General features: G+C 33.4%; 8 protein-coding genes and 1 long non-coding RNA gene across 15 annotated transcripts; 3 read left to right on the forward strand and 6 right to left on the reverse strand.

The window, feature by feature from the left end:
* Positions 1-2,035: 2,035 nt before the first annotated feature.
* LOC148608676 (low-density lipoprotein receptor-like) lies at positions 2,036-9,458 on the reverse strand. Of its 3 annotated transcripts, none has more exons than XM_088544785.1 (6): positions 9,258-9,458; positions 8,440-8,530; positions 5,016-5,097; positions 4,610-4,744; positions 2,454-2,531; positions 2,036-2,168 (listed from the first exon to the last, which is right to left on the reverse strand). In XM_088544785.1, exons 2-6 carry the CDS (start codon positions 8,488-8,490, stop codon positions 2,146-2,148), a joined length of 369 nt encoding a protein of 122 aa, XP_088400911.1. In that variant the 5' UTR covers positions 8,491-8,530; positions 9,258-9,458; the 3' UTR covers positions 2,036-2,145. The 3 variants fall into 3 exon arrangements, with proteins under 3 accessions (XP_088400911.1, XP_088400910.1, XP_088400912.1); XM_088544784.1 differs by having other exon boundaries at positions 5,016-5,130; positions 9,258-9,450; XM_088544786.1 differs by lacking the exon at positions 2,454-2,531 and having other exon boundaries at positions 5,016-5,130; positions 9,258-9,453.
* A 2,048-nt stretch (positions 9,459-11,506) lies between these two features.
* On the reverse strand, positions 11,507-18,365 carry LOC148608677 (uncharacterized). Of its 4 annotated transcripts, none has more exons than XM_088546494.1 (7): positions 18,156-18,365; positions 17,514-17,613; positions 15,124-15,234; positions 14,335-14,445; positions 12,538-13,590; positions 12,069-12,159; positions 11,507-11,689 (listed from the first exon to the last, which is right to left on the reverse strand). In XM_088546494.1, the coding sequence occupies exons 2-7, from the start codon at positions 17,581-17,583 to the stop codon at positions 11,602-11,604; spliced, it is 1,524 nt and encodes a 507-aa protein (XP_088402620.1). In that variant the 5' UTR covers positions 17,584-17,613; positions 18,156-18,365; the 3' UTR covers positions 11,507-11,601. The 4 variants fall into 4 exon arrangements, with proteins under 4 accessions (XP_088402620.1, XP_088402618.1, XP_088402621.1 ...); XM_088546492.1 differs by having other exon boundaries at positions 15,998-17,613; positions 18,156-18,364; XM_088546495.1 differs by lacking the exon at positions 17,514-17,613 and having other exon boundaries at positions 18,156-18,364.
* Positions 18,366-21,202: 2,837 nt separating this feature from the next.
* On the forward strand, positions 21,203-22,228 carry LOC148608678 (uncharacterized). The gene is made up of 2 exons (XR_015915009.1): positions 21,203-21,257; positions 21,659-22,228. It is a non-coding gene; the product is annotated as an uncharacterized LOC148608678 (long non-coding RNA).
* Positions 21,242-34,640, reverse strand: LOC148608679 (uncharacterized). Its single transcript, XM_088544411.1, has 9 exons — positions 34,352-34,640; positions 26,968-32,634; positions 26,463-26,654; positions 25,948-26,142; positions 25,238-25,396; positions 24,538-24,917; positions 24,055-24,145; positions 22,287-22,366; positions 21,242-21,722 (listed from the first exon to the last, which is right to left on the reverse strand). The coding sequence occupies exons 1-9, from the start codon at positions 34,428-34,430 to the stop codon at positions 21,666-21,668; spliced, it is 6,900 nt and encodes a 2,299-aa protein (XP_088400537.1). The 5' UTR covers positions 34,431-34,640; the 3' UTR covers positions 21,242-21,665.
* Positions 34,641-35,346: 706 nt separating this feature from the next.
* Positions 35,347-39,954, reverse strand: LOC148608680 (uncharacterized). The gene is made up of 2 exons (XM_088544413.1): positions 39,635-39,954; positions 35,347-36,244 (listed from the first exon to the last, which is right to left on the reverse strand). Exons 1-2 carry the CDS (start codon positions 39,713-39,715, stop codon positions 35,516-35,518), a joined length of 810 nt encoding a protein of 269 aa, XP_088400539.1. The 5' UTR covers positions 39,716-39,954; the 3' UTR covers positions 35,347-35,515.
* Positions 39,955-44,006: 4,052 nt separating this feature from the next.
* On the forward strand, positions 44,007-53,914 carry LOC148608681 (uncharacterized). The gene is made up of 3 exons (XM_088544412.1): positions 44,007-44,158; positions 48,454-50,264; positions 53,247-53,914. Exons 2-3 carry the CDS (start codon positions 48,479-48,481, stop codon positions 53,576-53,578), a joined length of 2,118 nt encoding a protein of 705 aa, XP_088400538.1. The 5' UTR covers positions 44,007-44,158; positions 48,454-48,478; the 3' UTR covers positions 53,579-53,914.
* An 11,499-nt stretch (positions 53,915-65,413) lies between these two features.
* On the reverse strand, positions 65,414-72,928 carry LOC148608682 (UPF0046 protein C25E10.12-like). 2 transcript variants are annotated; one of them, XM_088546619.1, is made up of 3 exons: positions 72,793-72,928; positions 66,325-66,969; positions 65,414-65,690 (listed from the first exon to the last, which is right to left on the reverse strand). In XM_088546619.1, the coding sequence occupies exons 2-3, from the start codon at positions 66,936-66,938 to the stop codon at positions 65,564-65,566; spliced, it is 741 nt and encodes a 246-aa protein (XP_088402745.1). In that variant the 5' UTR covers positions 66,939-66,969; positions 72,793-72,928; the 3' UTR covers positions 65,414-65,563. The 2 variants fall into 2 exon arrangements, with proteins under 2 accessions (XP_088402745.1, XP_088402746.1); XM_088546620.1 differs by lacking the exon at positions 72,793-72,928 and adding an exon at positions 72,724-72,747.
* Positions 72,929-76,591: 3,663 nt separating this feature from the next.
* On the reverse strand, positions 76,592-78,169 carry LOC148608683 (serine/threonine-protein kinase ULK3-like). The gene has a single exon (XM_088546623.1). It carries the CDS (start codon positions 78,136-78,138, stop codon positions 76,678-76,680), a length of 1,461 nt encoding a protein of 486 aa, XP_088402749.1. The 5' UTR covers positions 78,139-78,169; the 3' UTR covers positions 76,592-76,677.
* A 2-nt stretch (positions 78,170-78,171) lies between these two features.
* Positions 78,172-102,073, forward strand: LOC148608684 (beta-glucuronidase-like). The gene is made up of 12 exons (XM_088546622.1): positions 78,172-78,435; positions 82,283-82,459; positions 85,016-85,191; positions 85,427-85,569; positions 86,119-86,312; positions 86,821-86,961; positions 88,770-88,945; positions 89,209-89,358; positions 93,690-93,774; positions 96,977-97,153; positions 97,836-97,971; positions 98,994-102,073. Exons 1-12 carry the CDS (start codon positions 78,241-78,243, stop codon positions 99,104-99,106), a joined length of 1,863 nt encoding a protein of 620 aa, XP_088402748.1. The 5' UTR covers positions 78,172-78,240; the 3' UTR covers positions 99,107-102,073.
* The last annotated feature ends 30,672 nt before the right edge of the window (positions 102,074-132,745 follow it).

Below are 132,745 nucleotides of genomic sequence, written 5' to 3' on the forward strand. Positions count from 1 at the left end.
AGTGATGACTTCAATCTTGTAGCAACATAACCCTATTCCAAATGCCTGTTTGTTGGAGTTCTAGCGCGATACAAAAAGTCTGCGTAGTTTCGGCAAGCTCTGGCATAACGCATGAGTTGTGATATGAACACTCCATACACAGGTGCTGAAAGAATGTTGCCATAGATGAAAGGAAATTTGACAATTCTGAATGCAAAGTCATCAGGTTTGTCGAAAAGTTTGGTCAATAGCTTTCCTTTACCATCAATTTCTAAATGTAGGTCAAGATATGAGGCTGACTTAACAGTGTCTGTAGTATTCTTTATCTCAAGTTATTTGGGGTAGATGTGATGTATCAAATCCCCGCAATTAGGATTATTTTAAGATAATATGTCATCTATATAGCCAAAACTGAGAATAAAGGATCTAGCCAAACGATATTCTTTCTTTCGGACCAAAACAGCTATAAAGTCAGCCTCATAAGAGTAAAGGAATAGGTCAGCCAGTAAAGGAGCACAATTTGTTCAAGGAAACTACCTCCAAAGTTATTATAATTTTTTATCTATTTTACTCCCCTTTTAACCCTCTTGACACCTAAGTCACCTTTAACATTGAATGTTAAATCATACCAACCCTTTCCCAACTCTGCTGAAAATTGGAGCAATGCATAGAAAATATGCCAAATGTTATCTTCTACATGTATAATCAATTTATTGTTTGAAATTAGTACATCTATTGATTTTCTCAATCCAAGTGCAGTGACATATGAAGTGAAGTGTGCAACAAAGTAACGACTCGATATATCAAAGGCAAGGCTTAAAGTAAATCCTCCTTCGACTTTAATAAAGAACCCAAATAATTTGTTTCCGAATTATTGTAACACCGAGCTTGCAACCAAATTACTTACAGCTCTCTTCAGATCTGAGAACCATTTTGTGATTGGTGAGTTAGCAGCATATTTGATCTTCTGTAAGGAATGTTTCAAGTAATTCACCAAAAAGTTGTATGAAGTCTATTATATCTGTCTCTATATCAATAGTTTTATTTCTAGTAGAAACATGATTAGGGCTTGTCATAAAAAAAGCTTAAAGTCGAATATTACTATAAAAAAATCCACTTTCTTATGACGGGAACATTTCTGAAAGGGTTCAAACTATATAGCATGCATTTATATAAATACTCCTTCATGGTTAGCTGTCTCACTATATATTGCTCTTGTTCCATTACCTACGAAGTCATGATAACTTATTTTAGAAAAAAAAAGTATATTTTTAGCATAAATAAATATAAATAATGTTGTTTATTTTTTTGTGCTCACAGTTTGAAAAGCAACGAATAGCACACTAACAACTTTTAAACATGAATAATGTGGATTAAACAAAGCTTGAACAGCAATACATGAATACTACCATTCTAACAATTCCTTTTTATGTTTTTCTTTTTCTTTGTGGATCCTATTCCCTTGTCTTTCGAACCCATGTTTCATTTTTATTGAATTTGCTGTTGGTTTTGCTTTTCTTGTAAGCTGAAGCCATCACAATTTGAATTTTGGGCAAAATATATATTCCTAAGTACAACGATTAAATGTTCAGCCGAAATATTTATATTTCTTATTGTTATTCATCAAAATTTCTTTTTAACTACCAACGTTCTAAGTTAAAATAAATTGAGTGTTTCGTAATGACTTCATTCTACACTTCAACTTGGTCAAATAGCATTTTGGTAAAACAATTTTTACACGTAACCCCGCCATAAATCTGTCACGTTACTCATTTGTGTGTGTGTGTGTGTGTGTGTGTGTGTGTGTGCCTATTTTTCTTGTGTCTCAAATTGGATTTGTTTATGTTTTCTAATCAACTGATTAATGGGAATAAAGATATATATATATATATATATATATATATATATATATATATATATATATACAATAATCGCAAAGTAAAAATAATCTATATCAAAAGGTAAGTCTTAGAACACTAATGATTAAAAAGGTATATGTAAATAAATAAAGACATACGATAAAGACTATGTTAAATTACTTAAGTAACTACAGTCGTCGCATAAACACTATATATTTGATATCTTCTGTACAGACATCATATAAATACTGTGTTAACAGGCATCACACACAGACTATGTTTACTAAATATAAACTACTTTATCAATCTAACTTCTGGCTTGATTCCGATCTGAAACAGCAAATTTAGGAAATTTTTCATTACCGTTTAGTCTAATTAATGTTTATATTCAGAAATTATAAGATGATTAGAAATGAAATTCTTATGTTATGGGACAATTTACATTTCTAACCATAGAGATGGTCTGTTTAAGCGTGAATGAAAGTAAGTATAAGTATGAAGACGATGCTGAATGAAACAAATAGTCATTTTAATGATTATATTAAAGAAGGAAATGACTTATACCAAAATATATGCAGCTACAAACATAAAATTAAATGTATAATTGTAAATTACCTGTAAGCTTTTTCCAAATGGTGTAAACAATTCCTACTATAATGGGAATTAGAAGTAACAGTAATAGCCATAGCAGGTCTGCAAACCCAAAACAAATATTAGTATCTTCTATAAGATCTTTTATCGTAGCAAACTGAATTACTAAAATTTTATCACACATTCTATTTAAAGAGTAATCAGGGAAACCAAGATTCTAGCGGAAAGACCAGATATAGAAAACAGACACACACAACAAAGAACATAACTTAACCAAAATACTACAATAATATGTTACATGCATCTGCTCTCAGGGCTAAACATTTTAAAAGGCCATATAACATGGTGTTTAAAATGATGTAAGTGTAATGCAAAAACATAGTGAATCATCTCATGATTGAAATCAATAAGATGTAGAATCGTACAATGAGTAAATATTTGGTGTACTTCACTTTAGGTGAGGAACAAAAATAATTGTAGATTGATAAATTGGCTTCTTCATATCGTCCTTGTTAATAGTATTCAATTTATATCGTCCCTCATGTTTTCTACAAGTTGTTCGCGATGGGTTATGAATTTTGATTGAAATTATTTTTCCCTATTAGATGATGTTTCTAATCATTACAAAAGAAGGTGAAGAAAACACTTTTTCTATTTGCAACACGCATTATATTTTCTTTCATTATTTTTCTTATTTCTGATTATATTTTTTTTACTTTAATATTTTTATATTGTATCTGGGATTGCTTTGCTGTTTTTATTTAACTTTGTAACACACTGTTATAAGCACTTGACCAATAACAATATATACAACGTCTCAGAATGTGACGTCTCTATTCACTACACTGCTCCATCGGATCAAATTGATACAGGGAAGATAACGGAAACTTATAAAAGGGTCTGAAAAATTCCCAACGATATTAGAACTGTCAAATTTGCGAAGCAAATTTTTGTCGTTCCCTCCGCGGGACTCGAACTCGTACCGCTGTGACATCTATGACTAAGTCCAGCGCCCTAGACCACTAGGCCAGCTAGGCTGTAAAATATAGCTCTCGCTGGCCGGGTGATTCCTCCTCGTAGGATTAATCTAGGGCTGTAACTTAGTACACGATGTGTGGTAGTACGGGACAGTTCATATAGGTGTTATTATGTAGGATAGAGGATCAAATTAATGATGCATGAGGTCTAGGGCGCTGGACTTAGTGCAGGCGGGTTTGTCATAGATGTCACAGCGGTACGAGTTCGAGTCCCGCGAAGGGAACGACAAAAATTTTGCTTCGCAAATTTGACAGTTCTAACATCGCTGGGAATTTTTCAGACCCTTATATATATATATATATATATCCGTGTTTGTGTGTATGTGTGTGTGTGTGTGTTTCGCCCTTAAATTCGATTCATGAAATAAAGATGTATAGTTTAATGATTTCAAAAAGGTAGCAACGTTATTATTGCCTTTCAAACATGGTTGCAGTCATTGTTTCTGTATGTACTATAATCCTTAAGGGCGCACTATACAATTTCCTTTTGGCGCACTGTTCCACATACCAAGTTGTAAAACTTCCAATTAAAAGTTGTCATTTAGTGAATATATTTTTAAAATAGTTTATAAAGCATTTATACATAGACAGATGTTATATTTGCTATGATAAACAGGTGTGGTTTAAATGAAGAAACGCTTCAGTCCCCTATAGTATTAGGTTATCTCTTCAGCATTAACTGGCTACTTTTAGAAATTCATTATTTCGCACAGCACTTTAGGAACTAAAATTGCTTGAAAATAAATCAAAAGGGTTTTTTTCAACCCCCTCTATGCACGCTTTCTTCGTATGCTAGTTTCTTTAGAAGTGCATGATAATAGTTGCATATTATTTTGCTGTTAGTTTTGGAAAGGTACCCCTGATTTGTACTAAAACTCAGTAGTATTTGTCAGTATGTTACTACATCTACTGGATTTTATGACAATATTTACTAATTTACTAAAACATTACTTGAACTCAATACACCAAGGATTAGAATAATATATACATTTTCATAAAATGAAAAAAAGACACTTGAACAGCTTTATTTAAACAAAATGAGATCATTTTTTTTATAATTGACCTAACTGCATAGTACTACCTAAAGGTATCTGGAAATTGATTTCCGTTTTGTCTTGTGGATGAATATTCTGATTTTAATACCTTTTTTTCTGTCTGCAGACTTTTTTGTCGATGGTACCTTTGTCGTCGTTACAGGAGGGAAAGAACATTGTGAGACGTGCCGGACACATTTTCCATCACATGAATAAAGACCCTCTGGACAGGTTGATAACGAACCTACAACATCAATTACAGTTCTCATAATAAAAAATACAATAACAAAAATTATATAATTGTGCAAATTTTGAAATGCTGTACACGTGTTTCAAGGAGTAACTTCGCATCAGTAGCATTAAATGGTTTATAAACAGCTTTCCCACTTGTTACAACCTCAGTATGGGAAAAGATTATGAAAGCTATGGCGAAAATATACAATATTGCATTAAAAACGTTATATTGAAATACTTTTGGTTTTTCACAGCGTTTCGATTACTTTATAAACACTCACAATTGAGCTCATCGCTTAAATCGCCACAATCGTCAGTTCCATCACATCTTAAAGCGGTTATTGTACAGTTCTTATTGTTACACTGAAATTCATTATTTGCACAGGCTTTGATTACCTAAAATACGAGAGTCAAGAATCTTGTTTGATATTAGATAACTAAAATAGATTTGATCGATTATTAATAATGTTATTTTTGGCGTATTTCCTCGCAGTCCTAAATGTATTTCGATTAGTCGCATGTTTTTGTAAGAAGACGAAGTAACAATGCCAAAGTTACAAACAAGACAATACTGGGATCAAAATCAATTAACTGATTCAACAGTCAATGTAAACTTTCATTAGAAAGAGTAATCAAGGGAACCAAGGTTATAGCGGTAATCAAAAGAATGTAATCCAGGGACAAAGACCAGACATGGAAAACAGACATAGACAACAAAGAACATATAGTAACTAAATCATACATACAAAGTAACAAAAGCAAATGAGCAACTCGGACTCCATTCAAAACTAGGAGCATAGACCAGGTGCACCGGTAGGGTAAGAGTCACCTGATTTTCTATAAACACCCCCGAGTTGCTCATAAAAAGTCAAGTTCGAGGTAGACAAACGAGGAAAGGAAAACTATGACTCGTTGAATAAATCAGTTTTCATGGTGCAGATGGATACACCATAACGATCCATAGATTCCATAGAAGATATGCATCAGAGACAAATAAAATGAACAATAGACATATTTGGCTGTTCTTGTATTATTAATGACAAACTTTTAGACATATTTGGCTGTTCTTGTATTATTAATGACAAACTTTTATTTATCTTTTAAGGCCGAAATGAAATGTATAAAAATGGATGGATAAGTAGTATTTAGTGAGTCAACTTTGCATTTTTATTGTGGCTTCTACAAGAACAAGATATCAATTCAGTAATGTGTTTATATTTTATTTTTTTATTTAATCTTTCATCGCTGAAACCTAAAATTTTTCGAAAAACATACTAAAATACTTTTTTCGTAAACAAAACGACCATGACATTTGTACTACATATTCTAGTATTAATAGATACAATACATTTTAAGGGAATTTTTCTTTGGGAACATGCTTTGGGGGTGAAACCGAAGTTACAATACCAAAGTTACAAACAAGACAATATTGAGACCAAAATCAATTAACTGATTCAAAAGTCCACGTTTATTAGAAGTTATGCATCAAAGACAAATAAAACAGTCAATGGTATTATTAGTGACAATATGTAATTGATTTGTTTAAAGACCAAAATGAATTTATAAAAATGTATGGATAATTAGTATTTAGTCAGTCAACTTTGCATTTTTATTTTTGCTCCTACAAGAATGAAAATATCAATTCAGTATCAAGTTTCTATTTTATTTTATTTTTTTTATTTATTTATTCTTTAAAGCTATGTGGTTTTTGTAATTACTAGTGCGGGTGGATAAATAAACAGAAGTCATTCTCAAAATGGAAGAGTATGAACAACACTGTTTTTGTCTGCAAAACGTTTTACATTCAATGTTTATTATCAGAGGTAGACGTAGAAAATAATAGCAATGATAAGAACTATACTGCTACCACACTCTACAAAGAAGAGATTGGAGAAAACCATAAATCAGTGTTATCCTCTTTTGTTCTCTCTACCAAGGACGATGATTGTGATTTACCGCCTATGTACTGGATTCCTAAACTTCACATGAAATCCTTACAAACAACGTTTCATAGATGGATCTGCAAAATGTACCACCAAACCTCTTTCAAATTTTTAACTTATATACTCACAACTGTTAAAGAGGGTCTGCAGTCCTACCACAACACTTGTTACTCCCGTAGTGGTATTAATTCAATATGGATCCTGAAAAATTCGAAAGATCTTTTGGAGACAATCAGTTCATGACTATTATCTGAATATAATTACATTAAAACCTATGCTTTTTTCAACACTGTATACTTCTATTCCTCAGTTAAAATCCCGACATTATACATCATTGTTTTTTTTCCAAAAAAGATGGTACACCTAGATTCAAATATATATGTAAGGATTCCTCATACTTTGTAAGAAATAATTCAAATCATCTTCCAAATATACAGAGGAAGATGTTTGCAAAATGCTGGAATTTTTAATCGACAATATATTTGTCCAGTGTGGTGGACGTGTTTTTCAACAAACGGTCGGCATTCCAATGGGAACAAATTCTGCTCCTTTACTTGCTGACCTATTCCTTCACCCTTATCAGGTTGACTTTATAGCTGAGCTGATCCGAAAGAAAAAATATCGTTTGGCTAGATCCTTTAATCTTAGTTTCCGCTATATAGATGACGTATTATCTTTAAACTATCCTAATTTCCGGGATTTGATGCATCTCATCTACCCCAAAAAATCTTGATATAAAGAATACTACAGACACTGTGAAGTTAGCCTCATATTTTAGACCTACACTTAGAAATCGATGGTAAAGGAAAACTATTGTCCACAAACGTGATGACTTTTCATTCAGAATTCTCAACTTTCCTTTCATCTGTGGCAACATTACTTCAGCACCTGTGTATGGAGTGTTCATATCACAACTCATACGTTATGCCAGAGCTTGCCGAAACTTTGCAGACGTTTTGTATCGGGCTAGAACTCTAACAAATAGGCTTCTAGAACAGGGTTATGTTGCTACAAGATTGAAGTCATCACTACAGAAGTTTCATGGTCGTTATCATGAACTCGTGGATCGTTATGATATATCCATCTTCACCATGAAAACTGATTTATTCAAAGGGTCATAGTTTTCCTTTCCTCGTTTGCCTACCCCAGTTTTGACTTTTTATGAGCAACTCGGCGGGTGTTTTTAGAAAAGCAGAGGACGCTTACCCTATCGGTGCACCTGGTCCATGCTCCCAGTTTTTAGTGGAGTCCGAGTTGTCCATTTGCTTTTGTTACTTTGTATGTATGATTTTAGTTACTTTAGTTTTAGTTCTTTGTTGTGCATGTCTGTTTTCCATGTCTGGTCTTTGTCCCTGGATTACATTCTTTTGATAACCGATATAACATTGGTTCTCTTGTTTGAAGCAACTCCAATTCATAAAAATAAAAAAAAAATCGGCTAGGATATAATAAGTGTCCATTGGTATACCGATACTGTGTAGAAAAGGTGAAAAATATGTGTTGTCGGGGAGACATTATTGCAGACTGATAACATGTTGCCCGGTGTAAAACTTTAGTCTTTTGTTTTGTAGAGGAAAAATATGTAGAATCGGTGCCTTAAATCAAACTTGCTAATGAAATGTTCAGTGTTATACAGATCTGGCTTATTTCTAATGACTATTTATCTATAGTCATAATAGCTTAGAAACAGCATCCTTTAACTATCACTACAAGTTTTACTACTAAATGTCATCATTTTTTTTAAATGTCTTATCTTACATACCAATGGTGTTAAGAACAGAACAGTACTGAAAACATAAGTTATATTCATCATCTTTTCCTGCAAATTTGGCTGTTAGCTGCGGGTCTCAAATCTGCCAAAATAAATAAAAGATAGGTACATTTGATCCCCTTCCTTTTGCATTTTTCTTGAATTATACATGTATTACGTAAATATATTTAGTAGTTTAAAGTGATCAATCAAGTTTTGTTGGATCAAATAAACAATGCAAATAATTCAGTCTCAGAAATATGTAAACGTCTTGTCTACAAACTAGGCACGTTTTTGTCCAACAGATTATCTATAGTCATTGCAAAGTACAACTTTATGTTGCTCATGTCTTGTATTGTAATAGTTTGATATGGTCAGAAAAGGTTAGAACTCCATCAAGACTTTTCAATACTTGTTTTATTGATTCCGAATTGTTGAACTCGCAAATGGTAAGTTTGTACTGCTTAGGATTATTTATCTACGATGTTTAAATGTTTTTGGTAGAAACAGAAACGGAGCATCGGCAACTTCCTATTTATGTAGATGCTCTAAAATGTAAATTGCTTCGAATTGAAAATGATGTATGTAGTAAGAAAGTGATTGTTTGAATTTTTAATAAAGACTCATAACTTCTGTTATAGGACGTCTCGCATATTCCTGCTGATCCAGATACACAGTGGTATAATATCATAAGTCAAATATTAATTGAGAAAAAAATGGAAATGTCAGTCAAAGGCAAAGCCTAAAATCATGTAATTTGTTATGTTTCATTCCAATTTTGAATAATACAAAAAACATTTTTATCAAATAAACGAATAAAATGTACTTACAATTTAGTAAACTTCGTTCTTTGCTTTAGAGGTTATGCTGAGAATATTGTAAGTCCTTTGCATTTAATATTACTTAGATAATGGAACTTTCCTTTTCCCAGTTTAGGAACACAAAATTTCCTACTTTAACTTCCTTTTTTCTTAATTTTCCAACCGTATATAAATACACGGAGATAACATTTACTTTGGGGTTGATGTAGTTAGGTACTTCCACGAAAAATGAACTGGCAATCGATTGATCAACAGTGATCTGTACAAAATTATTTACTTGTGCAACATGACGATATTCACATGCTTTAAACATTACCGATTTAAGATTTAATATGTGTTATGTTAACTTTAAAAATGGCAATTTGGAGATTTGCAAAAATTTGAAATATTTTAAATTAAGAAAAGTTTATAATGTACCTATTAAAGCATTTTAAGTAGTTTCGAAATCTCATTTATATTAGAATCGACAGATGAACAAATATAAGAGAATTTTCGTTTGTTTCTGTTTTGTTATTAATTATATTATGACTAACTTTAATGACTTTTTATTCAGAATTCTCAACTTTCCTTTCATCTGTGGCAACATCTCTTCAACACCTGCGTATGGAGTGTTCATATCACAACTCATACGTTACGCCAGAGCTTGTCGAAACTACGCAGACTTTTTGTATCGCACTAGAACTCTAACAAATAGGCTTCTGGAACAGGGTTATGTTGCTACAAGATTGAAGTCATCACTACAGAAGTTTTATGGTTGTCATCATGAACTCGTGGATCGTTATGATGTATCCATCTGTACCATGAAAACTGTTTTGAAAGGGTGGTTTTACAGGTTTTCCTTCATTGTTGCGCCTTAGTTATAACCAAAGAAACCCGCCTGTTCGTTATTTTCTCCAGTTAGTATTCAGAGACTCTTTTCTTTTTCTTGACATACGTCACATCATACGTCAAATATTGTAATGTATTATCGTATTCTATACATAGCGAAGGAAGAAACTGCCTACTTATTTCAAATTATACTTTTTTAGTAATTTTATAGTTTGTCAAATTATAAGAAACAACCAAATATCCTGAGCATCTGTTTGAAATAAAAACATCGATATTGAAGAAGCGAAAAAATTAGTTCTAAATTTAGTCCCTTTCTGAATGATTGGTAACGGAAAAACTCGATCACCAAAATGTTAAGATATACAAATTTGCCTCCAACCTGCAACTATATATGAATAACAGCTTTACTTTTAGGTTATGTGCTACATCTATTGCATTGGAACTGATGTAAAAATAAAGTATATAAGATTTTATGTTTTCTGGTCAATCGTGCTTTTTAACATGCTTGTTCATTCAATGACACGAAACAGGCTTGTTTGACCAATGTTCCTTCTAAGAAGTAAAAGTTAACAGTTTCATACGTTTCCATAAGCTAGCCACCACAGAATTAAGCATAGGATGATTAATGGGTTGAATGATCAAATAATTTATTTTAAATCTCTTAAGGTTGCCTCAAAGTTTAAATCTAGTTGCGTTAAAAAATGAAATACAATATCGTTTTCTTATAAAGAAGGATAATTCAGGTTTTACCAACAAACCCCTCAAATCTGCCAGGTCAGATATATTATATGAACTTACATTTAATGGGGTTCGAGTTGCTTATTTGCTTTTGTTACTTTGTATGTATTATTTTGGTTGTTTTATGTTCTGTGTTGTGTTTGTCTGTTTTCCGTGTCTAATTTTTGTCCCTAAATAACTTTCTTTTGATTTCCGCTATATTCTTGGTTCCCTTGATTACTCTTTCATAAGAGAGTCAAATATTATTATTATTAGAATCAAGTCAATAAAATCTTTGATAACTCTAACAAAGACAACAAAGACAACTACTTAACGTTGAACAAAATTAAAAACAACGAGTTTTAACAGTTGAAAAATGTTAAATGTCACAATAGTTTATGCTAAAGCAATTCTATTGTTTTTTTCGGGGTGGTTGTTCTCTACTTTAGGTCCTCTTGTCTATGTGTGATTTATGGGGTCTTGTCTATTAAACATGAACATTCTGTTCACCGTTATGAACACCACCTCTTTGGTTTTTTTTTTTCCTGTTTTTTTTTTTTTTTTATTATTATTATTTATCTTCTGTTGTTATGTGCGATATGTTGTTTGTTAGAAGTTGATATCTTTTTCAATCACATTTCCTACCTGTATATCAAAATACATGTAGCATAAAAGATTTTTAATAATCATTCAAATACTAAACATTACTCTTGTTCCATGAACGGTAATCAATGTATTTATACAACAATAAGACTTGGATTTGCATTTGTTTTTCTGTATTCTTCCACTTTTCATTAGTTCACACTTATCAATGTTTTTCATCCAAACATTTAGAAAATGAAGATGTTTTGGTCATTTCCGCCTCCTTATCAAATTCGACTTTTCCATTTTTCCGCCTATAAAAAATTATTATTGCATCATGAATATGTAAATATTAACTCTTTTATTCATGCTTATTACACATTCTAGTAAATTCGGTTGTATTTTAACCTGATAATGAATGTCGCTCGTCTTCACATATTTGGATGCATTCAGATAGGGACAAATATATATCATAGAATCTTGAGTTTTTGAATCGTGTGAGAATTATTGTTAAAAACTGACTCTACCGGTCTTAATTTATTAAATGCTTTTTTTTCTGAAAAATATAATTTGGCTTCTTCGTGTCAACTCTTAATATCTCATAAACATTGTTTTAATGCAAAATTATTTTTTAACAATACAACAATTCAACTGGGACATAAAGTTTGAATATGATATATTTCTTGTATGTACCTTAGATATAGTTTGTATATAATGCCGTATAATACCATAATTAGAAACAAAGCACCAACAACTGCTACAATCCAATACGGAAAAGACTCTCCTAAAAATGAAAATGCATGTACAAAAGTAACCACTTCGCTACTCGTTTCTGTGTGTTTTTTTACTTTGTAGTTTCTGTGTGTGCAAATTACTTTGTCGGTTTTATGTGTGCTTGTTAGTTTGTTATTTGTCTGCTGTCTATTTGAGTTTTCAGCTGAATTTGATGACAGACTTCTACTCGTTCGATTTTTAAGCGGTTTTTTTTTTAAGAAAAGATATTCCAATGCAAGAATTCAGATTTGATTGTTAATCGATTTCAACGAACATTTAACATACCTAAAGGGTACATCATTAAAACACACATATTGAAAGCACCGTATTAGCTGCAATATTATATATTTCATTCTGTATGTACTTTTTATTAGTTTTGGATAGTTACCTGCCTTTGGTAAGAATTCGACAGATGACTGTGTCGTCATGTCATCAGTTTCCGTTGTTAATCTCGCCGAACTTGGAATTGATGTTATCTGAGATCCTTGAATGTCTTTGGTTGAACTCAGTTTGTCTGAAGGGGCTTTTTTTGAGTTAATATTTGAAAACGTCAAATCTTTCGCATTTGATGTATGCGTATGTGTTGTTGTTATCTTGACAAAGCGTGTGTTGTTGTTACGTACGTAGTTTCCCAATAAAACAGGTGAACTATTGTTTAGATTGGTATTCTCTGCCAATGGTGGTGTGGTGCGAAGGAAGCCTGTGTTAGATGCCGGCAAATTGTAGATAAGGGGGTCTCTCTTAATTATAGAAGATTCAGTGTAAGTCGTTTCCCTTGTACTTTCAAAACTAGGCACGAAGTTTAATTTGTATGATAAATCACACTTAGATGTCATTGAACTAATGGACAAATAAATGAGTGAATTTGATGAACTAGAAGCTATAGAAGCTATGTAGCTCCCTCTCATGTCTGTTTCGATTTCCATATGGCTCGGAAAGTCTGATGAAACTTGTGGCAATACTTGGGTGGAGCGAATGCTATATTTATGGTCAAACATATTTTTAGTTGTTGACTGGATTTTTGGTGGTAAATTTATTTCTGAAGAATAGTGATCCGAACTTTTCAATTTTCCATCATTAGTTGGCAACGTCTCCAAAAACTTGTCTTCGTCGAGACGATTATATTCAGTGTTAGATATTTGTGTTGAAATATACGCCGTAGACAATATTTGTTGTCGTTCTATAGAAGTAAACAACTTGTTTGGTAGAGCGGTGTTCTCCACTACATTTACTGAAGGTGATAATGATGAACTATATATCAAATAGTCCTCTGTTGAATACACCGATGCGTATGGCGGTAAACTTTCTGGAGAGGTCGGTGTTTTAGACATTGTTTCTGAAGGTAGTGATGTTGATATAGGACAGTCTTCCTTTCGTCCATAACATAGGCCATCGGGACAACGGTATCCTGCCTCAGGACATCGTTGATATTCTACATAACCTGCAACCATTAAAACAATGAAAGTTAATATTTAATCAATATCTACATGGATATTACCTCCTTAAACAATGTCTACATTAGTCATATACTATATCGATTATTATTGTATAGCAATATTATTTTTCCATAAAAAAGCATTGTAACATCAGCGTACAATGAATTTCCATATTGCAGTAGTGCAAATATAGTTAAAATTTGTGACGTTATCCGTGACATAAGTTCATTTAAAACAAGACTTAATTATATTTCTAAGTTCATTTAAAACAAGACTTAATTATATTGCTATACATTGAAAGGGTTATTTCATGAATACTGAAGTGCAATATAAAATATACCTCGGAAATATTCCCTTGTATTCATGCAACAACCCTATGCATTTTAAGAAATTTCAAACATTCGCTTACCCTACCGGTGCACCTGGTACGTGCTCCGTGTTTTAGTGGAGTCCGAGTTCCTCATTTGCTTTTGTTACTTTGTATATATGATTTTAGTTACTTTATGTTCTTTGTTGTGTATGTCTGTTTTCCATATCTGGTCTTTGTCCCTGGATTACATTCTTTTGATTACCGCTATAACCTTGGTTCCCTTGATTACTCTTAAAATAATTACATAAACATGTATTAAATATAAATTTTTATAATAGTATACTAGCTGGCATGAATTAATGCTTTGATATTCCGAAAATGTGCTTAAGCGTTGCTTGTTAACATAACCAAACACAATACCACAGCCTGAAAAACTCACAATATAGTTCGTCTGAGTAATCTGCGCACTCAAAGCTGTCATCACATTTGTTGTATAATGGCACACATGCGCCGTTGTCACAACGAAACTCGTCAACATTGCAAGACTCCGCTACCAACAAAAACAATGTCAAAGATCTCATACGAATTACGAAAATGAAAATACAGTTATTTCAATTGATGAAAGTATGTGTGTTGTAAATCAATGTTGATATTTTGTATGTTTTGTGTGAACAAACTCCTCATTGTTGTATAAAGGATGTAACGTTAATATGTACGGTATAATCTTGTTTATTTACAAAAATAAAGGGAAAAGAAACGATAATACATTATCAAATTGAATTTATATGTGAACAATGTTAACATAAGAATTTTAACATCTATTACTAACATGTTTACAATTACACTGATAAATAATTTCACTGATTACTAATCAATAAAACTGATCATTGGTCACTTACCTTGCACAGATCGAATATTTCTGTTGATCAAATACTAATTCCGATTGTCACAAAATACTATTCGAAATGCAACTTTTTAGTTAATGGAAAAACAATCTTTGGCATAGATTAATTTTCTTGCACACCTGCATTGCAAGTTGGCAAAAGTATTACTTAAGCAAACAAGTGCTAAAACAGATCACAATCGTTCTTTGTTATACTCGTTAAACTCATCTATCAAATTTCCTACAAGTGTTCAGTTTTCAGAGATAATCTATTTTTTATCATTCGATTTTGACCAATGATTAATCGACCACCAATTTTATCCTTTAATTAATGTTTATAATTACTTACTACAAGTCTAGATGAAAGATAAACAATAATGCTTAAGATCTGCATCAGGCGTCTGGTAGTTGATATAACCACGGGTTGAAGACATTTGTCAGCTAAGTATCTGGTATCTACAACATGTAAATACTTTTACATCCAGTAGGTAAAAATAGGAATAATTTATGCTTCGTAAACAGTGTATAAAGCTTAATGAGATTTCACAGATCAGATTTTCTTTTAAGTTTCATATTGGTTAGTTTATCATTCAACCAAGGCTAAGACTAACGTCTCAAAAAAGATGAAACATCATCATGTCATGCTTTTATATATGAAATTCATCTACATGTCAGAATATAATGCAATTGTCAAGACCTATATCTTACATTGCAAGCGAATAATCGCAGACAAGAAGAACAGACGAACAGAAACAAACAACAACAATATGAAATAACCAAAATATCACGCACATAAGGACAAACGAAAATAAACATCCCGGACTACACTAACAATTTGAAGCATGGACCAGCTGCACCGGTAGGGTAAGCGTCTTTGGTTTTATAGAAACAGTGAAATATGTTGTTAAACGCAACATAAAACAGAGAACAGACAAACACGAAGAATAAATTGGAACAAAGAAAGTAAGAGAACACTGCATATACCGGGGTTAACATAATTATTCTGGAAAAATGATACATTCTTGTAAAATGTAATACATCCATTAAAGTGCTTAATAAAGTTTGTGTGTTGAAGAGAAGAGGAAGGCGTGTATAAGGATAAGTAAATCCATTGGATAAAACAATGTCAGAAAGACAGAAACACAACAATGCAATAAAGGATCATCACATAGTACAAAGGGAGTAAAACGTGCATAAAGAAACAATAAACAGAAATCACCCTGAACCAAAGAACTCCAGTGCTCCGTAATTGTCGCTCCAGTACTCCGTAATTGTAATCTGTTCCTACGCGTTGCAAAAAAAACCATTTAGAGAACAGTGTTAATGTAATATGCACACCACTTGTCTTGTCGAAAACTGATTGATTAGGTTAACTTAGAATCCTATCCTATAGATGATACATACTGTAGAACTTTGTTATAGTTTGTGAGATGAATACTATTATAATCTTTGTTTGAAAGAAAAACGGTCAAGTCAATGTTTTTCATATATCTGATCATGTTACAATTGGGCTTTGAAAAAATAAGCGAAATCAAGTCATTTTTGTATAAAGAGCCAATACTAAAAAACATGTAATATTAATCTAATGTCTTTTTAGAGCAATAATTGATTGTTCATCTTCAGTATCCTCCAAAATACAAGAATACTCACCACTATGTAAATTCTATTCCACTAAACTGAGGTCATAAAGAAAACAATTAAATACATGTTTAGATATTTTGTAATTGGAATTGTAAGGATAAAACACTGTTTTCCTGAATTAATCGAAGTGTGAAATGCGACCATTTACTCATAAATCTGACATAAACGGCCATTGGTCCTATTTCACGATATTTTTAAGAAAAACATCCTACATTAAAAGTAAAATTTAAGTAGAGCGCATTTTACATCAAGGCTAAACCAGTGTAAGTGACTTTTAAAATAATACAAGTACTTTTCCTCATTGGTTCAAAATTGAATCATATTTTCCCCCATGTTGTTTTCTGCGCTCCCTAATTACTGGGACAATTTAAACTACATTCTCTAACTATGGAAGGTGAAAAGGCGATTAATTTTACAAAGTTAAGTTAAGATAACAATCACGGGTCAAATCTGCACAGGTATTACGTAACATTCAGTTTCTGCATTATGTCTCTGTTTAAGTTTATATCAACTTTAATTTATTTAATTAATTATATAAAGTGTTCCGGATGTCTTAATTAGCATTTATTTTATAATCTTACCGTTTCCTTGTGCTATTTACTCCATAATGAAAATATCATATATTCACTATAATGAATGACCTTTCTAACTTTGAAAGTAAATAATCTGAACTTAAGGCATATGGTTATAAAGGTTTTACTTCTGATATCATTTTAATGCCCCTGAACTGTTAATGAAACCCCATCACAAGATAAGAATTAATATTTATAAACAAAGTTACCCAAAGAGATATCATCTGTTTCTGAGGTGAACTTTCAGCCTCTCGGGAACTTTTTATATCCGGTTATAATTTTAACATGACGTTTGAATCATCATTCAATATCTCATCGCGACAAACTCATTAAAACTATCAATAACTGATAACGAAAGTTGTTCACATTTGTCAGTTATGCTAATTTTCTTTCCATTTTGGTAATTATGTTATAGGTTTATTTGGAATTAAAATAATTAGCACAGATATTACGTAACATTCAGTTTCTGCATCATGTCTCTGTTTTAGTTTCTGTAAACTTTGGATTTAATTCTTTACTTACTAAGGGTATAAGTACTACAAAGGTCTGTGAAATAATACATGCTTCGAGATACCAAGCGGTTAAAATACATCTGATACTCAAACCACTGATGTTAAGAATCCTGGATTAGAAAAATGATTGGCGTATGACTCATGTATAAAGGACTTAAGGAATAAACGTTTTAAAAATATGCATTTTTGTAACAATCATGATCCGATTTAGCCTTTTCACTTTGAATCACTTCGACAAATAACTATAAAGTTACCTCATAACAACAAAATATATTTAGTCTCAACATGTCTTAAAGCAGATAATTAAAGATATTATTTTAAACGAAATACGTATATCATCTACTCGAGCATCATACCAGGGTTTAGACAATAGTACAATGCTATAATCAATGAAAACGACATTAATGTTAAGTACGACTACTTATACTAACAAAACGCAATCGCAGAAATACATAGGTGGAGAGAATGACATTTAACTACAACAATTACAAATTGGCAATAACCAGATAGAACGCGATGAAAGTCAAATATTCTCAATTTATATTTTAATAATTTTTAACAAAAGATTATCAGAGTCAGAAATCTAATGAATCGCAATTGCATAATGAAAGTGTTCCGGATGTCTTAATTAGCAATTATTTTATAATCTTACCCGTTTCCTTGTGTTATTTACTCCATAATGAAAATATCATATATTCACTATAATGAATGACTTTTCTAACTTTGAAAGTAAATAATCTGAACTTAAGGCATATGATTACAAAGGTTTTACTCTTGATATCATTTTAATGCCCCTGAACTGTTAATGAAACCCCATCACAAGATAAGAATTAATATGTATAAACACTGTTACCCACAGAGATATCATCTGTCTCTGAGGTGAACTTTCAGCCTCTCGGAAACTTTTTATCTCGTGTTATAATTTTAACATGACGTTTAAATCATCATTCAATGCCTCATTGCGATAAACTCATTAAAACTATCAATAACTGATAACGAAAATCGTTCGTTTTTTACCATATCACACATTGTACTGTTTTATTGATAGCATATTGTTGAACTCTTACTGAACATTTGTTAATTATATTATGCGTTTATTTGGAATAAAAATGATTTACTTCACTGAATTAAGATGCATAAATGAAAGTCATTTCGCTTCAGTAGCATGAAAGTCAATTTTCATATACTTAAATCCTTATGAAATAATGTAGAAAATACAAAATAAACCGAACAAATATATTTTATCAACATTTTTCAATTGTAATAGGCATTACTTTACTGATCATTACTGTTTTATCTTGAAGTACTTCAATCATCCTTTCCATTGCTTTCAGGACCACAGTCTATAACCTAATGCTAAAAAAATACAGTTTCATTGATTAAATTTTGAAAAGTTCTTGTAGGCAGAACTGCCTTGATCATGTTCTTCCTCTGTATATTTGGAGGATGATTTGGAATTATTTCTTACAAAGTATGAGGAATCTCTACCAAGAACTATATATTTGTATCTAGGTGTACCATCTTTTTTGGAAAAACTGCCTTGGTCATGTTTACATCGATATAAAATAGAATAACTGCCTTGGTCATGTTTACATCGATATAAAATAGAATAACTGCCTTGGTCATGTTTACATCGATATAACATAGAATAACTGCCTTGGTCATGTTTATACTGATATAACGTAGAATCGAATTGTAGTTAGAACTGGTCATGATTATACTGATATAACATGGAACAACTGCCTTGGTCATGTATGTATGTTATATCTGTATAAACATGTTTATACAGGTATAACATATAATAGCTGCTGTGGTCATGTTTATACAGATATAACATGGAATAACCGCCTCGGTCATGTGTATACAGATGTAACATGGAATAGTTGCCTCGGTCATATTTATACAGATATAACATGGAATAGTGCCTTTGTTATGTTTATACAGATATAACATGGAATAACTGCCTTGGTCATGTTTATACAGATATAACATAAAATTAATCAAATTAACCTTGACGCTGACACATAACATAAACATGGTCAATTAATCTTATAAAATGTGTTTATAGTGATTTAAAACAGGGAAGTGAAGTTGTAATCTGTTTTACATTACAGCATGGACGGAGTAAGTAAACAATTTTTTTATCTGAACGATCTCAAGAAAAGGGTGATTAAAGTTGATGACTGAACTACTACCAAAGTAAGGTCAATCGGATAACGAGTTCGCCTTTCTAGAAACTTAGCTATTGGTAATGTTAATTATATATATAGCTCTTCACAACAAATCTATGATCGTTGAAAATTAAACTGTCAATATTTAAAAAATTATTCAGTCCGTTGGTTGATACATTTTCCATATACATTATTTGTTATGGCAGTAATTACAGCATTAGTAGTTAAAAGTATTCGCATTAGTGTCGTATAAGACTAGCTAATATCAGTATTAGTAGTCGTTGTTGATATCAGTATTAGTAGTCGTTATTGATATCAGTATTAGTAAACGTTGTTAAAAGAATATGGGTAGTCGTTATTAATCGGTAGTAGCTGTCTTTGTTATTAGTAGTCGTTTTTAATATCAGTATAAGTGGTCGTTGTTGATATCAGTATTAGTAGTAGTTGTTATTTTCAGTATTATTAGTCGTTGTTGATGTCATCATAAGTAGTCGTAAATAATATCAGTATAAGTAGTCGTTGTTAATTTCAGTATAAGTAATAGCTATTAATATCAGTAGCAGATAACGTTGTTGATATTAGTATTACTAGTCGTTGTTGATATCAGAATTAGTAATAGTTGTTGATATCAGTATTAGTAGTCGTTGTTAATTTCATTAGTTGATGAGTTGTTGATATTAGTATTAGTAGTCGTTGTTGATATCAATATAAGTAATAGTATTGCTACTTTAGGCTTTGTCTTTGAGGGACTGTTTTGTGATATGTCAAACAACGAGAACAAATTAGACTTCCTAGTGCCTGCATTTAAACCCCAATTATATATGTAATTTTCAATCATGACCTACACTTAGAAATAGATGGTAAACGAAAACTATTGACCAAACTTTACGAGAAACGTGATGACTTTTCATTCAGAATTGTCAACTTTCCTTTCATCTCTGGCAACATCCCTTAAGCACCTGCGTATGGAGTGTTTAACTCATATGTTATGCCCGAACTTGCCGAAACTACGCAAACTTTTTGTATCGCGCTAGAAGTCTGACAAATAAGCTTCTGGAACAGGGTTATGTTGCTACAAGATTGAAGTCATCACTACAGAAAATTTGTGGTCGTCATCATGAACACGTGGATCATTATGGTGTATCCATCTGCACCATGAAAACTGATTTATTCAACGGGTCATAGTTTTCCATTCCACGTTTGTCCACCCCGGACTCGACTTTTTATAAGTAACTCGGCGGGTGTTTCTAGAAAAGCAGAGGACGCTTACCCTACCGGTGCACCTGGTCCATGCTCCCAGTTTTGAGTGGAGTCCGAGTTGTCCATTTGCTTTTGTTACTTTGTATGTATGATTTTAGTTACGTTATGTTCTTTGTTGTGTATGTCTGTTTTCCATGTCTGTTCTTTGTCCCTGGATTACATTCTTTTGATTACTGCTATAACCTTCTTGGTTCCCTTGATTACTTTTCGAAAGAACGATTTCTAACATATATAGGTTGTCACTAACGCTCTGTTGCTGTTATATTAGGTTCTAGAACAGAATGTCCTGTATTTGAAAACATCATGATCTGATGCTTAACAAGGTAAATTGTATATATTTATTGCATGAAAACGTAAAACAAGAGGTTCAATATACTATACATCTATAAATACGTGGATAAATAATAATTACATGTTAATTACAACACAATGGATTACATGTACAAATGACATGATTTCTAGGAATTAATATTTCAAACATTACTTTTTAGACAATTATGAAATATGTAAGTAAAAATACGTGGTCAAATGTTTACTTTCATGGGTGAGTGTTATATCTAACATTACAAAACCTTATATTATCTTAATATACACAAAGTGCCATTATCCTTCACTATAAATTGCATGCTAATTGTGACATTACGTGAAACATGCGTATGAATAAATGAATGTTAATATGATCACATCTGTACTATTGTTTTTTTTTATTTGTCCATTTTTTCAGCCCAAATTCATTCGAAGACAAGATTTCTGACGTCACCGGGGATGCACTTGTTATAAATAACAATCTGAAACATAACACATTTTAGCGTAAGACAAAAGTCACAAAACTGTGTCTTAAATGTATAATAAGCCACGACATTATCATTAATTTGAATTGCAGCCACTATTATTCATACTTTTTCTCTATGCTTTCTTTTCGTTTTATAAGAAGTTTATTTTGTTTGTCATTGCCTTTTCTCGTTTGTTTAAATAAGGCCAGATAAATTTGAAGCTGTGTAGTATTATGGTGTCTCATACATGTACATATTTGTCGATGGTATATTCATGTCTGCTTGCTCATTTGTATAGATGTAACACGATGTTAAATTGTTTTAAGGGTTTTCCTCGAACTCTTTAAACTCAATGATATCAAGTATTTAATTATTTTTTCTATAGTATCAACAGGCAATTTGTCGATATGTCTTTGTCTCATTGGAAACCAAAGTTGTGGGTGAATTGGAACATTTATTGATTAACTAGATAAAAAATACTTATGTAGCAGTTATAAAGAATTGAAGACTTTGAAATGGAATCTTAACATGTCTTTTTCTTATATTGTTTGTTTTAGTTAATAGCTATCATCAACTTACGTCATCCATATATCCAATAAACCCGTCATCCTGATCACACCCACCGATAGATATAGCAGCGTGTTTCGTGGGTATGCTACCTGAAAAAGAGTACGAAAATAACTAGAGCCTCAAGAGACCCTGAATCGCTCACCCAGTTTACCATTTGCTTAATTCAAAAACTAGAGGAATGAGACAGTTAAAACTGAAATATCAAATACAGGAAATGCTTTTAACAGCATATTTATGACCTGAAACAGAAATTTGCTTAAGGCAACAGTTTTTGAATTATAAAAAACTAACTTCTGATTCCTATATTCCGTTTTTAGTATAGGCAGCCATATCTATTCACGGATTAAAAATCACAAATCATTTCGAGTATAATACACTAAAGAACAAATATATTTAATTTCATAAAATGATCTTAAATGATTTTATAGATGAAGATTTTCAAAGTTGTACATGTGGGGAAAAAATGAAGAATTGTTTCAGGAGCAACAATTCCTACATCAATAGACGAATCGTTTAGAAAATTTGGCATCGGTCGGTCTCGTGATGCTGAACAATATTACCCTAGAAATTTTCTTAAAGGCAACAATTTTTGAGTTATTTGGAAAAAAAAATGCCTTCTGACCTCTATATTCTATTTTTAGCCACGGCGGCCATGTTTTTTTTTCACGGATTAAAATTCCCAACATTCATATGGTATGGGATACCTTAAAGAACAAATATGTCAACTTTCATTGCATTCTGTACAATGGTTTTAAAGATTTTCAAAGTTACACATGCAAAAACAACTGTTTATGGGCTGTTACTCCTACATGAAATGATTAATTGTTTTGAAAATTTCGGCATCGGTCCGTCTCATGATGCTGAACAATATTACCCTGAAAGAATTTTTCTTAAAGGCATTTTTTTAGTTATTTGAATACAATACTGCCTTCTGACCCCTATGTTCTATTGTTAATAACGGCAGTCATGTTTTTTTTTTTCACGGATAAAAAAATCCAACTATCATTTTGAGTGGGATACCCTAAGAAACAATTTTGCTAACTTTAATTGAATTATGTAAATGGTTTTTGAGAAGAAGATTTACAAAGTTGTACATGCGAAAAAAAAACTATTTCAAAGGCCATAAATCATACATCAGTTGACAGATCGTTTTGAAAATTTCTGCATATCTCCGTCTCTTGATGCTGAACAATATTACCCAAGAATTTTGCTAAAGGCAACATGTTTTTGAGTTATTTGCGAAAAATGCCTTCTGACCGCTATGTTCTATTTTCAGTAACGGCGGCCATGTTTTTTCACGAATCATAAATCCCAACAGTCATTTTGTGCACAGCAACCTACGAAACAATCATGACAAGTTCACATCCTGTCGGTCTATTTGTTAAAGATGAGATGATTTTCGAAACTTTGTCCACGACGACGAGGACGACGAATGACATGTGATGGCATAAGCTCACTTGGCATTTGGCAAGGTGTGCTAATAATAATAAAAACGTAGGCTGTACAAACAACCAGGAAAAACAGAATGCGAGTTCTCACGAATACTGACACAACAAAGAAAATAATTGTTTGTAGCTACCGTGAATTCTACCTGAAACAACATCAATGAATAAAAATTCCAAAAGCAGTAGAGATGATTTTTGTAAGCATGCATGTTTATGATACATAGCTGTAGAAACATCGGTTTATCCCTTTTAAGTAGGTATCGTTTTGAAGTTAAATCAACAATAAGTCAGCAGTGTATGTGTATTAATTTCTTGTGTTAATGATATCTTACCTTCAACAAAGATTGTTTTAGAAACTTTATCTATGGCTGCGGAGAAACTGTAGCCATCATACCGCAGAATTACTTCGTTCCATTGGTTTGGCTGTAAAAAAATAATGTCATGATCAACTACTATCTGAAATCCTCCTACTTCGTTTGCTTTTGTTATTCTTAAACAAATATAACTATTTCTCATTGTTCTTAAAATATTGTCAATTCTCTATATTTGAACATAAGCCGTGATGCAAGAACAAATATCACATGTTCTCAGTACAAATAATAAAAATTAGACCTTCCATATTCCGAATAAATGTGATGAATAAAAGGAATCTTAGTCTATACTAATCAAAATAATATAAAACTTGATTATCACCGACCATTTGGCGGCAGACGACACTCTACTTAAATATATCTAACAAATTGAATGTACAACAATGCGACGTACAAAATATACTCTACCAGATGCATATAGCAAGGTGGACAGCAGCATTTTACCTGATAGAACATCCTCATTGTAGTTTCTGGACTATCAACCGTTTTTACTGTAAACACAATCTCAAGTATGTCAGTGTCAATTCTGATGTCAAAAGCAGGTTTATTTTTACCAATACAATTAGACAGTAGAGTCTCTGATCTATGCGATTGTCCGACAGAGTAAAACCTAAATTTGGCTGCAAACTCAGGCCCTAACTCGACATTAGAGAATCGCCATAATTTTAAATTTCCGCGACCGTTAAACATAGCTTGGTCCTTCAAAGTTTGTACCACATCGAAGACTCCTATTGACTGAGGGTTACCAGATTTATCATCAAATGCGTCATGGGTCGTGCCACTGAAATCAAGCTTCACCGCAGGCTTACATAGAAAATGTTCACCTAGGAAGGGTAGAAACAAAAACTTATTTTACTAATGCAACTGTCCATGCTCCGATGTTTAAAACGGCTAATTGTATATTTTAAATGTTTTCTTCTGTTTCAGTACTGATGATTGTTTTATCTATTATATTTCATGCTTTACTTATAAACCAGATACATCTGTTAATATGTTATGATGTGATATTAAGTTTTAGGGTAAATGCTTACTTGTAAAATTGTACTTTCTTTTTTTTATAAATATTGTACGTAACAAAGTGACTCGATACTCCCCATAACTTATTCTATATGTGTACGCGATCCTGACATTTTCAGATGTTTACCTTGGACCTGTGGGGATGTCTCCGTTGGCGGTGCCCCCACGTTACTTCTTATACATGTACAAGCTAGTTGTTCAAACCTTGTCCCGGGTGCGCATGTACGAATCAGACCTCCATCAAAATACTCATATTTAGAGTCTGGCAGTCCGACCAAAGGACATCCTGTAATTAAAGGACCCAGTATGCTTTCCAGTCTTTTAAGAAAAACTTTAGTTCATTTGTTCAAGCAAGTGACCAGTGTATTTCTTTTATTAACGTCTCCGAACTAAATACTCCACGTAAAGCACATTTTAATAACATATATAACTGCCTTATAGTTTTATCTTTTACTAAAATTTATCAATTTAAAAAAAATCATCTCAATAAAAAAATCAGAAAATCTAAAATTATTTTGCTGAAATCATAAGGTACATTTAATCTTCTAGTAGATATTAACAAAGTCGTTAAAACAAATATTTCTGGTTGAATGTTAGGAAAACTGTCATAATGAATTTTATAGCAATTGAATTGTTTTACTCCATTTTGCGTCGCCATTAAAACGAGATGAAACATAAAGGGAATTCCATCGACAAAAATACAACTGAAATCGTTTCTTTAGTGTTTTGAATGTTTTCATGCCATGAAACAAAAGTTTCACAGATGTATTGTGTAACATTTAAGTTAAGGCATGCCTAATTAATACAAAGATCTGTACTTATCAAAGTAATACTTACCATCAGTAGATGCTGTGTCTTTGTTATAACAATCTTTCTTACATTTATCATTAGGAACACAGACACTAGAACCTCCTCCATATGCATAACCTTTAGGACAACACCTTGCGTCGGATCTACGACGTCGACAGGTCCAATATGCCCGACATTTACCAACGTAGGGGTGGTTTCTTGTGCCTCGTTTTTTACATGGATCTGATAATATAAGGATAGAGTTACAATCACAAATTAAAGTATCAGGTAAAGGCTTTTAACTTCATTAAATATTATTCAAGGTTAGAACCTGTAAACAGCATCAATATATATAGCATATATTCTGAATAAAACTTTTTCTTATCAATACGATTTTTTTAGTTCAATTTGTTGTTTGACTTATTGAATGAACTTTTGGCCGACGTCATTGTTAAATGCTGATTGTATTTTTGTAGTATTTTGCAGTTCTTTTTGTGGATATAATACTGATGCCACATCAACTAAATCTAAACCTGTATAGTAAATGTTAATAATAAATTCACCCATTTCGCAGTCTGCTCTACTTGGATGAGTACAGGCTAATTTCTCCTCACTCCAGAAGGATCCAAAAGAACACTCCTTTTCTGTGGCTCTCACCTTATGACCTTGTTGATAGCATACTATGAACCTGTTACAGAGTGTTGGTTCCCTCAAGTAACAAAAGTTACTGACATAGGTACAATTAGAACAGATCTCTGAAAAAATGAAGAACAATTTTGAGACTCGCAGCTATCACGTCTCAATATCGTCAAAGTACTAGTTGTGGATAATTAATATATTTTCACAGAGATAATTTTCAAAATTTTGAAAAGTATAAAACAAATGATACAAGTCATATGGGTCTAAAGATTATCTTTTAAACACGGTAACTATTTTTACATAGCAACTACAAAAAACACAAATGTAATGTCCAGAAGTGATATTGCTAAAAATAACAAAACAAATGAAATATTTCACTATTATTATTAGGTAACAGTTTTCTAACGTTTCCCATATCTATAAACTCACCTTCTGCATTGAAGAGTTCTTTATTGTATGATGGATCTGCCTCAATTGATTCGTTCGTTGCAGCACCATCTTTCGTTGAATTTGCATTGGTACCCTCTTTTGTTTTATCTTTGTTAGATGAAAGTTCGGATATAACAGTCTGTGCATATTTAGAAGCTTCTAAAAGTCTACTGTCAGGCGTGGTTTGCTGATCTTCGTTCCAAGACGATGGAGGAGGGGGAGGTGTCGCAGGTTTGTATGGCTTTCCAATCGCTGGTGTATCCCAGTCAGATCCTCCAAAATCTATAGGCGGTGGTGGAGCATTCTTTTTGTATGAAAAATCTGATTCATCTACGCGAGGATTTTTCATTGGTTGAAAACGTTTTATATTCTGTTGTATTCCTATCTGCCCTCTATTCACAATTTCTTTCACCTGATGAAATCGGAGAACTTTAGGATGCCTATATAGTCCATTATTTTGTTCTATTGGTTTTAGTAAAGTCGTTTCGTAAGAACGATTTGGAATAACAGGTTGCAAACGTTTAACAAGAGAATCTTTAGAAAAGGTACTTCTGTTTTTGTGGGTTGATATTATTGGGTTGATTGGTGGAAGATCAGAAGAAATTGGTATATCTGGGAGCTCAACTTGTCTGGTTTGTTGTCTTACATTCATTATTGCCCTTGGAGAAATAAATGACATTGAATTATCAGGTTTATAGGAGGATTTTCTTTTAATGTGCTTATACTTATGCGAAAATAGAGTTGGTTTTACCGGTGTTGCAGAAATCTCTTGTTGGTTTAACTTATTATTCAAATGTCTATGATCAATTCTGCCATTACCTGGTGGTCGTGGTTTATTGAAATTCTTTACCATCTGATGTTTAAGTTTTTCAGTTCCTTGTTTAAAACTTAATTTATTATGTTTCCTCCATGTTAAAGGTTTATAGTCGGATATCTTTAGAGATTTTAGAATATCAAACCCATTTACTGGTTTTCGTCGATGCCCTTTATTATTTTCAAGTTTAATGTCTTGCTGTTTTATTTCTCTCTGTTTATCAGCTTTATCAAAAGCTATTTTGCCATCTATATCGTTTGAGGTATGAACCCTTGTTGATTCTAAAGCATTACTTGATAAAGCGTGTTTATAGGCATCTTTAGAGTGATTTAATCCTCTGACTGTAGGGTTTAATTCCTTTTTATTTGAATCCCAAAGTGTTATAGATGGTTTTTGATTAGGTGAGAAAAGAGTCTTCCTGTCTTCCATCGTTCTTGCGTGCACCCTTAACATTTCAGGATTCCACAACTTAATTGAGTGTTGTCTGTTTTGTTTTTGCACTCCAGATTGCTTTTTGTTTGTTGGTTTCAGTGGGCGTTTTTTGTTCTGCTTCCATGTGTTTTGGTGTGTTTGAAAATTGCTCTTCTCAGCTTGTTTTTGTACCTCATTAATAATTTCTAAAGCTTGAGTAAGAATATCCTTCTTTGGTTTGTTCTTTGTTTTCTTTCCTTTTTGTCTCTTTCTGTAGCGATTGTCGCGAAATTGATTGATAAAGAGTGCAGCAATTTTGTTTACATCGTAAATAACTCGTTTCCTACGTTGGGGTCTTTTATTAGATTGTCTGTGTGTTGGAAGCTCTGGTCCTTTGAAAGCAATCTTTTTTACAAGACGATGCATCTCATTTGGCATTCGCATTTTATTGCGATAGAGCTGGTTGGTATCACGACGCTTTCTGGAGAGAATATAAGGAACACCTGGTATCATACGACGTCTGGTAAACCTCGCTGTTGGTTTGTGGACCGTGTTCGCCAAAGCATGTCTTGTCAGGGTATCCCCCATCCACTGCTCACTCTGTGGTTGTTTGTGAGCCTCTTGTCGATCATTCAACAGTCTTTCACCATTTATCCAGGTATTTGCTGGTCTGATGTCAATATCTCTATTTGAGGTCTGTAGATTAGATTGATCACTTTTCCAAGGAATGTCGGCGTTCTTTATGAATGTGTTATCGTGAACCTTACTTCTACCTGAATTAGCAGCATTGAATAAGTTCAGTTGACCTGACGGACTCCAAGCTTTCTCTATAGCATTAACCATTTGTCTTACTAGATCATTATTGCTACGAGAAGGGACAGGTTTTTTCACATTTTTTAAAGCAGGTTTTTTTAACGCTATCTGAATCTTATTAGTATTAGCAGTCCAGGGCGAACCTTCATATGCCCGGTGCGTTTTCTTTAAATACTGTAAAAATTCTCTCATGTCCGTTTGTTTAGTTTTAATTTCTGTAGCTTGTTGGCTTTGATCTTTATTTTCATTTATAACAGACGTGTCAGATGTCAACCGTGCTTCAGTTTCCTGCTCTGTTCCGCCATCAGGTTGAATATGCTCGTTCCATGAAGGTATATGATCGGTCTGACTTGATGAAAATATGCCTGGATGTTGATTAGTAGACAGTATTCTTTGGTCATCGGTATTTATTATTGTCTCTTCCTCGGGCGGTTTTGGTGGTGAGTCGGGTGAGTATGGTTCACTTTGAGGATGTGTTGTTTGAACTGTTGGAAGAAGGTTTGGTTGTGTAGCAGGGTCAGATTGTATTGTTTTTTCAACAGGGACAGTTTCAGACTCTTCAAATGTATTTTCATTCGTAACAACATGTTCTTTTGTTTGCTTTTTTGATACCCCTGCAATAAAATCCTCATCAAAGCTGTCATTTGATATAATTGCTGTTTCATGTTCCAATATTAATGATTCTTTAGTATCTATCTGCTCCTGTGTTACAGATGCTTCATCCAGTACTGTTGTAACATTGTGTAGAGCAATCATTGTGTCGTGTGGTTTTGAAGCTGAAGACGTTTCATCGAATACGTGTGCCACTGTTGGTTGCATGACAGTAGTGACGTTCGTCGATTTGTCGCTTGATATGTGTTCGGATACATTCGCAGCAGATGAGTGCCCAATCAATACTTGTTCAAAGTTCTCTTGTTCTGTCGTTGTGTCAGTCATGTTTGAATGTTGATAATCATATAACGATTGATTCATCACTGTAGCATGGTCATTTGTATGATATGTTTCGTTATATCCAAAGTCAGCTGGTAAAATATAACTTTCAGTTGTTTCATTAAAATCTATATACGTTATGTTATCAATTGAAGGATCATTCCAGTCAAGGGAAAGAAGGAATTCTGTATAATTACCATAGGCGTTTGAACTTATATTGATTGAGCTTGCATTGTGGCTGTCCGTCGTTTGCAATGCCTCCTCGTGTATATACTCTGTGAGGAGAAGCTGGGTGTTATTGTCAACATTTGTAAAATTGGTATCAATATACTGTTCGGCACTATCAGAGTAGTTTGTTGCAAAAACTTCCTGTTGAATTACCGGTTCATCAGTCACATCGGAAGAATTAGATGTAGGTCTGTATATTGATTCATTGTGACTGAAAGACGTTTTATCTGTTGAATTGTGCTCAGATTGAGACAATCCATACTCTTTATAATTGAAAGTACGGTTTGACGTGTAATGTTCCTGTTTTAAAATTGGTTGTTGAATATCAGCTGTGATGTTGTCTGCTATTGACTTTGATTGATGTTCATCGTCTGTAAGACTTGACTTTGTATTGGGCAATCTTGTTTCTGTATCAAGAGATAACACTACTGTAGTGTTAGGTTTATGTATTGATTTACCATTAAAAGAAGCGTGTTCTGTCATGGTCGTTTCGTTCAAGTGTTCACCCAAATTTGTAATGTTCTTTACTCTTTTAATTGGCTCATAAGAGATTGACAGATTTGCTAGATCTGAGACATATTCAGCGGGTAGAATGTCAGCTCCTTCGTTCAACACAGTTGTAGCATTGTCTGTCGAATCATAACTAGTTGTCAGATGAACATCCTGGGTTTCATTAGAATAAAGGGTTGTTACATTGTTGGATTCTAATTTATTTACTGCAGAGTGCTGGGTATCAGTAACAATTTCAGTAGAATCATTTATTGTAATAGCTGTAGTCGTTTCATGTATAAAGGAGGGGTCAAAAACAAGAACTCCATTAACGTTTTGGTTTCTTTCCTTCTCGGGGTCAACAATTTCACTCAATGGTTCTGTGGCGTTCTGAGTCTCAGTTACACCTTGGTTAATATTTGCAGCTAGAGATGAGTCGACAACCATGGCACTGTTATATTGATCTGTTACATCTAATCCTTGATTTGGAGCTAGAATGGCGTTTCCGAATGTTTCGGGAAATGGAATAGTAACAGATCCTGGTAGTACTGGTGGACTGATTTCCTCTACAGGCCTGTTTTGTTCATTTGGTTTAAGACGTGTCTCGGTCACAGCTGGTGAGATAATGTTGGCAGGAAGAATTTCCTTGTCTGTTTTGTTATATTCATGTGATTGAATGTTGATTCCTGAATGTCCTGTTAATGCAGGTGTACTTTCGTCATTTAAAATGTTAACTGCTGTAGAAATCTTTAGTTGCGAACTAGTATCCAGAATGTTGCTTTCTGGAATTTCTTTAAATGGTGTTAGTTTATCCGAGTGTAGCACATCTATTTTCAATGATTTATCTAATGTTTCATCTAGGTTATGGCTAGGATCAATCAATTCTGGTGGATTATTTGAAGATGAGTTTTGACTAAGAACATACATTTCTGGTTGAGTTTCTGGGGCTGAGTTTGGATCAGGAAGGTTTATATGTGTCGGGATATCCGGAACTTGATCTCTACCTACATCATGGGGTGTTGCTTCACCTAGAGGAAGAAATTCATCAGTGTTAGTGATTGATTTCATGTCTGTGATTGGTCCTGATAGTTGAAATTCATCCTTTTGTATTATGGAAGGTGCGGAAACTACAGATGCAGGTTCACTTCTAGAAACAGTTTCAATATTATTGGGCAATGACTGGCTTCTCATATCTTCACTTCTACCAGAAGAAACCGGAGATGTATGCATTGTTGGAGACAAATCCTGATTAGTCTCAAAATTCGGCGGTAAAGGTGGAGGAGATTCAATAAATAAAGGTGGTGGCGGTGGTGGTGCCATCAGCGGTACTTCTGGAGGCGGGGCCAATATATCAGGTTGAAGAGGAGGCAATACATCATCTGGTGATGAAAACATATCAACTGGTGGTGGCAACATATCAGCTGGTGGTGGCATCATATCGGCTGGTGGTGGCAACATATCAGCTGGTGGTGGCGACATATCAGCCGGTGGTGGCAACATATCAGCTGTTGATTTCTGGCCAATTGTAATAGCTGGTGGCAATAAATGAACCTGCGAGTTTGATGTTTCCTCTATTTTGCCTGAGATTTCTGATATTGTCGAAATCGTTTCTTTAACCTTCTTCATAACAGGTGGACTTGGAATGTCATCGGGTAACGCAGGCATTTCAAACATGTCATTGGGTGTTTGTCTTGGTGTAGTTTTTCTGACTTTAGGTTCTGACATAATAACAGTTTTACCTTCTTGCAATGCTCTCTTCATTTCATCAGGCATTCCACCAGCTCTTGGCTGAAAATTTGCATTGAATGTCAGCTTTGGAGTATCTTCCACTGCCTCTGGTGTTGGATCGATTGTAAAAATGTCAGGCGGATACGGAGGAGGAGGTAACATTGCCGTTGGAGGTGGTCCAATGGGAGGGTCTGGTAAGACATTTGTTTTGTTTGTCGATGATGGATTTGCTTTTCCTGAGGTAGGTTGAAAATCTAGGAAAAAAGTACATGTAACAAATGCATAAAGTTTCGTATGTTAGTATACCTACTCGTGACTTATTTATCTCAAATGGTGTATCATAAAATATTTAAACATAATCATAATTTAATAATCCACGTTCTATATGTCAGACTATCTTATCCTAACGATTTTTGAAGCATACGTGTATGCAATGTTAAAACGATATGATATCAATTAAATAATTATAAGTTGAAACGGTAAAAATATAGTTCAAAAGAAATGTTCACACTTATTACATGCAAAATGACACTTATAAGGATGTATTGTACCAAGATGTACTCCTGGTTAATATTTTTATAGCAAGGTTTATAACAATATGTTTAGGTTTCATATTACTTTATCAGATGACTGTTTACATGATTACATCATTCAAGTGTATTTAAGGTCAAAGTTACTACCTGTTATGATAGTTTTTAAATGTATGAAACTCCAGTAAATACGTCAATGTTGGTTCAAATTATACTGTAACAAATACCAGAATAAATGTTTAAAACTTACACTGTCGCATCTCATCGTTTTAGGAAATGTTTCTTAAAGTTCTTTGTACGATATATATAATTGGAGGCCATTTTTTTATTGCTCAGTTACAAATACTGTATATCATTACAAAGTTTTAAAATATCTTTTTTTTTTCTTTAAAAACAAGGGCTCCACACTGTAGTCAGACCAAGAGATGTATGATACAATGTGGGAAAATGGTTAATTGTGGAAATCATTATCAATTTTAAGTGAAATAAACGGTTTTTTTTTCTCATATTTTCCAAAATTCAAAACAACACACAATTCTTTGATCGTCTTGGCACACTTATTAAGTAGCAGTAAGGTTCTCTTCGTATCATAAATTCAAGATCACTGTTAAGATTAATGATCTGTCTAATCATTCCATTGTCGTGGACGTCTAATGATGAGAAATGTTAAATATGTACTTAAATTTAACACGTTAAACTTTTTTATGCTTATTTAGATGTTTTAAATAAGACATTCTTATGGTAATTAACGTCAGAAGAGAATGGGATTATGTCAAAATAGACACATCTGGTAGTTAGGTCACTAATTAGTAATCATCATGCTCAATCTTAGGTCTGTTAATTACTTCATTGATGTAGCTAATATTTTTTTTTTAAATGTGAATATGACTCTTTTTTTCATTACAGATGCATAAGACAAGGAGACCCACTACCACATTATATTTAAAGTTTATCACATCTTGTATTTTGATTTATGTAACTATAAGGACAATATTAGGTACTTGTCTCTCCAAATCAAACACATTTGTTTGTGTTGCTTACCACAAAACCTAATTACAAGGATACCACATTTTAATATAATTCTTGTAGGTAGCTTTGTATTGGTCTAAATCATATAAAGCAGTGCATATGTCAATATCCAACATATATCTAAAACAAAGATGTTTTACATGTACAGAGTGAATTTCAAACAGACAATAATCATTCAAATCAGGTATTACAGGTTGATTGATCTTTGCTTTGTCGGCATTATCATTATTAAACTGATTTTTACGTGTATCTTACTTTTTTATATTAATTATTTTTTTCATATTGCTGCATGGCTTTGAATGACAGAAAGTCAGGTTTTACCAGCTGGTCATATCAAGTCAAAGGTTATAGGTCGTAGAGACAATAAAATAAATTTAAAAATCTATAAAAGTTCTTCTAAAGATAAACTTACCACTTTGAGAAAATACATCACATAATGATAAATGTATAAGAAAAATGCTACAGAGAAAATAGAATGAATTAACTTCCATATTAGTATGTAATCACACAGAACTATACATTGTCATCCAATTCAATTTCCAGTTCACTATTTTTAGTTCTAGCCTAGTTTTGTGTTCATATTCCTATTGTGAAGTTATTTGAAGGTCGCTCTGCTATTGTCTGAAAGTTTTCATTTCTTCAAATATGCAGAATTCTAAATGTTAATTCGTTGTCACGCTTATCTTTTAAAACTACAAGTTAGATGACGTATTAGTAACCCGCGCCCATTGGAGAAATTTATCATAATGTATAATTTTTTGAATATGTAATTATAAACATGTAATTTTGTATGTCTTTGTGGTTTTGTGGATCGGTCAAGTTTTTGTGATTCATAAAAATTAATAAAATTTCTTATTATTTTTATACTTGAGAAAGTTAGGAACATTTTTGGTAATGACCTACAATACAGATATAAGAACGCTGTTAAACTTGTTTCAATCTCAAGGAACCTTGTGGCATTAATAGATCCAGATTTGAAGGCAATTAATAGTAAAGTCAAATAAGTAGCCTATAAGTCTGATTACAAACAAAACAAAAAGTTGTTTTTTTAAACTACGTTCTGTTTTACTAATTATGTGGAGGATAGGAAATTTTAGAATTCTATAAAGCGAGATCATTTTAATCCCAACCTCGGTAAGAAAATGCGTGCTGCCAGAAGATGCTGTTGCTTTAAATAGCTTTCACCCAACATTGTATGTTGTACACTCCATATTCCGTAATTGTAATTTTTTTCGCGGGTACTTAATTTCGCGATTATTAGTCAATGAACATATTCGCGGATACTATTTTTCGTGGAAATCGTAGTTTTTGCGTATATAATAATGGCAGAAATTCTCATGGATAGTGCATGATTGAGAAATTCGTGAACATAAGTACAATTACAATACTTGTAAACTTATTTTTTTCTAATGCAGTGAAATATGTACGACGATTTTTTTACTAATTTTGTTTCAGAAAGAACATTTTTAAAACTCATAAAAGTTTGCCTAATAAGATAATTAATGTTATGATAATAATTCATTCCGTCTTCTTACGTCACCTTGGAAGTCGCGCAGTAACTTACTCTTATGTCCAGTTATTGCCATTCAAACGTAAACAATATATTGATAATGTTATATAACATCAATGGTTTATGTGTATATTGGTTCGTGTCAGGGTCAAGGTATGAAGGGTGAAATGATTCATTGGAGAACTTATATCCATCTTTGGATAAGTCGTGCACAAAACACCCATGAACGTTAATAGCGTGGTCATAATTTTTAGCCTTCACGGAAACAAACTGTTTATACACTAAAGGATTTCTCTGTTGGCATTTTTTAAATTGTTTTTCATAGTCTTGGAAAGTGACATCTTCCTCTATGACAATTTCCATGAGGACTTTACCAGACGGAATGGAACCTCTGTCCAGATGAACATGACATGCGATAGCTACCATGTGTTCTTTCACTTTACAGTAATCGTCAATATTTTTCCTGACTGGATCCCAGACTACGTAATCAGCAAATAAACACTTGTACAGTTTTAGACGTTTTTCTAACTGTCCAATTCCATAAAATATCGCTTCTTTCATTACTTCCTGTGCTACGTCAGATGGAGGAATGCATTCATCGTCTCTCAGATAATTCAAGATATGCCCGAAATGACTTCCGTCTCTATCAATAAAGTAGTTATTGTCTTTATCTTTCTGTAGTGGAAATCTTCCACTGAACATCGCCCCAAGCAAAGTGTCCGGGTATTTCCGAAGGGTAGCGAGTCGAGTAGAGAAAAGTCGTCCACCAACGTTCAAGTTAATTATGTTAGGAAACTAAAAGAAAAAAAAAGCAATATAACAGCTCAGAACAATGCAATCTTTGCGTAAATCTAATTTTAAAAAGACAAGCGAGATAAATATAATTTCATAATTCAAGGAAAATTGTGTGTTCTCTTTTGTTTAGTTTGGTCATTGGTTTCCTGCTTTGTTTTCTCACAGGCCCTTGGTACTCCACCAATGCTAGAGGTTGTCTGGCAAGCTGTTTTCTGACTTGGTGCCATCCTAACCTCTAGCATCTGACACGTTGAAGGCCACCGCAAATGTGAATTACCTTAACATGTGTTTTAAAACATTTTAAGTCTTTTATTTACATAAAAAATTTAACCTACAGGAAATCGAGCGATAAAAATCCTACACATTTGTTAAATACCTAGAAAACATTTGTAATGAAGACAGTTGTCAAAATGACCACCAATTTTGAATTAGGTCATTAATTATACGGAATACAATATATTTTTGACAAACGAACTTAAGTTGGTTAAGGCAATTCGTTGGTTAATTTGATATGTTCGTTTATGGCAAATTTTGAAATTCGTAATTTTATCAACCGGAATTACGCACTCAAAAAGTTTAAAATCAAATATGAAATTCATTTTATCTGCATTTACAAAGGATTTCCAGGATTGCTGGATTTTCTCATCAGGTAGGTCATTTGTTTTTTCTTCAGTTTAGTCACCTTCTAACGTATTATGGTAAAGAAACTGTATAAAACGTTTTAAATGGTAAATAGTTAACTTTAGTTCTGCCGATTTCAAAGAACGGCGGAACGAGCGTTATTGCAATGTGGCGCTCGGAAGTAAGAGGTTAGGGTATGGAGGAGCGGAATTCCAACCTCTTACATTGTAGGAGTAAGGCCCTTGGGACTAGGATTTTTTTTAAAATAAAAATACATGAACAAATTCTGTTCCCAAGAGACTGCGGTTTTTCTTTTTATTTTTAATTGTGCCATTGACTAATATGATGCATTTAAATAAGCGTTTTTCTACAATTCGTTCTGTCAGATTGTATTATATTAATGCCCCGAATTAAGTTCTTTTTGATAATTTTTGCATTGAAAAAATCTATTGACATATTTTTTCATATACATTTCAGATATATGAAAGGAGGACCAATGTTGGCCGTCCCTTGTTAGAAAATGATTTCTTTTCATTTATGCAATAAATGAAAATACCCAGAGAGCAATGTAGTTCAACGAACTACAAACCAGGCTCGTTTTTAAACATTGAATTATGAAAAAATCGATATGAAGCACATATTTTCCCTATTTGTTTTGAGGAAAAACAGGTTGTATACAACACGCGACTCCGCCATCGATTAGTATTGTGAAAACCTGCCTAATTATTAGAAAGACTAATTAAATAATATGCACTAGTTATCCTTCAACATTATTACATAATACAAAAATATGTCATTGTTAGAATAAGGTTGTGTAATATATTAACTATAGTTCACATTTACATGACTTAGTAAAGGAATGGACCCGCCATTCGGAACAAGTAAAGGTATGGGCCTGCCATTCGGAACAATTAAAGTAGTCATTCATCATCCATCAAATAGAATTAAACATGTAACGTTAACGACATCTAGAAAGCGCACACTTAGATCGTCTCCGTAAAACTTTTTTTCTAAAACTGTTTTATGTAAAATTTGCTTTGTAAAAGAAACCATTCATCAGATAGTCAATTCATTTGTTAGGAAGCACGAGTATGATTAAGTGGATTATAAGTCTATTCATTTATATATCTTTAAAGGGAAATAGTTATTTTATTGTTATCAATTTATCATATTAACACATTCATTTTATATAAAGTATAATTTATAAAAGTTACTAATATATTTAAAAAACAAACAACTTTTATTTTGAAACTTGATGAATTTCTTGTAGCAATTCATTCGAAGGAAAATAATTTTGTACAAGACTGGAACGCCAAGATGACATATCATCCACCATTCCATTATAACAGCGTATTAGTGTGAGGTGTGAGACAGAACAAAGAAAGACTCTGTGATATTGCATCGAGGGAAGGGGTTGCTACTTGTTTTTACCTAGGCCTGGTGACCTTGAAGAAAGTCACGTGAAATTATTAATTTCTTCCTTTTGTTTTATCTAAACATACAATCTTCAAATTCTTGGTTGATATAACAATTTATCATGTGCTTCGTGAAAACAAACTTTTTGAAACAACATGTTTCTAAAGATTTATGATGTAAAACCCATGCATTGTAAGTGTATAAAAGTCCTTCGTGGGTATATTTCATGCTTATCTCCCTTACCATGAGTCTTCGACAATATATACCCTCACCCTTTTAAGTATCAATCAATGTTAACCAAGGTTTTCCAACTTATTAATAAATTCACTTTTACTTTTTGTTGAAAAAACTCTCGTCTGACAAGTAACCCAATAACATATGAACTGTTCGCCCTAACGAGGCACCTGTCGTTACTCCCGCAGTTTTAGTGAGATTCTCCTGCTGCTCGTTTCTGAGAGTATAGCACAGATAAATTGGATTGTGTGGCATTTCCTTCATATATTTTCTTTTTGGTGTCAACTTCCGTACGGATTGCCCCTCTTGACTTCAGTAATGGAAGTGATATAGCTAGACATTTCTCGGTGCAATTGCTTAATATACAATATCAGGTACAATTTAGGTAAGATTTTATAAATATGTGTGATGTACACATACAGATCATTGTGTATTGTAATTCTGTAATTCAATGAAATATTTACTATAGGCTTACGAACGTAAGCTACATACGATCACAATTCAGATTTATTTCAACACCGTTTTCAACCCTTACTCTAAGGTGAACTCATAAAATACTAATCATAATGATTTACAGTATATAAAACGGTTATTGAATAAAATTATAAAAATCTTAAGGCTTGTCAAGTATCATTGTATATTTTTGTCTAGAAAGAATTGACGTTTTACACCTCGCAAGATTGCGGTTCAGGATAATCCATGACTGCTGCCGTTTCCTTTTTCCATCAATAGTCTGCGTGAACAAACTAACATCTTTTTTTCATAACTTCATAACACACATAATAAGTTTCATACAGAAGAATTGCAGTTTAAATTTCACATTCAAAATCTTACGGTGCGTGTTTCTTTATGGGTTATGCTCATGCTTTATATATTTACCACTTAATTACTTTATCCGTCCAGGTGCGGATCCAGATACTTTGAAAAGGAGGGGTGTCAGATAGGCTTCCTTAGAAAAAGAGGGTACTAGGGCATTATTTGTCTTTTTTCAATTTCACACATGAAAATTACAATTTTTCCAATGAAAAGGAGGGGTGCGAACCCCTTACATACACCCCCGGGTCCGCTACTGTTCGACTTTAGTCATCATAAATACTAACTTAGTAAGGGAAAACTTACCTGTTCATCCATATTTCCAGTTATTTTTCTGTTTGGTTGTCTCCCTTCTAACCAACTCAATGAACAATGTGACTTTATCATAAACCAAAGTAGATAACATTGTACTCCTATGAATGGGCTGTTGCTTAATGTAATTATTATACATTTAAACTGTAGCGTAAATATGTATACGATTAAGTTAGTTCATGGTTTTTCATGATATGTTTTATACTCCGTATGGAGAGTCTACAAATTTCATGTGTATTTACTAGCATTGGAGTGATAAAGAATATAACATTATTTAGTAAATGAGTACGATAAAGCACTTTGAAAAAAAACGTATCAGAATAAATAAATATTATGCGAATATTGATAAGAATTAAAGAGCACTGATAAGAAATTTACCAGAGTAAATATTCACTACTGACCTAATGAAGTATTGTGAATAACGTAGTGTGAATAATATTTAAAAAGGCAAAACAATAAAAGTTAAACAAAACAAAATTGTGCCAGAAATTTAAAAAAAATATATACAAAAAAAAATACAAAATCACAAAACAAAACAAAAACCTGTATGGTCCCTTTATTTTATATACATTAGGTAATGTAACGAATTAAATATTCAAAGGGGAAAGTTAATGGTCATCTGTTTCTTTTTACTATATAATTAAATAAATACAATAGATAAGGGAATTATCAGTTACATTTACTTCGGCAGATCTTATATATTGTAAATGCACTTAACACGCATAACACTGAATAGATCTGGGTCCTCGGGTGACAAGTCGTAGAATCTATCAGAGTTGAACGAGGGAATGTTCAGGGCTATAGTAGTATCGTTCATGTTGAGTAACATCACACTAAATTCAATGGGTCCGATGTTCACTATTTCGCACTGGTCAGAGTTCGTCTCGCAGTAGCGACACAGATGAATATGATACTAAAATGTGAATAATGAGATCAGGATAAAAATATCCACACTTTTGGCACGGTACTTCGAGGTTTATGTCTGAAGGTTTTACCTGACAACACAGGGATACGACATACTTGCACTATGTTGTTAAATGTTCATGCTGATTAGGTACACGACTAACACGTGTGGTTCAAGGCTATTATGAATAGCTTTGAAATACAAAGAGCCATAGTTTGAATCATTGCGTACATTAGGGTTCTGCATCTCACATGAGACAACTGCATCTTTAACGGTTTTTTTTCTACTGAGGTTTCGATGGAAAGCAACAAAGAGTCATAGTTTGAATCATGGCGTTCATTCAGGTTCTGCTTCTCACGTGAGACAACTGCATCATTAACGATTTTTTTCCATTGAGGTTTCGATTGAAAGCTGCTTTGTCTTACAAGATCGCATCAGGCTATATTTACGCAAGAGTCTTCAAAAATGTCAGCTATGAAGAAGTGCAGTGACGTCGCACAAATGTTAAGACACAGTAACAATATTGTAAGAAAAATTTGCCTGGGCAAAGATCATGAATGAAATTTACTAAGTCTACCAAGTAACATGAGCTTTTTCTTGTCTATGACACAATAGATGTCCATCTAGGAAGGGAATTACATGCAGTAGTTCTTGTTCGTTTTGGAAGTACTTGCAGACATAACGGTGAGCATATTCAAATAGTAACAGTTCATTTTTAGACAAATTCCACAGGTATCACCCATACAGAGCTTTTGCGTAAGAGAGCTGAGTGATTATCTTGCTACATGTATATATTTATTACATCTTTCACACACACATAGGCAGGGGCGTAGCGTTTGTTACGGCAGGTACTCCTGGAGCAGTACCAATATTTTTGTTGATACGTCATGCAGTGCCTAAAATTTTTGTCAAAAATATATAAAAGCAGGGTTTTTTTACTCGATAACTTATTAAAACAAGCTCAAACATATTTGTTTGTTTACCCTACAGTACAGAGATTTGGGTGCTGCGCTTCCGACTGGTCATTTTCCATCAGTATTCATATTGTTCCCTGCGATAACAAACCTATGATTCTTGCTATCATACATGTATGTATCTAATACAACGTTTTCTTGCTTCATCTTTCGTGGACTGAGTTTTTTGCTATTTCGTTTAGCTATTTGTTAAAATCATAAACAACAAAAAGATATTTTGATAGTCACTTAAACCTAAAGTTGAATTGACAAATTTTAAAAACGTAAAATTTGATAAACAGATAAAAATTACTGTGCTTTAGAAGGAAACCTTGCCTTGTATTGATCATAATATATCATTGTTGCTACTACAAAGTGTGTGTTCTTGAAGACCTGTTTAGTCTTAAAGTGTCACTGTTGATGTTTTAATCACCTGATATCATCTGATTTATTCTTTATTTTATTGTTATATTGCAACCTTTGACATCATGATTAACTAGAAACGATATAAAACAGAGGAGACAGACTGTCTAGCCAATAGTGAATCATCCCCCTTCATTTGGTCCGTTGTGAAGCTGTCTTCGGATACATGTAGTATTATCTCCCTTCATTTGGTTCTACGTGAAGCTGTCCAGATAATATGGACCCCCTTTATTTGGCAAGATGTGAAGCTGTCTTCGGATGCTATAGAAACCCTTAAGTTTCAAGAATTTAAATGGTCAGGCATTTAATTTGTTTTTGATTCTAACTATTTGTATGTTAAGAGAAATTGAATGGTGAATCTGAAGAATTAAGTTAGAGACCAATTGTTCTCATATACCATACTATCGAGTCTATATTAGTTATAATTCTAGTTCGCAATCCCGCATGGAAAGAGTTAATATTGCATACGATGAAGATAAAACTTTTTTGTAGGTTTAAACTGGTCTAGAGCTGACTCCGACTTTTTTTAACTGATTTTTAAATATTTTAGTTGAGTTGTATTTTTGTCCACAGTGAGGCAGTGTTGTGATTATGCCAGAGTACTGTAACCCCACCGCATTTTTTACGCCTGTCTTAAGTCGGGAATTTTAGGTCTCTGCATGCGATATGTCTTGTTTTGTTTTCACTTTTACATTTCTTCTTTGTTGCTGAAGTCTATAGGGGCAACTCTTGTGCTGCACCTCTGTATAATCAGCTGCAATCTACCTTGTGGTGTGAGGGATCCCTCTTCATTCATTGAAGACCCATGGATGGCCTTGAGCAGGTGTTTTTCCGCCCGTTGGGGTTGTTGTTTTCATATGTTATATATGTATGAACTGCCCCGCACTACCATACATCGTGTATTGTTACAGCCCTAGATTAATCCAACGAGGAGGAATGACCCGGCCAGCGAAAGCTACATTTTAATAGCTTACCTGGCCAAGTGGTCTAGGGCGCTGGATTTTGCGCAGGCGGTGTTGCCATAGATATCACAGCGGTACGAGTTCGAGTCCCGCGTAGGAAACGATAAAAAAATTGCTTCGCAAATTTGACAGTCTAACATCGTAGTGAATTTTTCAGACCGTTCTATGCTTACGTTATCTTTCTTGCCTCAATTTGATCCGATGGAGCAGTGTAGTGAATAGTGTCGTCACATTCTAAGACATTTATATTAACGCCTTCAGACATCGATACCAATTATTCGATGCATTAACAAATGTGTTAATATTGTTTATGTTCCTTTTCGTAAAATGACGAATAAAACAAAACAAACGCAAATGAATTATTTACAACATAACCCCTACGAATCGTTTATATAAATTCCTTTTGACACTATACCAAATATAAGATAGGTAAAGCACAATATTACAAATTTAATACTTCTGAGCAGGTTTCAATTGTTATACAAAATATTCTGTTTTGTCTCACATAATGTAACAGACGAGTCAATAAATACTTCTGTATGCTCTCAAAACTTTAAAGAATGAAATAGCAATAATAATCTTTGTATTTAATTTTTTTTTTAATAATTTTAATTTCTTGTTTGAACAATGGCGGATTCGGAGATTCCACGGATTCGTCCGACTCCTTACACTTTTAATGAAAAAAAAGTTTCAATGCAAAATTGAAGCAAAATGAGCAAATGGTAGTCTCTTGTCTCGCCCCTGTATGAAATGTAAATTGAACGTGTCATACGTTACTAGACCATAGTTCATGTTAAATATGATTAGAGTATAAATTATCCTCCCAGAACCCCATTAATTGTCATCTGTTTAAACAAAGCGTTGTCTCTGTACACGTATGTTGACTTGATTATAATGAACCAACGCAGTAGTTCTGATTGCATGACCATTGTATCTAAATAATGAATATATTATTTATTTCTTTTATTCATAAACTAATCTTGAACAAACATCCAAAACTTGATACGGAAACAAAGTTAAATAGAGTTTATTCTATATACTGTTCAGATACATAGGGAGACCTATTGTGTAAGTTAATGATATTGCTGCCTATTTTACGATAATTACTTGTCTTATCAGATGTAGAATATTGTAAGGATTTTTTTGTTGGGTTTGTTTAAACTTATTATGTACCATAATTAATATCATAGTGTTTCGGTACATAGTTAATACTTACCTACTTCACGCAAACTTTAACTGAAGAATGGCAAGCTGGCAAGTAAAGATGAAACAAATTGTAAGTACTTCATTACTTTAACTGTTATATGCTGCTGATTAAGACATTGGTGATGCATTCTTTAAGGTGGCGCTACAGATGCAAAATTTTAACATAAATATGTTTAATATGCCTGAAAAACGCAGGAAAACATTTTTAAAAATATATTAATGTAGTCAATAAATCTAGAAAACAACCGAATGGTTATCTGAATTTAATTTGAAGCATCTGTGACATAAGGGTTTTTTAACTACTCTTACGAGTCTCGCATGGACGGCATTTTTTTGTATAAAATTGTTTGATACATTGGTGCACAAATTTATTTCGAAATACATTACGTCAGTAAAACTTGATATGTTTAAAATAAATACTCCCTCTAATATTAAATCCTAAATACTCGTACTTTCATTTAGTATTTAGTATGGTACAAGAATTACTCGATCCCAAGAATTGGTCGCCTCATTCTGCACGGCAACCTGTACTCTCCTAATCCTAGGTTTGCCCCTGTCATGCACACAAGTTTTATGCATGTCCAAATGTATCGTTTTCATAACATATTTTGTATTAATTAATTTAGGAAAATGAAATTTCAAAGAAATTGGTTCGACTTGTGGTTTTGGAACAGTAAAGTATTTGATTCTGAGAAATTTTGTGTTTGTATTACAAACTTGTTTGAGATTGTCTACTCCTTTTTGCCTGATAGAATTCCTGAAAATGACAAAGTTGTCAATTCTGTTCAGAAGTCATATGTATGATCATTAGGAATCTTACACTATAGACATAAGAATTGAACTGTCCTTTAGTGACTCATTTATTCCTGTTCAGAGTGGAAGTCACGCAATGCACTGGAATGAGTCCAAATATTTCAAAGTTTTTCATTGAGATTTTATCTAATACTTCTTATTATTGAAAAAGTTTCTAAATATTACTATTAAGTTAAAGGTCAACTATCTTACAGTTGTTGTTTGTTTATTAGTATTTGGGTACGTGTATTTTTAGTGGTTTATTGATAATTCCTAATTTCAGAATTTATAACAAAACTAAGGGCTTCATCAAATACAAATATTCAATTGTAAAAAAAAAAATAAAAGTTTAACAGGCAGAAATTAAATGAATATGTCTCTTGAAAAGAAAATTTTAACGAAAGACTTTAGTTACCAATCCAAGAAAGACAACTCAAGTCATCTGTTAGTTAAAGCGTTAACCTCAAGCTTCATTTCTAATTACTCATAACAGAAGATATAAAGTGTTTTTTGTTGACAACATATGTGCATAGATTACACTGTACAGGTTGTCATATCGTACTGGTACACAAGTAACCCAAACTGCTTCATTTTTTTTTAAGATTAAATCATTGACACCTGTTTGAAAAGACCTGAGAAAAATAAATGGGAAATTACTTTAACTTCCGTGCTCTAAACAAGTAAACCAAAACATAGACGGTAAACAAGGCGATTATAAAAGGCACAAATAAAAATAGGCAAGCAGAACGGACAACATAGGCGGTAAACAAGGCGATTATAAAAGACACAAACAGGCGAGCACAACGTACCACATAGACGGTAAACAAGGTGATTATAAAAGGCACAAACAGGCAAGCAGCACGGACAACATATACGATAAACAAGGCGATTATAAAAGGTACAAACAGGCAAGCAGAACGGACAACATACACAATAAACAAGGCGATTATAAAAGGTACAAAACAGGCAAGCAGAACGGACACCAATATAACAAGGGTGAAGGCAAGTGGTTCGGAATATAGATCAGATTTTGCTTTTACTGGACATCGGCCGTGCTGCCCACTGAGTGTCAAACCGGTGTAGTAGGAAGAATCGTCGTTTTAGAAACGGTAAATTAGACCAACCTCACGACGCAAAAAAAATAAATGCCGTTGCGCTTTTCACAAAGGCGAAACCATTCAATAAAATCGCAATATACATTATAAACGGTTAATAATCAGGTAATAATCCTATATTCTACATAACAACACCTAGATGAGCTGTCCCGTACTACCATATATCATGTATCAAGTTACAGCCCTAGATTGCAGCTACGAGGGGGAATGACCCGGCCAGCGAAAGCTGTTTTATAGACTAGCTGGCCGAGTGGTCTAGGGCGTCGGACTTAATGCTAACAGTCACACGACCGAAAAAAATTCTGAATTTTTTTATTACCATCTCCGACCCCTTGTTCAAAAGCTCCCGTCAAATTTAAAAGACGCCACGGTCTATCTGAGGAAAATGGAATCAATTAATCCTTTACCTCCCGACATACTTCGTCTCCTTTGATGTCATTTCACTCTATACTAATATCCCACATGATGACGGTATAGAAGCTTGCAGAGGAGCTTGGGAATCACGAGATATTTTGGCCCCCCTATTGACTGCCTAGTAAATTCACTCACTTTAGTTTTGAAGTGTAACAACTTCACTTTCAACGACGAACACTACCTCCAAATCAATGGTACAGCTATGGGAACGAAAATGGCTCCTTCGTATGCTAACATCTTCATGGATAAATTAGAAAATCAAATAATTTCACTACGGTGAATGGTTCATTTGTTTGTTCAGAAGATTTCACCCTATAATGAAGGGTCCATTTGTTAGTTAGGAGGTTTATCCTATAGTTAAGTGTCCATTTGTAGGTTCAGGAGGTTTCAACCTATAGTGAAGGGTCCATTTGTTAGTTAGGAGGTTTCATCCCATAGTGAAGGTTCCATGTGTTGGTTCATGACGTTACACCCTTCAGTGGAGGTTCCATTTGTTGGTTAAGAAGGTTACATCCTATAGAGAAGGGTAATTTGTTTTTGGTTCTGGAGGTTTCACCGTATAGTCAAGGGTCCATTTGTTGGTTTCAGTATGTTTCACCATATATTGTTGGTTCAGGACGTTACACTCTGTGTTGAAGGTTCCATTTGTTGGTTCAGGATGTTACACCCTGTGTTGAAGGTTCCATTTGTTGGTTCAGGATATTACACCCTGTGTTGAAGGTTCCATTTGTTGGTTCAGGATGTTACACCCTATATTGAAGGTTCCATTTTTTTGTTTTAAGAGGTTACACCCTATATTGAAGGTCCCATATTTTTGTTTCAAGAGGTTACACCCTATATTGAAGGTCCCATTTTTTTGTTTCAAGAGGTTACACCCTATAACGAAAGTTGCATTTGTTGATTTAGTGTTTTACTCTATAGTGAATGTTCTATTTGTTGGTTCTAATGTTCTACTGTAGACTGATGGTTAAATTGTTGAAACAAAAATACTGAAAAGCAAATGTTTCGCCTGTTAATCAAATACGACCGAAAAGAATATTTTTGGTCATATAAAATGCCATTGAAGAGGTACTCAATGGTACGAAGAGGTCATGATTTATAGGGATGTATTACTCAACAAAAGAAAGGCTACAATTAAGATAAATTTATCAATTTGATAAAAGACCAATGGAAGCATTCTTCTTTCAGTTTAAAAAATTCATCCTGAATTGGTGATATTTAACCTCTGATAAAGTATTGACTTTAATCTGCTTTTGAAAATTTACTTGTAATTGACAAAGTACATTTAAGGTATTATACGAATCCATGCTATCAAATTCAGAACTTGACTTCTTATATAATGTATATTATACTATAAAAAGTAAGTTTTACCAACATTGCATTGGAAGATTGTACCATATGAATTAAAAATCATTTTGATATTCCCATTGAAGTAACGCATCTTTGTGATGCGTAATACCACTTTGTATAAATAGCAGAAATTAATCTTTGATAAATAACCATATTGACATTCAATTCAAATTAACGGTTTTTACAAAGAATTTAATTTTGATTTTTCAATTATGGTTTCTGAAAGTGTTTTCCACCCCTCGCTCTTTTGATAAAAAGGTAGTTCAAAATTATATATTTACATACATTTAATTTTCAGAGGGTTGGTATATTCTATCAGAATCTCTCGTGTTGAAATATTGACCTTTAAACTTGTATATTTTCACACAAATCTTTTAAAGGCCGACTAATCCATTACTTGTATATTTGGCAAACATTTCCACACTTTAAGTGATTGTAAAAAGATTAAATCACTTTGAAAAGAATGATAAAATGTTCTGCATGCCTGTTTTAACACCATGTATATACCATAGTCATATTTCTGTTGGACATCTTACAATTTTTTGTCCTCCATTATTTTACAGATCAATACGATCTCAAGATCCGAACACAAATAGGGTGAATGCTCACATTAAAATCAATTTTGATAAGACCTAAGAACAGCAATTATTCAAATAAATTTTATACCTACTTATTATGTGTTTTTCTTCTTCAGGTAATATGTAAAGAATTTCAAATACATGTCGTCTGCTAAAAAATCACGTGATCCTCCTAATCCGGGCAACGAGCCAACGGATGAATTGGGATATCCAGCATTAGTACAGTACACGTTCATTCCGAATGACACAGAGAGTTCGGAAATACTCGTCTCAGAAGGTGATATTGTCCAGTTAGTGTATAAAGTTGGTGGTTGGGTTTTTGTGAGAACATACGAAGGGAAAGTTGGATATATTCCATTTTCGTTTTGTAAGGAATTGGAAAGTTCTAAGGAGGTTGGTTTGACATATGGTGATTCTGGAGTAAAGGAGAAAACTGTCTTTATCAATTCTGTACAAAACAAACTCGGTATTCCAAAAAAGAACCAAAGGCAAGAAAACGGGTTGCTGGAAAGACAGCTACTGAAGCAGCAGGTAAAACAGAGCAAAAGGGTTCACTTTGCTGACCTACCGAAGAACAGAAATTCGTGTGACGTCTGCCGGAACTTTTTAACAAGCTTTACAAATTGTGACCAAAATTTTACTATTAGTGAAAAGAAACTTAAATTAAAACCTCATAAGCTACTTAAACTGTTACAGACAATTTCTAAAGACGGTTTCGTAAACTTTGGCAATTCGAAGTCTTCGAACAATGCCCAATCAAATTTCGGTCAAATCTCTAATAATCGCATTAACAGGAGGGTAAACAGTGGCTCTGAATTTCCCATAAAGTTTGGTAATTTATGTAATCAGTGTGATGTTTTAAAGGAAATATTTCAAAACACAAACAGATATTCCATGTCGGATATATACTCTACGATTCGCAATTTGCATCAGCATGCTGTGACGGACTCGGACTCCGACAATGATGACGTTAGCGAAGAAAGTGAAGTTGTTGTTACGGGACCGAGTCAAAATGGAACCCACGTCACCCAAACGGGTGAAAAGATTCCTAAAAGATCGTCTTCATTGAGAGATACAGATTTAAAACAAAAAATAGAAGTTGTTCGGAATAATTCTTTCAGTGGGACTACGGGAAATGAACGATGTGACTATATTGATAATAGACCATCGTCGGAATATGCCGATCGGCAAATGAATCACCCGAACGGAACTATTAATGGTATGGTCAATCGTTCGACTGAAAATCATGTTTTAAAAGACCACAAAGTGAATAATTTTTTCTCAGAACATCGTCAGGTTGTAGCACCGCCATTGACAAATGGTTTCGACGAAGATATCACAGATTTCCGGTCAGCAGAATATCGACCTCCTTTGATTAACAAATGGCGACCTGCGAACAACCACGACTCATTGTCGTCTGAGGCTCTAAGAGAGAGGCCTCCCGGTATTGTTAGGGAACAGACATTTGAATATGAAAGCATGAAAACTCGGCAAAAGGAAGTGAACTTTAACGATCCAAAAAAAGTTAATTTGAATTTGACTTCAAACAATCTGAAAAACGCAAATCATAATGAACAAATTCGAAGTTTTACAATAGACAGTCGACGGAAACCATTTGTACCGAATGGTGACTTTTCTTTGGACGATGGGGATTCAATGTCAGAAAGAACTCCCAATGGATACAAAGAAGGGGTGATAACTAAGTGCTTTACAACATATGGACAGAGTGGGAAATCATTAACATTAGATCGACATTCTAAACATTCTAGTCAAAACTTTGATAAATTAGACCTTAACCATAAAAGTGCTTATCGAGACAGCGATAGTAGCAAACAGAATGACGCTGATAGCGGCATTGATCGGCGGAAAGTTGTAGCCAGAAAAGTTAATCCCTTGATGTCATCAAGAAATCTGATGACTGCAAGTGGTAAGTCAAAACTTAAACTCTTAATCACTACGCGTTGACAGATTCAAATGATCACGCAATTAAGTATAAGGGTTTGTAAACTGTTAAGACAAGGCGTAACGATTTAAGGATCTGGTACTGCTGTAAACAATAACGTGAACGGAACGTTCTGCACTGTTTAATACAGGTAATTACTACCATGTAGGCATGAAGAGTATTTTTTATAACAAATATACGGTATTACCGAACTGATAAACTCTATAGGCAATAATCAAAGGAAAAAGTCAGAAAGGAAAATCCATATAACAAATGGCCAAGTTAAAGCCGGAAAACTTCACAATAGTCCTGACTTGGTTCCGATTGAATTGTATTTCACTATATAGAACAAACGGTTCACACACAGGCTCTTGTGTGGAGAGATAATTGACCGATCGATGGGCAACGACGATCCCTCTAAAGTGATTTTCTTTCCTAGCAGGATTGCCATTGACCATCGATCTCACAATTACCTATGCTCATATAGTTTTATGAGTTTCATGCTGAGGAAGTATATCAGTTATCCGAAATATTCAGTTTAAATCTTCTGGTGATGTTAAATATATTTAGACGTTTATTTAATTTATTGTTATGTTTCACATCGTTTTTAACAATTGGTATGTAGAACACCTAATTCATTATTTGATGTTTAAATTGGCATCCGATGAATATCTGACACCATAAGGGTCCTTAATAATCAGGACTCAAATACTCAAATTGTATGTAAAAAAAAACAGAATATATGTACCAATTTTCTCGTTGATTGTTGAAAAATTTATCGTGTGATTTCGTACACAATTAAAGACCTTTATGATCGTTTCTGCTTTCGAATATTGCATTATTTCGTTTGAAACACCGGTGTATAAGTTTACACCAAGTCTTAAGAAAAACTGCATCAAGTTCCGTCTCCATAGTCAAACTGGGGGATTTTAATCCCTAACCAAGTCTCGTAATTCAATTTTTTCGAGCGGACGAATTTAATAATCCACTAATAGTCTTACAGAGAGCCGAGTCTAGCTTTGTTTTGTTTTGTTTTCTTTGGGAAGTGGGATTGGGTGGGTTTTTGCTTGTTTGTTTTGTTCTGTTTTTAATTTTTTAATATCTTTACAATTCAACATATATGAAGTATTCAATTTAAAAAAAAAAAAAAAGTGAGAACAATGCGCATCAATTTCATTTTCAATATTAAGGTAGAACATACCTAATTTTTCTAGTAGATAATGTTTTCTAGTTTTTCTTGAAAATGACCTTGAATGAAAGTACTTCAGAATTTTAATTTAAAAACATACGTTACCGAACTTGATTTCGAGATAACTGAACCTTAAAAAAGACATTTTTTTCAACATTTTATATGGAGTCTGTAGGGAATTTTCACTATTTCACGTACTATTAAAAAATGGTATGGTGGATAAGATTTTCTATAAATTTATGTAAAGAACAATTAACTGACATTCTTTCATAATTCAAAATGAAAATAAGGGGTAATGGAACTTTGTTTCTTGTAATATTAAAAAAAAAGCTAGAACTCCCATTACATTTCTATCGAACATTTTCCCGCCAATTATCTCCCAATGAAAAAGGCTTTTTACACTTCATGTTTGTAAGTTCACCGTACAAATTTTTATGTAAAACATTCTTTTAAAATATCTTGATCATATTATTTTTACATCTTTTAAACAAAAGGAGTTGATTGAAAATATATATGTCCGTATGATTTTGCAAGATGACAGAAAAGAATTCTCCGTCTAATAGGTATTATCTACCTTAATGTAACAAAGCTGTTAATTTCATATGCAGACATTTTGAACGTCAAAACAAATCTATATTTTCTATCCTTTCTTGACATTTTAGTGGGTCTAAAACTTGACCTTTTAGGGGTCAAAAACGGGAAACGGTTTGTTGCATGTACAAGTACCAAAGAATAGATAATTTTAAGGTATAAAACTTTTGTCTGTCATCTTCGTATTACAAACATCATACCGCATGGTATACCATAATATCATTTTGGTAATGAGACTGTTAATTTTTATTTAAGATAAACCTGTAAGTTTCATTTACATTTAAGAGTACGACAGCATGACCTTCCAATCCAGGATTCACATGAGTTTCAGGTTAAATCCGTCATAAAAATTATGGTTCGTTTAAATGAAAGTCATGTAAAAATCATATTAATACATGTAAGTAGAATATGACTGTAAACTATATACATGTATATGTTGTAGTCAAGTTGTAAATATTTTTTATATGGGGAGTTTTCTACTGAGAGGTGGCCCTGAATGACAAATGACAAGGCAAAATATTTATGATCAATATTTGCGTATCTAATAAGACTCTTGAAAAACCTAAAGTAAACTTTACAATGTTTTGATTTTCGATTCATCCAACATTTTAAGCAATATAGTCAGTGGAAACTAATTACACGAAGTATTTTGTCACCACCTAAAAATTATGAACTATTTACAGGATGTGTAACTTTAGAGTCTGTAGATGGATTGTTTATTAGGGAGCAAACATATGGGTTTTACAGAAAGACTAGTTTTATGAACGATCTGGTTTTATCATTTTTTTAGTTTTTCTCGTTATTTTTATATTGTCAATTAATGATAAGTATCACCGACATAAAACAAAACTTACATTTTTTTTTGAGAATTTAATTCATTTACTTTTTTCCTTAAAGTTTCAATGAGGTTGCAGTGTTACATAAATATGTACTCCATCTGAATCATCCTGTCGTCAACATAAACAAAAGTGGAACTTGGTTTTGCTTGAAAACAAAAAAGAACACTACTACGACAATGCTAGTCCTTCATTCGTTCATACAGCTCATATTTTATCGTTTGGTCTAGATTTGAAGAAAATAGGACTGATTTTTTTTTAAGACGAAAGCTTAATTAACATGAAATTTGGATTCTAAAAATCGCCCATTGCTTTGGTTGCTATTAACTACAATATTTGTTTGATTGACAGGGCCTTTGATGGGAAGAAAGGACGACAGAGACATTAGGAAATCACTTCTAGAACATACAGCAATGAAAAAGACAATGAGTAACTCGCCGGAAACGAACACGCCACCAATGCGTGCACAGCCAATGCGTGCACAACATGACATTGCAGGTCCTACTAGTGATGCCTCGACTACCCCGGGGAGAACTGTATTAGTAAAAAAGTTTAACAAACAAATGTGGCGGCCTTCGTTGGCGGGCTCGGAGGGATCAGACCAGAGACCATTTTCTCCTTTTGGAGGTACATTACCACCATCAAAAATTGTGAAGAAAAAGGTGGTTGAAGTCTTTGTATGAAAAAGCGGTTTACTTTGTTATATGAAAATACTCGAAATGCATTTTGGGCATTAAAAGCACAGCTCTTTTGGAACCATATTTTCAAAAGCGTATTACTGAAGATTTAGAGAGATTAGTTTTCGTCAGACGGTGAATACATCAATATATCAAGCTCGCGCTCTAATTAAGTCAAAAGATTGTAAACAATATTTTGCTTTCTTGTTGTTACAATCGTGAATTACATTAAAACGTTCTGTGATAAATGAAGACATGTAGTTGCATGGAGAATTATTGCATGATGTTACATGTACTTGATCTTTACAGGTTTAAACAATATTAAATTACAAACGTGCCCAGCTTTGTTTTATTTGTCAGCTTGACAATTTTTCATTCTCAATTCATTACAACTCAATGGTAGGCTAAGATATTTTTTTCTTTTTACTTCAAATTTTAAATGGATACTTATGGATTTGCCCCACTATATGTATCTCCACTAGCATATTCTTGTCTGGCTGCATATTTAATAGTGGGAGCAAATCCATGTGATGGATATGTAACTTTTCTGTCTATAATTTTTGGCTACCTCAAAGCACCATAGTTTGTTAGAAAAGACACCATTTACTTATATCTTCTTTCCGATGCGTTTCCAGTCAATCCATTGCCATCACAGTATCCATTTTTAAAGCGAAACAGAAATTCGTCACTAAAACTTATACAAATAACGATCATAGTGTACAAAATGACTTATACCATTCCTTACAACAAATACAAATTTACATAATTACTCCATAAACTAAGTCAATATATTTTTAATGAGATAAGATCTTGAGGTCATATAACTAATGAGTATTAACAATAGTACATATGAAATGTTACTTGGACAGATAATTGATCAATGTGATTTTTGTGACTCTTTTGGAACAGGATTATGTTGCTACAAGATTGAAGTCATCACTACAGAAGTTTTATGGTCGTCATCATGAACTCGTGGATCGTTATGGTGTATCCATCTGCACCATGAAAATTGATTTATTCAACGGATCATAGTTTTCTTTTCCTCGTTTGTCTACCCCGGAATTGACTTTTTATGAGCAACTCGGTGGGTGTTTCTAGAATAGCAGAGGACGCTTACCCTACCGGTGCACCTGGTCCATGCTCCCAGTTTTTAGTGTAGTCCGAGTTGCTCATTTGCTTTTGTTACTTTGTACGTATGATTTTAGTTACTTTATGTTCTTTGTTGTGTATGTATGTTTTCTATGTCTGGTCTTTGTCCCTGGATTACATTCTTTTGATTGCCGCTATAACTTTTTTTTCATCTTCGCGAGATTATGATAAATAAATATCGAAAATCAAGAGAAATAAATAATTCATCAAACTTTCATAAAATTTTGGGTTATAGTCCGAAAAACAGGAAATCGCCCAATTTTCGTATAAATAAAGTCCCAAATTTTGGAGAGGTTAAATAGGTACCAAATTGTACAATAATCAAAAGTTTGCTCACATCAATAGAGTTAAACAATTTTTCGAAGTTTCATCAAAATTGCTGGTAGCGTTTTCAAGTTAGTGTACTTAATTTGTCTATTTCGGTTAATTTTTCACCATGTCCACATTATTCATACAGTTTACATCATGATACTTTCTGGAATTGAATGATCTCGAGAATTGTTCTGAGGGGACCCCTATGTGACTCAAGTCAGGTAGCTACATTATTGTTGCTAGACTTTTACCGGATTATACTCACCATACTCATTTGCAATATGACGGTCGAGGCTGGCGAATCAGTGCTTTACCCTGTCCGGTTCCTTTTTTTTCATGGACGTTTATATGGCTAGTGCGTTAGTTTCCTGAGTGACGTCTTGTTTTCCTTGATATCTTCAGTTTTTATGTGTAATAATATTTTATTCGGTTCCCTATATGGTGTTGATCGTTTTTGTTTCCTGTATTCAGGTTCAAGCCATGTTTTGGGGTTTGACGTATTTAAATTATCCCACTATTAACGTTTCGATATTTTTTGCCCATTTTTAGAAATTAAGAAAGTAAAATCAGAAATGTAATTAAAAATAAAATATGTCCTTAAGTTTAAAAAAACGTATGCACGCACTTAAAAGTTTCAGCTATAAACGGGGAAGACAAAACCTTTTTATGAATGCAGTCTTGCATTGGTATAAAACTAGAATGCTATTTTTATAAATCGACAGTGAGCTGGAAAAGAGCAGTTCACTAAAGTTTTATGAAAATAGGTGGAGTTGTTTATTTTTATTTATTGTGCGAAGCGAGAACGCGAGAACGATGGACAAATGGTTAAGGTGCAATATTCTGTAAACTACATCTATATATCTAAAGGCAGATCCAAAGGGGCCGGTAATGGGTAGCACCAAGATACTTATACGGACCCGTAATGGGCAGCATCAAAGTACATGTACTTATGCGGGCATGTAATTGGAAGGACCAATATACTTATAAGGGCTTGAAATGGGAAGGATCAATATACTTTTTTATGCAAGGGGCTTGTAATAGGCAGCAAAATACATGTACTTATACAGACCTGTAATGGGAAGGACCAAGATACTTTTATACATGGGGTCTGTAATGGGTAGCACCAAGATACTTATACGGGCCTGTAATGGGCAAGGACCAAGAAACATGTACTTAAACGGTCTAAATGGGTAGCAGCAAGATACGTATGCGGGACCTGCATGTAATGGGCAGCAGCGTGATACAATACGGGGTCTGTCATGGGCAACACCAATGTACTTTTATGGAGCCTTTGATGGACTGCTCCAAATTATACGGTTATACGGGGCATGTGATGGGAAGGACCAACATACTTATACGGGCATGCATTGAGAAGCACCAAGGTAAGGCCTCCAGGTGTTTTCAATGTAATCATGTATAATAACAGTTTATAATTTCAAAAATAGTATTAAGTTTTATTGTAATCGGATAAAATGGAAGGCTGTTAAGAAGTAGTTTACGTAAGTGGATTGTCACTCGGTACATAATATAATACAAGTACATGTATGTGCCAAAAAAGTTTGCTGTAATGTTTATATGGCAATTTAATTAAACTTGTAAATTGCTTTACAGTCGATCGTTGTAATTAAAGTCACTTTGGTAATTTTATCAGCAGTTTTCGCATTAGAATTTGATGATTTGCCAAACTTCAAGATAATGCAGGTTAAATGTCAAAAATCGCTATCAATAATATTGAATTAAATAAAACAAATATTTAAGAATTTAAAATCAATAGAAAGATCTACAATACAGCCAATAACAGGATTAAAGAGATTTGAAAATCACGTGACTCAATGCTGTACACTTGATTTACATTCAATTAGAGTAAAATATTTAACTTAGGTGTGTTTTAGCTTACAATACAAACTTTGTTTATTCTCATTTGCATTGCTCTTGTATTACTCTTGTGAGTTAGCCCCTTAACTGATCAGACCCAAAAGAATGAATAATTTCTTGGTGGATGGCTACCTCGTTGGCAATCATACCACAATTCCTACTTTTACATCGTTTTGCTAGATCTTTTGATCTCTGTTTCCGTTATATATATATACGTTTACATATCTTCCTTGTATCAATTTGATCCGATGGAGCAGTGTAGTGAATAGAGTCGTCACATTCTGAGACGTTTATGTGACGACTCTATTCACTACACTGCTCCATCGGATCAAATTGATACAAGGAAGATATGTAAACGTATAGAAAGGTCTGAAAAATTCCCAACGATGTTAGAACTGTCAAATTTGCGATCGCAAATTTTTTGTCGTTCCGCGGGACTCGAACTCGTACCGCTGTGACATCTATGGCAACACCGCCTGCACAAAGCCCAGCGCCCTAGACCACTTGGCCAGCTAGGCTATATAAAATATAGCTTTCGCAGGCCGGGTCATTCCTCCTCATAGGATTAATCTAGGGCTGTAACTTAGTACACGATGTATGGTAGTACGGGACAGTTTTCTAGGGCGCTGGACTTTGTGCAGGCGGTGTTGCCATAGATGCCACAGCGGCACGAGTTCGAGTCCCGCGGAGGGAACGACCAAAAATTTGCATCGCAAATTGGACAGTTCTAACACCGTTGGGAATTTTTCAGACCATTATATATATATGTGTGTGTGTGTGTGTGTGTGTGTGTGTGTGTGTGTGTGTGTATCATGAGATAAAGGACGTTACAGACGCTTTGAAGTCAGCCTCATAGCCTGACATACCCTTAGATCGATAGTGAAGCAATACTTAAAACAAACTATACGACAAACGTGATGACTTCCCATTCTGTATTGTCGACTTTCCTTTCGTCTGTGGCAACATCCTTTCAGCACCTGGGTATTGAGTATTCACGTTATGCCAGATATTGCCGTAACTTCGCGGACTTTTTGTACCGTGCTCGACTTCTTACAATTAGGCTTCTGTAACATGGTTATGCTGCTGCAAGATTGAAGTCATCACTACAGAAGTTTTATGGTCGTCATCATAAATTCGTGGATCGTTACGTTGTATCCATCTGCACCACCAGAACCCATTTGTTCAACGTGTAATAGTTTTCCGTTCCTCTTTCGTCTACCCCGGACTTGAAATTTTAAGAGCAACTCGGTGGATGTTTCTAGAAAAGCAGAGGGAGCATACATAGACCCTACCGATACATATGGTCGATGCTCCATATGCTTTTGTTTTTTTGGGCGTGTTTTTTTGTTTTTTGTTTTTTTTTTTGTTTTCTTTATTTGTTTTATGTTTTTTATTTGTTTGTTTGTATGTTTGTTTGTTTTTGTTATTTCGTGTTCTTTGTTATATGCGTCTGTTTTCCCTGTCTGGCATTTATCCTTCGATTGTTTTAATATTCTTTTGATTTTTGCTAGAATTTGTGTCCTTAAATGAGTCTTACCAGACATTCAGTAAATGGAGAAAAATGATCACGACAGAAAGTATACCGTATATGCTTGCGCAGCTTTTTTAAAAAATATAATGCTTAATCTTCCTATAAAGTTTCAATTGTTCTGTGTAGAAAGAGCTTATGTAACATATGTAAAATCCCTTTAGTTGGATTAGCTCGCTTTGCAAGCAGACAAGCGAGATTTGTCATAATTGTCCAAACATATCTAAATATGATGCCGTACATTTCTATAAAATTCCACTTAAATATATTTTAAACGATTCGGGGCAGTTGTGCTTTCAATGTATGTGAAAAGACAAACGCGTAGTCAGACAGACAGACAGACAAAGTGGTTCATATGTACAATCCCGAATATTGTTTGCGAGTGGTATAAAATGATGATTAATGGCAGGTTTCCTATCTTGGGAAACAGATATAGTCATAAGATATGTTCTCTTAAGAACGGGATTGGTGAAATGCAACAAATACGCTAGCGTATAACAGTAAATACTTTCAAAGATCACTATTGAGCATGTTATTAGCACCAATGCCGATCTCGGTATATGTTACTATTTCTTTTGAGTTATCTATAAGCTACATAATTTTTTGTTATGAATGATTCAAGAGTCTATTCAACTTGTGCATGGTGTAGAAATTTAAACCAGGTATAATGATTTACGGGGCGCAGCTGGATACGCCCGCTGAGGTCGACCCCTCAACAGATGGGGAAAATTTGGACACAAAATGCAACCATGATACAGTCCTTAATTTGATTTTTATTAAATATTTGGCATAAAAATTTATAGAAATAAAAATAACGTTAAATCATTAAATACAAAAAACAACAATTCAATTTCGAAGTTATTGTGCAATTATGGGAAAGCCCTCTTTATATGAATAAATCCAAAAACTCGAAAGCGGAAGGTAAGAAGTTGACATCAACGAAAGAGGGAGCTAACATCAATAGTAGGAAACTATTTTCCAAAGATTCATGGAAATGGGATCAACCACAACTGAGTTAACGTCTGAAAACTGTAATCCCCCTTTTTGCAATCAAAGACCCATAACTCTAAATTGTAAAATCGGAAATTTACACAAATTGAAGAGGAGCATACAAAAAGAATGTTTGTACGAATATAATTAACATCGGAAGGAAGCTCACATCAACAGAAAGAAAGACATGTATTCATCAAAGTTTCACGAAAATTGGTTTCAACAATTTTGAGTTATAGCGCGAAGTGTAAACAAAGGACAAACGGACGGATACTGGCATACTATAATAGGTCGCGTCTAGACATACGGACAAATTAAAACATAGCAATTCTATACTTTCATACATAAACGTAATGTCCCTTAAACATGTTAGACCAACGTTTCATTTTTGGTCCGAAAATTGAATTTTTGGGTCAATTTGTTAGTATCGATCGAAACTTAATGGCACTCGGTGGACAGATTCTGTATGCTCTGTTAAGCATAATTAACGTCAGTGAACTGCTTAATATTGTTCTGAAACATGGATAGATTGGGCAGCTTTATTTTGTTACTGACGTGACCAAAAATTGCGCGCACATCAAGCACATGATGACCGAGCGAACAAGTTTTAGAGGGCTAAAAGTAAATTAAATGTTACCACGCCGGTTTAATATTCAAATACACTATCATTTACATAAGAAACTAAATGTAAAATTGTATGTGTTCTTTTCTATTACCCTATAACCCTACATTGTACTTACGTCGGAAATTCATATTAGCCGCCACGGATTTTTTTTTGTAAGAAGTTAATTATCTATTACTGAAATATCATTAGGCAAAATGTAAAACTTTATTATATAGATAGCAGTGTTTTATCGAATGTTCCAAGTGAAATTAATTTCGACAATTCACACTGTGAAATAAATTCTGTAATTTCACTCTCAGACTTTCTCCCGCCAAAACGTTAAAACTTTGAAATCTATCCGCCGTTCACAAAATTTGAAATTTATGTTGAAAATAGCAATGAATAATCGAGCGAATCTATGTAATAAATAGGATAATCAATTGGTTATCGTGAATAACCAAAATATGATCATTCATGCCAAGAACGCAGTAAGATTTAACTCGTGCGCGGAACAAGTTCCTCACACTCGTTAAAGATATGCGTTCTTCGGCACTCGTGATAATATTTTGGTTATTCGCTCCTTCCAATTAATTATCCTTTTATTCCCTGCAAGACAATTCAAATGAAATGATTCGCAGGTCTAAGATTGATATGACTACAAAAGTCGAACCCTGAACGTTGGGGCAAGTTTGGCACATCCTTTAAACTTAATATAAGTCTAAATATGGAAATGTGATTAAATGTTAAATTTTAACGAAGTATTGGTTTCTGAACAAAACTGTGGTAAAAAAAATTTATAAATTATAATTAGACTAAAGACATATTTTTTTTTACAAGTAGGTAACTAAAGGACAATGACCCTTTAATTCAATCAAAATTTCTTTTTTTGATATGATATTCTCTATTTCGATTTCATAGAGATGATTACACTTTTACTCAAGTTCTCGCCCAGAAACCAGGGAAATGTTTGTTTGTGGCCCCTAATTTCTAAATAGTTCAAGTCGCAACTTCCAAAATCGATCCAAGCTTTTCGTTGCTAGTATTTCAATTTGTGGTACAATTTCAAAAAGATTCATACACTTTTACCCATGCAAGTGACTGTCTGGACTTCAGGAAAATTCTTTTTTTCTGTCCCAATTTCAACCTCCAGGATCAACCCCATTTTTTCTTTTGCGGTATTGAACATTAAGATACAATTTGATTGAGACACATTCACTTATACAGTTTTTTCTCTCCAGGAAACCAAGAAAATGCTGTTTCTGGCGCCTATTAAATTCCTATACGGTTCAAGTCACAAAAACAAAAATCAATCGCAGCCTCCGTTTGATTGAGATTAATACACTGATACTCAAGTTTTATTAATGTCCAGATCGACTGATAAAAGCTCTAAAATATCACTCATGAAACCTAGTACAAAAGCACCAGGAGTGTCGAAAATTGTCCACTTAAAAAAAAAATATCGAACGCCATAGACGCGCACACACACCAAATCTATAATCAAAGAGAGACAACCTGTACTAGTACTGGTGTGGCTATTCACTTCCAACGTTGTATCCATATATAAAGTTTTTGAACCCCATTAAATTTTCCTCTTTTTCCTACTTGAAGTGAATCCCCAAAGATACTCAGAAATTAAGATACCGGCGAGACTATTATTACAAATCCATTAAAATAAGTTATCTAGAACGGAAAAGTAGTAAAACATCTGTAGTAAGTACACAAAAACGAAAGACACTCAGAAAGTTCCAAATAAAACCCCATTGGCAAATTTATTGTTCCCTAAAATCTTAGTTTGGACTAGAAACTTAAAACAAACTATTAGCAAAGGAGAAACATAACTAGACTTAGAATATCTACATGTAAAAATTAAGTATTGAGCGTGACAGATATAGGGGATCATTTCTCGTACAGATTGAAAATACTCCATATTTTGTTGTGACAACATTCAAATTCAGTTAAAGTGCCCAATAGGAACGGAAAAACGGCCAGACATTTTAAACACTTAAATCAATTCAGATGATTTAATTTCAAGAAAACAAAGTGTGAATTGCAAGAAAACGCATTAGATAGCTCTTGATAAGTTTATTTATGTCCTGTACGAAGTTTTGAACATGCCCAGTGTATTTTGGTAGTGAATTACGTTACTTCTGGACACCCATGTTGAATAATAATAGTTTCATCATACAATTATGCAAAACTGCGCTTCAAATGATATCATTCGATAGATAAGTAATAAATTCACAACATGAAACAAATATTTTGTCCAGAAATTATTATCTTTTTTAAGATACTCTATATTTTATAACATCTAGCCAAAAAAAATAATAAAACAAAATGAAATTGAAAACAAGTTTCCTTTATTATTCCTTGGAAACATAATTAGCAAAAAATGAAGGCCAATTTAGCAACCTATTTCCATTCATACATCTTTTAGGTGATACATATAAAACAATCTTGCATTCAAATCCAATTGGAATGTTTATAATTAGCTTAACGGGAATGACCGACTTTGTAACGTAATTCACTTATAACAGTGTAATATATAATCCATGGCTTTCTTATGCTTTAATTGGAACACATCACAGAACTGGAAGGTTAAACACGAAAAACAACTAACTGCAATATTTTGGCAAGTAATATTAGAAAAAAAAAATCGTATGTGTTAAGTTTGTCATTTTTATATACGCCACATGAAGAAATATAGAAGTCTTAAGTGGCATGTAAGGACATGGTAATGGTACACCTGGTTCGATCAATTGTTTAACATATTATAACAAATATTTCTGGTATACTTTCAAAACATAATATGTTTGATCAACGAGTAATCTTCTAGCAGAAATAATTATAATGTCAAAATTAAAATGTAAAGTAATTCACAGAAACAACTTTTCGCTGATATTCACTTGAAAGAGTAATCAAGCTAGTGAACCAAGATTCTAGCGGAAATCAAAAGAATGTAATCCAGAGACAAAGACCAGACACAGAAAACAGACAAACACAACAAAGAACATAAAATAACTAAGATAATACATACAAAGTAACAAAAGTAAACGAGCAACTCGGACTCCACTAAAAACTGGGAGCATGGACCAGGTGTATCGGTAGGGTAAGCGTCCTCTGCTATTCTAGAAACATCCGCCGAGCTGCTTATAAAATGTCAATTCCGGGGTAGACAAAAGAGGAAGGGAAAACTATGATACGTTGAAAAATCAGTTTTCATGGTGCAGATGGATACACCGTAACGATCCATGAGTGCATGATGACGACCATAAAACTTCTGTAGTGATGACTTCAATTTTGTAGTAAAACATAACCCTGTTGCAGAAGCCTAACTGTAAGAAGTTTGGTGTGATACAAAGTCTACGTATTACGGCAAGCTCTGGCATAACGTATGAGTTGTGATATGAAAAATTCCATACGCAGGTGCTGAAGGGATGTTGACACAGATGAATGAAATGAACAATTCTGAATGAAAAGTCATCACTTTTGTCGTAAAGTTTGGTCAATAGTTTTCATTTACTATCGATCTCTACGTGTAGGTCAAGATATGGGGCTGACTTTACAGCGTCTGTGGTATCCTTTATCTCAAGTTCTTTGGGGGTAGATGCGATGTATCAAATCCCCGAAACTAGGATTGTTTAAAGATAATACGTCATATATAGCTGAGAAATTGAAATTGATCGTTGGTATATGCTTAAAGGTGCATTATCAAATACTTTATTGTAGTGATGCTTGAGTTCAATATATAGTCCTTGTTTTAAGTGATATGGATAAACAAAAACAGAAAATAATTTATCTATATCAGTTCACGAAGCTTACATATCGTTTTTGTGCTTACTCAAAATCTTGCAATGATTAAATCGTTTTTGAAGGGCTTTTGCTTTTTGAAAGGTATTTCTATTTTTGATTAGCATTCATTTAATGTTTCTCACGACAAGTTGTCATGTAAAACCATTTTCTGTAATCAAAATAAACAGTTTATGAACTGGTGAATGTTACAATGTTGTGAATTACGTTACATCGTAATATATACCAATGCTTGATTTATATATCATATATAGCAATGTCCTATCGTCATAACATCTTACCAATGCATCTATTCTCCGTTTCGAAGTCAAATTAAACTGAAAAGTAATAATATCTAAATAATTGCATTTAACAGAAATTAAGGGCACCTACGACTAGAGGGAATGTTTATATCAGTAACGCCTTTACAAATGTTCCTGCGTCACAACTTCCTTTCTAAAGATGCCCGTATGATAGGCGATGTGACTAATAATGATTTATAGTTAATTTGTTCAGAGAACAGTATTTATTATCCGTTTACAAGAAATTACCGTAACGTAATTCACTGTAACGTAATTCATGGACTTGTAATTTACCAAGGATGTGAAAAAATATGTAGCGCCTGAAAAATCTGTTTAAGAGTCATTTATGACTAACAATGGTGTGTGAATAATTAAGAATATGGAAAGTTTGCTACTACCATTACAAGATGCAAGAGACACCGTAACGTAATTCACAATTAAATGCACATTTGGAGAAAAAGATAAAAATCATGTTTTTTCATTAAAAACATTATCCTTTACGTGTAAATCATTCGTTTTCTTATTGTTTATTATTTTATGGTATTTTTCCTCACATAGACTTAACATATGTATCAGTTTCATTTTCATTACAGCTTCAGGAAAATTGTAACGTAATTCACTGTGTTTCATGGGACATCCGTATTTTGTGGGGAAAAAATTAAATCGTTTTCAATGTAAAAATGACTGTTAAAATTGTGTTTTCTAGCCAACTAGAAAACTTCTTGGACGTTCTTCATTTGGAGTATTTTATATTTTTCTATGTATTTTTTATGGGGAACCCTAATTTGTGACATAGGGTTTTTGTCGATTGAGTCTTAGATATTCATCATTTTTGTTAAGTGAACCCGGTCAATGCCCCGTAAAATATGTTTTTACAATCTGGCATAACCTTGATAGTAAATTGAACCCAAAACTATATCTGGAAATAGCTTTTTGTTTTTGAAAATAGCTTTTGACTACGAAAATTGGCTTTGGCGCACTTTAACTGAATTTGAGTGACAAACACTTTAATAATACGAAGTATTAGGCGTGTAGAAGTGCAGCCAACTCTTTTGATCAAGACACAAGGAAGAAAAGCTTTTATAATTCTTATCAAAAGGAGTTACATGTATGTCATTTACAATGTTTTATGCATCGTCCCTTTGGGTCTTTTCCTCTGGAGTTATACACTTGTTCATTACTTCACTTCCATTGCATGTTCATATTTGAGTTTGATGCATGTGACATGAAGTAGACAATATAATTACTTTTAAAGTTAAGTAATCAAATCCTTCGTGGGTCCTTAATTGAAACAATGAAGATATACCGTTTTATTTTATTTAACAATATCTACGCCTCCTTTTATTCAGAGGATCCCGAGGCTAGCTCATCACATCTTATACCTTTCGGTGTTCTCCCTTTACCTTGGAACAATCGTAGACCCATACAACACAAAGTTGGTTCTTTTATAAGAAGAAGTCAAACACATGAGCCCGTTCTCTGTTTGGAAATGCTGCGTTAGAGAAGACAGTACCATCTATTGTTTCTATCCCAGTACAACCGTGCATGTGTCCAAAGAGATGTAGTTCAGGTCTGAAAATACAAAAAGGATTTCAAGTCAGTCAAACATCCAAAATGTTAAAAAGTATAATTTTAGCTTTACTCGAGAGACGATTGGCCAAAATAGGGTAATTATCCAAGACATATGGTGGCTTTTATTACCATACGGCCAAGATTCCTATCCCGAAGTTATGTATCCGCCACTGTTGAAGTAATTATAAAAAAATGCTTCATATAGGAAAGAATTCTCTCAATCCAAAGAATCTTTGTGTTCCCATACATGTTATTTCACGCACCGTGCGCAAAACCTTACAAATTTCATGTGTCAGGAGATGTTCGTCATTAACGTGTCTTTGTGTCGTTACGTTACTTTCTAGTTTGATTTAGAAGAATTGTCATCGTTCAGTTACTGTAGATTTTACTTTTGTTGTCGGCTCCTTCCAGAATTACTTAGTTGTGTTTACACTTGTTGATGACCTTTCGGTGAAGTCTGAAAATATTTACTCTTTTGTATTTAGGTTATACGCTGGCGCATTCGTTACGTTTTCTATAATAATATAGACTTTACCCATGCAAACTCTTACCCCTACCCCAGCACTTTTATTCTCAAACCCAAAATTGCTGCTACCATACACTTAATGAGAAGATACATGAATATATAGCTTACCTCACTCTTTCGAGCACTGTCTGTCGTAACACCTTGCAGCCTCCATGGTCATAGACTTTACTGAATGGCCGGAACTTCCTTGGAAAAGTATCCATGATTCCATATGGAGGCAAGTGTGTAACTACGACATTTGTCTCGTTTGGTATTTTATCCCAGTTGTGTTCTATATTTCCTTGTTCGCGACAGAAACCACGATTATAAGAGGTCCACTTATAAAATGTCCATGGGGAACCATGAAAGTTAATTCCTTCAATATTTATAGAGGAATCCTGTAGGTATGTTACATTAGGAAGTAATTCCTGAACATTCTTTGTATAATGTTTATCGAACATAATGTCATGATTTCCCGCCACAAATACTTTGTGCTTGTGTGGTAACTTCCCAAAGAATTCTTGGAATGATCTAAAGAAGCCAGAATAATCTGGTCTCACTAAAAGCCGTTTCCAGCCAATTTTACAGAAGTCTCCAGAGTGAACTAAAATATCTCCGTCTGGGATGTGGGGAAGAAATCTCTCATGCTCCAGATGTGTGTCAGAAATGTGCACTATCCGGACTTTTCTTTCACTGTTTTCTACGCTGCCTACGCTCAAAATGTTAGAATGTTGCTGCTCCATTTATATTTGATGTAAAACTGCAAAAAGTCGGCTGTAAAACGAACAAACAAAACAAAATATTCTATTGCTAATTAAAGGCGCTCATTAAGGAAGAACAATTAACAAGAATTTCTTACAATTTGATTACATGTTAAAAACCATTCTAAAAAAATATATGATACATGCAGTTGATTGAACAAGCGTGACTGTGATATTTCTGAATCTTTCTGTTCTTCCGTGTGTGTTTGTGTGTGTGTGTGTGTGTGTGTGTGTGAGAGAGAGAGAGAAAGAGAGAGAGAGGGGGAAGTATTGGTTTGATCAACATTTGGTTAGGAATTGATCAGTGATCATATGAGTCAAACGTTTGACAAATTCTTATCATTATACTTCATTTGTCAATTTGATGAAATGTGGTTGGTTCAATAAGAGAGTAATATTTCGCTATATCATTATACTTCACAAATTCCTATTGGATAATTATAAGCATTATGTGTTATTTTGGTCTATTCTCTTCTAGCTCCGCCCCCTAAAAATGATTGTTAGTTACGGTGTACGATTTATCACCGCATTTTCCTCTTGACCAGAAATGCCTTTCCTTGTCCGTATGGGCATCCTTTTCTTTTTTTATTTTTAAAGATGACTTTAATTAGAACAAGAGGCTCCAAAAATTAAGAGCCTGAATCGCTCACCTGGTTATTTTATTTTATTTTTTTTTGTCTCATTATGCTGAACACTTTAATCCCCATACCAGAATTTGGCTAAACCTAACGGTTTTAGAGATATATGCGAAAAAACTACTGTCTGACGCCTATGTTCTATTTTCAGTGATGGCGGCCATGTTTTTCGACGGATCACAAATCTCCTCATCAGTTCTATGCAGAATACCCCAAGGAACATTTGGTTCCATTTGGTCAAGTAGTGTCGGAGGAAGAGTTTTGAAAAATTATTAACGACGACGATGACGGACGGCGACGACGGATGCCAAGTGATGGTAAAAACTCACATGATCTTCGGCCAGAAGAGCTAAAAATGATGGGTAAAAGTGTCCATTTTGGTTGATTTATTTAAATGTTAAAATACTTTCATTCTAGATAGACATTCACTATATATATCTGAGGTATTGCAACATTTCTTAAAGGTAATGCACATTTGCGTTAAAAGTGCAATGTATTAAAAATGGTATTCAGTATAATAATATAACACATATTGCCTGCAGCAGAGGGTCAGTGATACACCGAGTAACACATCGCCCTCGACCCAGTGCCTCGACCATATATCTACCGCATGTGTACCACCCTTTACTGCAGGCAATATATGTATGTATGCGTATACTATCACATGTCTCCGACGTATATATTTTTTGTAGTTATGGTGCTAAATCTACAACGAATCTGCACCTATAGCATTGTCAAATTCAAAAGCACGGGGGTCACTTTGGTTCAAACTTGGTACGTGGTGCAGCTGGAGCTGGAAAAACACCCCCATTTCATATATTTTTGCAAGAAAATGAGTCACCTTCTATACAAATGTATTTTTCAGCGTGAAATGCATATCCATTCATATATTCTAGTAGTGTGTTCCTAACATCTTTTTGAATTAAGAGAATATGAATAAATAAAGGTCTACAGAAGGTTGCAGAAAGTTCATATAATTGCTAAATCTTTTGATCAAATCCCATACATCTGTTATATTTCAATTCTTCACCTACATGTAATCGTCTAAGTTTTTTTTCTCATGGCTATATATTAGCTGCAGCAGACACCATTTGAAGATAATTGGAAAGTTTGTCTTAGCAATAAATAATACATCAAAATTGTAGAAATAATACCCATTGAAATAGTACACCTGATTGACATAGGAAATGACAAATATATGACCCAATCATATATTTCAACTCTAGTAAAAACAGACCCGTTCCAGCGGCACGTCTTTATATACTGGTATATAGGAAGTGAACCCCCACCCACGTGTTAAAAAGTGACTGGGTTTCGAACTGAAAAAGACAGTGTTCCAATAAGAATTTATGTTATTGTTAATTTCCATACACTTCTGGTTTTGTTTTTGTTGTTGTTTTTTCAGTAACAGTTGGATCAAATAAATAAAAGACACAAACAAAAACATCTTACTGACATGTCTGTTTGTGAGCAGGGAAAAGGTTCATAACAAAAGGGGTGTGACCAACAGTTGACATTTACAGTTTCAAATGTAATGTAACGAATGTAAGGGTAATCAAGGTAACCAAGATTCTAGCGGAAAACAAAAGAATCCAGAGATAAAGGCCAGACATGGAAAACAGACATACACATCAAAGAAAACAAAATAACTAAAAAACACATACAAAGTAACAAAAGTAATATACGTTTTGGAGTATCAACGATGTATAATGTTTTTGAGACGGGATTTTAACTGAGTATGGGGAATAGAAATATAAAGAGTTGAAAAAATCATAGGTTTTAATGCTATTGTATTCTGATAATAATCATGAATTGAGAGTTTCTAGAAGATCTTTCGAATTTTTCAGGATCCATGCACATTGAATCAATACCAGTACGGGAGTAACAAGTGTCGTGGTAGGACTGGAAACCCTCTTTGACAGCTGTGAGTATAGAAGTTAAAAGTTTTGAAAGAGGTTTGGTGGTACACTTTGCAGATCCAGTCATGTACCGTTGTTCAAGGATTCTTGACGAGTTTATGAATCCAGTACATAGACAGTAGATCATAATCATCGTCTCTGGTAGAGAGGCCAAAAGAGCTAGGATATAGCACAGATTTATTGTTTTCGACTATCTTTTTTTTTGGAGAGTGTGGTAGCAGTTTAGGTCTTATTACTGCTATTGTTTTCTGCGTCGACCTCTGATAATAAATAGTGGGTGTAATACGTTTTGCAGACAAAAACAATGTTGTTTTGGGCTTTGTCAGCTGGTACGACAACCTATTTGTCATGTATAATAGACAATGTGTTTTCTAGATCGGGGTCTTTGATAACTGATGTAGCATTGAGACTCATTGACCTACTTAAAACATTCATGTGTTTCAAAATTAAAGACCTCACAACCTTTACCCACTCTGACAGAGAATCATTGTTTTCTTGTTTTCGTTTTATCCATTTTCCCGCGTAGTCCTCCACGGCATTCATAAGAACTTTAAAGTTATAATTCCAATCTATAGAGCGTGGTTCACGGTACTTGGGACCTCTAGAAAGGACCTTCAGGAGAGATTCGTTTTCGATGATATTTAAAGTTCCCGAAATGACGTGACCGGAAGGACCATATTTGAATGGAGAGTTTTTGCAAGAAGTCAGGTGGTTTAGCCTTGTAGTCATCAATGCAAAGTTGAAGCAAAAATAAATCAATAATAATGAACAAAATAAAGACGAAAAGCATACATACAAAACTGATTGCTAGGGCTTAATTTGAAAAAAGAATGACAATGGAACAGTCAGTAAAGTAAAATAAGAGAGTGATATAGAGTTTGTTATCCCTTGAAAATACACTATCACCCTCGATTATGCCTCGTGATGACGACGATTTTCTCGGGGTAACAAACTGCGTTACCACTCTCTTAGCTACATGTATATGTTATTTATATATTATTGTTGTGGGATATATTACTCCAGCAATACTAGAGGTTGTCTGGCAAGCTATCTTCTGACTTGAGGGTATGGAGGAACGGAATTCCAACCTCTTACGTTGTAGGAGTATGGGATATATGTATTCTTTTCAAATCTTTAACCATGGTATGCGTCTCATTAAATTTCCTGTACTGTTAATTATGTATATACCTAATTTTTTCCAAGTTACAGTCAGGGAAAGGGAATATAACCCTCTGTAGTACCGAGTCTGTCTCGTGATCGGGGAGGGATATTTTTAGGACGTGCCGCTAGAATACTAGGATATATTTGTAGTTTGTATGCATGTTACCACCAAAAATATATGATAGTAAAAAAATACCATTACTAGATACAGTTAAATTAAAAGTACATGTAATTTAAAACAGTCGTCTTTTTTATTATTAATCAATTGCACATGCATATTCTCCGACTGTCATTCCTTTTTTTTTTTTGTTTCCATCTTTGACAATAAATTTCCCCTATTATGACAATCAAACTTGAAACCTAAAAAAAAACAATAAATGGAATTAATGAAATGTTCCAAAGACGAAGCTTGATACGACCGCACATGTCAAAATCTAAACATTAGAGTCAAGTATGAACATTATATCTCAGCAATACCCATCTTCTAATTTGGACTTATATATACATGTAGCTCTCCGACAATTAATGAATGTGTATTACCCAAATGATTGCTGAATTTAAGGATATAAGGTTTTTAAGATAAAATTAGTTCCAACGTGTTCTTCTCATCAAAAGGATGCTTCCGTTAGATAAGAACTATAGCTCTAAAATATTTGATTTCAGTAAGTATCTGAAGTTAATTTCTTCCTATTAGGACTCTTTTATATGGCAAGCCAAAGTGGACAAAAATCAATATTTTGTGATATTAGAAAATGAATTTTAATATTACAAAATCATTTTTTTAATATTAGAAAAGATTTTTTTAATATTAGAAATTCATTGCGTAGTATTAAAAATTCATTTTCTAATATTACAAATTTCTGATTTAGTAATATTATAAAACATCACACATTTTGTAATATTACAAATTGAATTTGTAATATTAGAAAATTAATTTGTAAATATTAGAAAATGAATTTGTAAATATTAGAAAATCACTTTGCAATATTGCAAAATCAGTCACATTTTTTAATATTACAAAATGATTTTCTAATATTAGAAAATCAATTTCTAACATTCAAAAATAGTTTTTTAATAATAGAAATTCAATTAAATTTTTAATATTAAAAAAGGATTTTTTAATATTAAAAAAGTGTTTTGTGATATAAGAAATCTGATTTGTAATATAAGATAATGAATTTTTAATATTTAAATATCATTTTTTTATATTAGAAAATATCCATTTTTGTCCACTTCGGCTTGCCATACTTTTATGAAATAATTGAGATATAACAGGAAATTGTCTGCATCTATATAAAATCAAAACTTTCAAAGATGGCCTAATTGTTTTTATTTTTGTTGGTAATTTATTTCGTATGTACAACTGAATTCACGTTATTCTATCATAGAAGGAATATTCGTGGAAATAAACACCGGGCCTATAGATATACATGTACATGTATATATTAATGCAGTCATTTGAAGCATGCTCTACCTAGAAGTCATTCTTCTCAAATTTTTGGGACTTTATAGAAAATCTATGCATTACAAGTTGTAAGTTTAGTATTGGCTCAGGAGAGCGAAAACTTTTTTTACAATTACTCCTACAATGTAAGAGGTTGGAATTCCGTTCCTCCATACTAAACCATATATATAGGATGACCCCAAGTCAGAAAATACCAGCTTGCCAAACAACCTCTAGCACTGCTTGAGTGACTCACAGTATTATATTTATTGAATGCTTGTGGCGAACTGGGGTGTTTAGTGATGAAACCTACCCATTTTCTGTAATTTTGTGCAAACTTTGGGCAAAACATGATCAAATAAAAGTTTGCCCCCCCCCCCAGCTTCATTTTGGTTCATGAATTTCTGAGTTCGGTCCTGGATAGATAGCTCAATTTAAGTAGTACAAAGTCCTGTTACCTTTGGCTAACGAAGACGTCTTCTTAATATACGTCTTCATAAAATATGAAGAATAATGATGTAAAACTGTAAAAGGCATGTGATTATTTTTCAAATCATGACAAATGATCAATACAGTTTGTATTTTCAACTCTTAAAAATGTTCCCTACCTCGTACCAGGTACTTTATATTATACTCAAATTTATACTTTCCCTATTCGAATTTACATGAAAACTCACCTTTTTTCCCAAATTCCTTTGTTTGATACAATTATTTTCCTGTCTGTATTTATTTATAGTATATGTCATGGCTAAATATACTAGACTAACGTCACAGACATTCCCGATAAATTCTATTTTTATACCAAGTACACTTAAATGTAGTTTACAGTTATGTAGCCAAAACTACTTGATTAACTGTACAATCAGGGACTTACCACTCCGAACAAAGTCAATATAACGTACAAAAATAACTGTGCCTCCCCAGTCATTATACTAGGAATCCCATAAGGGATTATAAACTGGGTAAACTAAAAGCTATAGAGTTTGCATTTGACTTAAATGCATACTAGGGGATGAGAAATTATTCAGGATTTTAGCTATATATATAAATTTTATATAAATATAGCAAATTGCTTATGAGATACGATAAAAATACTGAGGAAGAGTGTGTTCTCTATTCTTTCATCTGTGGCAACATCCTTTCGGCTCCTGCGTATGGAGTGTTCATATCACAACTCATACGTTATGCCAGAGCTTGCCGAAACTACGCAGACTTTTTGTATCGCGCTAGAACTCTAACAAATAGGCTTCTGGAACAGGGTTATATTGCTACAAGATTGAAGTCATCACTACAGAAGTTTTATGGTCGTTATCATGAACTCGTGGATCGTTATGGTGTATCCATCAGCACCATGAAAACTGATTTATTCAACGGGTCATAGTTTTCCTTCCCTCGTTTGTCTACCCTGGACTTGACTTTTTATGAGCAACTCGGCGGGTGTTTTTAGAAAAGCAGAGGACACTTACCCTACCGGTGCACCTGGTCCATGCTCCCAGTTTTTAGTGGAGTCCGAGTTGCTCATTTACTTTTGTTACTTTGTATGTATGATTTTAGTTACTTTATGTTCTTTGTTGTGTATGTCTGTTTTCCATTTCTGGTCTATGTCCCTGGATTACATTCTTTTGATTACCGCTATGGCCTTGGTTTCCTTGATTACTCTCTCAAAACACCGAAACATAATAAAACGTCAAAATTTACCCAAAAAATCAATAATTAGTTATCGGTAATTGCCCAAAGGAAAATTGATCAACTTCTCTCTTTTAATTAAGTATCTCATTATTACGCAATAAAAATTACCTCATTTTAACGAGTTTTTTTTATTGATAGTACATTCAAAAGGTTAAACAAACAGGATGACACAATGATTAACAGCTCACTGGAGTATAGTTTTCGAAAATTGAAATTTTGATATTTCTTTCTGTAGACATAGGTACATTTGTACGTTCAATTAGTCATCATTTTGTTGTTATTTAAAGCACATTTTCCAAAAATAGCAATTTCCATTCAGCATATTTTTCTCTTTCATTATAATAGATGCAAGTACTTTTCACAAACATTCAATGACAAATCAACCTTTATAAAGTGATTTATTTGGAATATGTCGAAGAACTGGAAAATATAACATTCCCCCTATTTCCAATAAATAAGAAAATACATGTTGCTATTCTCCCATCTTTTAAATTTAATATGGTACACCACTCATTAAAAGCCATCCAGTGGTTTTTACAATCACTCATAGCAAAGTTACACTATTTTCAACAAAGAAATTTAGAGAAAATAGGCTAATAACAACCAAATAGCAATGGCAGTGTTCTATATAGATTATTACAAGTGACTTCTCCCTCAAGTATACACTCCCTGTTAGACTGAACTAAACTGGTATAAAACTGTATTTTTGAAATCAGCTCCATTCATGAACAGGTACTTTTGCAAATACCTTAGTTTTGTATGCCGTGGTGGTATGTGCATGTACAGTGAACTATGGTGGGGGTATGTGCATGTACTGTGAACTATGGTGGGGGTATGTACATGTACAGTGAACTACAGTGGGATATGTACATGTACAGTGAACTACATTGGGGGTATGTACTGTACATGTAGTTAACTACGGTGGCTATATGTAAATGTGCAGTGAACTACAGTGGCTGTATGTACATGTACAGTGAACTACGGTGTCTGTATGTACATGTACAGTGAACTATGGTGGAAGTATTTACTGTACATGTACTGTGAACTATGGTTGGGGTATGTACATGTACAGTGAACTACAGTGGGGTATGTACTCTATATGTACAGTGAACTACATTGGGATATGTACTGTACATGTACAGTGAACTATGGTGGGGGTATGTGCATGTACAGTGAATTATGGTGAGGGTATGTACATGTATAGTGAACTAAAGTGGGGGTATGTACTCTACATGTACAGTGAACTACATTGGGATATGTACTGTACATGTACAGTGAACTATGGGGGCTGTACGTACATGTACAGTGAACTACATTGGGGGTATGTGTTGTACATGTACAGTGAACTAAAGTGGGGTATGTACTCTACATGTACAGTGAACTACATTATGTACTGTACATGTACAGTGAACTATGGGGGCTGTATGTACATGTACAGTGAACTACATAGGGGGTATGTGTTGTACATGTACAGTGAACTACCTTGGGTGTATGTACTGTACATGTACAGTGAACTACAGTGGCTGTTTGTACATTTACAGTGAATTACAGTGGGGGTATCTACTGTACATGTAGAGTGAACTATGGTGGGGGGTATGTACATGTACAGTGAACTACAGTGCGGGTTTATACATGTACTGTGAACTATGGTGGGGGTATGTACATGTACAGTGAACTATGGTAGGGGTATGTACATGTACTGTGAACTAAAGTGGGGGTATGTACTCTACATGTACAGTGAACTACATTGGGATATGTACTGTACATGTACAGTGAACTAAAGTGGGTGTATGTACTCTACATGTACAATGAACTACATTGGGATATGTACTGTACATGTAGTGAACTATGGGGGCTGTATGTACATGTACAGCAAAGTACAGTCGCTGTATGTACATGTACAGTCCAGTGAACTACCTTGGGGGTATGTACTGTACATATACAGTGAACTATGGTGGGGGTATGTGCATGTACAGTGAACTATGGTGAGGGTATGTACATGTACAGTGAACTAAAGTGGAGGTTTGTACTGTACATGTACAGTGAACTACATTGGGGTATCTACTGTACATGTACAGTGAATTATGGTGGCTGTATGTACATGTACAGTGAACTACACTGGGGGTATGTACTGTACAGTGAACTACATTGGGGGTATGTACTGTACAGTGAACTACATTGGGGGTATGTACTGTACATGCACAGTGAACTACGGTGGCTATATGTACATGTGCAGTGAACTACAGTGGCTGTATGTACATGTACAGTGAACTACGGTTGCTGTATGTACATGTACAGTGAATTACATTGGGGGTATGTACTGTACTTGTACAGTGAACTACAGTGGTTGTATGTACATGTGCAGTGAACTAATCCAACAACCAATATAATTTGGTGTAAGAGAATGGAGGTATTTTGTCAACTTCATAAAATCCATTCTATTTTCACATGTACATGTAATCATATAAAAATACATAATTTATAGTGATGTATCCAGAATCTTAGGGTTTTGGAATGTACGTACAGTGTAATAGTATGTACCATTATGTTTTGTGAAAGGAGTTTTGCTTAAAAGGTGCATACATTTTGTGTGCCTGTATGTATATACATGATAAGCAGAGCCAGGATGATTCAATTGAACCTTAAACTACACTGTATAACCCATTTATATATTTTTGTTGGCTGGACAAGCAACATGTAGAAAGAGTAATTAAGGGAACCAAGGTTATAGTGGTAATCAAAAGAATGCAATCCAGGGACAAAGACCAGACATGGAAAACAGACATATACTGTTTGATAAGTTTTTTTTGTTCTTACAAGACATTTCACAAGGTAAGATTAGTAATAAAATCTAAATTTAATAAATCATATGTTCATTGTATATTACAATATCCTGATGTTAAGTGTTCTTTATCCTCCAACTCCTCCTGTCCAGACGTATCTTGTGTGTTCAGTTTTTGAACATCCAGGAATGACTTGATTTTTTCAGCTTCTGACATCCACACTTGTCCCTGTTTAGAAAGAAGATCTCTCTTTCTACTTTTCTGGGCATCTTTTATGTAAGAAATGATCACTTTCAATCCCATTTCATAGTGAATTAATGATTGTTCATAGTCTTCATTTGACTCCTCTATTTCAGCAGCTTTTATCACTTTAAGAGCTGCTTGTAATTCTTCTTCATCTTTTGATAGTTCTAAAAGTTCATTCACAGGGTCATCATGTTTAATGTCTTTTTTTGGACGTAGAATTTGTTTCAATGTTTCTGCCCTGTTCATATACTCTTTAACTTTCTTTCTCAAAGCATCTTTCTTTCTTTCGTCCCTTTCAAAATGAATCGCAGGAATAAAATGTTCAAGAGATTCACAATAAAGTTTAACTGCAGGTCCATACTTTCCTTGTGTGTCTTCTTGCACAGCTCTTTTCACTATTGAAATTGCTTTTTCTAAACTAGATGAGGAGGGTGAATGTTCTAAGTCTATAAAGGGATGTTTAGAAAGTTCTTCATAAGTAATTCTTCTATCAGGATCTCTTTGTAAAAGTCGTGTTATGAGATCTCTACAGTTGTCACTAACTTCAACACCATATGGTAATTCAACTGGTTTTCCATCCCAAATTTTCTCTCCAAGTTCCTGGAAAGTTCTTGAGGCAAATGGAGCTTTCCCAAATAAGCACTCATAGAGGATTACTCCAATAGACCACAGATCAACACGGGCGTCATAAGATTTCTTGCATATAATTTCAGGGGCCATATATAATGGGGACCCCTTCATGACACTTTCTGTATCTCCGTCTAACATGTGTTTTGCGAATCCAAAGTCTGCAATTTTAATGGCGGGATTTGTTGTAGATGTTAATAGAATATTCTGTGGTTTCAAATCCATGTGTGCAACATTATTGTCTCTTAGAAATAGCATTGCATTAACAAGTTGCTTCAGGAATTTTCTCATTATTCTTTCTGGTAGTGTCTTTTTAGCTCTGATAAATTTAGATAAATCAGCACCACTACAGAACTCCATAATTAAATAAATATACTTTTCATCCCATTCAAAGTCGTACAATTCCACAATGTTTCCATGTTTCAGTTTTTTCAGTAGTTCTATTTCTCTTAGTAAATTCTCTGTTGAAGCTTTATTTAAACTGCATTTTAAGACACATTTTATGGCAACAACATCTCTAGTTCCTGATTTTCTGTAAGCTTTATAGACTGTCGCGTAAGTTCCACTGCCGAGTTTTTCAGTGATGACATAATTCTTAAGATCTGGAACGGGAGTTGATAATGGTTTTACAGAAATTGGTCTGCCACTTGCACTTGGTGGTCGCTGCGATCTAGACATTTTGACAACTGTCACATGACCTATCACGTGACGATGCTCCAATCACATTCACATGACCAAAAAATGGAGGCCTATTTGAAAGAATAATTTTAACTTTTCAGTATGCACTTTAGGACGGTGTTAGTTTTATTGTATGCAGCTTTCGGTTCTGCGGACGGTAGTGGAATGCTTTACCCGAGAGCTTCTGAATCACGAACTGTGGTTAGCTTAAATGGGATGTGGAAATTCAGAGCGGACACTTCACCGAACAGAGATAAAGGGTTTTCCAGTAAATGGTTCAGTCAACCACTATCTCAGGTTACACATTTTTTCTTTATAGTCAATTCTGGGGAATAAACTCTGGTGTCTGATGATATGTGCCAACACCATCTTTTTTTCTTGGTGGATGTTTCTAAAAAAGCAGAGGACGCCTGTCTATGCTCCCAGTTTTTAGTGAAGTCCCAGTTGCCCATTTACTTTTGTTTCTTTGTATGTATTATTTTGGTTGTTTTATGTTTTTTATTGTGTGTGTCTGTTTTCCCAGTCTGGTCTTTGTGCCTGGCTTGTGTTCTTTTGATATCCAGTAGAATCATAGTTATCTTGATTACTCTGTGAAAGAGTTCACAGTGTTATAGGTGTTAACAATTTGGATAGTTTTTGATATGTGGCAGGATGGCCTACCTGCGTTGTAGTAGGTAGTGAGATTTAAAAAGCCAGTTAATTGACTTGGCTAAAGGATTAATTCTTTAGCCGAATCGGTTTGTCCCTGACTTGTCACCGAGCGGTCTAGAGTTTGATCCTCTGTGGTGGAGTGTAATTTTTGGAGTCAAATCATGCTCTTCCGTTACATTTGGTGTCCAACTAAAAAACCCAAGGGGTTTGGATGGCTAATGAGCTAATGTAAGAGTCGTTCGTGGTACGAAGACTCTTAAGGTGGGGAAAATGTGGCAGGACAGCGTACCTGCCTTGTAGTAGGTAGTAAGATTTAAATAGCCAGTTAATTGACTTGGTTAAAGGATTAACTCTTTAGTGGAATTGGTGTGTTGCTGGCTTGTCACTGAGCGGTCTAGGGTTCGATCCTTGGTGGCGGAGTATAATTTTGGAAGTCAAATCATGATCTCCCATTACATTTGGCGCCCAACTAAAAAACCCAAGGGGTTTGGATAGCTAATGAGCTAGTGTAAGAGTCGTTCATGGTATGAAGACTCTTAAGGGAGGGGGAATGTGGCAGGATGGCCTACCTGCCTTGTAGTAGGTAGTGAGATTTAAATAGCCAGTTAATTGACTTGGTTAAAGGATTAATTCTTTAGTTGAATTGGTTTGTAGCTGGCTTGTCACCGAGCGGTCTAGGGTTCGATCCTTGGTGGCGGAGTATAATTTTGGGAGTCAAATCATGATCTCCCATTACATTTGGCGCCCAACTAAAAAACCCAAGGGGTTTGGATAGCTAATGAGCTAGTGTAAGAGTCGTTCATGGTATGAAGACTCTTAAGGGAGGGGGAATGTGGCAGGATGGCCTACCTGCCTTGTAGTAGGTAGTGAGATTTAAATAGCCAGTTAATTGACTTGGTTAAAGGATTAATTCTTTAGTTGAATTGGTTTGTAGCTGGCTTGTCACCGAGAGGTCTAGGGTTCGATTCTCGGTGGCGGAGTATAATTTTGGTAGTCATATCATGCTCTCCCGTTACTGTTATAACATGTTATCCAGGATGCTTTTAGAAATTAATTTTCATCCAGAATGTTTTCAAATATAAATAAGAATCCTGGATGATAATTCATGGGAATGTTACCTATATTTTTTCATCCAGGATATTATTCAATTGATAAATTTCATCCATTTCATCAAGATTATGAATTCTGTTCACTCTGTGTACTATTATGCGGATATCATTTAATACTGTAGTATGAAGTAATATCCTATGTACAATTAGGAACACCCCTAGCTTTTTCATAATAAATTATTGTAAATATCATTGTTCAAATAGTGGACACAATTTCATAGGTGTGGAAAGTTTTTCATGGTGAAATGATATCCTCCGGAAAAAAAAATTAATGTGAAATAATTTCCACAGGATAAGATTTCATCCAGATAGTATTATAAATGTATGTCTTGCACATGTTTTGCAGGGTTTTATCAAGACCCTTCCAACCAGAAGTAGATTTTTTAGACTTCTTTTAAACTTTTTGTCTAGTCTGCATTTTAATTAATTCTGAAGCTTTTATGTATCGTTCCCAATGTAGTGTTTTGCTGGACAGGACGAAAGTTTCTCTTGTATCAGTATGATGAATTTTTAGATGATTTTCTACACATTTACATGTAAGAGCAAGCTTTGCTCACTAACAAATCATTGGCATTTGTTCCTACATCAAAACAGTTCATACTACCAAAGATCACTTAAAGGTCTTCAACAATGTAAACACACCTTTTATTGAGCTCTGAAAGGCCGCAACAAAAGTTAATAAAATCCAAAACAAAATGATGACACTTCTTCAAAATCAATAAATAATAACACAAAGACACATGAATGAATAATGTCTGACAGGTGGATAACAACACAAAGACACATTAATGAATAATGTCTGACAGGTGGATAACAACACAAAGACACATTAATGAATAATGTCTGACAGGTGGATAACAACACAAAGACACATGAATGAATAATGTCTGACAGGTGGATAACAACACAAAGACACATTAATGAATAATGTCTGACAGGTGGATAACAACACAAAGACACATTAATGAATAATGTCTGACAGGTGGATAACAACACAAACACATTAATGACTAATGTCTGACAGGTGGATAATAACACAGACACACTAATGACTAATGTCTGACAGGTGGATTTCAACACGCAGACACATTAATGACTAATGTCTGACAGGTGGATAACAACACAAAGACACATTAATGAATAATGTCTGACAGGTGGATAACAACACAAACACATTAATGACTAATGTCTGATAGGTGGATAATAACACAGACACATTAATGACTAATGTCTGACAGGTAGATAACAACACAGACACATTAATAACTAATGTCTGACAGGTGGATAACAACACAAAGACACATTAATGACTAATGTCTGATAGGTGGATAACAACACAAAGACACATTAATGACTAATGTCTGACTTCTTATTATACCTCAATGGTAAAAGGGATTTACAATATATATTAGCTGAGTGCCTGTCCTTCCTTTTGCAGAGGGGGATCTATTATATGTTACTCCTCCTACACTAAAGAATGGAATTTGATGAAACTTAAATAGAGTTTTAATTACATGCATACCGGTACTTACATTGGGCACCTCTTACATGTATTTTAGATTTTGATCCTAACCAATTGGGGGGAGGGGCTTCTTCACATACATGTAACAAAAGGTATTGTCTGTCATTTGTGACTATGTAAACATGGGGGGGGGGGGTACCCATCTCTTATCTCTTACTCTTCCTACACAGTTGAATGGAATTGGATGAAACTGTCAAAGAATTTTTATTACTGTACATATTTCAATTCTGCACCTCCTGTTTAAGATTTTGATCCAAACCAATTTTCGGGGTTCCACATACCAAAACATGGACTTGGTCATTTGTGAATATTGGGACATGGAATTAAATTGAAACTTTTGCAAAAATATTTACTGGTACTATGGAATATATATGGAATGCTCCTCATATTTTTTATGTTGATCTTAGTTTTTTTGTTTGCACACATCCTAAAAAAGTAACTATTATTTTTATGTTTTCCTCAACTGTTTTCTGTGTAAAATAGTGAAGTTTGACTCCAAGAGAAGTTGTTTACATGTACAATTGTAAGAAACTCTATTTTTTTCATATTTTCTAGGTAATTTTACTAATTGCATGTACACTTTACTTTACCTGATTTTTTAAAACTTCGTTAAATGTGGGGCCAGATCCACTAAGTGGACTTGGCTGGATCATCTAAGGGATGACACATTTTGGGAGGGTCAATTTGAAACTCGTAAATTGGATTCCTATCAATCAGACACTTTTTTTTATTTTTTTATTTCTAATGTTTGTTTTGAAAGTAAATCAGAGAAAAGAAGAGAGAGATTTACATGTACAATGTATCTACATTAGAGGTAGAAGTAACAGTTTATTGAAAAACCCAGTTCATTTTGTCTTTTCAGACAGGGGAAGTAATTCCAATGCCTGTGCCAGCAAGTTTTAATGACATTACACAGAATAAAACCTTAAGAGATTTTGTTGGTTGGGTTTGGTATGAGACAGAATTCTTTGTCCCTACGGAATGGCAAGATAGAAGAGTTATATTGAGAATCGACAGTGCTCATTATAATACAATTGTGGTAGGTAGAAATTTGATGGTTAGATTTTCCATGAAATAATATTTATTATTGTGTTCTTAGTAAAAATAGATAATTCAGCACTATTCTGTCCTTGATACAGAAACATGTATTATCATTTTTAAGAGACACAACGTCAATATATAAGCATAATCATTATTATACCACAACAAATTAAATTTTATTGTGCCCTTTCCTTGTACCCTGTACATGTACATGTAGATGCCTGAAGCTCACCCTGTACATGTACATGTAGATGCCCGAAGCTCACCGGGCCCGAAGGGTGAAAAATGACATTTTTGAAGTTTTATCTAATATCTTGAAAACCATAGTGGATAGAAAAAACTTTCACTTGATGAAGTTATCTTTTAAGACCAGGCTTTTAGAAGTATGTATTGGGTCAAAGTTGTAGGGTGGCTCTTTGTTAGAGTTATTGTCCTTGAAAGGTGAAAAATGTCATTTTATGCAGTTTTTATGCGGCCGCAGAAAATTCACAGTCATGTTACAAAAAATGTATGTTATGATGTTGTTATCTTTGGAATTGTTCATTTTTTCATTTCCATGTGATAACTTTAGTTGTAGAGAACCAAATGCCATGAAATTTTGATATATTGTTTCTATCTGTTCAAGGAAGCTTGTTAAGTAGAATGGGGTCAGCAGCCCTACACTTTTGGAAAAAGGGGTCAAAAGGAATAAAATAGGAGTTCATTTAAATTTATGTACATGTACATGTAGGTTTACTTCTCATTAAATTTTGACAATTCCTTTGTTAATTTCTTTCTTATTAAATTCTGTTTTAGCATTTTCATAGTGGGATGACACACCTTAAAAAATTTTAAAAAGAAATATTTCTGGTCTGATTTTGATTTTTTTTTCAGATTCCTCATGAAAATCCCAGTCTGTATTTTCAATCTGATTTCAGATATCTCTTAAGGTTTTTGAGTTATAGGAGGGGGAGGGGGGGCAAGTGGACTACAACCTCATTTTTTTTTTTAATAAATTTTTGGTGATATATTTTGAAATTTTTTATTGGATTCCTTATCAAAATTCCTGCCTAATTACAAGAGTGTAGTGAATTTACACTATCATTTACTGGCCATGAATTCACCAGGAAGCAGAATTTTGTATTTAAATTGAATTTCAAAATATTGTGGAATATTGTATCTTTATGGGTTGTTGTTTCCATAATGAATTGCACTTGGAACCTCAATTTACATGTGTATACTACCTTGTAATCTCATTGTAATATTTGGCATGGTGGAATATCATAAATTTAACTGTAGCACCAAGGGAATCAAAGATATAGGGTTGTTAGACTATGGTTATGGCATAAAAATGTCAACTTAGTTGTAACAACATAAAAATTGTTCACAGAGTAGCAATATGTAAAAAAATATGAGAAAAGAAATATCCTGTGGCATCATTTCATTGTAAAGACATCATGATGGTGCTACAATTATACACTATCTAACACAACACTGCTAAGAATTGTATATTTACATGTAACATCACAACCAAGAAACAACTTCATATTTTAAAATATGATAAATTATGCATTAATGAATATATTCATTAAATATGAAGTTGTTTTTTGGGTGAGGACACTATTTCATTATCAAAAATATAACCAGAAAGTCACCAAAAAGTACAAAATTGACAAATTATCTGAATGTTGGTACATGTATTAAACCAAGTAACTATTTTGTCCTTCAAATAATGCTAAAATAATAGAAGTCTCTACTTGTGATGGATACAAGTGTCAGAATTAAAATGTTTAACACTTTTTTTGATTAACTTTCAGTTCTGGCCAATGAGAGCCTTTATAGCCCCTTCTCATTTGTTTCTAAAGGAGAAGGTCCAGGACTTTTCCAAATTTCAAACAATGATCGACTTAAGGAAATCAAAAGTTCACAAGAATTTGTAAATTAAAAGTTTATAGGTCTGGGACCTAGGTAAATGAAATAATTTAGGTCTTGTATTACAGATTGAGGGTCAGCGTCATAGAGTTTGGATTACAACTTATTCAAACTCTGTAATGCCTGTTGAGTGCTGTTACTCCATGTCCTTTTAGTAATGCACTAGAGTAATATATATGAGTGGGGACATGCAATGTTCTAGGATTCCACTTTTCCGTCACCTGGGGCAAGTGCAATTTTAGTGTGGAAAAAGCTATTCATTTTACTCAAATTTCCCTTGGGCAAGTAGAAAGCTTGAATGTTTGAAAGGATTTATCAAGTTTTGAAAGCAAACTTAAAGTACAGGAAAGTTAATCTTCATTTAGAGTTTTCCCATAGAAACCTAAATTTAAAAAAAAATCTAGAACACTTGGGTGGCATGCCTTCATCTGAGCTTTATCTTCTGTGAGCAAGCGCATTTAAAAATTCCACTTATCCTGTCAGACTAGTACAGACAGCATCTGTTGGATTGATAACACAGTTCTGTCTGTGAATGCATTAAATATCTGCCATAGCATGTAAAACTACAATAAATCAACAGTACATGTACATGTCTCTATATCACACATTCATGGTTTTCATGACACATTTAGCTTTGTTTCAGTGGGTAAATGGACAAGAATTAATGAGGCACACTGGTGGACACCTCCCATTTGAAGCTCAGCTTAAAGATCAACTGATTAGCAGTACAGTTAACAGATTAACAGTGGCTGTGAACAATACATTAACACCCCATACTCTCCCTCCCGGATCAATAGAATATAAGACAGACACATTTAGGTTAGTAAGTGCTAAATAAACTACCAAATACCTGTCACCATGTACTAGTAATTTTGTAACCTCACCCTCCTGATCTAATAATAAAGTCCTCAATATAACAAATACATGTACATGTATTGCTCCAACATACTGTACTATCCTTGAGATGATGCAGTTTAAGGCTTGAACACTATATTAGCACTCATTTTAGATTACAGTATTTGTTAATTTTCTATTTATTGACTTCTAACTTCAGGTATCCTCCAGGATATTTCACACAGAATATTAACTTTGATTTCTTTAATTATGCTGGGATCCACCGATCAGTCAAATTGTATACAACACCTATTGTTTTCATTGATGATATCACCATAGTAACAGAAATAAGAGGAACTGATGGTTTGTGAATTTCTTATTATATGACAGCAAAACATTTTTTTTTTGTCTTATAATGATTTCACACTTTACTCATCATTGTTGACATTTTTGTTAACAGTAAATCCCTTTGTTTATATGTGTTAGAAGCTAATATTGTGTCCATATCTGCCCAGAAGTGAACAGAGTTAAACATGCTGCAATTGTATCATGCTGTGCTCGGCAGAGCTCTTTATTTTGTAATTATTTATAGCTATCTGTAATACGGTATCTTAAAAGAATTTTTCAAAACTTCAAGAAATAAGATGTCTGACCATTTTCATCTCTTTTTCCAATTTATCATCATGTGTTATAATCATGTGAATGAATTTTAATAGCCATGCTTAAAAGTTGTATGTTGTGATGTCTGTTTGTTCTATCAGAATTTATTGCCTATTTTTCACTAACAACTAATTGTAAAATTTTCTAATGTACCAGTTTAGTTTTGGGATTGAGTTATTCCCCTTTGTCGAGACATTGGATATACTAAAATGGCGGTATGGTGTGTTCTTTTATTACATGAATTGTTTTCAGGTTTAGTTACCTACACAGTAGCAGGGGGAGGTCAATCAATTGATAGAACTGCCTTGGTAGAGATAATAAATGCTGATGGGACAACAGTGGCTACCAGTGATAAACTAAATGGACAAATGGTTATCAAAAATGTACATCTCTGGTGGCCCTATGGTATCAGTAGAAAGGCTTCAGCATATCTCTATCAGTTAAAGGTATGATATCAGTCAAAAGAAGTACAATAAAATAAAAATTCTCAGTTCCTGGCTTGAAAGTTTAATTTCCTACTTTAGTTGTACTTTAATTTCCTTTCTAATCCTGCCATAAAAAAAGTAGGAAAGCAAAATTCAGGCCATGATCTCTAAATTTACTTCATTGTATAATTAGTTTATATTGCTGTTTTCTCTGATTGTGTTAGTCATTACTTATATAACTGGTATTTTAAATGTTGAACCTGTATGATGACATTATATAAGTTATAACTTGAACAATGTCTTCATGTAATGACTTGTACAAAATAATAAAAATGTTCACACATGGTCTTAGGGTTACCATATATATTTTCATATTTTTCACCAAAAAATACTCTGTTACTCACATGTAAATAATACTACATGTATTTATGGCGTTCTTACTTATGTTTTAAGAGAAGTTACTTCAGTGATGACTGATATTAATACTGAACCTGTATTTAGAAATTTACAGTTACATCTGGTGTTTCAGGTATTATTAAGAACAAGCAAGGGAGCTGATGTGTACAGACAGCCATTTGGTGTACGGACAGTAAATGTGACAGACTCTAAAATACTGATTAATGGGAAACCATTCTATTGTCATGGTGTCCCAAAACATGAGGACTCAGATGTAAGGCTTTAACATATTTAATGGGTGTTTACTATAAAACTGAAGGTATTTTTGAAATAAAGTTTACATTTTATACTTTGGAAAATATGAAGAACTTTATGTTTTTGATATATATTTGCCCTATATATTTTCACCATATCCATTGTAGGATTCTCCCCGTAATGTGGGAGGGTTAACAGGTAAGAATTTCACCATATCCATTGTAGGAGTCTCCCCCTAATGTGGGAGGGTTAACAGGTAAGCATTTCACCATATCCATTGTAGGAGTCTCCCCGTAATGTGGGAGGGTTAACAGGTAAGCATTTCACCATATCCATTGTAGGAGTCTCCCCCTAATGTGGGAGGGTTAACAGGTAAGCATTTCACCATATCCATTGTAGGAATCTCCCCATAATGTGGGAGGGTTAACAAGTAAGCATTTCACCATATCCATTGTAGGAGTCTCCCCCTAATGTGGGAGGGTTAACAGGTAAGCATTTCACCATATCCATTGTAGGAGTTTCCCTGTAATGTGGGAGGGTTAACAGGTAAGCATTTCACCATATCCATTGTAGGAGTCTCCCCGTAATGTGGGAGGGTTAACAGGTAAGCTTTTCACCATATTCAATGTAGGAATCTTCTCCTCTGACACCACCTGACCAAATGGAACCAGACTTGGTATGAAAGTTTCTTGGGGTAGCCTGCATAGGAAAACATGGCTGTCGGTACTAAAAATAGAACAAAGGGGTCAGACAGTAGTTTTTTCGCATGACGTGGATAAAAGAGTTCAACATGATGAGATCTATGTGTGGTAAAATTTCAAACTGTTGAGGCATATTGGAGTTATTGCTCTTTTTTGATGTTTTTTGCTATTTTGAATGTTATTTCTTTCAAATTTACTCCTCTGACACCACTTCACCAATTGGAACCAAATTTGGTACGAATTTTCCTTGGGGAATCTTGCATAGAACTGATGTGGGGATTTTTGATCTGTAGAAAAACATGGCCGCTGTTACTAAAAATAGAACAAAGGGCCAGACAGTAGTTTGTTTGCATATATCTCCAAAACCGTTAGGATTAACCAAATTCTGACTGGGTGAAAGTGTTCAGCATGATGAGATCTATCTGTAGTCAAATTTTCATTTTAATCTGTTAAGCCTTGTTGAAGTTATTGCCCTTTTTCAACATTTTTTTGGCTAATTTGAATTTTATTTCTTTCAAAAATCTTCTCTGACACTACTTGACCAAATGGAACCAAACTTGGTATGAATATTCCTTGGGATATTCTACATAGAACCGATGTGGGGATTTTTGATATGTTGCAGAACATGGCCACCATTACAAAAAATAGAACAAAGGGGTCACACTGTAGTTTTTGCATATATATCCAAAACCGTTAGGTTTAGAAAAATTATTTCAGTTGCTGAAATGATCCTTATTATAAGGCCTTCAAAAGTCTTCAGGGATCAAAGTGGTCAGGCGACTCCTAGTATGAGTTATTGCCCTTGAAATATGAAAAAAGACTTCGTTTTTACAGTTTTCAGCCAATATCTGAAAACTATAATAGATCAAAAGAAACTTTTAATCACTGAAATGATCCTTATGATTGTCCTACTAAAGTCTTCTTGAGTTAAAATTGTTGAAGAGTATTTTAATACATAAAGTTATTAATGTATTTGTATGATGTATATATGTATTATAATACAGGCCTCCTGTAAGGTACTAATATGTGTTTATCCTGTCTAACTATTATAAAGTGTAAAATGGAACACAGGTATCCTTAATCTTGTGTGTGCTTTTCATTTTTGATATCACATTGTATTTTATAGATAAAAGGTAAAGGGTTAGATTATGCCCTTATAGCTAAAGACTTTAACCTGCTGAAGTGGTTAGGTGTTACATGTATCAGGACATCACATTACCCCTATGCTGAGGAGATCATGGACCAGTGTGATCAACAGGGTATAGCTGTCATTGATGAAAGTCCTGGAGTTGGCATTCATTCGTAAGTAACAGAAAAGGTTTTCACTCATTAATAAAAAAAAGTATTCAGTTGTAAATAAAAGAGAGGGTATTCAGTTGTAAATAAAGAGTGAGAATACATCCTGACCTGCACCATAAAAAATGACCTCACGCTGCCTAACCAGTAGTACAAAGCAGGGTCTCTTTGACAGATCTAACATTTGTTTCCTGAAATACATGAAATGTCTGCAATTAAGGAGAATCAATAAATCCAACATGAACTAAAAGTTATATTATCTGTTTCAGTATAGAAAATCTAGGGAATATATCACTGACCCACCATCTGATGGTTATGGATGAGATGTATAGAAGGGATAAAAATAGACCTGCTGTATTTTTGTGGTCTGTAGCTAATGAACCACTTGTAACTGTACCAGAGGCTGAGTATTACTTTAAGTAAGTTTTATTAACCCCAATGTCAAGGAGCGTTGCCAGCATGTTATTCAAGTGTAGGAACATTGAGGTGAAGGGTCTGGGGCCACTGAAGTCCCCCTGTGGGTCCAGTGCAGATATTTGTAGTTTCTTTTTCTGTACCAGACATAATACGAGTGGAGTGTTTTGTAGAGGACAAATGCCGTAGAAACTGCTGCATTTGGTGTGTCTTTCTTTTTTTTTGATGTCTAAGTTACTCTTTATTATTTTTATTAGTTTATGTTCAGTAACACGTTTGCTTAAAAAAAGTTATTGCCTTTGATTTTTTTTCTTTTACATTGACAACAAAACAAAAAAAAATAAAGCATTGGCATTAAAAAGAATTTTTTTTCAATGCATTATTGATGGTCATGCCACATTAAAGTGTCATTCTTGGCAAGGGTTGCTGATTACTGTAAGTGTGAATACTTTGATCTGAATCCTCCAATGTTCTTATTTTACACTATAACTGATGTGAACCAATTACATTCTTTTGATTACATTCTGGATTGCATTCTTTTGATTTCCGCAAGAATCTTGGTTCCCTTGATTACTGTTTCTAATTCTGGTGGCTAACGAGAAGTTAGACCTTGAAACATGTGTACATGTATAACACACTAAATACTCAATATCCATACAAGACTGTATTTTTTTCTCCTATGTATCTTCCTAGCAGATCTGTATCATAGCCTGCTACTGTGTCCTTTATCTTCCCAGCAGATCTGTATCATAGCCTTCAATTGTGTCTTTTATCTTCCCAGCATATCTGTATCATAACCTTCAGTTGTGTCCTTTATCTTCCCAGCAGATCTGTATCATAGCCTTCTACTGTGTCCTTTATCTTCCCAGCAGATCTGTATCATAGCCTTCTGTTGCGTCCTTTATCTTCTCAGCAGATCTGTATCATGGCCTGCTATTGTGTCCTTTATCTTCCCAGCAGATCTGTATCATAGCCTTCAATTCTGTCCTTTATCTTCCCAGCAGATCTGTATCATAACCTTCTGTTGTGTCCGTAATCTTCCCAGCAGATCTGTATCATAGCCTTCTTGTGTGTCCTTTATCATCCCAGCAGATCTGTATCTTAGCCTTCTGTTGTATCCTTAATCTTCCCAGCAGATCTGTATCATAGCCTTCTGTTGTGTCCTTTATCTTCCCAGCAGATCTGTATCATAGCCTTCTACTGTGTCCTTTATCTTCCCAGGAGATCTGTATCATAACCTTCAATTGTGTCCTTAACCTTCCCATTAGATCTGTATCATAGCCTTCTACTGTGTCCTTTATCTTCCTAGAAGATCTGTATCATAGCCTTCTGTTGCTTCCGTTATCTTCCCAGCAGATCTGTATCTTAGCCTTCTACTGCATCCTTTATCTTCCCAGCAGATCTGTATCATAGCCATCTGTTGTGTCCTTTATCTTCCCAGCAGATCTGTATCATAGCCTTCTGTGATGTCCTTTATCATCCCAGCAGATCTGTATCTTAGCCTTCTACTGCATCCTTTATCTTTCCAGCAGATCTGTATCATAACCTTCTGTTGTGTCCTTTATCTTCCCAGCAGATCTGTATCATAGCCTTCTGTTGCGCCCTGTATCTTCCCAGCAGATCTGTATTATAGCCTTCAATTGTGTCCTTTATCTTCTTAGCAGATCTGTATCATGGCCTTCAATTGTGTCCTTTATCTTCCCAGCAGATCTGTATCATGGCCTGCTATTGTGTCCTTTATCTTCCCAGCAGATCTGTATCATAACCTTCTACTGTGTCCTTTATCTTCCCAGCAGATCTGTATCATAGCCTTCTGTTGCGTCCTTTATCTTCCCAGCAGATCTGTATCATGGCCTGCTATTGTGTCTTTTATCTACCCAGCAGATCTGTATCATATCCTACTGTTGTGTCCTTAATCTTCCCAGTAGATCTGTATCATAGCCTTCTGTTGTGTCCTTTATCTTCCCTGCAGATCTGTATCATAGCCTTCAATTGTGTCCTTTATCTTCCCAGCAGATCTGTATCATGGCCTAATATTGTGTCCTTTATCTTCCCAGCAGATCTGTATCATAGCCTACTGTTGTGTCCTTAATCTTCCCAGCAGATCTGTATCATAGCCATTTGTTGTGTCCTTAATCTTCCCAGCAGATCTGTATCATAGCCTTTTGTTGTGTCCTTTATCATCCCAGCAGATCTGTATCTTAGCTTTCTACTGTGTCTTTTATCTTCCCAGCAGATCTGCATCATAGCCTTCTGTTGTGTCCTTTATCTTCCCAGCTGATCTGTATCATAGCCTTCTGTTGCGTCCTTTGTCTTCCCAGCAGATCTGTATCATAACCTTCTGTTGTATCCTTTATTTCCCAGCAGATCTGTATCATAGCCTTCTGTTGTGTCCTTTATCATCCAAGCAGATCTGTATCATAGCCTTCTGTTGTGTCCTTAATCTTCCCAGCAGATCTGTATCATAGCCTACTGTTGTGTCCTTTATCATCCAAGCAGATCTGTATCATAGCCTTCTGTTGTGTCCTTTATCTTCCCAGCAGATCTGTATCATAGCCTTCAATTGTGTCCTTTACCTTCCCATTAGATCTGTATCATAGCCTTCTGTTGCGTCCTTTATATTCCCAGCAGATCTGTATCATAACCTTCAATTGTGTCCGTAATCTTCCCAGCAGATCTGTGTCATAGCCTTCTATTGTGTCCTTTTCTAATTTGCGGAATGTTTATGTATTTTACTTTTTACATATTGGAGTCACATTGGCCAAGTGTTGTAAGATCTGTATCAAGTATCAAATGTATTAAGTTTTGAATTAAGCGAAATGTCAAGTTGAAATAATTCTACTCATTTTTAGAATAAACAGAATGAAAATAGGCATATTTAACATTAAAAAAAACTATTTTTATATAAAGTTGATATATATAATTTCTGACATTTTGAAGTCTAGTGTATACAGCAATAATGTATCCAAAAAGGAAAAATACGGAAGTCTTGGTCAGATTATTGATTTACGCAGAGTGCAAGCCATTTTATATATTTAAAGAGTACATGTAAAAGTAAAAGCGCAGTGTTTCCTATTGTTCAGTAGTGAATGTCTTAACTGGTTCACATTGGATACTCGTTTTCCTAATTTTCCTCTAGTGGTGTATTATACCCCCTGCAAACAAAGTATGAGGGTGTATATACATTGTAGGAATCAACCTGTCTGTCTGTCTGTCCACATTCCTTGTAAGCATAACGCTTTCTAAACTGCTGAAGGAATTTTGATGAAATTTTAAAGGTAGGTTGGGCATTGTATGTAGATTTGCATGAAGGAATATAATTATTATCAGAGGACTCCAAATTATAGGTTTTACATGTTAAAACCTTGTAAGCACAGTTCCTCCTAAACTGCTCAAGGGATTTTGGTGAAATTTTATAGGAAGGTTGGGTATATGTAGATATGCATGAAGGAATATAGATGATCCCAAAGGGAGGTATTCAAATTCATGGGTTTTACACGTTAAAACTTTTAAGTGCAACTGCTCCATCACCATTCAAGGGATTTTTATGTAATTAATAGGAAGGTTTGGCATCATGTGAAGATGTGCATGAATGAACACAATTGCTGTCAGAGGACTCCAAAGGGAGATAATCTGTATTAATGTCTTTACATGTTGAAACCTTGGAAGCACAACTCCTCCTAAATAGCTCAAAGAATTTTGATGAAATTTAACAAGGTTGAGTGTCATGTGTAAATGTGCATGAAGGAATATAATTACTGTTGGATGACACTAAAAAGAGATAAATCCAAATTGAAGGTTTTACATTTGAGTACATTTGAAGCGGGGATATTGTCTCTGTGAGCTTGCTCACAGTATTTCTAGTTACTATTTTGATGGCACGTCTGACTGTAACATCAACTTAGTTCCCCAGAATCTGGTTAAAGTCATACTAGACGCATTGCAAAATGATAATGTTCAAAAACAATATGTGCAGAAATAATAGTAGGATTTGTCTCTAAGGCCAATATCATCTATATGCAGAACAATTTTTTTCTATTAAAGTGTTAAACTTTGTGTTAAGTCAAGAGACGGCTATATTAATCATCATTTTTTTTTTAATTTGAATGTAGACATGTGCCTTCTCGAGCCTTATGTAGCTATGTCACTGATTGTTTTGGTCTTTTTAAAAAGGCTTGACTTAGTCCATATTGACCTTTTAGGTTGAGAACTACATTCTCAGTGAATCACAAAGCTGATAAATTAGAATTAAGTTTACGTAATGCAAGTACTAAAGTTCTGACAGGTAATTTCAACTGTTCTGGTATTAGTAGGTTATGTTGTTTTATTTTCTCAGGTCAGTAATCCAACACACTCAAAAGTTAGACCCAACAAGACCGGTTACATTTGTAGCTAATGTTGAACCATCTGGTGACTATGCAGTAAGTATTTTTACATTAGGTATCAGAAGTGTTTAACTTAAATACATACAATGTAGTATTCTTATTTTGTGCTGATGAGTGCTTCACAACCCTGATGAGTGCCTCACAACCCTGAAATTTAAAATGTTTAGATCAACAAAAGGAAGTTTTAATTTCTAACAGAATTTCTGTACATAGATGTAAATCCCTCTAGAGATCCTTTTTCATTTAACTAATTACTTTAATATTATTCTATTAAAACATATTGCAGATGAAAAAATGCATTATTATTGCTGAAAAGCCATTATACTTTCATTTGATCATGTACATTAAATGAATTGGAAAAATATAGTTCATGTTTGTCAAGACACATATCTATACATGTTTACATTTGTGTCCAGTACTTATTGACATTGTCAATGTATTCTTTTATTCAGCCTTGTGTCCAGTACTTAGTACTTATTGATATTGTCAGTGTGTTCTTTTGCTCAACCTTGTGTCCAGTACTTATCGATATTGTCTATGTGTTCTCTTGCTCAACCTTATGTCCAGTACTTATTGATATTGTCAATGTGTTCTTTTTCTCAACCTTATGTCCAGTACTTATTGTTATTGTCAATGTGTCTTCTTGCTCAACCTTGTGTCCAGTACCTATTGATATTGTCAATGTGTTCTCTTGCTCAACCTTATGTCCAGTATTATCGATATTGTCAGTGTGTTTTCTTGCTCAACCTTATATCCAGTCCTTATCGATATTGTCTATGTGTTCTCTTGCTCAACCTTGTGTCCAGTACTTATTGATATTGTCAGTGTGTTCTCTTTCTCAACCTTGTGTCCAATACCTACTGATATCTCTCTTGCTAAGCCTAGTGTCCAGTACTTATTGATAGTGTGAATATGCTGTCTTGCTCAGCCTTGTGTCCAGTACTTATTGATATTGTCAAAGCATTCTTTTGCTCAGCCTTGTGTCAAGTACTTATTAAGATTGTCAGTGTGTTCTCTTGCTCAACCTTATGGGGTAAATTATGCATTGATATTAATTATTAAAAATCAAACGGTGATGGAATGTCAAAAGCTAGACATGGCTCTGTCATCCAGACAATTGATACCCAATGACCATGAGAATCAATGTTTTAAAATTTATATGTAATCCAGGGACAAAGACCAGACATGGAAAACAGACATACACAACAAAGAACATAAAGTAACTAAAATCATACATACAAATTAAAAAGAAAGTAAATGAGCAAATCAGAACTCCTCTAAAAACTGGGAGCATGGACCAGGTGCACTGGTAGGGTAAGCGTCCTCTGTTTTCTAGAAACACCCGCCGATTTGCTCATAAAAAGTCAAGTCCAGGGTAGACAAACGATGAAAGGAAAACTATGACCCGTTGAATAAATCAGTTTTCATGGTGCAGATGGATACACCATAATGATCCACGACCATAAAACTTCTGTAGTGATGACTTTAATCTTGTAGCAACATAACCCTGTTCCAGAAGCCTATTTGTTAGAGTTTTAATGCGATACAAAAAGTCTGCGTAGTTTCGGCAAACTCTGGCATAACATATGAGTTGTGCTGAAGGGATGTTGCCACAGATGAAAGGAAAGTTGACAACTTTAAATGAAAAGTTATCACGTTTGTTGTGAAGTTTGGTCAATAGTTTTCCTTTACCATCGATTTCTAAGTGTAGGTCAAGATATGAGGCTGACTTCACAGTGTCTGTAGTATCCTTTATCTCAAGTTCTTTTGGGTAGATGCGATGTATCAAATCCCCAAAATTAGGATTGTTTTAAGATAATAGGTCTATATAGCGGAAACTGAGATTAAAGGATCTAGCTAAATGATATTCTTTCTTTCGGATCATATCAGCTATAAAGTCAGCCTCATAAGAGTGAAGGAAAAAGTCGGCAAGTAAAGGAGCACAATTTGTTCCCATTGGAATGCAGACCGTTTGTTGAAAAACACGATTAAAAATTCCAGCATTTTGTAAACATCTTCCTCTGTATATTTAGAAGATGATTTGGGATTATTTCTTACAAAGTATGAGGAATCTCTACCAAGAACTATACATTTGTATCTAGGTGTACCATCTTTTTTGGAAAAACAAAGATGTTATAATGTTTTTAAATCGGGATTGAAACTGAGTATGGGGAATAGAAGTATACAGTGTTAAAAAATCATAGGTTTTAATGCTATTATATTCAGAAAATTGTCTTGAACTGATTGTCTCCAAAAAATCTTTCAAATTTTTCATGATCCACATTGAATTAATACCACTACGGGAATAACAAGTATTGTGGTAGGACTGTAAACCCTCTTTGACAGTTGTGAGTATAGAAGTTAAAAGTTTAGAAAGAGGTTTGGTGGTACATTTTGCAGATCCAGCTATGTAATGTTGTTTGTATGGATTCTTGTGGAGTTTAGGAATCCAGTACATAGACAGTAAATCACAATCATCGTACTTGGTAGAGAGACCAAAAGAGGATGGCACAGATTTATGGTTTTCCACAATCTGTTCTTTGGAGAGTATGGTAACAGTATAGGTCTTATCACTGCTATTATTTTCTACGTCTACCGAAACCAAATGCTACAATACTGATAATTTTGTTATTAGGGGTCTGTCAGTATGTGGCAGAATCAGTCTGTTCATCTGTTCATACCAAATTGTGTCCAGGCTGTAACTTTGTTGTCTTTTGGTGTAGGTTTTTGATATTTGACAGGAGGGTACATCAGCTCAAGATGATGTGTCCGAAACCATGTTTGATGACCCTTGATTTCAAGTCATGTAAATGATTTTGCGATGGAGATTTTGGTCCAGACTTTTAGTTTTATCTCATTTGGTGTAGGGATTTGATATTTGGCATGTGGGTAGATCTGCTCAAGACAATGGATCCTGTTCCAAAATTGATGAACTTTGACCTTGAAATTTGATTTGAGGTCAAATTAATGATTTTTGCATGATTGTTTTGTGTTTCAGCAGTAATGCGTTTTGCATGATAAATTGAATGTGGTATGCAAGTCCATTGTACAGGATATGTTACCATAGGGCCCATACAGATGGATATCTAGTTATGGACAAAGTATGTTGACGTCCTGTGCATCAACAGATCCTATCCCTGGTATTCTGACTGTATTTATCATTATAGACAAAGTATGTTGATGTCCTGTGCATCAACAGATCCTATGCCAGGTATTCTGACTGTATTTTTCATTATAGACAAAGTATGTTGATGTCCTGTGCATCAACAGATACTATGCCTGGTATTCTGACTGTGGACATACAGAACTGATAGAGAGACAGATGGAGAATGACTTAAAGGAATGGAGATTACATCTTCAGATACCCATCATCATTACAGAGTATGGAGCTGATACAGTGGCTGGATTACATCAGGTATATACATTAAAATAATGGAGTATATGGTCGATGCAGAGCACATCATGTATATAAATAGTAACAATAGATTATGGAGCAGATACAGTTGGATTACATCAGGTATATAAATAGTAACAGTAGATTATGGAGCAGATACAGTTGGATAACATCAGGTATGTAAATAGTAACAGTAGATTATGGAGCAGATACAGTTGGATTACATCAGGTATATAAATAGTAACAGTAGATTATGGAGCAGATACAGTTGGATTACATCAGGTATATAAATAGTAACAGTAGATTATGGAGCAGATACAGTTGGATTACATCAGGTATATAAATAGTAACAGTAGATTATGGAGCAGATACAGTTGGATTACATCAGGTATATAAATAGTAACAGTAGATTATGGAGCAGATACAGTTGGATTACATCAGGTATATAAATAGTAACAGTAGATTATGGAGCAGATACAGTTGGATTACATCAGGTATATAAATAGTAACAGTAGATTATGGAGCAGATACAGTTGGATTACATCAGGTATATAAATAGTAACAATAGATTATGGAGCAGATATAGTGACTGATTTATATCAGGTATATAAAAAGTAATAGTTTACATTAGGTATATAAATAATAATGATTGAGTTTGAAACAGACACTGGTTGGATTACATAAGAGCATTGATCTTTTACAGGATCCATCCTTTGTGTTCACAGAAGAATATCAAGTGGAGTTTTTATCAGAGTATCACAAAGCATTTGACAAATTCCGCCATTCTTATCTTGCTGGAGAGATGCCATGGAACTTTGCTGATTTTATGACAAAACAAGGTAAAAGTAACTGGAAAGATAATGAGTTATCTTGATAATTCACCCTATCTGTGAAGACATGACCCCTTCAAAATTTTGGCCAGTTGAGCTATTGCCATCACAATGTATTCATTGTTGTCAACAGTAAACTTTTTCAAACATCTTCTCCTTTGAAACTACTCAACAGATTGTAATCAAATTTTGCATGAATGTTCCAGAGGGTATTTTTTAACAATCCTTGTGTGTGGATTTTTAATCTTGCAAAAAACATGGCCACCGTTTCTAAAAATAGACCATAGGGGTCAAATTGCAGAATTATGCAAATAACTCAAGAACCGTTCATTTTATCTAAAGTCTGGCAGTAAGTAAAATTGTTCAGCATAATGGGATTGACCTATGCCCAAATTTTTTAGAAAAATCTGTTGACAAATGAATGAGTTATGGGTCCTGAAATAGATTTTTTTACTATCTTCTCCTCTTAGACAACTTGTAGGATGAATTGTAACCAAACATGGCATGAATGTTTGTTAGGATATCCTTAACAATTTTTTATCTGTCGAAAACACGGCCACCACTACTAAAAATTGACGACTTGTTGAAATAACTTGAAAACCAAAGGGTTTAGCCAAATTTTCTAGGGGGGATTGATAAGCATGGTGAGACTGGCCTATGCCGAAATTTTCATAAAGATCTGTTGCTCAGTGTTGGAGTTACTGCCCTTGAAGAGTCAAACAATGACTATAAGAGATTTATTTTATAATTTGAAAACTGGATGGATAACTAAGATTCTCTGTATTTATTATAAGATTCTTGTGACAATAGTATGGAAAGATCTAAAGTTCGGCTTTAGAAAGCTATAAAGACTATTTTTGACCAGGTGAGTCATTCAGGCTCTCTGGAGCCTCTAGTTCAGATTTCAGTATGTGCAGTTACATGTCACAATTTATAAGGAAGTGAAATGTTGCCTGAGAATACCTCTGATATGTAATGATTTATGTCACAGAGGACCAAACAATGTATTGTTATTATATCTTTTATTGTAGATATAACCAGAGTTGTTGGTAACAGAAAGGGACTGTTTACAAGACAAAGACAACCAAAGATGTCTGCCCACCTAATAAAGAAAAGATATGAGTCCATTATGGAACGATTCTAGTCTAGTTTATTATTTATATATGCTCTATTTAGAGAAAAAAAAAGAATTAGTAGCTTATGGGATCTTGCTTTGTCTAATTACATAATATTGATCATAACCTATAATATACTGTCAGTATAACTGAATAATTCTCTCAATGTCAGCAACTATTGTAGGATTAGTGTTGAAAAATTAACGATATCTCTAGTGGTTTCTTAGTTCTACAATATTGATTGGTGGAAATTTATTGTGAATTCAAATTCATAGTCTTCAAAATCAGATCAATTGGATTCAATATCATTTCTTGCACAGATCCTGTTGCTGAAAAGATAATTGTTTAGTTTTAAAAGGTTTTAAAATTAAAGGAACAGCATTACACATTTAAAGTTAGAAGCTATATGTATATATAATTAGGATGTGAGCCTACTTGGCAATAGAGTTATCAATAAGTCTAGTCTACCCAGTTCTTAACTAGGCATTGAGGGGATCATGTCTTCTTGGATGTAAATGGCTAAAACCTCCTTGACTAGAATATTCAATCCTACATGAATGGACTGTCAGATGATAAATCCTACTGGTTTAGGCTGCAATGGACTCAAACTAACTGGCTTGGATGTTAGGGCTCAACTCTTTCCTTTTTAGACTGTTTAGACAGCAAGTAACACCTTTTGTCAGATTTATGACTCTTCTTATCAAAGAAATGAGATTGAAACACAAAGTAAGGGGTTTGAATTTGGAGTTTTTAGGTAATCTTTACAAAATCGGGTTTGGGGACAAATTTGACCTGAAAAATTGTGTTAAAGGGACGAATGGTCAAAAACACAACTTAATTGTGTAAGTTGGCAGGTATGGGCTCAAGCCTACTTGAATATGCTGTAATGGACTTAATTTAACTTAGCTAGAATCTTAAGGGCTCAAGCCTACTGTACTAGGATGTTAGGACTCAAGCTTACTTGATTAGGATGTAAGAGCTCTAGCCAGTTTGATTAGGCTGTAATTGACTTAATCTAACTTGGTTAGAATTTAGAGGTCAAGCCTACTGAACTAGGATGTTAGGACTCAGACCTAAATGACTAGGATGTAAGGGCTCAAGCCTACTTGACTATGATATAATGGTTCAAGTCTTCTGTACTAGGATGTTGGGGTTCAAGCCTACTGTACTAGGATGTTGGGGTTCAAGCCTACTGTACTAGCATGTAAGGACTCAAGTCTATTTGACTAGTATGTATGGGTTCAATTCTATGTGACTAGGAAGATAGGGGTTAAGTCTATGTGACTAGGAAGATAGGGTTTAAGTCTATGTGACTAGGAAGATAGGGGTTAAGTCTATGTGACTAGGAAGATAGGGTTTAAGTCAAAGTGACTAGGAAGATAGGGGTTAAGTCTATGTGACTAGGAAGATAGGGTTTAAGTCTATGTGACTAGGAAGATAGGGTTTAAGTCTATGTGACTAGGAAGATAAGGTTTAAGTCTATGTGACTAGGAAGATAGGGTTTAAGTCTATGTGACTAGGAAGATAGGGTTTAAGTCTATGTGACAAGGATGTTAAGAGCTCAAGTCTATGTGACCATACATGCCAACCCTACCGCTTTAGGCGGTAGTCAACCGAATTTCTGGTGTTTATACCGCCTACTGACTTCAGAAACTTTTCTACCGATTTCAAAAATGATTACCGATTTTTTTTCATCTTTATTTAATTCAACTCTATGTTATGGTCGAGTCCATAATGTGACGACTTTAACATTACTGGGTGAATGAAGTTCCAAAAATGGAGTCCAAGTTATGAAGCATTATGACAATACATTCAAGTCCTTGAAAAAAAAAACTGGTAAGTTTCACTCCCCTTATCAGGTGTCTTTTATCCTCCAAAATGTGCAGGATGCAGCATTTTGCTTCCAGGATAAAAAAAATTTCTTTTGGGGGGGGGGGGCAATCCCCTCAACCACTTTTGGTTTTGGCTCAAGTCTATGTGACTAGGATATTAGGGGCTCAAGATTATGTGACTAGGATGTAAAGGGCTCAAGTCTAAGTGAATAGGATGTTAGGGGCTCTTAAAAATAAACCAACTTGTTTGCTCTTACACAGGAGGTTATAAGCCAGTAAGAAGAAACTAAGGACAACATCGTATTTTTTAGAACATTTTCTACCCACATGCAAACTGAAAATAATGTATTTGGTATAGACAATTACCTTGTGACCTTCTCATGATATATTATACATGACAATCATAAGTAATTTACTGTATTTAATATTTATACCTGCTTTTGGGGTATTTCTCTAAGTAATCTGAATTTCATAGGCAAAACAATTATATCTTATATTTGAAGGAACCAAAAATCTGATATGAATCAGTACTTGAGTAATACATTAACTAATCCTAATGAATATGCAATCATTTATTTAATTTGTAAAACTGATGAATACATTTTATTAATATTTCCTAACCTGTATTATTTTCCAGAAAAATGACTGTTTTACCCTATATTAATCATATTGCTTAGCTTATTTTCTATTGATATGAATTAGATTTTACTTTGTTATACATATAATTTTTATAGCTTTGAAATTTAAGAACACACACACATATATATACACAAACACCAGAGTCTTGCAGGTTTATTTGGAAGTTTTTACACTATTCTGGTTCCATTTTTACGTTAAAAGTCCATTCTGTGTTCGATAAATGTTACGTTCTTTTTAAGTATCATGCAAAAAATAAGTGATTCATTAGAAAAGTTACGTGTTTTTTATGTAAGGTAACGAGGGGATTTCAATGTACAGATTTTAAATGAAATTTTCTATAAAAGAACGATTTTATGAAACCATTATAGAATTTTATTATTCTGAAGTAGTCTTAACAACATGCAAAAACCAAAAAATATGTAATTTTCATCCATTCACACATAATTCGTCACTGGATTCTTCTTTGGGGGACAGCGACTTATAATCATGTTTATTCATTACAATAAAATCATGGATGATTCTCAATGCTAAATTTACTGTCTTTTAGCAAGAAATGAAAACCTTTTCTGCGTAGAAGTTCTATGCAACCGAAACTTGACTTTTGTCAATAAATATGTGCAGAAATCTTTGGTCTACGGAAAGTAGGTTTCAAGGCATTTTAAGCTAGACTGAATGGTCTCTTGGTGCTACTGCATATATGAAAGAAGTATAAAAATGCTAAGTAAAAAATTTCCAATATTTTGATGTAAATAAACGGTAAAAATATATAGTTACTCTCTGTGTGTTAAATTATATCTCCACCCACTTTAGTGGGAAGACATTGTTTTTGGCTAATCCGTCCGTCCGTCACAAAGTTTGTCAGCGCAACTCCTCTGAAACTATTGAACCCAATTTTACGAAACGTGGTATGTTGCAAGAACATATGTAGTTGTGCATATTACCAGGAAATTTTGATCCCCAAATTTTTGTAGGAATTATGCCTCTTTGAACATAGAAATTTGCCAAAAATCCTCATACAAAAATCCTCATAAATTACCTTGTGCAATTCCTCTTAAACTATTAAACCAAAAATGTTCAGAACAGTTTGCAGGACGGGGAGACATATTTTCCCAGACAAAAACAAACTTTAATATTTAATTTATAATTTTGACTGGTTAATTGTGTTTCCCTAAGTAAAAATTAAGTTGATCTGCATGAACACGAGTAAATAAATGAATTTCCCTTCATTGTGTATTGCATCGTTAGGGGCTTAAACAGGGAATCTTTGCATTTAATTTATTCTGATATAAGGACAGTACAATGTTACGAAGTGACAAATATACGGCCTTGTATGGCAAGCCAAAGTGGACAAAAATCAATATTTTGTAATATTAGAAAATATTTTTTTTTTAATATTAGAAATTCATTTTCTAATATTACAAATTCCCGATCTAGTGATATTACAAAATATCACACATTTAGTAATATTACAAATTGAATTTGTAATATTAGAAAATGAATTTGTAATATTAAAAAATCACTTTGCAGTATTGCAAAATCAGTCACATTTTTTAATATTACAAAATGATTTTCTAATATTAAAATAATCAATTAATTCTTTTATTAAAAATCATTTTGTAATATTGAAAATTCATTTTCTAATATTACAAAGTCCCGATTTAGTAATATTACAAAATATCACACATTTAGTGATATTACAAATTGAGTTTGTAATATTAGAAAATGAATATGTAATATTAGAAAACGAATTTGTAATGTTAAAAAATCACTTTGCACTATTGAAAATCAGTCACATTTTTTTAATATTACAAAATGATTTTCTAATATTAAAAAAAATCGTTATTGAATACAACAAGTCCATTTTCTAATATTAGAAAATCAATTTCTAATAATAAAAAATCATTTTGTAATATGATTTTGCAATACTGCAAAATGATTTTTTAATATTACAAATATTGCAATTCGACACAATATCTGCGCAATTTCACCACAAATTCATTTCTGACTACAGACAAATCTGCTTATCTGAATAAAATTTTTAAGGCAAACCATGCCCAGATATGAGAAAGTCACATCACTTTGTATATATAATTAATAAATCGATGTAGGTACAAAGATATGCAGAAAAACAAATTATATCGAAACATTTTTATTTGTACAAGTTGACTAGGAGGGATAAAACATTTTATCCAGTATGAATACACAAGTTAAAACAAAATGAAATGTCAGAGGGAATCCAATGTATCATTTATCTTACGAATAAATATACACAAGTTTTTTAGTTTTGACTGTTTCTTCTGATTCATTATTTTCTTGAATTTAACAACATTGCAATTTGTTATGAGTTGCCTATCTATGTATTTTTTTGATCGTCGTTCAATAAAGTGCATTCCATAATATAATGGTATTCATCCCCAATAGTTGTGTTACACAAATGACATCGTCTTTGATCTCTCTGAATATTTATCCATCTTCCAGTCTCTACTGGCAGCATATGGCTTTTTGTCCTAAATTTTGCTAATGTTACTATGTCTTTATCACTACGTATTTCCAAATAATTTTCAAAGTCCAAAGATTCTTTGTATATAATAATAATAATAATAATATTCTTTATTGGCACAAACACAATTACAATAATTGGCAAAGGCCCATATAATTGATATATAAAAGAGTAACATATATAGTAGCGGTATACATGTAAATAGAGTATTAATCACATGTTATGAGAAGAGATATTTGTTATGAAATAAAATTTGTTCTGATAGAAAAAATAATATCTAAAAAATTAGTGATAATATTCGGTAGTTTATGGATTTAGGTGAAGTTTGTATATTTCCAAACCAGGATTGACTTAACTGATCTTCCAGTCTTTCTTTAATTATTTTCTGTAAGTTCGATGTTGTATTCTGGATATAGAGTCCAGAGATAAGAATAACCGCAAGTATCAAGTATATTTTTAATTTTGTCGAGCCATTTTGATCGGAACGTTGTTTCTTGACTTAGAATGTACATGTAACGGAAAATAGCAGCACTTAGTTTCGTATCTTTGCCTAATAAGATTTTGGATCAAAATGACACCATCCTGGACTTTATATCGATTTCAATGGGATATTGTCTTAGTTCTCCACTATCACTTGGGATTGACGGTTTTAAGCGCATGACAAGTTTATAAAATTTTAATCCTACTCTTTCCAGTAGTTCAATGGTTTCAAATCCCAAAAGCTCGCATCCGTAGGTCAAAATTTGTTTCACTATTTTATCGAATAATTCTTCTCGGCATTTTATTGATAAATTATGTGTTCTTGCTTTTCTGAAAACATTATACATGGAGTTTGTCGCTTTTTGTTCTAGTTTCATTTTGCACTCTTTAAACCTCCTGTCCTTGAAAATATATTACCAAGATAGTTAAAGTCATCCACTATTTCAATTCGGTTATTTTTGTAGAGGAATACTTGGTAGTTTGTCATCCTTCCTCTTCTGAATATAACGATTTTTGTTTTGTCTGCGTTCACTTTCATTCTTCATGTGTCACAGTACCTTTCAAATTAAGAGCGTCTTGAAGACCTTTGGCTGACTCTGCCATTATAGGCTAAAAACCACTAATTCCACTTCCCATAGGCTTCTATGCTAATTTCACAATATTCAATGGCTTCTCTGGACTTTACCTTAACTTTAACCTGCAGATGACTATATATCAGCATGATTCTACATATGTCAGCTCACAATCCTCAGAATGGCATGTGGGGTTAGCAGACTTGCAGTGCAGTACTGGTCACCGGAAGTGAAGGGTCTATAAATAGCATGGGAAATCCCAGTGTTTTCACAAGATAGGGGTATATTTAAAAATCATTATGGAGATTAGGCTTCACATCACAAGAAGCAAAATGCACCTATAAAATGTACAGAAATGTTTTTCCTTTCAGAAACTCTTTAAATTTTTTAAATAAGATGAGAACTTTTTTCACAGCACTAAGAGGAACAGGGGTAATTTCTGCGTAGGACTATTTTTGCGTACGTTCCAAATGCTCATTGGTTGAATTGGTGGTCTGTAACCTAAAGAGTCACTTTTTGTCTTAGAAAAAATAAATAACTATACAGGTATCTTCCTACACACAAACTGAATGCATTTGCAAAGTTTCAGTGAAATGTGACAAGCACTTTTTTAAATATTTGATTTTTAAATATAGGGTAACCAAGTTGTGCGAGCAAAAAAGTGAAAATATTCTACCATACTGAAATGCATTAAATATTTGCAAAGAACTTTTTCTGACTTTTCAAATAAAAAATATCAATCACAACTTGTTTTTTAACAATATTAATGAAGAAATAGTTTTAAAAGTAATCATTTTCTGAGAAATTGGTCTATTTTTAAAAATTTATTTCTGACATGCCTCCCCCTTTTTCTTGATCACATGTCAAAAATCCTAAATCTTTAAATTTTCACAAAAGGTGATATATTTGGCATTAAATTTGTAAATACAGTGTTTTCACATTAAAACATGACCAGTAAAGGGCACCTAAAGCAAAAAAAGTGCTCAATAATGGATTTTCCATGTTGCCATAGGGGAATGCTTATATGGCCTTAACCGCAGTAATGAAAGTGAGTTTTTCCTCATTTCTAACCTAATTTTTGCTCAAATCTACACAAAACTTGATTTCAAGTGCTTATTACTACCATATTTAGGTAAATATAGCCCTCAAAGTTTGATATTTGATATTTTTACTAAATTTTCTACACTTTTTACAAGATAGGACATAAAAATCAGCCAAAAAGACCAATTTTCCATAATTTGGACCTATAACTTAAAAAAATGCATATTTTGAAGGATTTTTGTAGTGTATTCCTCTCATGGCAAAGTTAACAAGATCTTCAAGTAGTTTAAAGCTATTTCAAGAAACTTTTCATTTTGCCATGGCTTCAGCTTAAAGAGTCACTTTTTGTCTTAGAAAAAATAAATAACTATACAGGTATCTTCCTACACACAAACTGAATGCATTTGCAAAGTTTCAGTGAAATGTGACAAGCACTTTTTTAAATATTTGATTTTTAAATATAGGGTAACCAAGTTGTGCGAGCAAAAAAGTGAAAATATTCTACCATACTGAAATGCATTAAATATTTGCAAAGAACTTTTTCTGACTTTTCAAATAAAAAATATCAATCACAACTTGTTTTTTAACAATATTAATGAAGAAATAGTTTTAAAAGTAATCATTTTCTGAGAAATTGGTCTATTTTTAAAAATTTATTTCTGACATGCCTCCCCCTTTTTCTTGATCACATGTCAAAAATCCTAAATCTTTAAATTTTCACAAAAGGTGATATATTTGGCATTAAATTTGTAAATACAGTGTTTTCACATTAAAACATGACCAGTAAAGGGCACCTAAAGCAAAAAAAGTGCTCAATAATGGATTTTCCATGTTGCCATAGGGGAATGCTTATATGGCCTTAACCGCAGTAATGAAAGTGAGTTTTTCCTCATTTCTAACCTAATTTTTGCTCAAATCTACACAAAACTTGATTTCAAGTGCTTATTACTACCATATTTAGGTAAATATAGCCCTCAAAGTTTGATATTTGATATTTTTACTAAATTTTCTACACTTTTTACAAGATAGGACATAAAAATCAGCCAAAAAGACCAATTTTCCATAATTTGGACCTATAACTTAAAAAAATGCATATTTTGAAGGATTTTTGTAGTGTATTCCTCTCATGGCAAAGTTAACAAGATCTTCAAGTAGTTTAAAGCTATTTCAAGAAACTTTTCATTTTGCCATGGCTTCAGCTTAAGAGTCACTTTTTGTCTTAGAAAAAATAAATAACTATACAGGTATCTTCCTACACACAAACTGAATGCATTTGCAAAGTTTCAGTGAAATGTGACAAGCACTTTTTTAAATATTTGATTTTTAAATATAGGGTAACCAAGTTGTGCGAGCAAAAAAGTGAAAATATTCTACCATACTGAAATGCATTAAATATTTGCAAAGAACTTTTTCTGACTTTTCAAATAAAAAATATCAATCACAACTTGTTTTTTAACAATATTAATGAAGAAATAGTTTTAAAAGTAATCATTTTCTGAGAAATTGGTCTATTTTTAAAAATTTATTTCTGACATGCCTCCCCCTTTTTCTTGATCACATGTCAAAAATCCTAAATCTTTAAATTTTCACAAAAGGTGATATATTTGGCATTAAATTTGTAAATACAGTGTTTTCACATTAAAACATGACCAGTAAAGGGCACCTAAAGCAAAAAAAGTGCTCAATAATGGATTTTCCATGTTGCCATAGGGGAATGCTTATATGGCCTTAACCGCAGTAATGAAAGTGAGTTTTTCCTCATTTCTAACCTAATTTTTGCTCAAATCTACACAAAACTTGATTTCAAGTGCTTATTACTACCATATTTAGGTAAATATAGCCCTCAAAGTTTGATATTTGATATTTTTACTAAATTTTCTACACTTTTTACAAGATAGGACATAAAAATCAGCCAAAAAGACCAATTTTCCATAATTTGGACCTATAACTTAACAAAATGCATATTTTGAAGGATTTTTGTAGTATATTCCTCTCATGGCAAAGTTAACAAGATCTTCAAGTAGTTTAAAGCTATTTCAAGAAACTTTTCATTTTGCCATGGCTTCAGCTTAAAGAGTCACTTTTTGTCTTAGAAAAAATAAATAACTATACAGGTATCTTCCTACACACAAACTGAATGCATTTGCAAAGTTTCAGTGAAATGTGACAAGCACTTTTTTAAATATTTGATTTTTAAATATAGGGTAACCAAGTTGTGCGAGCAAAAAAGTGAAAATATTCTACCATACTGAAATGCATTAAATATTTGCAAAGAACTTTTTCTGACTTTTCAAATAAAAAATATCAATCACAACTTGTTTTTTAACAATATTAATGAAGAAATAGTTTTAAAAGTAATCATTTTCTGAGAAATTGGTCTATTTTTAAAAATTTATTTCTGACATGCCTCCCCCTTTTTCTTGATCACATGTCAAAAATCCTAAATCTTTAAATTTTCACAAAAGGTGATATATTTGGCATTAAATTTGTAAATACAGTGTTTTCACATTAAAACATGACCAGTAAAGGGCACCTAAAGCAAAAAAAGTGCTCAATAATGGATTTTCCATGTTGCCATAGGGGAATGCTTATATGGCCTTAACCGCAGTAATGAAAGTGAGTTTTTCCTCATTTCTAACCTAATTTTTGCTCAAATCTACACAAAACTTGATTTCAAGTGCTTATTACTACCATATTTAGGTAAATATAGCCCTCAAAGTTTGATATTTGATATTTTTACTAAATTTCCTACACTTTTTACAAGATAGGACATAAAAATCAGCCAAAAAGACCAATTTTCCATAATTTGGACCTATAACTTAAAAAAATGCATATTTTGAAGGATTTTTGTAGTGTATTCCTCTCATGGCAAAGTTAACAAGATCTTCAAGTAGTTTAAAGCTATTTCAAGAAACTTTTCATTTTGCCATGGCTTCAGCTTAAGGCTAAAAACCACTAATTCCACTTCCCATAGGCTTCTATGCTAATTTCACAATATTCAATGGCTTCTCTGGACTTTACCTTAACTTTAACCTGCAGATGACTATATATCAGCATGATTCTACATATGTCAGCTCACAATCCTCAGAATGGCATGTGGGGTTAGCAGACTTGCAGTGCAGTACTGGTCACCGGAAGTGAAGGGTCTATAAATAGCATGGGAAATCCCAGTGTTTTCACAAGATAGGGGTATATTTAAAAATCATTATGGAGATTAGGCTTCACATCACAAGAAGCAAAATGCACCTATAAAATGTACAGAAATGTTTTTCCTTTCAGAAACTCTTTAAATTTTTTAAATAAGATGAGAACTTTTTTCACAGCACTAAGAGGAACAGGGGTAATTTCTGCGTAGGACTATTTTTGCGTACGTTCCAAATGCTCATTGGTTGAATTGGTGGTCTGTAACCTAAAGAGTCACTTTTTGTCTTAGAAAAAATAAATAACTATACAGGTATCTTCCTACACACAAACTGAATGCATTTGCAAAGTTTCAGTGAAATGTGACAAGCACTTTTTTAAATATTTGATTTTTAAATATAGGGTAACCAAGTTGTGCGAGCAAAAAAGTGAAAATATTCTACCATACTGAAATGCATTAAATATTTGCAAAGAACTTTTTCTGACTTTTCAAATAAAAAATATCAATCACAACTTGTTTTTTAACAATATTAATGAAGAAATAGTTTTAAAAGTAATCATTTTCTGAGAAATTGGTCTATTTTTAAAAATTTATTTCTGACATGCCTCCCCCTTTTTCTTGATCACATGTCAAAAATCCTAAATCTTTAAATTTTCACAAAAGGTGATATATTTGGCATTAAATTTGTAAATACAGTGTTTTCACATTAAAACATGACCAGTAAAGGGCACCTAAAGCAAAAAAAGTGCTCAATAATGGATTTTCCATGTTGCCATAGGGGAATGCTTATATGGCCTTAACCGCAGTAATGAAAGTGAGTTTTTCCTCATTTCTAACCTAATTTTTGCTCAAATCTACACAAAACTTGATTTCAAGTGCTTATTACTACCATATTTAGGTAAATATAGCCCTCAAAGTTTGATATTTGATATTTTTACTAAATTTTCTACACTTTTTACAAGATAGGACATAAAAATCAGCCAAAAAGACCAATTTTCCATAATTTGGACCTATAACTTAAAAAAATGCATATTTTGAAGGATTTTTGTAGTGTATTCCTCTCATGGCAAAGTTAACAAGATCTTCAAGTAGTTTAAAGCTATTTCAAGAAACTTTTCATTTTGCCATGGCTTCAGCTTAAGGCTAAAAACCACTAATTCCACTTCCCATAGGCTTCTATGCTAATTTCACAATATTCAATGGCTTCTCTGGACTTTACCTTAACTTTAACCTGCAGATGACTATATATCAGCATGATTCTACATATGTCAGCTCACAATCCTCAGAATGGCATGTGGGGTTAGCAGACTTGCAGTGCAGTACTGGTCACCGGAAGTGAAGGGTCTATAAATAGCATGGGAAATCCCAGTGTTTTCACAAGATAGGGGTATATTTAAAAATCATTATGGAGATTAGGCTTCACATCACAAGAAGCAAAATGCACCTATAAAATGTACAGAAATGTTTTTCCTTTCAGAAACTCTTTAAATTTTTTAAATAAGATGAGAACTTTTTTCACAGCACTAAGAGGAACAGGGGTAATTTCTGCGTAGGACTATTTTTGCGTACGTTCCAAATGCTCATTGGTTGAATTGGTGGTCTGTAACCTAAAGAGTCACTTTTTGTCTTAGAAAAAATAAATAACTATACAGGTATCTTCCTACACACAAACTGAATGCATTTGCAAAGTTTCAGTGAAATGTGACAAGCACTTTTTTAAATATTTGATTTTTAAATATAGGGTAACCAAGTTGTGCGAGCAAAAAAGTGAAAATATTCTACCATACTGAAATGCATTAAATATTTGCAAAGAACTTTTTCTGACTTTTCAAATAAAAAATATCAATCACAACTTGTTTTTTAACAATATTAATGAAGAAATAGTTTTAAAAGTAATCATTTTCTGAGAAATTGGTCTATTTTTAAAAATTTATTTCTGACATGCCTCCCCCTTTTTCTTGATCACATGTCAAAAATCCTAAATCTTTAAATTTTCACAAAAGGTGATATATTTGGCATTAAATTTGTAAATACAGTGTTTTCACATTAAAACATGACCAGTAAAGGGCACCTAAAGCAAAAAAAGTGCTCAATAATGGATTTTCCATGTTGCCATAGGGGAATGCTTATATGGCCTTAACCGCAGTAATGAAAGTGAGTTTTTCCTCATTTCTAACCTAATTTTTGCTCAAATCTACACAAAACTTGATTTCAAGTGCTTATTACTACCATATTTAGGTAAATATAGCCCTCAAAGTTTGATATTTGATATTTTTACTAAATTTTCTACACTTTTTACAAGATAGGACATAAAAATCAGCCAAAAAGACCAATTTTCCATAATTTGGACCTATAACTTAAAAAAATGCATATTTTGAAGGATTTTTGTAGTGTATTCCTCTCATGGCAAAGTTAACAAGATCTTCAAGTAGTTTAAAGCTATTTCAAGAAACTTTTCATTTTGCCATGGCTTCAGCTTAAGAGTCACTTTTTGTCTTAGAAAAAATAAATAACTATACAGGTATCTTCCTACACACAAACTGAATGCATTTGCAAAGTTTCAGTGAAATGTGACAAGCACTTTTTTAAATATTTGATTTTTAAATATAGGGTAACCAAGTTGTGCGAGCAAAAAAGTGAAAATATTCTACCATACTGAAATGCATTAAATATTTGCAAAGAACTTTTTCTGACTTTTCAAATAAAAAATATCAATCACAACTTGTTTTTTAACAATATTAATGAAGAAATAGTTTTAAAAGTAATCATTTTCTGAGAAATTGGTCTATTTTTAAAAATTTATTTCTGACATGCCTCCCCCTTTTTCTTGATCACATGTCAAAAATCCTAAATCTTTAAATTTTCACAAAAGGTGATATATTTGGCATTAAATTTGTAAATACAGTGTTTTCACATTAAAACATGACCAGTAAAGGGCACCTAAAGCAAAAAAAGTGCTCAATAATGGATTTTCCATGTTGCCATAGGGGAATGCTTATATGGCCTTAACCGCAGTAATGAAAGTGAGTTTTTCCTCATTTCTAACCTAATTTTTGCTCAAATCTACACAAAACTTGATTTCAAGTGCTTATTACTACCATATTTAGGTAAATATAGCCCTCAAAGTTTGATATTTGATATTTTTACTAAATTTTCTACACTTTTTACAAGATAGGACATAAAAATCAGCCAAAAAGACCAATTTTCCATAATTTGGACCTATAACTTAAAAAAATGCATATTTTGAAGGATTTTTGTAGTGTATTCCTCTCATGGCAAAGTTAACAAGATCTTCAAGTAGTTTAAAGCTATTTCAAGAAACTTTTCATTTTGCCATGGCTTCAGCTTAAGGCTAAAAACCACTAATTCCACTTCCCATAGGCTTCTATGCTAATTTCACAATATTCAATGGCTTCTCTGGACTTTACCTTAACTTTAACCTGCAGATGACTATATATCAGCATGATTCTACATATGTCAGCTCACAATCCTCAGAATGGCATGTGGGGTTAGCAGACTTGCAGTGCAGTACTGGTCACCGGAAGTGAAGGGTCTATAAATAGCATGGGAAATCCCAGTGTTTTCACAAGATAGGGGTATATTTAAAAATCATTATGGAGATTAGGCTTCACATCACAAGAAGCAAAATGCACCTATAAAATGTACAGAAATGTTTTTCCTTTCAGAAACTCTTTAAATTTTTTAAATAAGATGAGAACTTTTTTCACAGCACTAAGAGGAACAGGGGTAATTTCTGCGTAGGACTATTTTTGCGTACGTTCCAAATGCTCATTGGTTGAATTGGTGGTCTGTAACCTAAAGAGTCACTTTTTGTCTTAGAAAAAATAAATAACTATACAGGTATCTTCCTACACACAAACTGAATGCATTTGCAAAGTTTCAGTGAAATGTGACAAGCACTTTTTTAAATATTTGATTTTTAAATATAGGGTAACCAAGTTGTGCGAGCAAAAAAGTGAAAATATTCTACCATACTGAAATGCATTAAATATTTGCAAAGAACTTTTTCTGACTTTTCAAATAAAAAATATCAATCACAACTTGTTTTTTAACAATATTAATGAAGAAATAGTTTTAAAAGTAATCATTTTCTGAGAAATTGGTCTATTTTTAAAAATTTATTTCTGACATGCCTCCCCCTTTTTCTTGATCACATGTCAAAAATCCTAAATCTTTAAATTTTCACAAAAGGTGATATATTTGGCATTAAATTTGTAAATACAGTGTTTTCACATTAAAACATGACCAGTAAAGGGCACCTAAAGCAAAAAAAGTGCTCAATAATGGATTTTCCATGTTGCCATAGGGGAATGCTTATATGGCCTTAACCGCAGTAATGAAAGTGAGTTTTTCCTCATTTCTAACCTAATTTTTGCTCAAATCTACACAAAACTTGATTTCAAGTGCTTATTACTACCATATTTAGGTAAATATAGCCCTCAAAGTTTGATATTTGATATTTTTACTAAATTTTCTACACTTTTTACAAGATAGGACATAAAAATCAGCCAAAAAGACCAATTTTCCATAATTTGGACCTATAACTTAAAAAAATGCATATTTTGAAGGATTTTTGTAGTGTATTCCTCTCATGGCAAAGTTAACAAGATCTTCAAGTAGTTTAAAGCTATTTCAAGAAACTTTTCATTTTGCCATGGCTTCAGCTTAAGGCTAAAAACCACTAATTCCACTTCCCATAGGCTTCTATGCTAATTTCACAATATTCAATGGCTTCTCTGGACTTTACCTTAACTTTAACCTGCAGATGACTATATATCAGCATGATTCTACATATGTCAGCTCACAATCCTCAGAATGGCATGTGGGGTTAGCAGACTTGCAGTGCAGTACTGGTCACCGGAAGTGAAGGGTCTATAAATAGCATGGGAAATCCCAGTGTTTTCACAAGATAGGGGTATATTTAAAAATCATTATGGAGATTAGGCTTCACATCACAAGAAGCAAAATGCACCTATAAAATGTACAGAAATGTTTTTCCTTTCAGAAACTCTTTAAATTTTTTAAATAAGATGAGAACTTTTTTCACAGCACTAAGAGGAACAGGGGTAATTTCTGCGTAGGACTATTTTTGCGTACGTTCCAAATGCTCATTGGTTGAATTGGTGGTCTGTAACCTAAAGAGTCACTTTTTGTCTTAGAAAAAATAAATAACTATACAGGTATCTTCCTACACACAAACTGAATGCATTTGCAAAGTTTCAGTGAAATGTGACAAGCACTTTTTTAAATATTTGATTTTTAAATATAGGGTAACCAAGTTGTGCGAGCAAAAAAGTGAAAATATTCTACCATACTGAAATGCATTAAATATTTGCAAAGAACTTTTTCTGACTTTTCAAATAAAAAATATCAATCACAACTTGTTTTTTAACAATATTAATGAAGAAATAGTTTTAAAAGTAATCATTTTCTGAGAAATTGGTCTATTTTTAAAAATTTATTTCTGACATGCCTCCCCCTTTTTCTTGATCACATGTCAAAAATCCTAAATCTTTAAATTTTCACAAAAGGTGATATATTTGGCATTAAATTTGTAAATACAGTGTTTTCACATTAAAACATGACCAGTAAAGGGCACCTAAAGCAAAAAAAGTGCTCAATAATGGATTTTCCATGTTGCCATAGGGGAATGCTTATATGGCCTTAACCGCAGTAATGAAAGTGAGTTTTTCCTCATTTCTAACCTAATTTTTGCTCAAATCTACACAAAACTTGATTTCAAGTGCTTATTACTACCATATTTAGGTAAATATAGCCCTCAAAGTTTGATATTTGATATTTTTACTAAATTTTCTACACTTTTTACAAGATAGGACATAAAAATCAGCCAAAAAGACCAATTTTCCATAATTTGGACCTATAACTTAAAAAAATGCATATTTTGAAGGATTTTTGTAGTGTATTCCTCTCATGGCAAAGTTAACAAGATCTTCAAGTAGTTTAAAGCTATTTCAAGAAACTTTTCATTTTGCCATGGCTTCAGCTTAAGAGTCACTTTTTGTCTTAGAAAAAATAAATAACTATACAGGTATCTTCCTACACACAAACTGAATGCATTTGCAAAGTTTCAGTGAAATGTGACAAGCACTTTTTTAAATATTTGATTTTTAAATATAGGGTAACCAAGTTGTGCGAGCAAAAAAGTGAAAATATTCTACCATACTGAAATGCATTAAATATTTGCAAAGAACTTTTTCTGACTTTTCAAATAAAAAATATCAATCACAACTTGTTTTTTAACAATATTAATGAAGAAATAGTTTTAAAAGTAATCATTTTCTGAGAAATTGGTCTATTTTTAAAAATTTATTTCTGACATGCCTCCCCCTTTTTCTTGATCACATGTCAAAAATCCTAAATCTTTAAATTTTCACAAAAGGTGATATATTTGGCATTAAATTTGTAAATACAGTGTTTTCACATTAAAACATGACCAGTAAAGGGCACCTAAAGCAAAAAAAGTGCTCAATAATGGATTTTCCATGTTGCCATAGGGGAATGCTTATATGGCCTTAACCGCAGTAATGAAAGTGAGTTTTTCCTCATTTCTAACCTAATTTTTGCTCAAATCTACACAAAACTTGATTTCAAGTGCTTATTACTACCATATTTAGGTAAATATAGCCCTCAAAGTTTGATATTTGATATTTTTACTAAATTTTCTACACTTTTTACAAGATAGGACATAAAAATCAGCCAAAAAGACCAATTTTCCATAATTTGGACCTATAACTTAAAAAAATGCATATTTTGAAGGATTTTTGTAGTGTATTCCTCTCATGGCAAAGTTAACAAGATCTTCAAGTAGTTTAAAGCTATTTCAAGAAACTTTTCATTTTGCCATGGCTTCAGCTTAAGGCTAAAAACCACTAATTCCACTTCCCATAGGCTTCTATGCTAATTTCACAATATTCAATGGCTTCTCTGGACTTTACCTTAACTTTAACCTGCAGATGACTATATATCAGCATGATTCTACATATGTCAGCTCACAATCCTCAGAATGGCATGTGGGGTTAGCAGACTTGCAGTGCAGTACTGGTCACCGGAAGTGAAGGGTCTATAAATAGCATGGGAAATCCCAGTGTTTTCACAAGATAGGGGTATATTTAAAAATCATTATGGAGATTAGGCTTCACATCACAAGAAGCAAAATGCACCTATAAAATGTACAGAAATGTTTTTCCTTTCAGAAACTCTTTAAATTTTTTAAATAAGATGAGAACTTTTTTCACAGCACTAAGAGGAACAGGGGTAATTTCTGCGTAGGACTATTTTTGCGTACGTTCCAAATGCTCATTGGTTGAATTGGTGGTCTGTAACCTAAAGAGTCACTTTTTGTCTTAGAAAAAATAAATAACTATACAGGTATCTTCCTACACACAAACTGAATGCATTTGCAAAGTTTCAGTGAAATGTGACAAGCACTTTTTTAAATATTTGATTTTTAAATATAGGGTAACCAAGTTGTGCGAGCAAAAAAGTGAAAATATTCTACCATACTGAAATGCATTAAATATTTGCAAAGAACTTTTTCTGACTTTTCAAATAAAAAATATCAATCACAACTTGTTTTTTAACAATATTAATGAAGAAATAGTTTTAAAAGTAATCATTTTCTGAGAAATTGGTCTATTTTTAAAAATTTATTTCTGACATGCCTCCCCCTTTTTCTTGATCACATGTCAAAAATCCTAAATCTTTAAATTTTCACAAAAGGTGATATATTTGGCATTAAATTTGTAAATACAGTGTTTTCACATTAAAACATGACCAGTAAAGGGCACCTAAAGCAAAAAAAGTGCTCAATAATGGATTTTCCATGTTGCCATAGGGGAATGCTTATATGGCCTTAACCGCAGTAATGAAAGTGAGTTTTTCCTCATTTCTAACCTAATTTTTGCTCAAATCTACACAAAACTTGATTTCAAGTGCTTATTACTACCATATTTAGGTAAATATAGCCCTCAAAGTTTGATATTTGATATTTTTACTAAATTTTCTACACTTTTTACAAGATAGGACATAAAAATCAGCCAAAAAGACCAATTTTCCATAATTTGGACCTATAACTTAAAAAAATGCATATTTTGAAGGATTTTTGTAGTGTATTCCTCTCATGGCAAAGTTAACAAGATCTTCAAGTAGTTTAAAGCTATTTCAAGAAACTTTTCATTTTGCCATGGCTTCAGCTTAAGGCTAAAAACCACTAATTCCACTTCCCATAGGCTTCTATGCTAATTTCACAATATTCAATGGCTTCTCTGGACTTTACCTTAACTTTAACCTGCAGATGACTATATATCAGCATGATTCTACATATGTCAGCTCACAATCCTCAGAATGGCATGTGGGGTTAGCAGACTTGCAGTGCAGTACTGGTCACCGGAAGTGAAGGGTCTATAAATAGCATGGGAAATCCCAGTGTTTTCACAAGATAGGGGTATATTTAAAAATCATTATGGAGATTAGGCTTCACATCACAAGAAGCAAAATGCACCTATAAAATGTACAGAAATGTTTTTCCTTTCAGAAACTCTTTAAATTTTTTAAATAAGATGAGAACTTTTTTCACAGCACTAAGAGGAACAGGGGTAATTTCTGCGTAGGACTATTTTTGCGTACGTTCCAAATGCTCATTGGTTGAATTGGTGGTCTGTAACCTAAAGAGTCACTTTTTGTCTTAGAAAAAATAAATAACTATACAGGTATCTTCCTACACACAAACTGAATGCATTTGCAAAGTTTCAGTGAAATGTGACAAGCACTTTTTTAAATATTTGATTTTTAAATATAGGGTAACCAAGTTGTGCGAGCAAAAAAGTGAAAATATTCTACCATACTGAAATGCATTAAATATTTGCAAAGAACTTTTTCTGACTTTTCAAATAAAAAATATCAATCACAACTTGTTTTTTAACAATATTAATGAAGAAATAGTTTTAAAAGTAATCATTTTCTGAGAAATTGGTCTATTTTTAAAAATTTATTTCTGACATGCCTCCCCCTTTTTCTTGATCACATGTCAAAAATCCTAAATCTTTAAATTTTCACAAAAGGTGATATATTTGGCATTAAATTTGTAAATACAGTGTTTTCACATTAAAACATGACCAGTAAAGGGCACCTAAAGCAAAAAAAGTGCTCAATAATGGATTTTCCATGTTGCCATAGGGGAATGCTTATATGGCCTTAACCGCAGTAATGAAAGTGAGTTTTTCCTCATTTCTAACCTAATTTTTGCTCAAATCTACACAAAACTTGATTTCAAGTGCTTATTACTACCATATTTAGGTAAATATAGCCCTCAAAGTTTGATATTTGATATTTTTACTAAATTTTCTACACTTTTTACAAGATAGGACATAAAAATCAGCCAAAAAGACCAATTTTCCATAATTTGGACCTATAACTTAAAAAAATGCATATTTTGAAGGATTTTTGTAGTGTATTCCTCTCATGGCAAAGTTAACAAGATCTTCAAGTAGTTTAAAGCTATTTCAAGAAACTTTTCATTTTGCCATGGCTTCAGCTTAAGGCTAAAAACCACTAATTCCACTTCCCATAGGCTTCTATGCTAATTTCACAATATTCAATGGCTTCTCTGGACTTTACCTTAACTTTAACCTGAAGATGACTATATATCAGCATGATTCTACATATGTCAGCTCACAATCCTCAGAATGGCATGTGGGGTTAGCAGACTTGCAGTGCAGTACTGGTCACCGGAAGTGAAGGGTCTATAAATAGCATGGGAAATCCCAGTGTTTTCACAAGATAGGGGTATATTTAAAAATCATTATGGAGATTAGGCTTCACATCACAAGAAGCAAAATGCACCTATAAAATGTACAGAAATGTTTTTCCTTTCAGAAACTCTTTAAATTTTTTAAATAAGATGAGAACTTTTTTCACAGCACTAAGAGGAACAGGGGTAATTTCTGCGTAGGACTATTTTTGCGTACGTTCCAAATGCTCATTGGTTGAATTGGTGGTCTGTAACCTAAAGAGTCACTTTTTGTCTTAGAAAAAATAAATAACTATACAGGTATCTTCCTACACACAAACTGAATGCATTTGCAAAGTTTCAGTGAAATGTGACAAGCACTTTTTTAAATATTTGATTTTTAAATATAGGGTAACCAAGTTGTGCGAGCAAAAAAGTGAAAATATTCTACCATACTGAAATGCATTAAATATTTGCAAAGAACTTTTTCTGACTTTTCAAATAAAAAATATCAATCACAACTTGTTTTTTAACAATATTAATGAAGAAATAGTTTTAAAAGTAATCATTTTCTGAGAAATTGGTCTATTTTTAAAAATTTATTTCTGACATGCCTCCCCCTTTTTCTTGATCACATGTCAAAAATCCTAAATCTTTAAATTTTCACAAAAGGTGATATATTTGGCATTAAATTTGTAAATACAGTGTTTTCACATTAAAACATGACCAGTAAAGGGCACCTAAAGCAAAAAAAGTGCTCAATAATGGATTTTCCATGTTGCCATAGGGGAATGCTTATATGGCCTTAACCGCAGTAATGAAAGTGAGTTTTTCCTCATTTCTAACCTAATTTTTGCTCAAATCTACACAAAACTTGATTTCAAGTGCTTATTACTACCATATTTAGGTAAATATAGCCCTCAAAGTTTGATATTTGATATTTTTACTAAATTTTCTACACTTTTTACAAGATAGGACATAAAAATCAGCCAAAAAGACCAATTTTCCATAATTTGGACCTATAACTTAAAAAAATGCATATTTTGAAGGATTTTTGTAGTGTATTCCTCTCATGGCAAAGTTAACAAGATCTTCAAGTAGTTTAAAGCTATTTCAAGAAACTTTTCATTTTGCCATGGCTTCAGCTTAAGGCTAAAAACCACTAATTCCACTTCCCATAGGCTTCTATGCTAATTTCACAATATTCAATGGCTTCTCTGGACTTTACCTTAACTTTAACCTGCAGATGACTATATATCAGCATGATTCTACATATGTCAGCTCACAATCCTCAGAATGGCATGTGGGGTTAGCAGACTTGCAGTGCAGTACTGGTCACCGGAAGTGAAGGGTCTATAAATAGCATGGGAAATCCCAGTGTTTTCACAAGATAGGGGTATATTTAAAAATCATTATGGAGATTAGGCTTCACATCACAAGAAGCAAAATGCACCTATAAAATGTACAGAAATGTTTTTCCTTTCAGAAACTCTTTAAATTTTTTAAATAAGATGAGAACTTTTTTCACAGCACTAAGAGGAACAGGGGTAATTTCTGCGTAGGACTATTTTTGCGTACGTTCCAAATGCTCATTGGTTGAATTGGTGGTCTGTAACCTAAAGAGTCACTTTTTGTCTTAGAAAAAATAAATAACTATACAGGTATCTTCCTACACACAAACTGAATGCATTTGCAAAGTTTCAGTGAAATGTGACAAGCACTTTTTTAAATATTTGATTTTTAAATATAGGGTAACCAAGTTGTGCGAGCAAAAAAGTGAAAATATTCTACCATACTGAAATGCATTAAATATTTGCAAAGAACTTTTTCTGACTTTTCAAATAAAAAATATCAATCACAACTTGTTTTTTAACAATATTAATGAAGAAATAGTTTTAAAAGTAATCATTTTCTGAGAAATTGGTCTATTTTTAAAAATTTATTTCTGACATGCCTCCCCCTTTTTCTTGATCACATGTCAAAAATCCTAAATCTTTAAATTTTCACAAAAGGTGATATATTTGGCATTAAATTTGTAAATACAGTGTTTTCACATTAAAACATGACCAGTAAAGGGCACCTAAAGCAAAAAAAGTGCTCAATAATGGATTTTCCATGTTGCCATAGGGGAATGCTTATATGGCCTTAACCGCAGTAATGAAAGTGAGTTTTTCCTCATTTCTAACCTAATTTTTGCTCAAATCTACACAAAACTTGATTTCAAGTGCTTATTACTACCATATTTAGGTAAATATAGCCCTCAAAGTTTGATATTTGATATTTTTACTAAATTTTCTACACTTTTTACAAGATAGGACATAAAAATCAGCCAAAAAGACCAATTTTCCATAATTTGGACCTATAACTTAAAAAAATGCATATTTTGAAGGATTTTTGTAGTGTATTCCTCTCATGGCAAAGTTAACAAGATCTTCAAGTAGTTTAAAGCTATTTCAAGAAACTTTTCATTTTGCCATGGCTTCAGCTTAAGAGTCACTTTTTGTCTTAGAAAAAATAAATAACTATACAGGTATCTTCCTACACACAAACTGAATGCATTTGCAAAGTTTCAGTGAAATGTGACAAGCACTTTTTTAAATATTTGATTTTTAAATATAGGGTAACCAAGTTGTGCGAGCAAAAAAGTGAAAATATTCTACCATACTGAAATGCATTAAATATTTGCAAAGAACTTTTTCTGACTTTTCAAATAAAAAATATCAATCACAACTTGTTTTTTAACAATATTAATGAAGAAATAGTTTTAAAAGTAATCATTTTCTGAGAAATTGGTCTATTTTTAAAAATTTATTTCTGACATGCCTCCCCCTTTTTCTTGATCACATGTCAAAAATCCTAAATCTTTAAATTTTCACAAAAGGTGATATATTTGGCATTAAATTTGTAAATACAGTGTTTTCACATTAAAACATGACCAGTAAAGGGCACCTAAAGCAAAAAAAGTGCTCAATAATGGATTTTCCATGTTGCCATAGGGGAATGCTTATATGGCCTTAACCGCAGTAATGAAAGTGAGTTTTTCCTCATTTCTAACCTAATTTTTGCTCAAATCTACACAAAACTTGATTTCAAGTGCTTATTACTACCATATTTAGGTAAATATAGCCCTCAAAGTTTGATATTTGATATTTTTACTAAATTTTCTACACTTTTTACAAGATAGGACATAAAAATCAGCCAAAAAGACCAATTTTCCATAATTTGGACCTATAACTTAAAAAAATGCATATTTTGAAGGATTTTTGTAGTGTATTCCTCTCATGGCAAAGTTAACAAGATCTTCAAGTAGTTTAAAGCTATTTCAAGAAACTTTTCATTTTGCCATGGCTTCAGCTTAAGGCTAAAAACCACTAATTCCACTTCCCATAGGCTTCTATGCTAATTTCACAATATTCAATGGCTTCTCTGGACTTTACCTTAACTTTAACCTGCAGATGACTATATATCAGCATGATTCTACATATGTCAGCTCACAATCCTCAGAATGGCATGTGGGGTTAGCAGACTTGCAGTGCAGTACTGGTCACCGGAAGTGAAGGGTCTATAAATAGCATGGGAAATCCCAGTGTTTTCACAAGATAGGGGTATATTTAAAAATCATTATGGAGATTAGGCTTCACATCACAAGAAGCAAAATGCACCTATAAAATGTACAGAAATGTTTTTCCTTTCAGAAACTCTTTAAATTTTTTAAATAAGATGAGAACTTTTTTCACAGCACTAAGAGGAACAGGGGTAATTTCTGCGTAGGACTATTTTTGCGTACGTTCCAAATGCTCATTGGTTGAATTGGTGGTCTGTAACCTAAAGAGTCACTTTTTGTCTTAGAAAAAATAAATAACTATACAGGTATCTTCCTACACACAAACTGAATGCATTTGCAAAGTTTCAGTGAAATGTGACAAGCACTTTTTTAAATATTTGATTTTTAAATATAGGGTAACCAAGTTGTGCGAGCAAAAAAGTGAAAATATTCTACCATACTGAAATGCATTAAATATTTGCAAAGAACTTTTTCTGACTTTTCAAATAAAAAATATCAATCACAACTTGTTTTTTAACAATATTAATGAAGAAATAGTTTTAAAAGTAATCATTTTCTGAGAAATTGGTCTATTTTTAAAAATTTATTTCTGACATGCCTCCCCCTTTTTCTTGATCACATGTCAAAAATCCTAAATCTTTAAATTTTCACAAAAGGTGATATATTTGGCATTAAATTTGTAAATACAGTGTTTTCACATTAAAACATGACCAGTAAAGGGCACCTAAAGCAAAAAAAGTGCTCAATAATGGATTTTCCATGTTGCCATAGGGGAATGCTTATATGGCCTTAACCGCAGTAATGAAAGTGAGTTTTTCCTCATTTCTAACCTAATTTTTGCTCAAATCTACACAAAACTTGATTTCAAGTGCTTATTACTACCATATTTAGGTAAATATAGCCCTCAAAGTTTGATATTTGATATTTTTACTAAATTTTCTACACTTTTTACAAGATAGGACATAAAAATCAGCCAAAAAGACCAATTTTCCATAATTTGGACCTATAACTTAAAAAAATGCATATTTTGAAGGATTTTTGTAGTGTATTCCTCTCATGGCAAAGTTAACAAGATCTTCAAGTAGTTTAAAGCTATTTCAAGAAACTTTTCATTTTGCCATGGCTTCAGCTTAAGGCTAAAAACCACTAATTCCACTTCCCATAGGCTTCTATGCTAATTTCACAATATTCAATGGCTTCTCTGGACTTTACCTTAACTTTAACCTGCAGATGACTATATATCAGCATGATTCTACATATGTCAGCTCACAATCCTCAGAATGGCATGTGGGGTTAGCAGACTTGCAGTGCAGTACTGGTCACCGGAAGTGAAGGGTCTATAAATAGCATGGGAAATCCCAGTGTTTTCACAAGATAGGGGTATATTTAAAAATCATTATGGAGATTAGGCTTCACATCACAAGAAGCAAAATGCACCTATAAAATGTACAGAAATGTTTTTCCTTTCAGAAACTCTTTAAATTTTTTAAATAAGATGAGAACTTTTTTCACAGCACTAAGAGGAACAGGGGTAATTTCTGCGTAGGACTATTTTTGCGTACGTTCCAAATGCTCATTGGTTGAATTGGTGGTCTGTAACCTAAAGAGTCACTTTTTGTCTTAGAAAAAATAAATAACTATACAGGTATCTTCCTACACACAAACTGAATGCATTTGCAAAGTTTCAGTGAAATGTGACAAGCACTTTTTTAAATATTTGATTTTTAAATATAGGGTAACCAAGTTGTGCGAGCAAAAAAGTGAAAATATTCTACCATACTGAAATGCATTAAATATTTGCAAAGAACTTTTTCTGACTTTTCAAATAAAAAATATCAATCACAACTTGTTTTTTAACAATATTAATGAAGAAATAGTTTTAAAAGTAATCATTTTCTGAGAAATTGGTCTATTTTTAAAAATTTATTTCTGACATGCCTCCCCCTTTTTCTTGATCACATGTCAAAAATCCTAAATCTTTAAATTTTCACAAAAGGTGATATATTTGGCATTAAATTTGTAAATACAGTGTTTTCACATTAAAACATGACCAGTAAAGGGCACCTAAAGCAAAAAAAGTGCTCAATAATGGATTTTCCATGTTGCCATAGGGGAATGCTTATATGGCCTTAACCGCAGTAATGAAAGTGAGTTTTTCCTCATTTCTAACCTAATTTTTGCTCAAATCTACACAAAACTTGATTTCAAGTGCTTATTACTACCATATTTAGGTAAATATAGCCCTCAAAGTTTGATATTTGATATTTTTACTAAATTTTCTACACTTTTTACAAGATAGGACATAAAAATCAGCCAAAAAGACCAATTTTCCATAATTTGGACCTATAACTTAAAAAAATGCATATTTTGAAGGATTTTTGTAGTGTATTCCTCTCATGGCAAAGTTAACAAGATCTTCAAGTAGTTTAAAGCTATTTCAAGAAACTTTTCATTTTGCCATGGCTTCAGCTTAAGGCTAAAAACCACTAATTCCACTTCCCATAGGCTTCTATGCTAATTTCACAATATTCAATGGCTTCTCTGGACTTTACCTTAACTTTAACCTGCAGATGACTATATATCAGCATGATTCTACATATGTCAGCTCACAATCCTCAGAATGGCATGTGGGGTTAGCAGACTTGCAGTGCAGTACTGGTCACCGGAAGTGAAGGGTCTATAAATAGCATGGGAAATCCCAGTGTTTTCACAAGATAGGGGTATATTTAAAAATCATTATGGAGATTAGGCTTCACATCACAAGAAGCAAAATGCACCTATAAAATGTACAGAAATGTTTTTCCTTTCAGAAACTCTTTAAATTTTTTAAATAAGATGAGAACTTTTTTCACAGCACTAAGAGGAACAGGGGTAATTTCTGCGTAGGACTATTTTTGCGTACGTTCCAAATGCTCATTGGTTGAATTGGTGGTCTGTAACCTAAAGAGTCACTTTTTGTCTTAGAAAAAATAAATAACTATACAGGTATCTTCCTACACACAAACTGAATGCATTTGCAAAGTTTCAGTGAAATGTGACAAGCACTTTTTTAAATATTTGATTTTTAAATATAGGGTAACCAAGTTGTGCGAGCAAAAAAGTGAAAATATTCTACCATACTGAAATGCATTAAATATTTGCAAAGAACTTTTTCTGACTTTTCAAATAAAAAATATCAATCACAACTTGTTTTTTAACAATATTAATGAAGAAATAGTTTTAAAAGTAATCATTTTCTGAGAAATTGGTCTATTTTTAAAAATTTATTTCTGACATGCCTCCCCCTTTTTCTTGATCACATGTCAAAAATCCTAAATCTTTAAATTTTCACAAAAGGTGATATATTTGGCATTAAATTTGTAAATACAGTGTTTTCACATTAAAACATGACCAGTAAAGGGCACCTAAAGCAAAAAAAGTGCTCAATAATGGATTTTCCATGTTGCCATAGGGGAATGCTTATATGGCCTTAACCGCAGTAATGAAAGTGAGTTTTTCCTCATTTCTAACCTAATTTTTGCTCAAATCTACACAAAACTTGATTTCAAGTGCTTATTACTACCATATTTAGGTAAATATAGCCCTCAAAGTTTGATATTTGATATTTTTACTAAATTTTCTACACTTTTTACAAGATAGGACATAAAAATCAGCCAAAAAGACCAATTTTCCATAATTTGGACCTATAACTTAAAAAAATGCATATTTTGAAGGATTTTTGTAGTGTATTCCTCTCATGGCAAAGTTAACAAGATCTTCAAGTAGTTTAAAGCTATTTCAAGAAACTTTTCATTTTGCCATGGCTTCAGCTTAAGGCTAAAAACCACTAATTCCACTTCCCATAGGCTTCTATGCTAATTTCACAATATTCAATGGCTTCTCTGGACTTTACCTTAACTTTAACCTGCAGATGACTATATATCAGCATGATTCTACATATGTCAGCTCACAATCCTCAGAATGGCATGTGGGGTTAGCAGACTTGCAGTGCAGTACTGGTCACCGGAAGTGAAGGGTCTATAAATAGCATGGGAAATCCCAGTGTTTTCACAAGATAGGGGTATATTTAAAAATCATTATGGAGATTAGGCTTCACATCACAAGAAGCAAAATGCACCTATAAAATGTACAGAAATGTTTTTCCTTTCAGAAACTCTTTAAATTTTTTAAATAAGATGAGAACTTTTTTCACAGCACTAAGAGGAACAGGGGTAATTTCTGCGTAGGACTATTTTTGCGTACGTTCCAAATGCTCATTGGTTGAATTGGTGGTCTGTAACCTAAAGAGTCACTTTTTGTCTTAGAAAAAATAAATAACTATACAGGTATCTTCCTACACACAAACTGAATGCATTTGCAAAGTTTCAGTGAAATGTGACAAGCACTTTTTTAAATATTTGATTTTTAAATATAGGGTAACCAAGTTGTGCGAGCAAAAAAGTGAAAATATTCTACCATACTGAAATGCATTAAATATTTGCAAAGAACTTTTTCTGACTTTTCAAATAAAAAATATCAATCACAACTTGTTTTTTAACAATATTAATGAAGAAATAGTTTTAAAAGTAATCATTTTCTGAGAAATTGGTCTATTTTTAAAAATTTATTTCTGACATGCCTCCCCCTTTTTCTTGATCACATGTCAAAAATCCTAAATCTTTAAATTTTCACAAAAGGTGATATATTTGGCATTAAATTTGTAAATACAGTGTTTTCACATTAAAACATGACCAGTAAAGGGCACCTAAAGCAAAAAAAGTGCTCAATAATGGATTTTCCATGTTGCCATAGGGGAATGCTTATATGGCCTTAACCGCAGTAATGAAAGTGAGTTTTTCCTCATTTCTAACCTAATTTTTGCTCAAATCTACACAAAACTTGATTTCAAGTGCTTATTACTACCATATTTAGGTAAATATAGCCCTCAAAGTTTGATATTTGATATTTTTACTAAATTTTCTACACTTTTTACAAGATAGGACATAAAAATCAGCCAAAAAGACCAATTTTCCATAATTTGGACCTATAACTTAAAAAAATGCATATTTTGAAGGATTTTTGTAGTGTATTCCTCTCATGGCAAAGTTAACAAGATCTTCAAGTAGTTTAAAGCTATTTCAAGAAACTTTTCATTTTGCCATGGCTTCAGCTTAAGGCTAAAAACCACTAATTCCACTTCCCATAGGCTTCTATGCTAATTTCACAATATTCAATGGCTTCTCTGGACTTTACCTTAACTTTAACCTGAAGATGACTATATATCAGCATGATTCTACATATGTCAGCTCACAATCCTCAGAATGGCATGTGGGGTTAGCAGACTTGCAGTGCAGTACTGGTCACCGGAAGTGAAGGGTCTATAAATAGCATGGGAAATCCCAGTGTTTTCACAAGATAGGGGTATATTTAAAAATCATTATGGAGATTAGGCTTCACATCACAAGAAGCAAAATGCACCTATAAAATGTACAGAAATGTTTTTCCTTTCAGAAACTCTTTAAATTTTTTAAATAAGATGAGAACTTTTTTCACAGCACTAAGAGGAACAGGGGTAATTTCTGCGTAGGACTATTTTTGCGTACGTTCCAAATGCTCATTGGTTGAATTGGTGGTCTGTAACCTAAATTATAACAGTGTCGTCTGCGTATAAAATCACAAACAGCTTTAAGAATATTCCTAATTTCTCTTCAATATTTTTACTTAAGGTTTTTACTCCTATTATATTCTCTGTTGTCAAGTATTCTTCTAAATCATTTAGGTATAGCGAAAAAAAAGGGACAGGTTTTCTCCCTGTCTCACTCCAACTTCGCATGGGTATAGTTCGGAGGTATGACCTCCATATTAATTAAGGCAAGATTTTATGTTCTGGTACATACTAAATATTATTTACTTTTTTCCATTTATATTATTAATTAGCATTTTATACCATAAGGCGTTGCGATTAACGGTGTCAAACGCCTTTCCAAAATCCACAAATGCGCAATATAGTTTCTTCTTCCTATAATATAAAATTTCAATAATTGATCGTAATACGAAAATACAGTCCATGGTTGAGTAGTTTTCTCTGAATCCATTTTGGTTTTCCTTTAACAGAGAAACGTTGTCAGAATATCTGAAGGCGACTATATAGCACTGACGTGAACATTTTTCCAAAACAGCTTAAGATAGTTATCGGACGGTAATTCTTTGGGTTATTCTGATCCCCTTTATTTTTGTAAAAAGGTTCAATAGTTCCTTTCCATCGACCTGTCATACATTCTAGTGGTAACTGATTCATTGTTGATCTCGTCATTACCGGAAGATTGTCTGATTCTTTTAAAGAGACGTTCATTTACTGATTCTGTTCTATCCTCGTGCGATCGATTTTCCCGTTGTTGCATTAAGATTTCTCTAAACTCGCTCCCTCCATTGCTCTGTGTCTTGTTTTCATATGGTTTTCCATTTATGAATAATTTGTCTTTAACAAGTTTACACTTTTTACCTTCGTTTTTAGCCTTCTTCATAATTGGATACAATTCACGCTTCTTCTGTTCTATTTCCATGGGGAATTGTTCGCTGATGCCATATTGTTTGCCTTTCAGGCGGAAAGTGTTTTTCAGAAAATTTTCTAATTCGCTTCTATAGACAGATTTAGCGATTATCGGTCTCACGCCGTTAACTCCAATTCTTCCGAAACGGTGTGCCTTTGTAAGTGAAACTCTATACGGGTAAACCAAGTTCTTGTTGTAAAAAGGTATGAATTTTGGGTATGCAAATCTCACCCCGCTAGTATGAAAGACCCAAAAATACTAAATTTTCGCTCATGCTTCTGCATTTTAGATCAATTAACTCATCTTTCATTTCTGTTATTTCTTTGCTTTCTTCTGATGACATTGTGTGGTTCTTTTCCATTGATCTCATTTTCTCGTTCACTTGCAATATATCCGCTGTATTTGCCGAGCATTTGTCGGTTATATTTTCGACAATTTGTCCAATTCCTTCGACAGTTTCTTCGACCTGTTTCTTGTGTGAAATAATATCACTTATACTTTGTTCATTTCTTTCCACTCGTTAGCTGCGATAATGTATCCTTAATGTCTTGAATTTTACCTACTTCCTTTTCTATTTTATCTATTCTATTTGTTAGTCCTCTAATAGATTTGAGAATTTCTAAAAGAATCTCTTTACTTTCTTTATATTTAAAAGACAGATCAGTTGGATCCTCACTGGAAGCCATAACTTCATCACTATACAGACTTGTTGCCATCGTTTTAGATATTGGTTTCCACAGACTATTTAAACCAGTTTGTGTGAAAAGTGAAGAAGAAAAAACGATTATTTCTTCCACTACCGTTTGTCAACAAAGGTATAGATGCAATTAATTTGGCTTACATGCTCCATCACAAAAATGTTACCAACAAATTCCCTAATATTTCAAAGACAAATCCATACCAATTATTTCATATTCCTATACTTCACCCATTGCATCCAAAATTTTCAATTATAAAAGGGTATTGCAGAACCTCAAGATTGAGGACCTCAAGGCTGAACCACCTGGCTGTTCTTGCAAAAACTCTCCATTCAAATATGGTCCTTCTGGTCACGTCGTTACGGGAGATTTGTCCATCATCGAAAACGAATATCTGCGTAATATCCTTTCTAAAGGTCCCAAGTACCGTGAACCACGCTTCATAAATTAGAATTATAACTTTAAAGTTCTTATGGATGCCGTGGAGGACTACGCAAGAAAATGGATAAAACGAGAACAAGAAGACGTTGATTCTTTGTCAGAGTGGTTAAAGGCTGAGAGGTCTTTAATTTTGAAACGAATGAAAGTTTTAAGTACGCCAATGAATGCCAATGCTACATCAGTTTTCAAGACTCCGATGTAGCAAAAACACTGTCTACTATACATGACAAATATGTTGTCGTACCAGAAGACAAAGCTCAACACAGTGCCGTTACGGTGTATCCATCTGCACCATGAAAATGGATTTGTTCAACGTGTCATAGTTTTCCTTTCCTCTTTCGTCTTCCCCGGACTTGACTTTCTATGAAGAACTCGGTGGGTGTTTCTAGAAAAGCAGAGGACGTTTACCCTATCGGTGCACCTGGTCCATGCTCCTAGTTTTTAGTGGAGTCCGAGTTGCTCATTCGCTTTTCTTACTTTGTATGTATGATTTTAGTTACTTTATATTCTTTGTTGTGTATGTCTGTTTTCCATGTCTGGTCTTTGTCCCTGGATTACATTCTTTTGACTTCCGCTGTAACCTTGGTTCCCTTGATTACGCTCTACATAATGACAAAAGTTTCGGACCGTAAGAGTTTGTTTTTCTATCAGGATTAGTTCTAACAGTTCTGTATCAGGTAAGTATTCAAAAATGTTACTGAGTCCATCACTTACCGATGTATGCACAATGCATAATGTCATCCCTAACAAAGTCATCTAATACCACAGTTCAACTATTCGTATCGCCTACAAGCATCACATCGCCTAGTGAAGAACATAGTTCAATAATATTTTCTAATTCGTCAAATAAATCACAGTCATACAGTTTATAATATATAGACCTAGCTGGGGGAATATAGACACAAGCAATATACACAGTTTTATCCCTTTTCAAAACACCCTTTTTGATATTTAACCATATTATACTGTCGTAGATACAATTGTCAACAATGAAAACATCTAAAAAACTCTGTCTTATCATAATTACCATACCACCTTTTTGAACAGATTTTGATTTCTGTCTAGGAAACAAAAAAAACATTTAAAACCAGGAATATTGATTGTAACATCTGTGTCTAACCAGCACTCTGTCAAAAAAAATCATATGTGCAAATAAGGTTCAAGAATACATTAGTTTCTAGTTTTTTTTATGTGAACCACCATTCACGTTCCAAGCTAACAGTTTGAGTTTGTCATAGTTAGTGTTATAAAGACTAATACTTTACTTTATTTAACCTCAGACACATGGGTGTACAAGAGGACAAAACACAAACAAACATTCACACAGTAAATGCATATACAGTACAAGATATCAATGTAACTTAGTCACATAAAAGTAAGCATACGTGCAGTATACATTTTTAAAAAGTAGTAATTTTTTTAACAAAGTTTCTATACATTTACACATTAGAGAATGGCAACATCCACTATAGTTTATATTCTCTCGGGATTGGAATGTTGTATTGTGGTGTATATAACGATGAACAGAGATGGGCTCTGGCACAAATATATTATAAATTATACATTGGTAATGTTCAGTGGTATACAAAATATGTACAAGAATATTAAATCAAACATTGTTTATGATAACTGTACAACATAATATTTCCAATGTGAAATTAGAGTTAGACAAGGTGAAAACCTTCCATCTTTCTTATTTGCATTGTTCTTAAACGATTTAGAAGACTTTATGGGCAGAAATGATATCTTAGGTCTAACCTCATTATCAGATGAAATGGAAAATGAATTAAGTTTATTTGTGAAAATATTTATATTGTTATATTCAGATGATATTGTACTTATGGTGTAAACACCAAAAGATTTACAAAGACAATTAGATTGTTTTCATCGGAATCACGTGACTTGGAGGCCCAAAGTTAATGTAGAGAAAACAAAAGTGTTATATCTTTGTAATGGCAGAGTGCCAAATAATTTAAGATTCTTGTATAATAACAGGAATATTGACACTGAATGGGTTTGTCTATTTAGGGATACTCCTATCAAAAAGCGGCAAGTTTGCGAAAGCAATACAATTGCAAGCAGATAAAGGGTGGAGGGTCATGTGTGAAATTCCTAAAAGGGGCAAACAGCACAATTTATCAATTTCCTGTCAGTTAGACTTATTTGATAAGACTGTAAAACCCATTCTTCTGTATGGCTCAGAAGTCTGGAGTTTTAGTAATATTGATTGTATTGAAAGAGTTTTATGAGTTTTATGCTGAAGAAGGATATTAGTTATCTGAAATATTCAATGTAAGTTTTACCATCTTCTGGCGATGTTAAACATATTTAGATGTTTATTTAATTTATTATGTTTCGCATCGTTTTTAATGATCCATTACTCCGTAAGAGTGATTGTTGACTTTTATTTAGACGATTATATATATATATATATAATCAAATTGATTGCAAAAGCCTGA

The sequence above is a fragment of the Perna viridis genome, chromosome 9 (assembly GCF_037379345.1).
Source record: "Perna viridis isolate PV_CMFRI_1.1 ecotype Kerala chromosome 9, ASM3737934v1, whole genome shotgun sequence".
Lineage (NCBI taxonomy): Eukaryota > Metazoa > Mollusca > Bivalvia > Mytilida > Mytilidae > Perna > Perna viridis.

Bases quoted from the DNA above. Each gene is read 5' to 3' on its own strand.
- LOC148608677 (XM_088546492.1), bottom strand. From the start codon at position 16,085: ATGGTTTTTTTTGCAACGCGTAGGAACAGATTACAATTACGGAGTACT. The intron at 15,235-15,997 runs GTGATTTCTGTT...TACATGTTGTAG, and splicing joins CTGGAGTTCTTTGGTTCAGG to ATACCAGATACTTAGCTGAC. The intron at 12,160-12,537 runs GTAACTATCCAA...TTTCATTTTTAG, and splicing joins CGAATTCTTACCAAAGGCAG to GAGAGTCTTTTCCGTATTGG.
- LOC148608682 (XM_088546619.1), bottom strand. From the start codon at position 66,938: ATGGAGCAGCAACATTCTAACATTTTGAGCGTAGGCAGCGTAGAAAAC. The intron at 65,691-66,324 runs GTAAGCTATATA...TTGTATTTTCAG, and splicing joins ACAGTGCTCGAAAGAGTGAG to ACCTGAACTACATCTCTTTG.
- LOC148608679 (XM_088544411.1), bottom strand. From the start codon at position 34,430: ATGGAAGTTAATTCATTCTATTTTCTCTGTAGCATTTTTCTTATACAT. The intron at 32,635-34,351 runs GTAAGTTTATCT...CTTTTTTCCTAG, and splicing joins TGATGTATTTTCTCAAAGTG to ATTTTCAACCTACCTCAGGA. The intron at 24,146-24,537 runs GTAAAATGCTGC...ATTTTTTTACAG, and splicing joins CAATGAGGATGTTCTATCAG to CCAAACCAATGGAACGAAGT.
- LOC148608681 (XM_088544412.1), top strand. From the start codon at position 48,479: ATGTCGTCTGCTAAAAAATCACGTGATCCTCCTAATCCGGGCAACGAG. The intron at 50,265-53,246 runs GTAAGTCAAAAC...TTTGATTGACAG, and splicing joins AAATCTGATGACTGCAAGTG to GGCCTTTGATGGGAAGAAAG.
- LOC148608676 (XM_088544784.1), bottom strand. From the start codon at position 8,490: ATGATGAATATAACTTATGTTTTCAGTACTGTTCTGTTCTTAACACCA. The intron at 2,532-4,609 runs GTATTAAAATCA...TTGGGTTTGCAG, and splicing joins GTCTGCAGACAGAAAAAAAG to ACCTGCTATGGCTATTACTG. The intron at 2,169-2,453 runs GTAATTTACAAT...TTGCTGTTTCAG, and splicing joins CATTTGGAAAAAGCTTACAG to ATCGGAATCAAGCCAGAAGT.
- LOC148608680 (XM_088544413.1), bottom strand. From the start codon at position 39,715: ATGATAAAGTCACATTGTTCATTGAGTTGGTTAGAAGGGAGACAACCA. The intron at 36,245-39,634 runs GTAAGTTTTCCC...TTTTTCTTTTAG, and splicing joins CTGGAAATATGGATGAACAG to TTTCCTAACATAATTAACTT.
- LOC148608683 (XM_088546623.1), bottom strand. From the start codon at position 78,138: ATGTCTAGATCGCAGCGACCACCAAGTGCAAGTGGCAGACCAATTTCT.
- LOC148608684 (XM_088546622.1), top strand. From the start codon at position 78,241: ATGCACTTTAGGACGGTGTTAGTTTTATTGTATGCAGCTTTCGGTTCT. The intron at 86,313-86,820 runs GTATGATATCAG...CTGGTGTTTCAG, and splicing joins CATATCTCTATCAGTTAAAG to GTATTATTAAGAACAAGCAA. The intron at 93,775-96,976 runs GTAAGTATTTTT...TTTTCATTATAG, and splicing joins AACCATCTGGTGACTATGCA to ACAAAGTATGTTGATGTCCT.